This window comes from Amblyomma americanum, chromosome 5 (assembly GCF_052857255.1).
Source record: "Amblyomma americanum isolate KBUSLIRL-KWMA chromosome 5, ASM5285725v1, whole genome shotgun sequence".
Classification (NCBI taxonomy): Eukaryota; Metazoa; Arthropoda; class Arachnida; order Ixodida; family Ixodidae; genus Amblyomma; species Amblyomma americanum.
In genome coordinates this window covers 4,188,205-4,330,718 of record NC_135501.1, presented here as the reverse complement: position 1 = coordinate 4,330,718, position 142,514 = coordinate 4,188,205, and the positions used below count along the sequence as shown (strand labels likewise).

The 142,514-nt window shown below is 46.3% G+C and overlaps 7 protein-coding genes and 1 long non-coding RNA gene across 8 annotated transcripts; 4 read left to right on the top strand and 4 right to left on the bottom strand.

Annotated features, from left to right (window-relative positions):
- Positions 1-119: 119 nt before the first annotated feature.
- Positions 120-1,754, bottom strand: LOC144134557 (THAP domain-containing protein 2-like). Its single transcript, XM_077667460.1, has 3 exons — positions 1,670-1,754; positions 1,350-1,556; positions 120-687 (listed from the first exon to the last, which is right to left on the bottom strand). Exons 1-3 carry the CDS (start codon positions 1,738-1,740, stop codon positions 120-122), a joined length of 846 nt encoding a protein of 281 aa, XP_077523586.1. The 5' UTR covers positions 1,741-1,754.
- Positions 1,755-10,326: 8,572 nt separating this feature from the next.
- On the top strand, positions 10,327-13,790 carry LOC144133693 (uncharacterized). Its single transcript, XM_077666840.1, has 5 exons — positions 10,327-10,381; positions 11,450-11,622; positions 11,737-12,022; positions 12,706-12,964; positions 13,673-13,790. The coding sequence occupies exons 1-5, from the start codon at positions 10,327-10,329 to the stop codon at positions 13,788-13,790; spliced, it is 891 nt and encodes a 296-aa protein (XP_077522966.1).
- A 1,520-nt stretch (positions 13,791-15,310) lies between these two features.
- LOC144133692 (uncharacterized) lies at positions 15,311-18,992 on the bottom strand. Its single transcript, XM_077666839.1, has 4 exons — positions 18,913-18,992; positions 17,957-18,031; positions 17,703-17,881; positions 15,311-16,430 (listed from the first exon to the last, which is right to left on the bottom strand). Exon 4 carries the CDS (start codon positions 16,136-16,138, stop codon positions 15,311-15,313), a length of 828 nt encoding a protein of 275 aa, XP_077522965.1. The 5' UTR covers positions 16,139-16,430; positions 17,703-17,881; positions 17,957-18,031; positions 18,913-18,992.
- A 5,852-nt stretch (positions 18,993-24,844) lies between these two features.
- LOC144133691 (uncharacterized) lies at positions 24,845-27,380 on the top strand. The gene is made up of 4 exons (XM_077666838.1): positions 24,845-24,995; positions 25,266-25,352; positions 26,237-27,107; positions 27,329-27,380. The coding sequence occupies exons 1-4, from the start codon at positions 24,845-24,847 to the stop codon at positions 27,378-27,380; spliced, it is 1,161 nt and encodes a 386-aa protein (XP_077522964.1).
- A 45,395-nt stretch (positions 27,381-72,775) lies between these two features.
- Positions 72,776-129,764, bottom strand: LOC144132242 (uncharacterized). Its single transcript, XM_077664495.1, has 8 exons — positions 129,623-129,764; positions 129,269-129,443; positions 127,516-127,632; positions 125,023-125,076; positions 74,636-74,689; positions 74,279-74,332; positions 73,905-73,973; positions 72,776-72,915 (listed from the first exon to the last, which is right to left on the bottom strand). The coding sequence occupies exons 1-8, from the start codon at positions 129,691-129,693 to the stop codon at positions 72,817-72,819; spliced, it is 693 nt and encodes a 230-aa protein (XP_077520621.1). The 5' UTR covers positions 129,694-129,764; the 3' UTR covers positions 72,776-72,816.
- Positions 100,694-103,039, bottom strand: LOC144132241 (uncharacterized). Its single transcript, XR_013314732.1, has 3 exons — positions 102,753-103,039; positions 102,522-102,680; positions 100,694-101,032 (listed from the first exon to the last, which is right to left on the bottom strand). It is a non-coding gene; the product is annotated as an uncharacterized LOC144132241 (long non-coding RNA).
- On the top strand, positions 103,335-106,155 carry LOC144132240 (uncharacterized). The gene is made up of 8 exons (XM_077664494.1): positions 103,335-103,714; positions 104,294-104,465; positions 104,650-104,679; positions 104,812-104,844; positions 105,231-105,314; positions 105,441-105,494; positions 105,593-105,631; positions 105,838-106,155. Exons 1-8 carry the CDS (start codon positions 103,576-103,578, stop codon positions 106,052-106,054), a joined length of 768 nt encoding a protein of 255 aa, XP_077520620.1. The 5' UTR covers positions 103,335-103,575; the 3' UTR covers positions 106,055-106,155.
- Positions 129,765-132,192: 2,428 nt separating the features above from the next.
- Positions 132,193-137,472, top strand: LOC144134556 (uncharacterized). The gene is made up of 5 exons (XM_077667459.1): positions 132,193-132,374; positions 134,291-134,344; positions 134,647-134,700; positions 135,005-135,073; positions 137,254-137,472. The coding sequence occupies exons 1-5, from the start codon at positions 132,234-132,236 to the stop codon at positions 137,350-137,352; spliced, it is 417 nt and encodes a 138-aa protein (XP_077523585.1). The 5' UTR covers positions 132,193-132,233; the 3' UTR covers positions 137,353-137,472.
- Positions 137,473-142,514: the final 5,042 nt, after the last annotated feature.

The following is a 142,514-nucleotide window of genomic DNA, read 5'->3' as shown; positions in this document are numbered from 1 at the left end:
ACACACATTTCTCGCTTCAGGGAGACTGTCGTCATCTAGCCCTGTTCCAAAGTCCACATACCCGACTATTTTGTTTCCAACAAGTTCTACATGTTTTCTTATGGCCATGTCGTCCACGATCAGAGCGCAGTAGAATGGCTCATTCGTGATTGTGTAAATTTTTGAAGGAAGCAAAATGCTTCATCTGTAAAGCCAGGAGCTCCGTGCACTGAGCGATACCATTGCCTAAGTGTCCGCTGTGAAGGAAGGGCATCATTGAATTTGGACCTGACGTAGTCATACGCGGCCGGGGAATAAAAATGCAAAGTCAGCGCGAACGCGCGGAGCTCGGGTGTGTATACACCCTTTTGCTTGTTGCCCGCTCTGTTCAGAAGCTGCTGAATATCAATTGAAAATGAAGACGTGAACACCTGTGATCCTTCTTCTGAAAGGAGTTTTTGATCTCTGATTTCCTTGATAATTTCTTGCGCTGTCTCATTTCTCTTTGTGAGTCTTCGCTTCGTTTGCTGAAAAGTTTTAACTTTCTTTTTCAGCTGAGTTATTTCTTCCTCAGAGGCACTGACTTTTTCTTTGTACCATTGTTTGGTGGGTGAAGGCACAGGTGGCTCTTCTTCAGCTTCAGACTTTTCATGCGGCGGTGAGCAGTTATTGGCTGGGGTGTCTTCATGCTTGCGGCCAGGACGCTTCCTTTTCACCTGAAATAGACGCCATATGTACATCTGATGAGTCTGAAGTCAGAGAAAAATAAGAGCAGTTGTAAAGCTATGCCTCGTTTGCTACCAAAACTTACTGCTTCATAAAGGTGGATGTATGTTATTTTCAAATTTCGCTTAAGCATCTTTTCAAATCATTAGCCTGTTTATTTTGTTTAGCATCTGAGCTTGCATATTAATTAGATCTCTTCACGTCACCACCGACGCGCGCTTACTGAACAGATTTGCAGACTGAAGCCGCATCTGCAGCCTACGGTTATGAGTAGCAGTTTTCGTACTTTTTATGCTATGAAAATGAAAAAAAAATGAAGCTGTGCAAAATCTAGGCGCAATAGCGCTCTCTATCCAATGTCATGGTTACAGCCTAGCTGAGGCGACCCTGCCAGACGGCAAATTTGATGTAATTTTCATAGAATGTCATTCAAAGGTAATGCCCTTCATTAGATGCGACAATGGTAAATTTAATGACATTAGTTGAAAACGACATCCGCGGTCTAATGAGCTCGAGAAACTCAGTCGCATTTCTCGCTTTTGCAGCTGGCAGGGCACACAGTGTTGATTTTTATCCGACTTATCACGGTCACTTCTTTTCAACGAAAACGAGACCGCCACAAATACATCGCGCGACGTTCTAACATACTCATGGGCTTCTGTAGATGCTCCGGAAACGCAGGGAACACAGAAGGAACACTACCCGCACGCAGTCGCGTTGTCTGTCCGGTGCGGTCGAAGCACTCCGGCGCGAAATGCACACAGCAAAGGCGATCTCCATCTTTCGCATGCCACCTTTCACGGCGAACAGCCCGCTCCCACAGGCTCCGCAGCTCCGGATCTTTTGGAAACCTGTCGGCAATTCCAGGACTATTAGTCCTTGCACACACACACACAACTTATCAGTTGACATCCATCGGCAACGCGAGCGTAGTGGCTCAATGAACGTGTTCTCGTATACTTACAGGTGAAACGTGAGGCCACAACCCTTCTTCAGCCTGTTCGCACATCCGTAGGCAACGCAAGAGGCAACCATAATCAAATCGATGGTGTTTACATGCCCCTCACATCAACTTGCACTGCAGACCAAATCACGAAAACAGCAGCGCGAGCCGGTGCCGCTGGCGCCGAGCGCGCTTTCTGCCTCTGGTAGGATGGCGGACGAAGGCTTCGGTCGGAGCGCGCCCTCTCCACTCCAGCAAGTTTTATATATCCTCCTTGGTGCAGAGACAGAGCCGCCGTACGACGATCCGGTTGCATTTCTGAACGCAGACCTCGAAAACAGGGCAGAAGTAAAATTGTGGTTGAGCAAATCGCTTAATTTTCTATCAAAATTCTCGATGCACGTCCAGACGCAATCACATTCACTGTTAAAGTTAGCTAAACAATTGCGGCATGCGTACTTACGCGTCCTGAACAGAGAGATACCGAATCGACAAGGCTTTATTTCATCAAGTTCAGCTTTTATTTTCCAAAGTACACATTCACTGAAATCTAGAGATAATTCCAGCTACGGTGATGCCATTAGTAGGCGGTCACGGCGGTTCCTACAATGCGCGAAATTTCGTAATAAATATGCAAAAAAAAAGTAGGGGAGCTAATGGTAGTAGCAAACAAGTTTATTGGTACAATAAACAGGCAGCCACCTCTTTTTCAAGGCACTGCTCACGGCTGCTACGAGAGAGGTACTATAGACAACGCTTATCTTCGTGAACAATTTCTTTTTCCGCCGTTCCTGTTGCGATTGGTTCAGCCCTTTTAATAATTACATAAAAACATAAAAGTGTAGCCTTGTCAGCACATAGAACTTCGTCAGCCCTGTTGTGAGCGCATCTGCCTGCTGGCTGCAACCTAAGGCATAACGAAAATTTGCCTTCACAAGCAGCGTTTAATCTAGTATGCTGTCACTGTAGAGTTCATTCGACTGAAGAATACAGGGAATATGTTCTCTAACTTCTTCACTGCCCGGAAAAGTTCTTGCGAAGGATACAAGAACTCTCCCTTGTCACATATCACTGTGAACTCAGAATTTCTGCATTCCTTATTGGAGCTTTCCAAAAGAAAGGCTTTGCATGCAGTGCTTGCAGTCATAACGTTTGAGATACTTTCGGGCAACATACCCTGCCATATAATGTATAAGCCGGTCGTTGCTCTTCTGCTCTACATACTCTCTGTGCTCAGCAGAAATACTCTGAAGCATGCGCCCGGATGAAGCTAGGTTGCCTTTCTCGATGAGCTGGTCGATTGCAGCAACCCTGTCTACTTTAGCAGGAGCATCGCACGCACCCTGGAGAGAACTTATTTCTCCACTACCTCTATTAAGGTCAGCATTTCCTGAGCGCGCTGTCTTTGCAAGATTGTAAAACGACAAGCTGTTGACGACAATTAGAAACTGTGTGGGGGTTGGGTGGTCGTTGGACCCGCAGGATTGCCTGATTATGCAAAATAAATTTTCCAGTGTATCCTGGCTCAATCTGGATGTCGTGATGTACTTAAATCCCTGGCTGGCAAATTCGGCGTCTTTCCTCATCTTTCGGCACAGTAAACAACAGCGGCTGCTTTCCTTTAGTCCACTTGTAGCCGGTTTGACACCCGGGAGCAAAGCAGTGTCGTTGCTGTTGACGGTTCGGCATTCCTACGTTTCACGAATGAAGAAGGCAGCCGGCGAAACAAACTAATGGTGTCTTCGGCTGACGGCACTCGTGGAGTTTTCCACGCACTCGTGCGGTGCTCCACGTTCGGCTGGATGCCACTTGTGCAGTGCCTTACGTTCGGCTGGGACGAGCACGACACGAGTGCGCGCCACCGCGCGCCACCGTGGAGACACACGGTGGAGCGCGGTGCAATCCCGTCGTGCAGCTCGCGCTAGCACACGTCGCGGGTGGACGATGCTGTTGGCGCGGGCAATATCACTACGCAGTGGCCGATAGGAAGCATCGACGAAAAGGGAAAAACGTGAAGCATCACAAGTGGGCATATTTTAAAGAAATGTTGAATATTGTAGCGGCAGCAATGCATTTATTCGCGCTGCAATCATGCAGCCACCGGCCGGCGAGCGCTGTGCCTTGAACGTTTGAAAAAATTAAAGGTTCGTCAATATCTTTAGTGCGGCGAACGGCAAATGCGGTTCATCTGGCACGCCTGCACTTTATGACATCATACTTTTTGCCAACGTGAGCATAGGTTAAAACATATATCAATACAGTGACAATGTGGAGAGCTGAGATTGGATTGAGAGACGTCGGCAGATATTTTCGGAAATCACTCTAGCTGATCTAAAGCGTATGCATCAAAACCAGCGAGCATAACGCCGTGGTGTGTCTGACAAACCTGCACAAGCACAGTCGCAGTATTTCATGAGCATGGTCGTGGTTCCCGCATTGTCCACCGTCACTATGAACGCCGGTCCTGCGCGCGGTTACTGAATAACAATAACTGATGGGCACGTTGGTCTGACATGATTTCCAGTGAAACAGCGCAACGGCACAAGGCCAGAGGACAAGAAAGGACGATACACAGCGCTGACTAACAACAGAATGTTTATTCAGTGAGCCATGCTTATAAAGGCGCCAGGGACACTGAAAAAACAGAAAAAACACACACAGAACCGTGACAGATATCCCTCCAAAAATCCATGAAAAAATCTTGCACCCACAGGACTGCCAATAGTTTTTATTATCAGGTTCAGAGGCTCGTTACTGCAGGATACCCCCTCAACGTCTTAGCAGCTGTACCGGAGGGGATGCTGAAAAAGTTAAAACTTTCCGCCGCTGTCGACCATAGTACCAGAAGAAAAAATGTGTCTGTGATACCCTACATTCATGTTGTATCGCATAATTTGAAAAGAATAGGTAAGAGAGCCGGAGTAGATGTTGTGTTTTCAGCTCCTGTGAAATTGAGAAGTCTGTGCGCGCGTGTAAATGGCCCCAAAAAGTCAAATGAAGGTGAACCCATCTGCACAAAAAAGCATGAGGTAAAATTTGTGAAGTGCGTAGAGAATCTGGTTTATTCGATCCCTTTGAGTTGCGGTGGTTCATATGTTGGACAAACTGGTCGTTGTTTGAACGATAGGCTGAGGGAGCACAAAAATGATGTCAAGAACGCTGCCCGCCACATTGGTGTTCACTGTCGTGATTGTACGTGCCAGCCTCTGTATGACAAAAGCAGAATTGTTAATAGACACAAAGATCAGCTGACTAGAGAAGTTATCGAAGCGTCTGAGATCTTGAAGCTGGGTCAGAGGTGCGTAAGCACCCCTTCTGTCGCTATCTTGCAGAAAGAACATGAATTTTTGCACACGTGTTAGCCTTGTGTTATCAAATACATGCCTGGTTGGAGGGATATCTGTCACGGTTCTGTGTGTGTTTTTTCTGTTTTTTCAGTGTCCCTGGCGCCTTTATAAGCATGGCTCACTGAATAAACATTCTGTTGTTAGTCAGCGCTGTGTATCGTCCTTTCTTGTCCTCTGGCCTTGTGCCGTTGCGCTGTTTCACTGGAAAGGAAATTACTGAATAGGTTGTTGCTAACTGTACAAATTGCTGACTGCAGCCGTTGGCGTCGGCCGCTCGTAAAAATGGCCTCTAAGATCTGTGAGTCTCAGAGACCACGGTGAACAGAGGGCAGAAAGAGCAACGGCACTCTGAGAATGTTTTGCACGTTCGGCTGAGGTGCAAGTGGACGTGCCACTCGTGTAGTATTTGACGTCACTTCCTAATCACCGGCACGGAGGCAGTGCGGCTCAGCCGAAGACACCATAAAATGATGCGCTGAAAAAACGGAGAACAGCCAAAGCCGCAAAACTTGCGCGAACGAACGTGCGAGAGGCAGCACATGGGCACCACCAACAGCCCAATGTTACTAGACCAGGTTAGTTTTCAAACTTCCCATTCGAGCCATGCATTGCAGATGGCACATTTTCCTTCTCCGTCGCCAGGTGGCAGTGGCGTCGTATCAGGCTCCAAGTCCCTCGCGTCGTCTGCTCGCGGAGGTGTAGTTTCGCTTCTTGTGAGCCCTTATTTTCCGCTCCGTTTCATAGAATAGATGCTATGAAACTAGACATTTTCGGCGGAAAAATTAACTACGCAGGTAAAGAGAATGGAGCGACACCCAATGCTTATCTCCCTGAGTAATTCCGCGAATATGTTGCGCTGGGCTCGCGTATCACACGCGCGTGCTTTGTATGCCGCTTTCTCGAAATGCGGCCAGCAACGAAGGCCACCCGCGATCTCGGGTCTAGCAGCGCGACAGCAGTGGGTTGCGCATTATGTAGAGCTTTGAGCACCTTTAATGTGATTCAAGTTGTCAGCCACCAATAATAAAACAAGCGCAACAATTTTAAGCCCTCAGCGAAGTTTCTAGAAATCTTTATAGCAAAGTTTTTAGTGATGCAGCTGCAAGGTATTTTCTGCTAGATGGGCCGATGCAGATAGTATATCAGACGTATAGAAATGATAAAAGCCAGGAGAAAGTAACGATGAGGGGTTCAGCGGCTCGCAGCTTCCCTCCCGTTTTTTTTTTGTGCGCTAAAGCGTTCTAGGGCGATATAGGACTACAGCCGATGGTTGCACATAGTAGGCATTTGCCATAAAAGAAATCATGCATAACACGTGGTCCAGACTCCAACAGCATAAGCTTTTGAAAATTCATCTTTTTATTAGGCTGCCTGCACAGCACTTTCCAATTAGCGCTACAAGAGTTTGGCTCTCTTCCTAGCTTGCTTAACATTCACACTAGAGCTTTGACGCTGGTGTAGAAACTTTGCATAAAAATACATGCGGGTGGTTAAATAAAAGTTGATAACGCGAGCACTCAGCTCTTCATAATGAAGGCTGCATCCTACTCGAACTACAGCGGTTTTTGAAAGCTCCTGTAGAATAGACCAAAACAAATCTCCGAAAACCTCATTGGTCTTCGTCTTTTTTTGAATGACACATTCAATGGCATTGATCATATCAGCCAAAGCACCTGATGGGTGCTGCAGAGCGCCAGGCTTGAATGACCTCATCTCGGTCAGTACAGCTGCTGGCGGCACATGCTGCGTTGACACACAGTCTATTAGGAAATCGTCACAATTAGTGAACTTCTGGATTTTCTTCACAACGTACCCTGCAAGATAATACAGGACACTCTCTTTGGCAGTGGGGCGGCTGTAACTGTGCTGGAGCCTGTCGTCCATCGCTGGTTCACGCAAGTCAATCTGACTGATGATCTTCTTCAGTTCTTCCTCACGGGATTCCTTCTTGGAAAGTGCATCAAGCCTCATACTGTTCAAGTTTTCATCAACAGCCACAAGGACTGGGTCCACTTCACCTGTGCAGTTGCCTTTTATTGCCACCTTGAGAGGTGTGCAGAGGCTGAGAAGCCTAACAATCTGCCCGAAGTGAGTGATTGTTGGGTGATCTTCGTGACCTCCGAAACATCTCACCACTCCAAAGAAGCGCTAGAAATCGAAAAACAAAAACACTTTTAGGCATGTTGCACAGTTCAAAGCAATTACCAAAGGTCAAAAACAGCACTGACAACATGGAAAGTATACATGAAAACTTGTGAGGTTAAGAATGCCATCTAATTGGTTTGGATGTCAGAGATTCTATATTATTAGCTTTTTCATGATATCAGTGACATCCAAATGGTTGTATGAAATACATTCACAACAAAGAAAAAGGCCCATACAACAAAGAAAAAAGTACACGTACCTCCAAAGGGTCCTGATTTAGTTTTGCAGTCAGAACATATGGAACACCTTGGTTATGGAGGAGAGCAATTATGTCTAAGACTGACAACAGTGTCACTCTGAGCGACTCCATAGTCATTTGTGAGGCAAACATTTTAGTATTTTGCACTATGCTGATCCTCTCAGTGAAATCAAGCATCTCAAGGAAGTCTTTAATCACCTGCAATAAATCAAAGTATGCTTGTCAGGATAATTTGGTCTTCTGTAAAATGTAAACAAGAAATTAAATTTGTCTCACCTTGATTTTGGCAGAACCTTTTCGGATACCTTCAGCTGGACACCTTGCATTAAGCGTATCAAACAAGTTGTTCATGCGGAGAGTAAACTCTCAGTGCCCAGGGTGTCATGAAACTCTGGGTGGTGTTGTTCTCGATAGAACTTCAGGCCAATGGCCACGCTCCTGCTGAACAACTGAAAGTAAAACATAAAGAAGGATCTTTTTGGATGCATCAAAAGCTTAGTAAATAAAACTTTTTGCATACAGAAAAATACTTCACGACCCTTCACGACTAGCATAAAAAGGCAGTGGTACCGTACCTGAGTTGCCAGCCGCACATTCATTTTTTCGAGCTTTCCCGGATTTACATGAGATGCTGTAAGTTTGGGCACAATTTTCAGCTGCTGGTCCTTTTCTGTGTTGTGAAGCAGCCGATAATGGCCGAAGTTTATAAGATCTGAGCCAGCCTGAGAAAAATTAATAAAGCATGGAAACCTCCAGGGGCAACGGTACTAATGGATATACAGTAAAATAAAGAAGTGAATGAGAAGAAAGTATTTCATACCTTTGCAAATGCGTGACTCAGTAGGTTATTTCTCACACACTTCACAATGTGCGGCACATCACAGAGGAAGTGCAAAAAACGTCCATCTTCGAGGGAAGGGTGTGGAATTTTGTTGACCACTCTGTCTATTTTTCCGGACACTCCCACATGCGTCCACATTGACCTGTTGTTACCAGCTCCGTCACTAACTACTGCAATAATTGAAGCACTATGACGCTCCAGCTGCAGTACAGATTATAAAACTAACTTTGCCAGAACGAAGCCAGGAGCAGCCCCTCTAGTTGCAAAACATGCAATTGGCTGCACCCATTTATGAAATAGTGGCACGAACATGATCACCAGTGCATGGTCAGCTGCCACAGCGCTTCCTTCTTCTGTAGTTCCAAAATCAACGAAGCCGTCAAATTTATACGTTGACTTATTTAAATCAACTGACTGTCTCAGCTTGATTTCATCCAGAATAAGTGTACCAAGCCTCTCAACAGTTGATTTGTCTTTTAAGAAGGCTTGAATTGTTTTCAAGGCAACTTCATTGTAGCCGTAGTCACATGGCACTCCTGAAATAATCTGACTTAGTCGGCTGGAAGTAGGCAAGGGAAGCAGTTTCATATTTCTTATCATGTTGTATGCTTTTGGACTTGCTATCCGGAGGAGAAGGCAGTTCAGTGACCATGTTCTGGAGTATCTGACTCCTTTTGGACTTTTGGCTTGTAGCTGCTTCAGTGACATTTGAAATGCCAGTTGCTGAAGAGGAGGAAGAGAACTCACTGCTGTGGCAATCTTGTTGGTCCTTTCATCTGTGAGCTGCGTTTTCAAAGCCTTGATGTTTTCCATGAACGAAGTTTTCCTGGCTGCAGCTCTCATAAGCTTTTTCTGCAGATTCTTTACTTTGTTATTCCTTCGGGCAGCTACATTTTTTTCCGCATTCCTTCTCTGAGCAGTTTCTTTTTGTGAACCCTGCAGGAGGTACAAATCTCTTGTGGTGAAAGCACTTTGCACTTTTCTGAATTCCAGTGGAGAGAATGGCCTTGACTTTCTTGGCAAGCATGAAGCTTGTCAACTTTTTTCAAGAAATCGGACAGGACATCCGGCGTGGGGACGGGCACATTCAGGAAAGCAGTCGCTCTACGACCGTAAGCGCTTGCTGTCGCCAGCCTGGGAAAAAATGGTCATATCCACCTGGAGATTCTTGTCCTTCAGTGCATTCGACGTAGTGCTCTTCATGCACTTTAGGCGCAAGTTTTTCCCGCCTTTCTCTGCGCCTTTTTTCTGGCGGCTTAGATAAATATGACGGGAGATTGGGAAAAATTCTCGGTACCGCATTTTTCGTGAGGCTCCACTTCCCTCGCGGAATTTCCACGGTTTTGCCCTCAATTACGTGTGTGAACGTTTTCAGCACATCTTGCTCGTGGAAATGAAGGTCGCACACTCTCGACTTTGCTGAGAGGTCCTTGTCCGCACGTGGAATGGCTCTATTCCACGCAGCCAGAATTCCTTCGTCGCTCGGAGGTGAAAAGTAATGCCGACCTGAACTGCTCTTGTCCTTTCGATAGCCACTCGTGCAGCCGGGCACGCAGCACGTCGGCATGGTTCCTCTTAACAGCACAGCCCACAAATCATCACACTTGCACCGAACAGACACGACACTTTCACAATGTGACGCCGCGGCCACGACGTCGGGAGCTCGGACTGCTTGGACGGCGGCAAAGGCGAGTTGTTTTGCCTGGATTCCTGGAGCCTGATACGACTGCAGCGCCACTGACTCGCACGTGCGGTGGCAGTTCCGCGCACCACAACGGAGTTTGAAAACTAACCTGGTCTAGTAACACTGCCAACAGCCAGCCCACGCGACTACAGCGCCGCCGCTAACATCCGGGTCCCGTCTGCACTCGCGGCCTCGCCGCAATGCATGGGGCGCGCCGGCTGCTGAACCCACTACCCCTTCTAGAACACTATAGACGCTTTACAGCGCGGAAGCATGGGCGCCGCCATATTTGGTCACGTGACCACTCTTCCATTGCTGGCCTTCTAACTCCGCTGCCTGCCTGTGCGGAAGCCTCATCTGCAAGCGCGTTTTACTGCGATAGTACTTATTTTTGCTCGCAAAATGGATGCAGGATGGGTGGATGACACCAAGCTTTGGCAGAAGCTTCAGCGGCCGTGTAAGTGCGCTGTTTTTTTTTTGTATTTTAGGACTCTGCTCTTGTTTTTGTGTGAGCCTTCACGCCACATCGCTTTGCTTGGTGACGATGGTATGCTCGCTGTCTCTTTTCCCGTTTTCTAAAGCCAAAAACACTGCTTGGATTTCTGTCCTGGTGTGCTTATGACTGTTTTCGTGCGTGCGTTTAAAGCGAGAACTTCCCAGATTTGATTGCAACACAAGTTAGTTGCGCAAAGTTGTACTTTTTGTGCAGCTGGCTCGTAACGGCCTCATTCTGCAAAAAATCCCCAACACCTGCGTACCAGTTGCTGACAAATAATGAAAACTAATTATTTGTGTCTGATCGGCCGCGTCAGTCATGCTGCGACCCGCCGCATATGTTTACGATGGCTGAACGGCTGGTATTAGCTCCTGATGTTCGACTTTGCATGAAATCGAACTTTTACTCGCTTGCGGAAAGGGTTTCCGAATTTATGCTTTTTGTAGCCTGCCGCAAGGAGCGCGAGATTCAACGTGCGCTCGTTTGCAAACAAGTTAGCACTTGAGAAAAGCTCTTTTGCGTTTAACCTACAGCTGCTGCATGGCATCGCGCGATCTACTGCGATAGCCTTGCGTACGATAAGCGAAGTTTTCAGCGTGGACAGTAAGCCAAAACTGGCAGCCGCTAGTAAAATGCGACGTAAAACTATCAGCACAAGTGACAATATTCCTCACTGCATGCTTCTGTGCCAGTCATGTTAGATCAAAAAAGGTTGGAACTGTGGAGACATTTAATAAGCAGTCCTTTTATTTTGGTTTTGCAAAGTCGAACATCAGGAGCTAATACCAGCCGTTCAACCATCGTAAACATATGCGGCGGGTCGCAGCATGACTGACGTGGCCGATCAGGCACAAATAATTAGTTTTCATTATTTGTCAGCAACTGAAAGCATAAGTGTATTATGCAGAACCTTACTAGATTTCTTGGCATCCAACATTCAGCATGGGGACAAAGTTTTATTACCACAAAACTAGCTACATAAATAGCACACATGATGACATACTGTACTGATATCATTCTTTATTTCAGTTGTCTACAACTACATGGTTGAAATGCCTGACACAGATGGCAAACCATCCGTCAACTACAGAGGATTTGCTGAAGGCAGCAACCTGCTTGACAGTGGCCATGTTGGCGTGGCACTGTACCAGCAGAAAAATGGCGTGAAGTGCATCAGGGCAAACATCAGGTCGTCGCAAACAGTGAGCAGGACGTACCAAACACAAATAAATTTTGGACAACCTTTCTCAGCAAGTTGCACATGCAAAGCGGGGCTAAGTGAGCGGTGCAGCCATATTTGTGCACTGCTCATGAAGGTTGTCGAGGCAACATCCAAGGGGCTCACCGGACAGTCATCAACTGACAAAGCGTGTACATGGAATGCGGCAACAGCGAAGAATGTCACCCCAGCAACAATGGAGGTTGTTTATTGCCATAAGAAAACACAAACGAAGACGCAGCAGTTTTTATCTGAAAAGGAGATGCTCCTTCACTTCGAAAAATGCCCTCTCGACGTCAGCAAGCTTCAGAACACCATGCTACACACTGTTCTGAAGCCACGCAGGAAACTACCCGCAGGTGGTGATGAAGATGGCCGTGCATGTAAGAACATTATTTCCTGATGTTGCGCATGGCTGACTCAACTAAGTGAGTCGAGCAGGCATAGAGGCTATCATTACGTGCAAGTAAGATTGCCATCTGGGTTTTGTTGTTGCATAAGTGTACATTTTGTTCATTTAAATGTAGTCAGTTTATATAAAGACATTATGCATAAAGATTTGCTCTTGCAATGTTCAAAACTGCAGAAATGCAAGTGACATGTGCTTGTGGTTGAACCATCCCAATATACTGGCAGTAATGCTTAACTAGTAATTGGCATTACAGCAGAGCGTGCATCTCGACATTGGAACGTAGTATAGCATCAACAAGACCTCTTTCATACTCATTTATGCAATCTCAGCTGTTCACCATGCACTGCTGAATATGATAGTGCATGAACTACAGGAGCTCCTATCAAGTTGTGACAGTTTTTTGTGCGATGATCTCACAAGGTTACTCTTAGCACCTGTGCATAGTTCCTAAGTTCTAGGTGCACCGAGAAACAGCTATTGCTGATGCTGCAGCAGACTTGATTTCTTGCAACGGCTTTTGATTGTAAATTACACCTACACATGGCCCTACATTGCATACTGACTGAGTGATTTTCAGGATTTAGCCACCATAAGCCTGTTTCGAGTATGCACAAGAAGTCGTTAAATTAAGCAGACCCTTCTTGTACTCCACAGTTCTCCAGCAAGAGCATGGCCAGCATGACTGCAAGCGGCTGTGCCAGTTATGCCAAGATTTCTTCGTCACCAATGTGCTGCTGTCTCCTGAGCAGGCTGCAACACTGGCAAACCACCCTCAGGGAAGTGCAGCATGGCACAAAGAACGTTTATTGAGGATAACTGCCAGTGAGGCCCGTAGCATTCCCATCAAAGCTGCCCCTGAGAAGTGGGTATCAAAGCACATACACCCAAGCTTCTATGGTAATGCCAGCACACGGTAAGGAGCCAAATATCTCACTGACTACAGCCTTTGGTGTTGTGCCTCAGCTGCTCTGCATGGCATGCTGAAGTTTACACCTTGGATTCGAAAATGCTATGGCAAGTGTTATAGTACAAGAACTATTGCTAAATACTGTTTTGCATGTTTGGTTTGGTTTGGTTTATTGGGGTTTAACGTCCCAAAGCGACTCAGGCTATGAGGGACGCCGCAGTGAAGGGCTCCGGAAATTTCGACCACCTGGGGTTCTTTAACGTGCACCGACATCGCACAGTACACGGGCCTCTAGAATTTCGCCTCCATCGAAATTTTGCATGCGATGCTGACAATAGAGCGGTTGCAACACTATGCTTTGATTTTGTACAGCAGCACTTTTGCGTATTTGCAGTATGAACTCTCTATTACTGCATTATGCAAAGTGGCAATTTGCAGGCCGAATTTGCCTGCAAAGAATGGAAGTACCACTGTGTGGTTGTAATTTGTGATGTAAATTTCTATTCATTGCTTCCAACAGCAAAGCACAGCCTGACTGCTTGTTCATCGCAAATCGCATGCAAGTTACAAGCCTGAAAGCATGAAATTGGAGGTTGATATTTGTTACGTTGTGAATGCTTGGTTTGTGTATTGCAATATACTAGTCACTGTTGAAGTTACTTTAAGATGAGGGACACTAATTCATTACAACATGAATGTGATTTTTACATGAAGGTATGGAAGAGAGTCAGAAGCAAAAGCCCGTGCCTGGTACAAGAAAACAGACCACGGACGTTGTGGAATGTGGCCTTATCATCCGGCCTGCCACTTCATGGCTTGGAGCCAGCCCTGATGGCATAATTCCAGACTCGGACACAGTGCTGGAAATAAAGTGCCCGACACCACTGACTGTGCAAAAGCATGGTAGCCTTGATGCCCTGTTTAAGAGCGGAAGATATGACGTGATTAAGAAGGAGAACAAACTCACACTCAGCAAGGCCGGGAAGAACAGATATAACCTGCAAGTACAGTTGCAGCTGTTCTGCTGCGAAAGAAGTCGGTGCGACTTCGTGATTTGGGCACCGAACGAGGCATATATTATCGAGGTGCCCTATGACAAAGAGTTCATAAGTAAGCAAGTGGCACATCTTGAGGACTTCTATTTTTCACACCTGCTGCCAGCAGTTGTTGACAGCAAGCAATGAACACATTTCTATTGGAATAAATTTACAAGATTTGACTAATTTTCTTGTCATTAAGACAATTTGACCCGGCTTATTTGTGCATGCAACATCAAAATTATCAAATACATCTCTGAACATACAACAAAACAAAAGCAGGCATAGAACAAAAACCAACAGGCTCGTACCCTCACCTGGTACTGAACATTTCTCATCATCCCAAAGTGAACACAGGGAGTACAAGCAGTAAATCTTCAAAGAATGACATCTCCAATATGGTATCAACAAAGGTTTCCATCGGGCAAGCCAATTGCAGAAACTCCCCAACATAACTTTCCATTGCATTTTAAAAATCCACAATCCACATAAACGTCTCACCTACACTGTACACACAGCCGCAAAGCAAGTGCCCCTAAGTGCACCAGCAAGACAATGAAATAGGCTCAGAACATCAACCTTGGCAGCTCGAACGTGCTTTGCAAGTGATTCCAACTTCAGTTCCTCAAGGAGGAAGAGTGCTTTAGAGTTTGCTCTTCCTGGACAAAATGTAGCGGACCTGAAATGGCTGACAAACACTTTGGTAATCAGACGGCATGAAAAAAGGCTCCAACGCGAGTTGTTTGTAGCAGCTAAGATAGCTCAGAGCCATCAGTGAAATAGCTAGCAAAATACCTGAATAGCATATCTCTGACAGATATTCTTAGGGTCATCAACAGCAGCCTGCCAGTACACCAGCATGCTTGAGTTAATTACATAAGAGTTGTATCTTGGAAGTATTCACCTATGGGGCAGAAACTCTGAAGCTAATGAAAATGCTTAAAATTAAATTGAGAGCAATGTGAGCTATGGATAGAGACAGCAAACAAGTGGGTTGGGTCAGGGAATAAATGCAAGTTAATAATATCCTAGCTGAAACAGAAATTGCCATCAGCAAAGCATGTAATATGGAGAGCTGATAACCAATGGCATCAAGGGTGGCAGAGTCAGATGGGCAGTTAAAATTGGTAAGTTTGCTGGGGTAAGGTGGCTACAGCTAGCCCAGGAGATTTAACGATTTAACTGAATGCAATTTTGAGGAGCCTTTCTCTTGCAGTGAACATGGTTACGTTAATCAGTGAACAGAGAACATGGCAGGTGCATAAAAACAAGAGACGACTAGGTGATGTGGCTACTCCACATAAATCTCCATGCCTCATTCAGGTGTGTTGTCTACCACTTCCAGCTGCTTGCCTGGATGCGATGGTGCCTGAGCACCAGGTTCTGACGCATCACCATGATCTCTAATCAAATTCGGTTGCAGGTTGCACAGCCCAGCGATGGCAACAAGTACATCATTTGCGAGGGGTTTCTTTGTGAATATACTAGCAGGGAATTGCTTCAAAATCCTGAAGCATTTGAGACGCCTTATTGATCGCTCAACATGAATACGAAGCCTTGCCAGGCGACGCGAACTTACTACATCTGAACGACAAATCTGCGGCCGGCCTTTGGAAAAGCTTGGAAGTGAAACTTTAACAGATGGTGGGAGCAGGTCATCTATGTTAAAGCCACGGTCAGCGAGGACTTCGTCGCCTTGCGTCGGGTGGTCTAAAAAACCACTGTCCAAAGTGATGAAACGATCGCTTGCACGGCCACCATACGGTTTTGACAAAAACATAATAAACCCACTTGATGCAATGACGTGAAGAATTTTGGCCGTATTGTGCGATTTGTAGGAACTGTAAGTTGTATTTCTTCGGTGCAGTTGCCCAGGTCTGTCAATGAAAATTTCGAAACAGTCCACAATGCAAGTTACGGAGTAATTCTCCTCAAAAACATAAGGCAATGTCCTCCTGATTGCTGTTCTTGGCAGCCAGAACACTAAGAACTCTCTGGCAAACTTGGCAAGTTTTGTTACAATGAAGCAGAAAATCCTGCTAATGGCTGCAGTGGATGGACCAAAACGTAAGCTAAGGTCATTAAGCAATAGGCCAAGACGCAGCCGCATCAGTGTAAGTAGGATTTGGTCCTCAAAGGGCATAGTGAAGGGGCTCTTCACAATAGTGGAAAGAGTCCGAACCAGTTCGTCAAATACTACTTTTGACAGACCTGTAAAGAAGCGGAAGTGACTTGGTGCAAGAGTTGAGTATGCACTGAATATAGTCTGGCAAGCACTGTCTGCAGTGACCGGGGCCTGCCTGCGAGTGGTTGCATACAAATGGTCATGAGCAGCCGCTGGCTCCACTTGAGTTCCTTTTTCTGATGTTTCGGTAATCTTGCATCTGCAGCCACAGGCCAAGCAGCCATCAACGAGACTCTCAGCTCCTTCTCTCCTGTACAACGAAGGATGTGGAGGAAAGTGAGACACAATATTTAGCATAGTAGTATGAGCTAACAAGCACACAGAATAAAATTACCATGCCGTGCAACGGTTATACTACAGGGAAATAAATAGAGTGTTCTGGTTGTATAATTGTGGTCTGCATCGTACTCCTGTAACAACTTGCAGACGTATTGAAAGCTTTAAAGGGACACTGAAAGAAAATTGAAACTGGCCTGTATAGATAAGGTACTGTGTTCTAATCACAAATGCTAAGCGAACACTGAGCTTTTATGAATGGTAAAAAAAACTAAATACAGGGATTCCCATCATTGGCTGACAATATTCAGAGTTTTCCTCAGTAGCCCGTGAAACAGTGCTAATGCAGCAAACTGTCAAGCTTACAGCAGACGACGAACCTGTGCAGTGGAATGGCTGAGCAATGTATGTACATGCACTGACTGAAATCAAGTCTGCTCTCATGGGCATTGATTGATTTTTGTTCAGAATTGCACAGCAGTAAACACCAAGCAACGTGAAAAAGTCTAGTTCCAAACATACATAGCAGCGTGTGGCAACCACCATCTCATGGTAAAAAGAATGAAAAGATAGTAATTGCTTCATTGAAATGCAGACTGTGTATGCCTGCAGAGATAGGCATAACTCCTGCGCACATGGCAGCAAGAGATGCACAATCCGGGTCCAGGCGATAAGCTGTAACTGGGCTAGCCTATATGAGTGGTTGCAAGAAATTTTACTGTTAACTGAACATGACAATGCTAAAGATGGCAAAACTAGTAAGCAAGCTTACAATCACCGGCGTTAGCACTCACTCAAAGATAGCCCAACAGCATTCCTCGGATGTGCGATGCCAATATTCATAAACGAAAAAAAGTCCAGCACAATGCCTGGAAAGCTTCTGGCCGTATTATGAAATCCAAAAAAAAATTTATGTCACTAATGGTGGCAAACTATATTTGCACAAAAATGGTAGATGGCATGCTACCCCGCTGACGAAATTGCTGACTATTGTTTACTTCAGTCACTGTATGACATAAAAACATCTTATTTGCGACGTGAAGGATGCAAAATTCACTTGGAACGAAGAAAGCACTGCTAAGTGCAGCACACTCTCAGCTAAAGGTAATATCCATAGCGTACCACAGGTTTAAACTCTTCATATAACTAGTGAAAGCAAACGTGCATATTGTGCACCCAAAACAGACTTGCATAAAAGCATGTAAATGAGAACCCATGAAGGATAATTCACACCACTTTACCGTACCTATGTGATACATCCTCTGTTGCAATGTTGATAGGCAGGTGATCATCAGCTGCAGCACTCTCTTCATCTTGCTCGTCTGATAAATGGTGTGACAAAGGTTCAGCTGTTGAACAGGTCTCAGGCTCCAAAGGTTTGACATCGTGCCGCACCAGCTTCCTTCTTCCCTTGTGGTGAGCAGTCTAAAATATTGCAGAGTATGAAAATACAAAAGAATAAATAAACTGCAGTTCAGAACAAACCTCCGAAAGCCATACCGGTGTTCCAAGGTGCAGTGTTGGGTACGGGTTGTCTTTAGAGGGACGCCCATCAATGAAATGAACTGAGCATACCTGCAAGAAATGTGTATGAAGGCCACTTAAGTTCTGACAACCAGTGCAAGCGGACTACGTCAAACACCACAAATACAAGGAAATATGTGATATGGTCATTCTAACTAAACATGTAATATCGTCATTTCATGCAACTGTCCAGGCATTGCACTTCTCCTTTGTGCTCTTCAAAAATATTGCAACATAATATTTTCACAATGCATATTTGAGAAGTTTTGTTTTCCATAAACCGGGGCACACAACCAAGAAAAATGTTTTCAACCGGCGTTAGCACTCACTCAAAGATAGCCCAACAGCATTCCTCGGATGTGCGATGCCAATATTCATAAACGAAAAAAAGTCCAGCACAATGCCTGGAAAGCTTCTGGCCGTATTATGAAATCGCCTATCTCACGTGCGCAAACACACTCACGGAGTACACACACTACGTAGTACCTCCCCGTTGTGGCGAAAATGAAATGCAGCCAGCACCGCACGTTCGCGTAAGTATTTCGAAACGAGATGGTAGAGATAAGGTACTTACAATGCAAAGGATCTACGCTTCAAGCGCGAATGCACAGCCGACTCGAAAGGCACCGACTATACGCGGACATGTATGTACGTACATCATGTACATACATCAGCCCGTTTAGCTCGGTCCTAGGTTAGATCATTTTTACAATTAAAACAGCAGGCTCTAAGCCGTACTACCCTACTCTCAGATGAACACTGAATGCAAGGTGACTGAAACGATACTGGCAAACCAAAACCTCCCGTCAGACCATGCACAGAAATTCATTTGAACAGCGGCTCGAGCGCGCAGGTGACTGCCGGCGTTACAGGTATACCGTCAGCAAACAACCCGAGCAACCGGTGTTTTCACTTTTATCATGTGTACTCACCCTAGCCGATGAGCCGGGGTTGAAGTCTTTCCTCTGTAGATTCGCAATCCAGTGCTGTCGTACCAACTTGTTCTTCTCTCCTTGCGGAAAACTATGCATTGCAAAAGGCCTAGTGCACGGACAATCTTCGTGAAGTTGAGGCCCGTGCGTTTCGCAGACAGATACATTCCATACCTTCAAATCTGCGTCGCAGTTCTTACAATCGAACACGGAACACGTTTTGCCTCTGCTTTTCCACATTTTGGCCGCAGAGCATAGCGGATACAGCAGCGAAGTCAGCAGCCCGTAGGCACCACCTGCAGTCGCCTGCTATCCAGAAGGCCACTGATGTCGCGACGGCGGTGGCGCCGCGAGTGTCGACTAGGCGAACTGCTCTCTGTAAACGGTCTATAGCGGGGCGCCAGCTTTTCCTCATCGACGTCATACTCACGTGACAGCTTTCAACGTTTATGGACCTCCTTCACCCCGCGACGTCACGAAGATGCGGTGGCGCTGATGTCAGCAGCGACTTTCGCATAGTAGGCAAAACAGCTTCCGCCAGCCGCTGCCTACCACAGCTGCTGCAGCTACCGGCGGCTGCATCATGCCTGCGCACTGCAGAAGTAGCATGTATTGATCAGCTGCGTCACTGTTCGATCCACGTAGTAGCATAAAAGGACATTTTAATTAGCCGCATAGGCTTCTCGCGATAAATACCGCATTAGTAAAGTGGCTAACGGGGAATGGGCCGCGGTACTAAAGCGCGAAGTCTGGGATTCGATCGGCACTGCCACTCAGTGTACTTAATAGCATGTAAGTTACTGCGTTCATTCACCTGAACATCAGCATAGTACGCTTATAACTGCGCAAGGAAAAAAAGCACGTATGTAGCTGCGCACGCATTTATCACCTTGAGCCGGTGTGCACGGGGCCCCCGCCGGCAGGTTCACTCGCCCCCAAGGAATGCGTTCTTTTGTTAATAGCACAGCATGTTTTAATGGCACGTTTTATGGCATTTGATATTTACTTGAAAGTGTTTCTTAATATGAGAGACGTAATTATTTGATTCGAGTAGAAAGAAATCTGGCAGGTTCATGCGCGGTCAGGCTGGCGTGCTTAAAATAGCGTACCTTAAGTTTGCTAAAAGCCACATGCTTTTTAATTGCATCATGCATGTGTCATGTTTCATGATGCAGTCCATGACCGCGAAGCCTGTTTGGAGACAAGCAGCCGCAGGCGTGCTACTAACAGACGTGTCGAGATTGAGATGGGGCGCAGCAATGAAAAGTGTTTTCGTTATCTATGCACGCGATATGAAAGTAAATTTGGTGCAAATATGAATTTGCTACGAGATTTTCAGTAATGCCTTTTATCTTTAGCTATAGCTGGTGCAGTTCTTGGGTAATTATAATTAACACCCTCGTCTAGTCACCTCAAGGTCTTAAATAATTGAGTAGAAAGTGCGCAAATTTTTTATGCCAGCATGTTCACAAAGCCCTGTTCTGCATATGACGCTATTACTTCTTTTTTAGATGATCATGTACTTATGCAAGCATAGTTACGTGAAAACGTTTCTTACAAAAATAACGAACATCATACTGCATGTGTAGGAAAAAAAATCGAGAGATAAATTACACTCCTCGACGTCTCGGATATCGTTTGCGACAAATAGAATCATTCTATTTTCATGCGTTACGAAATTACGAAGGAGTGAGTGATGCCAATCGCAGAAAATTTGAAAGGTCAGAAAACGAACCTTAACTTTTACTTCCTCGTTTTTTAACCTCTTCGCTTGCGCTTTGGTCAAAGAAATGCGGCCCTGAACTCAAAGAAAGCCTCAAAGAAATTACCTCATAATTTTCGACGACCACGCATCTCGAAAGCGTACCACTTTATAAATTTCTACTGAATATTAAGCTATTATTTTTAGTGACGAAACAAAACACCCCAGGGCTAAGAAAGAAAATATTTCCTGAAACCAAAAATTTTCACCAAATCGACCAGTTTAACAAGGGGAGAAGTCGGCCTGGCTGGTGCGTGATCCTGCGGATAAAAACAGCGCTTAAGCGGGACAGCTAGAGGAGAATGGGGACACGACGCTGTCCCCACTTTTCGCACAGCGCGACACCTACGTATGTGAGCAGACGGTGAGCGCTCGTCTGCTCCGCCGAAAGAACGCCAGCACATCCTCTCACTACTGTCCCGAAGTAAGATTATTCTGGCTAGATCAGAGTGTCAAAAACTTCCTATTTTATTCAATGCCTAGCGTAGAAATCAACGCCAAAAACGCTTTCTGTTTACTACTAACCATATATACAATACACAGTGGCGAACTATTTCTCTGAATACGCCGCACGTGGCCAACGCGAGCTGGTGTACTTCAAGAAATTACTAAGCTGTAAACATCAACCATTGCTGTGATTCGCAGAAACTGAAAACGCGCCTACAAGCCTTGAAAACCAGCGCTCAACGCCTCTCCGCAACGACACTCCCTGGCCTTTTGCCCACCACGAGCCCGCTGGCGACCGCAGCGCCACCTCGTTTGTTTACAAACATGCAGGAGGTCAATAGATATACTTCAGTTTCGAAACTCCTCGGCGCGCCCATGGGGAGGAGCCGTGTTGGTAGCATACACCGTGGTTGGTAGTAGTAGCTCTATGGGAGGAGCCGGCCCGCCGCGGTTCCTGCCACCGCGGCGCTGCGGTCGGCGGTTGGCGGACTAAGACGTATAGAATCAGGTACCAGGAGATAGACACTTTGTGCATTGCGTGCGGAGAGGAGGAGGAAACAGCTGAACACTTGATACTTTTCGGTAAAGGGCTTCACCCTACAGTGGAAGGCAGCGGGGCTGACTTACCCAAGGCATTGGGGTTTAGGGATAGTGAAGGGAAAGTGGATTTTAAGAGGTTAGAAGTAACCAAGCGAAGGTTATCTGATTGGTGGCTAAAAGCAAGACAGGAGTAAAATTTCACAAGACATGGCTAGGTGGCTTGAGCCACTGCCCGATGTAAAGGGTTCAGCCGTATCTATCCATCCATCCATCCTATCCGAGCTATCGGAGCAAGCGTCGTTTGCTAGCACCCAACGTTTCGCTTGCGCAGGGGTTTCCGAGTTCGCTGGAAGAATGTTTGTTCAGCAACCCTCTTTGGCAACTAGGCATTATTTCAATAAGGCACGCTTGTTTTATCGCGTGGATAAGAGTTTGAGTCGGGGTGGCTTGTCTTTTTTTTTGTAGCACTATATACGTTGCGCGCCCGCTCCTGCTAGCACGCAGCAAAGCGATGGGTCTGCATGCGGCGTTCACCGCGCCGACATCTGCGACAAGAGTGCACTCGAACTAGTGTGCATATGGCGCTAATTTAGGCGTGTTGTGGTATAATTTGAAATGCACTTGCTCGTCATCTGTCGTGTCAGGCCACCGTAGCTCCATGCACACGTGTCCCGGCGACGTCCAATAATTTTAAGTGCGCTCAGCGCCCCGTTCTTCTGGTTTACGTTGCTGCTCATGATGCAACATTTCTCAATGTACTGACTCATGATATACTCTAACTGCAGCACTGGGCAACGTACCATCGTTTTAATGCGAAAATTTCTAATGAAGGATCGCGTATGAGGGAAAGCAATCGCCAAAAATAAGTGACACCAAGAAAACTATTGAGAATATTAAAAGTGCAATGTAGGCTATTAAAAATGAAAGGAAGGACTTGAATTTATCGCCAGTTTATACTGTGGACATATTTAGAGGTACACTCCTACGAGCGCTCTTTTTATTTTCCAGGCGGTGTTAGGCTGCTCCAGCCTCGCTCTGGGCCCGGGCGACCAAACACCACTATATATAGACGATCTCTTTGCACGGATCTTTTTTTTTTCATCTTACTTCCGCAAAAAAAAAATGCGTGTTACCGAATAAAAATGAATAAATTGGGCTCATCTATCGTTCCAAGCAGCTTATCGAAAACTGATGCTCAAATCTCTTGAAGAGAAACAGCCCCTTCTTTCCGTTTCATAAGAAAATGCACTTGGAGATGAGGCTCCGGTTTTAAAAGCGGCAATAAAGTAGTTGGACCTTGCGAGATGTTCTAATTCCGAGGAAGTCGTAGGGTGGTAAGCACCGTTTTGGGTAGTAGCTGCGAGATAAGTGCTCTCCAAATAATTATGTGACTCATCTTTCTTAACACGATTTAAAATACTGGCTGTGTGCTGCTATAAACTCCGTCCACCCTCTTCGGCGATCGCCGCTTTTTGAAGGCAAACGACAGACGTATAGGCAGGACTGATCGGAAATCGCGTAAAAACGGATTTTTTTTTCTTCAGTGCGTCTTGTGTATCTCCACGACGTCACCATTGATGTCTACGCTTTTACGCTAAGTGATTTTTTGAAACTTAATCACATATATTGTGTGTTTTCTCGACCAGCCTGACAGCGCAAGGATTTTCCTGTTTTTCTCTTTTTCGGGAACAGAGGGTCACATAGTGAGCGAATTGCGGCCATTCTTACACATCCTCAGCCGCTGGTGCAACCGCACATGAAGCAGGCAGTCATATTTGTTGAATATCAGACAATCTGAGAGGATAAAACAGTGCCGCACCACTTAAACGCTCGCAAGCTCATTAAGAATAACACTTCCTGGTCACAGGAAGCGGCTGCATATGCATGAGCGGTAGTGTCGTCCATTACACCCTTCAAAGTTTTCGTCGATAGATATTAAACTGCGAAGGAGAACGGTTAGCCGTTACTGAAAGCTATGAATGGCATGACATCTCAAGAAAAAAAAAACTGGACGTAGAGTAAATATTATACCACCATATACAACGAGATGAGCGCTGTCGCCCGCACCGCGCGACGGCCACGACGGCGCAAGCGTCGACTGCAGCGCCCTCACACTCCCTAGGGGCAAGTCGCGCCCGGCTTCGGCGGGAGAGTTCCGAAACTCAAGTATATCTATAAACGTTGACAGCTTTCACGTGACGTCACGTGTAGCGCGTTTTCGGCTAAGGTGGCGCGCTTTTTAACTTTTGCTGCTGCCATGCACGGATATACGTCATGGCCCACGTGACAGCTTTCTCGTGAGGCCAGTCGTTTTCGGGAAATGCGGCGCGCTCTTCGATTGTTGCGCTTTTGTCACGTCAGCAACAGGCGGCATTTCAGTTGTGCTGCTGGTGCTGTTTGACAGAGGCTGCTCGTGGAAGTGTTCTCGACTTGCTCACGTGCGACCATGTGAACGCAAGCCAACGTGAACGCAAGCCAAAAGCATCTTTTTTTCTTCTTTGCGCTGTCATTGCATCTTAGCGTTTCTGGTTGCTGTCAACGTGATTTAGCATATATTCAATGTTGTATTTTTTGCGTTGTTAGGTTAGTTTGCTTATTTGTAGGCACACGTGTATGAGCTTTGTAGAATACTGTTGTCTTAATACTTTGCCTCCGCGCTGCAAGGTTTATAAAGTTTCAGGTTTTATTCCCTCTCATTTGTAATCGTTGCAATAGCTTTTAACGAGAGGTGGTATAGTTTTTCTGCGTTTGTGTAAATCGTTGCGAATTGCACGCGTAGGACAGCTTGCGTGTTAAGTTGCTTGTCGGTTTTTTGTAAGTAAAGCGAGCTGTCAGTGCAAATCGTCGTCGCGGTTCAGTGATTAGAAGTTCTAGAATAGAAGTTATCTACTTTTATTCGCCTGTCGCGCGGCACAGGTCCACGTGCGTCGCGTTTTGGTGGCTGGCGACCCGATGGTAAAATACCTTGACCAGTATTTTCCATCGCGTCGTGGTCTCGCTGTTGACGTCAGTTCACACAGAGGAATAAAGATTGAGAATTTGCTCTCGGCGATAGCTACTCAGCTAAGCGATATCGATGTCCTCATTGTGCATGTTGGCATGGCACTAACAACTGTCTGGAGAGTGTCAGCACGTACATGAAGTACCTTCGGTTAGCTTGCGGCATTGTTGCGGCATTGCTGAATGACTGAGAGGAGGCTTCAAGGCTCTTTGTCAGCTACGAAGCCTACGAATCCCAGTCGAGGTGCAAGCACCACCTGTGCCGAGGTGCCAGGTGGAGCCTCACAGGTGCCGCACGTGAGCAGCCCTGTTGAGTGCTCTTCCACGGGGGAAGGTGTGGTCAGTGCTCGTGAAGCAACTGTGCCAAAGGCTTTCTGCGATTCTCACAACAGTGAGTGGGTGGTTGTCGTCGCCAGGAAGAAGCGGAAGGCTGCGACACAGTGTCTGCAAGGAAAATGTATCAGTCCAGCGACTTGCAGGGATACCAGAGCACTTGCTAAGACAGCTGCCAAGCTTTTGAAGCGTGCCACACCTTTGTCTGTAGCAGAAAGTCAGGTGCAGAATTACTTACACAGGAGTGCTTGTGAGCCTCCTTCTGTTGCAGCCATTGGCGTGGATGACAAAGGGCAAGCTAGTGACCTGCACAGCACTGCCCGTTATAACTGCGCGGCCAACCAGTACCAGAACAGTGGTGAGCTGGTTGGCAAAGCAGGCTTTGCAGTGTTTTCTCTGGCATTGTTGTAGAGGTCACTGGCTGCAAAAGCCGCGCACCATCGACAGCTAGAGAAGGCCAGGGAGCATGCAAACTAACCAACCTAACCAAACATCAGTCGGGTGCTGCTAAGCGGCGAAGGCGTCGTTTGGCTGTTTTGATGCCGTGCAGAGAGGCTGGCAACTTTGATGGCCCAATCTGCTCTGAGGTTCAGGCTTCTGTGCAAGAGGGTCACGCAGCAGGTTGTAACTTGAGCATTAAACGACCCAATGCTGCCAAGCGACGCAGGCGCTGTGACGTAGCATCAATTCGTGGCTGCAAGACTAGCCAAACTAACATTTCAAGCAGTCAAAATGTCCGAAAAGCAGAGTGTTATATAGAGGGAGAAAAGAGAGGAACTGATGGCTCCACTGATACCTGGCCAAACGATGCTCAGTGGGGGCATCATGGCCATGTGCATGCGATAAGGCTCCAAACACATTATCTGGTGTGGGTGGGAGCAATATCTGTCCTAATGGCACGTTTAATAATTTCACTATTTTTAAGGAATGTTTAGGTGCCTGGTGTAAGGAGGGAAAGCACGTCCTTAAAGTCAGTAGGTCTAACAAAAACCCATTGGTTGCAGAATCTAAGGAGTATGAGTTCTTGAGGATTACTTATCGCTGCATTCACGGTGGTGCTGCTAGGATACGCAGCACTGGAAAGCGCCCGAAGCAGTCGTACAATGGTATTGGATGCGAAATGTTTCTTTCATTGGCTCTGTGCAATAAACCATCTCTCCACTACAAAATTACTCAGCTGAAAATTGAGCACAGTCATGACCTTGGTCATTACAATCTTTTGGAACGAAGTACATGATTCAGCACCGACCAAGGCAAGTCAACAGCCCGCCGCCCCGTCGCAGCCAGTCACCTGCTCCGGTGCCATCCGGCAGCGGGACCCCGCTGTTTTCAGTGGCCACAGCGACCAAGATGTGGAAGATTGGCTGGAATCCTACAAACGGGTGAGCCGTCATAACAACTGGGACGACCGCGTCAAGCTTACCAATGTCATCTTCTACCTCAGCGGTGTCGCGAACCTCTGGTTCCGCAACCACGAGGCCGACATCCCTACTTGGGCCGTTGTTAAGAGCACACTTTCGGAGGTTTTCGGCCGTCCCGCCGTGCGCAAACTGCGCGCTGAGCAAAGCTTGCGCGTCCGAGCTCAGCACACGGACGAGACTTTCACCAGGTACATTGAAGATGTAGTTGACCTCTGCAAGCGTGTTGATCTGGCTATGTCAGAGGTTGACAAGATAAAGCACATTATGAAGGGTATCGACGGCAATGCTTTTCAGATGTTGTTGGCGAAGACTCCCACCACCGTTGCCTCGGTGTATACCCTGTGCCAAAGTTTCGACGAGTTGCGCAAGCAACGTCTTTGCGCTCGTCGGCCTCCCCCGCCTGCCGAGGTCTCCGGCCTGGACATCAACCCCGATTTACTAGCAACGATCAAAGACTTCGTAAGGGACGAGGTCGCCCGGCAGCCCTCGCTCCTATCTCGCCAACACCAGTCACCGCCCGCCCTCAGCGCTGAGATCCGGCACGCCATCACGCGGGAGGTCGCCGATGCACTCCCTACTCTTCGGCAACCAGCTTCCTTGGCTCCACAGGCTCCGATCCCGCCAACCCCTGTTGCTGCCCCGTTGAGCTACGGTCCTCCAATTGCCGTGCCACCTGCCCCCGCTCCTCTCACGTATGCCGAAGCTGTCGCACGACCACCGCGACCGCAGGCTTATGCGTACGTTCCTCCAGTGGTGCCTGCGCCTGTTGCTCCACGAAACCGCTTCACGCCCGCTACCTACAATCTTTGGCGCACAGCTGACAATAGACCGATATGCTACGCCTCTGTCGCGCGCCTCTGTCGACGCACTCTTCATGCGCCTGTCCACCCTCTGCCGGACTACCTCGGTGTAGACCGCACCTTTCGCCCACCTTTCGGACCACCACCCCAGGGGATCTCTCCTGACCGCGAGCTCGGTCGCCAGCCCTCCGTCTCCCACCGATCGCCTTCCCCTCGCCGCCGCTCACTGTCACCCATGAGGCGTCGTAACGTCCCCACCCATTCGGAAAACTAGCAGCCGCAGTTGCTGGGGCACGAACTGCGCACTCCTCGCCCTACTTAAGTCCTCGCCTTTCTCCGCCCTATCTTCTTGATGTGTTTATAGACGGCGTCTAGACACTTGCGCTTGTGGACACTGGGGCCACCGTTTCTGTAATTCACGAAAACTTCTGCCGCTCGCTTCGCAAAGTCACCACCCCATCTTCTGGACTCTCACTCCGTACAGCCAGCTCCGAGGCCGTTCATCCTTCTGCCGCTTGCACAGCACGCGCCGTCATCGCCGATGTTTTATATGTTGTCGAATTTTTAGTCTTCTCTTCTGGGCACTCTTCTGGGGCGGACAACTGAAGACATGTCTGAAACAATACGTTCATATTTTCTCGTTTGCTAAAGGCTTGTTCCGCAAAATAATTAATGCACATGGTCAGAGTTTCTCTCTGAATAGTGTTGAATAGACGTTGATTGATAGTACGATGCGACACCTTGCTGATTATTCAGCAAGACATCTGTCGTTTTTATTGGTTTTCTTCTAAAGAATTAAAAATAAACGGTTAAGTGAAATTTGTAATTGAATAAGGCAACATAGCAACAACAAATTTCAGTTGCTAAGTATACAAAAACCTTAGTTTTTCCTTCTGTTCAAAGCATCAAGGAAAAACTAAAAGCTACCGATTCACAAAGAAACCTGAAAAATTCAACTCTAGATTACGCCTTCATTTCAATACCACTATTCACGCCAAAGTCAATTAAGGGGAGTCGGAGCAACACAGGCCGCCTTTCTCGCTTCAGCGGAATTGTCTGCTCAAGTTGCCAAAAGACGCTGGCTTGCCGCCTTACTCCACAGTCGCTGGCCAAGGCAGTAGACCTCTCATTAGGTACTGGTCCGGGCTAGTTGTAGTAAGTGGTTTTATTAAAATAATAAAAAGGAAGGAAAAGATTTCTGCTGGCCCCGGCATCTGCCATCAATACGGAAGCACCTGAGCTGGGGCAGCGGAAATAAAGGATAGCAGACAGAATGAAGAAATGAAATGAAATAGGTGAAGGGACAGGAGGAGAAGATTTGACTCATGTTGAGCAGAAAGACGCGCGGCAGGCAAGCTCTCATCCCCGCTGCTGTCTTCAAGGAAGAGAAAAAGTAAGCTACAGGGCATGCCTGCCCAGAAAGACCCGTGACGAATTTTACTTATCTCGTGGCTATACGTGACAGCAACCAAAGTACCATATTTTCCCCAGTAGGGATTTACTGAAAAGCGATACCAAAAATAAGGCGCCTCTTCTTGACGACAGTGTAATTCGTCACGCATGCTCTCTTGCTTACTGACGCGCTTAAGGTAGGTACAGCGCCGGGATATTCGGGGTGAACTGGCGCCAAGAAGTAGATGGGGCGAGAGGGAGGAGGGGGGTTAGGAGTGCCTTCATGGCATCAAGATAAAAGAAACAGCATATGCAGCGACGAGAGTTTCACACACTCGCTTACCAGCTAGAGCGCCTAAATAGTACGGCTCTCGTACTGGGAAACGTTTTTCTCGTGAGGTTCTGAAGAAAACGCTCGCCATGTTACCTTGTAGGGTTTAACCCTCACCTTCCCTTGCCGCCAGCATTTCAGCCGAGGGCGCGACCAAATGCCAAAAAAGCCCCCCCCCCCCCCCCCCCGGTATTTGTAGTTTGTGGGGACCTGCCCTGCAGCCCCCTGTGTTTGCTTTCCCGCGAGGCACCGTGCAGCAGCAGTCTCTCCTCGAGGAGGAAGGCATTCCCTTGTCAGTTACATTAACTGGCAAGGGAGGACGCCAGCGTCGCTGCGCGGGAGGCTGCTGAAGCCTGCGCGCGGGAGAGGGGTCATGTGATTGTCTTTCTTGTGATTGTCTCTTATTTTTGCGCTAACATTTGTACATAGAACTAGGCACCAACTAGCCCCACAACAAGTGTTACTTGAGTCATGGGGTTCTTCGGCTGGGATAGTCGGCGCGGGCGGTCGTGTCGCTCGCGGCTCCGCTCTTCCCCGGCGGGGCGAGGAAGCGGTGGGGAGACTGGCTCCCGTACTCGTCCCGTCCAGGGGTGCGGAGTATCCCTTGCCCTAGCGCGGGCGAACATTCGCTCGCAACCTTGCTGGTGAGTGGGACGACCTTGATTCATAAGCGTACCTTGTTGTTAGCTGGCGTTATTCTTGCTGTAGCAATAACTGCATGTTTGTGTCAGCCAATGTGTCGTTCCTTTGTTCCCTCAGAGCAAGGTCCGCCGTGGTTGGCGTGCGCTCGGTAGCGTACGCGATCACGGTGTGGGGTCCGGGCGGCTTTGAACCGTGTCAGCCGCGATTGAATGGGGAGAACGTATTTATCTCCCCAAGTCAACCCCACAAGTTAGGGGCGAATCTAGGTCTTCCTGGCTACTTGATAGGTGCACTCGCTAGTGGTGTGGTGGAAAGAACATGTGACTTGCGAGTTCCGGAAAAGTGGGGTAGAAGGTGCATTTTGTACCGAGGCGTCTCTAATCGGGAGGATAAAGACGGCGGGGAATGCTGGAAACATGCCAAGCCAAGGCGGTAGTGAAAAATTTTGCGCGCCATGTCGCGCCCCTTTGGTGCCACGTTATTTACAATCGGCACGTTATTTACAATCGGGAGACGTCTATTTAAGAGTCAGCAAATGGGGTCTTGCTCTGTTCGTGGCACTGCCGATCCGGCTGCTTGAAATGAGCTCGTGTTGTGTGTGTGATGAAGCAGTCGCATATCAAGCTATGACGGGTTGTGGTGTTCCTGGGTGTTTTGCCAGCACTAGAAAAGGACAGCGGCTGTTTCGCTTTCCTCGATACAGTGCGCGCAGAAAAAAGTGGGAAACGCAGGTCAAACCAGACGGATGGAAGCCAACAGACAACTCCAAAGTATGCGAGGTAAAGCATGCGAAACGCTTCCGTTTCAGAACAATATTTGCTGGGGCGGATGCATAATGCACAACTGAAAAGTTGTACCTTCATAATTACTCAAATTAGCAGTCGTCAAAGGCGACTTGTCGGTCTTCATTTCTTGGCGAACGAAGCAAAAGCACAGGGGATGGAGTCCTCATATATATATATATATATATATAGCGAGCATGTCAAGGTGGTGCATATATCTGTGATAATAGTGAACGTACTGTTTATGAATTTACTATTGCATGCGTTTTGGCACGATACCATAAGATTATTTATATTTATCACAATTGCTCCTGGGTATCACTGGTTTTTGTCAAGCTGATGACGCCACGAGCCTTACATCTGACTGACGAAAGGCTCCAGTTCCTCGTATTGCCATGCATTACTTTATTTCAGCTTCATTTTGACCAAGACCAATATGAAGCCAATCGGCAGGATGGATGCTGCCTGCTTAAATCCACAGCTGTGCCGATGTTTTTTTAATTCAGGCGTAAGGAAATATACACTTTCTCTAAAGTAAACATTTCGGCTCAGGAACGTCGGGTCACTAACCTCTACTTATGCTGATGCTATTTAAATACTCTCCAAGCAGTGTCTTTATGTACTGCGAGAGGATTCTATTACGAAATGCTGATGGCACAAAAAAATCAGAAGAAATAATAGTGACATTTTCTCGCTGATCTGCCCCATAGTTCCTCCGGTTCAGATGAAGGAATTAAGCATGTCGGGTCCTGATCATGGGTCTGTGTTTGCTAGCTTATGCATGTCGTTCGAAATCCGATGAAGGGAACCATTTAAAAGCATATGCGAAATTCAAGACAAGTTCAGTACATCGTGTCCTGAATGTAATCTGTTTCTGCTTTTTTAACAAATTTCAGCACGACCTAAATATAGTAAGCCACCTCGTCAAAGACGTTCCCAGCTACCATTGCCAGTGATAGTGACCAGAGCTCATCAGCCGCAGAAGAATGCTGTTCTGAGAGCGCTGACAGTGATGTGAGCGAAGAGCATCAAGATGCAAGGGAAAGTGGAGCACGAACAGCAGATGTGTTTTCTATATCCGCAACTGAGCTCGTGAAACAAGTACAGGACCTTCAGAATAAGAACTCGATTTTGAGGGAACGATGCTCTCTGACTAAAAAAAAGCTGGAAAGAAAAATTAGAACTACAAAACGCCTTCAGAATGAGATGTCTACTTTGACCCCAAACCTCAGCTTCCTGAACGAAGAACAAAAAGTCGCCCTGCAGAAGCACAACAGAAAGGGCTGTTCATGGAGCCCAGCGACAGTAAAGAAGGCTTTGCAGCTGAAGCCTGCTTGTGGCTCCACAGGATACGATGTTCTGCTTGAGCAAGGCAATCCGCTGCCGTCAAGGAGAACACTCTGCAGAAGGCTACAGCATCTTCCATTTCAACCAGGCGTGCTCGCTGAAATATTTGAAATAATGAAGACCAAGGTGTCCATGATGGCCGATATTGAAAAAAAGACTGCATATTGTTCCTGGACGAAATAGAGATCAGGAAATGGCTAGAGCTAGATCACAGTTCTGTTTTTCTTGGAACGACGACTCTGCCGGAATCTGATCAACCAGCTAATCATGCTCTTGTGTTCATGGTTGGAGGCACGAACAGCCGTTGGAAGCAAGTGATAGCTTGTCATTTTACAGGTGCTTACGTTTCTGGTGACACGTTGAGAGATTTTGTGTTTCATCTCATACGACTCTGCTCGGAGATCTCTCTTCGCGTACTCTGTGTGATCTGTGACATGCGTGCCTCCAACCGAGCCATGTGGAGGTCTTTAAGTCTGTCGAGCTCACGTAACTCGGCGACTGTGTGCAGTGTTCCCCACCCTTGTGATGCAAGAGAGCTTTACTTTGTGCCCGACCCTGCTCATGTACTTAATATTAGAGGACATCTTGTGAGGAAAGATGTCATGCATCTTAGTGAAAAGATCTGTGTCAAGATTTAATTTGCCGAGCACTGAAATTTTGATAGGGCATGTTGAGATTTGATTGAGCATCAGCACGACGAACAGCTCAAGGCTGCTTCAAACCTCGGTGAAATTCATTTTTCAGATGGTCACTTCACAAAAATGAAGGTCGGAATCGCTGTGCAGCTATTCAGAGAAGCCCCTGCAGGAATTAGGTACCTTGTAGATCAAGGATGCGTTACCATTGGAAGCTGAAACCACTGCTTGGTTTTTGAACTTTTATTCAAGTGGTACACGATAATGACAGCTCGCCATCCGTTGGTCACCTTAAAGGGACACTGAGGAGAACCCTATCAAATTTTTTTGTTAGCAAAATCTGATAGTTCGGCATTTCATGGCTTTGTTGCCGCTTGTCCGGGAGCGAAAGATGCATTTATTTCAAAGAAATTTGGATTCGAAGTTGAAAAAGTTTTTCCCGCCGCTCCTATTCAAACTCGAGAACTCTTATGACGACACGGAGAACTCTTATGACGCCACAGGACGGAGAGACGTGAAACGTGACGTAAACGGAGACTCCGTGATTTCTGGCGGCTAGCGATGCGGTCTAGCAGCTGCCGAAATGAAAGCTACCGCCGCCGCACTTTGAATGCATCTATCGGGGGTCGCTACCGTCGCTTCGTTTACGTTTGCACCGGCGTCTTGCCAGCGTTACGACGGATCCCGTTCCCGAACCCGACGACGTAGTTTCGCAAAGACTACTGCCTGCATTTCAGCGACCTCCACCCCACAGAGCGTGCGATGCTTTTGAGGGAGCACGGTTAGGCGCCGGCGGGTCGTTTCCCCCTTCCTCAGTGAGCAGCCGTTGCAGACTAAATGTCATAACCCCAGTGCGGGGAGTCGCGAGGGGCCAGGACAAGGTTGGCGCCTTGCGCCCATCGGAGGCTGGCCGGGGCTTTCGGGCCAACGGATTGTGATTCCTTGAACGGTGCGGTTGCACGGCGCAGCAGGCGGCGTCGAGGTCTCCCACGGTTGCAAGGGCCAAGTTATTTATTTATTTTTTTGCCACAAAAAACGGATGGGTGCTCAAGGGCGGTCGGGTTTAAAGTTGGCGGCTTGAAACTAAAGCCGGCGCACGACGCTTCAACGGCTTCCGCTAGATCCAACGGGTCCACTGGATCGGGCTCTCTCGGCCACTTGCATGTACCTTCAGATATGCACTGTGAATGGATTAAATTAAACGAGCTCGAACAGAACAGCTCCGCCCAACTGCCGAAGATATTGAATTACGTCAAAACGTGCACCTCGCCGCGGAGCCGAATCAGTCTGGCCGGGCCGCCGGCGGCTGGCGCACTCGGCGCGAAATAGAGACATGCTCCAAGCCTCCCCGCCAGTGCGGTCAGAGTACGCCGAAGCCGCCGAACGCGTCGGCGGTCAAGCGCAATTGGAGTATAGAGGGTCTCGCTTTAACCGACGTGACTTCGCCGTGCAGCGCGCGCGCGCGCCTCGCCGCAGCATAAACGCGCCTTAAAGGGAAGCTGAAGCACTTTTCGAAAAAAATGAGTTCTCAACGTCATTTTATACCTTTTAGTCAACTGAAAAAGAATATCTCCTTCAAAAAGAGCAGAAATAAGCGCAAAAAGCTGTTTATTAGAAGAAAACGCGCCCCATTGCCTCAGGGCGCCGAGCGAACGCCGCTCCTGCCCGCGATTGGTCGGGACCGTCATGACGTCATTCACGGGGATCTCCGGCCGGCACCGATGGCGTTGCTGCGTAGCGCGTTGCTTCAGCTGGCTTTTAAGGACTACGTTTTGGAAATTATGGATAATTCAAGCAGTATTGAACAGTTTGGACTTTCGCCATGCATGTTCGAGCCATCAGCAGCTTCAGAAAACGGCAGAACCTACGACGCCGCGGAGTGCGCCGGCAGCGAAACTCAAGTCGCGACATTTTCACGTGTTGGAAATCTCGACTTGATGAATGGGTGGATGACAGCTTTTGTTTCCTCCGGAAATGGAGACCCTTTATTACTCACCGCCCCCGGCACGCAGGCCGGGAGGGCGGGGGCCGGAGCCTCAGTGAATAAAGTCTAACAGAGATTTTATCTCTTCGCGGAATCAGCCGCCAGGAGGATCGGCTTGTTTTTGCCGAGCGGGTTCTTTGCTGCGCAGCAGGGCTTCCCAGCTTTCTCTGCTATCAATATCTTCGTCGACTCCGGGATAGTCGGCGCATTCCCCTATTCTCTGCTTCCGGGTAACCGTGGAACCGCCGCACTGTCGGAACCTGGACGAGCGCGCCCAAACCTATTCCGAAATCGTTGTGAACTACAGACTACAGAAGAGAAAACTAGTGCCACCGCCTGATAAGAAGCTAATAGAGAAGCGACATGGCGGCGCCTGCAAGCCAGAAATTTCGTTAATCCAGTATGGGCATTTCACGTCCTACAAGGGTAACACGAAAACCAAATCTCGAGTGATACGTATGTTTTGCATAGGTGCATGCACGTGCATATTTTTTGTGGAGGTGCAAGTGGCAAAAAAGAAAGTAAATTGATTTATTCACAAATGAAAATTGGGTCACTGATGCGCATCGGTTAGCCTTCAGCGTCTTCCGAAAAGCAACGCACACGGGGAGATACCTGGATTTTCATTCCGCTCATCCTACGGCTCACAAGCGTTCAGTGGTTGCGTCACTTGTCAACCGTGCTAAAAACATCTGTTCCGACCCGGTCAGCCTTGGCAACGAGATGAAGCTTATACAGCACGATCTTGAGCGAAGCGGCTACCCTAGAAATTTTACCAGCAAAGTCACCAAGAAAGCCACCTACACACGAGGAGCACAACAGCTGACAAAAAAGATAAAACGTGCTGCGATTCCCTACGTGCGTCAGATCAGCGAGGCCCTTTCTAGGATTTTCCGTAAACACGAAGTGCACATTGCACACGTGCCAACTAGCAAACTGCGAGCCGATGTGGTCAACGTGAAGGACCCGCTACCACGTGCCAAGTTCCCTGGCGTTGTTTATAGGATCCCTTGCAGCGACTGCCCCTCCGTCTACATTGGGGAAACCGGGAACTTCCAGCGGCGCATGAAGGAGCACCAGGGCGACGTCAGAAACAAGCGCGCAGCAAAAAATGCAGTTGCAGAGCACGTGCTGTCCACTGGCCACGAGATTGGCTGGGATGAGGTGGAAATCTTGGCGACGGAAAGAAACCTATCTGCAAGACTTCATCTAGAATCCCTAATCATCCAGACAACGGCCAACACGCTAAACAAGAATCAGAGCACGCTACATCCTATCTACGTGAAAAGATTGCAGAAGATTCTGAAGCGTATATTAACCATTCCTTCTTCTGTGACAGCCTCATTGTGAACAAGGGCCCCGTATGGGACCCGAAACGTCATTTTTCATCTTTCGACTTGGTCAGTGACCCAATTTTCATTTGTGAATAAATCAATTTACTTTCTTTTTTGCCACTTGCACCTCCACAAAAAATATGCACGTGCATGCACCTATGCAAAACATACGTATCACTCGAGATTTGGTTTTCGTGTTACCCTTGTAGGACGTGAAATGCCCATGCTGGATTAACGAAATTTCCGGCTTGCAGGCGCTGCCATGTCGCTTCTCTATTAGCTTCTTATCAGGCGGTGGCACTAGTTTTCTCTTCTGTAGTCTGTAGTTCACAACGATTTCGGAATAGGTTTGGGCGCGCTCGTCCAGGTTCCGACAGTGCGGCGGTTCCACGGTTACCCGGAAGTAGAGAATAGGGGAATGCGCCGACTACCCCGGTGTCGACGAAGATATTGATAGCAGAGAAAGCTGGGAAGCCCTGCTGCGCAGCAAAGAACCCGCTCGGCAAAAACAAGCCGATCCGCCTGGCGGCTGATTCCGCGAAGAGATAAAATCTCTGTTAGACTTTATTCACTGAGGCTCCGGCCCCCGCCCTCCCGGCCTGCATGCCGGGGGCGGTGAGTAATAAAGGGTCTCCATTTCCGGAGGAAACAAAAGCTGTCATCCACCCATTCATCAAGTCGAGATTTCCAACACGTGAAGATGTCGCGACTTGAGTTTCGCTGCCGGCGCACTCCGCGGCGTCGTTGGTTCTGCCGTTTTCTGAAGCTGCTGATGGCTCGAACATGCATGGCGAAAGTCCAAACTGTTCAATACTGCTTGAATTATCCATTATCCATAATTTCCAAAACGTAGTCCTTAAAAGCCAGCTGAAGCAACGCGCTACGCAGCAACGCCATCGGTGCCGGCCGGAGATCCCCGTGAATGACGTCATGACGGTCCCGACCAATTGCGGGCAGGAGCGGCGTTCGCTCGGCGCCCTGAGGCAATGGGGCGCGTTTTCTTCTAAAAAACAGCTTTTTGCGCTTATTTCTTACCCCGCCGCGGTGGCTCAGTGGTTAGGGCGCTCGACTACTGATCCGGAGTTCCCGGGTTCGAACCCGACCGCGGCGGCTGCGTTTTTATGGAGGAAAAACGCTAAGGCGCCCGTGTGCTGTGCGATGTCAGTGCACGTTAAAGATCCCCAGGTGGTCGAAATTATTCCGGAGCCCTCCACTACGGACCTATTTGTTCCTCTCTTCTTTCACTCCCTCCTTTATCCCTTCCCTTACGGCGTGGTTCAGGTGTCCAACGATATATGAGACAGATACTGCGCTATTTCCTTTCCACCAAAAACCAATTATTATTATTATTGCGCTTATTTCTGCTCTTTTTGAAGGAGATATTCTTTTTCAGTTGACTAAAAGGTATAAAATGACGTTGAGAACTCATTTTTTTCGAAAAGTGCTTCAGCTTCCCTTTAAGGCGCGTTTATGCTGCGGCGAGGCGCGCGCGCGCGCTGCGCGGCGAAGTCACGTCGGTTAAAGCGAGACCCTCTATACTCCAATTGCGCTTGACCGCCGACGCGTTCGGCGGCTTCGGCGCACTCTGACCGCACTGGCGGGGAGGCATGGAGCATGTCTCTCTCTATTTCGCGCCGAGTGCGCCAGCCGCCGGCGGCCCGGCCAGACTGATTCGGCTCCGCGGCGAGGTGCACGTTTTGACGTAATTCAATATCTTCGGCAGTTGGGCGGAGCTGTTCTGTTCGAGCTCGTCTAATTTAATCCATTCACAGTGCATATCTGAAGCTACATGCAAGTGGGCGAGAGAGCCCGATCCAGTGGACCCGTTGGATCTAGCGGAAGCCGTTGAAGCGTCGTGCGCCGGCTTGGGAGGCTGTGGGAGAACCACCGAAGGATTCTGTGTGCTGTTCGAAAGAAGTGCAGCTGCAACGGGAAAAGAATGGCACAAGTGAATCATGACCGGAGCGAAAAAATTGCGACACGCGGCGCTATTGTTGCCGAACGCGCTGATAGCGAGATTGCCAGGCATATTCCATTTCCAAAGCGGGTGTGGTCGTCAGAAAGCTGCCCATCCGAAAGCTTGCATTTTAAATGATAGCTTATGCGCTGCTTATCGCTAGAATCATGCGCCAACGTTGTCGCGCACATGACTTCATTTCTTTCTTTTTTTTTGAGCTGGCGTTTTGGCCGGCAGCATTTTCTTTAGCGAACGTTTCCCTCAAAGCCCACAATTTGCTGGACGATAGACTGTCAAAGGCTGTCAGCGCTAGTGAAGATACAGGGGACCATGCATGAACATGCACATTCTAGAGATGAGTTTACTTTTTGGCGACAAATGATCGCAGCACAGCTTGAGCTCCAAATTTTGTCTTTAATTTTCAATGTCCTTAACATTATAGCACATAACGTGAAATAAAGAAAAGTATAAAATGAATTGACAGCTGTCAATAAATTAAGAAATCCCTTTCCAGGCTAGTGGCTTAGTGACCGCCGAAAGCTCATTGCGTGCCCGTGCGGGCAGTGAGGCATAGAGTGTGCTCGCAATACCAGGCAGGCCCTGGAGTCGCGTCTATTCCTCTTGCACAGCCTCCCAAAGCAGATCTTGTGACGCTCCGTGCAGTTGCCGTCTTGCCAGTTGCTGCTTCATGAGGCCCCACACATTTTCAATAATATTGAAGTCCGCTCCTTTTGGAGGCCATGGAAGCTCCTGAATGCACAGCTCCTCAAGCCTCTGCCGCACCATCCTTAAAAAGAAAAAAAAAAGACATTTTGAGATCATAAAGCCTGGGAAGCTTTTTGCTTAGCAGAAACATAGGAACAGCACATGGGAGTTATGAGGGTGCAATAATTGAAAGCTAACGCTGTTGTGCATACGCACCGCGGTGCATTACTCTCTTAAATACCGAACGAAACCACTCGTTCGGAAAAATAACAGCCTTAGGGCTCGACATTTTATGAGCAGAAAAAAATTATAGTGACAACTTTTCTGAAGGATCAGCCAGAAAATAACGTTGTAAGTGGATAAAGATAAAAAAAGTTAAATGACAACACTCACATGTTCATTTGCCCCAAAAGGCACCGGTAGAATGCCCACATCATATAGGCCTCAACTGAGAATATTAAAAAAAAAAACAGACTCTTAGCCCTCCATTTCAATGCACTAATATCAATTCATAGCATCCATTTACAAATTGTGAGCAAAAAGTTTGCCAGTTCTTTTGTGCGAAGTGCATATATGTTGCAAGTAATTATACCTGCTTGTGTGGATGGGGCTCCTGTAATGCTGAAAAATGAAGCATCCATCCGGAAACGGGCCATCCAGGATGAAAGGAATTAAGTTCCTTTCGAGCATGTCTGCATAGGCTGATGCTGTCAGAGCTCCATCTATCCGGATGAGCGGCCCAAGCCCTTGGTTTGTTATAACACCCCACACATTGACGGATCGTCGGCCGCTAGCAGCGACGTGTTGCGTATACTTGGGTTCAAACCTGTAACAAAAAACAAAGCTCACGTGTTGTTTGTTACGCAGCAGCTCAACAGTTTTTTTTTTCAGAAATTCGCGTAGTAGGATTTAAATGAAAAGTAAACCACTTAGCAACAGCTTTATAAAATATGCCAGGCGTAGAGGAATGCAATAAAATGAAAAGACCACCGCAGCAGCTGCCATAAACATTCGGCCATTTTGTTCTTAACATATGTGAGATGAAAGAACACGTAGGCAAGCGCTGCTTCCCTGTCCTTTTATACACGGAAGCACATGACCTACCAGGCACAGTCTGGCCGCCAGACACGGCGCTGTTGGTCCCACTTGCTGCTGAAGGTAGATTCGTCGGTGAACACTACATTCATCCATTCTTCAGTCGTCCAGAAAAGATGTCTTGTGGCAAACTCCAATCTCAGCGTCTTGTTTTGTCGCGTCAAAAGTGGCCTCTGGCAAGACATTCTACTGCGGAGCCCCACTGAACGAAGGCGTTCCCTTATAGTAGTAAGCGATATCTGAAGGCCGAGTTCCTGCCGTATCTCCTTGGCTGTTATAAAAGGGTCGCAACAGGCAGCGGCGATAATCAATCTGTCTTCTTCTTCGCTGGTCCGTCTTGGGCGCCCATCTCGAGCCGCGTCTTCAATCCTTGCTTCTTGGAGGAAAGCTCGAACAATCCGCGTAACGCTTCCAAGCGAGCACCCAACCTCCGCAGCAACGCTCCTCCTTGTCCGCCCAGCTTGAACAAGGGTTAAGATTTGGACCCTTGTTTCCTTGTCGATTCGCGGCATCCTAAAGTCGTTCTGGAAAATTTCATGCGAACTACACCTGCTTTTAAAGTCTTGCTGTCGTGTGACGTAGGCACTTCCACACGCTACTTTCGACAGTGCATCGCCCAGCAAATCTTTTAAAGGAACGCTGCGATGAAGATACCGTTGCTCGCAACGCCAACGCAAAAAAAAAACGAAATTATGTGCGCAGCTACATCGGCACATGGTTCGGCCGATAAGAAATGCACAAGCGTGTTTTTAAGATGTTGAATATCCGATGGGGCAATGTCGGGATGGGCTGCTTTCTGCCGGCCACCCCCGCTTTGGAAATGGAATATGCCTGGCAATCTCGCTATCAGCGCGTTCGGCAACAATAGCGCCGCGTGTCGTAATTTTTTCGCTCCGGTTTATATACAGCTGGTTTATATACAGGCTTCAAGCATTACACGGAACGCCCAAACGAGAGAAAGTAAACGGCACTGGCAGAAGATTATGTTGATCTGTGGTTCGCCAAAGTGCGGGCCGCAGCGAAGCAAGCGCAGCCGGACGGCCGGCCGACTCTCCGTGAATGGCGTCACTTCCGCCAGTTCTCCGGTTTTGCCGCCGCCCCCCCCACCCGGCGCTTCCGGAAGCGACGAGGGCATGCCGGCGGCGGGTTTTTAAGAAGCGATTGCAGCTCTGTTTGCGGACAGAATCGGGAAAAAAATTGCACACGATTTTCAAGGTCCTTTCTTCCCAACCACAGCGTTTCATGCGATTTGAAAACCGTTTCAGCTTCCCTTTAACATTGCCTGCGCTTAAACGCTGACCAACGTATTCGGCGGCGGCATCTATGGGAGCCACTGAAGCCCCCCGCCCACTCACTGAATAAAAAGAACTCCTGTACCGAGGTTCGGAATCGAACCAGGGCCTTCGGCGTTCGAGGCGGAGACGCTACCACTCCGACACGACGGCTCAAGTTGCAACCATCAATAAAGGCACATCTAGTGAATGCACTCTTCTGATGCAGAAATCTCCGCGCTTTCGCTAGGTATATTCTGGCCTAACAGAGCTAGGCCATCGACAATTTTTCTGAACTGCCTTGTACCTTGTATCCCGTCCCGAATAAACGATTTCCGCTAAGTAGTTTGAAGTTGACTGGCACAGCCGGGAATGTTTCGCCGGACGAGCGTGCGAATATATACACAAGTGCTGCCTTGTACGATCACCGACCATCGTGCCATCATAGCTTTTCATCGAGCCTTAACAGGCTCCTTCAAAGATTAACTAGCACTTGAAGCGGCACTTGGAGTTCCTCTGCTGTTCGGCGCTTGTAAATATAGGCGCGTCAAAAACAAAACTACGGGGCACGCAAAGCTCATAGACGCGAAGCGCCAGAAAAAAATCGAAACTCTCCTGGCCGCCTGTGGCGCCGCCAAGCATCGGTTTTCTTTGCTTCCAACATTCAGGTTGTCTTTTGCCTACCTTCCTTGTGTGATAAAAGTGCACTATCGGTTTCAAAACAAAACTTACTTCAATAGTGAACCGCGCAACCTACCTTTGTCAGCCTCAGAGATTCGTGCAACATGTAGGAAGGAAAATTCCTTCAAGGTGGCTTCTCTTGTCCTATGGCGTCACCATGCTTGTACTTGCGAGATTGGCCTGTGGTGGCGATACCTGTATTTTGGTTCTTGCTATTTTCTACCTTACAAGAGCTTTGTTTTCAGAAAGAGCGGCGTTTTTGTGATCAGGAGCTGGTATTCTGACGATACAAGCCAACTTCAATATCTCCTCAGTGTCCCTTTAATTACCACCCCCGGGAAGGAGGAATTGAACTGCAAGGTAGTTTGTATACACTGCACATTTGTGGACGAGCCTTAGCTTTGCAGGAAAGCAAGCTTCACGTCGCGAAATATGGTCTAAACAGCAGCAGTGCACAACCACGGCATACCTTTCTCACAATATTTCCCCATCTTCGTCGAATAGCATCTCAAGTGCTGCATTACATAACTTCAATTAGTTTTTGTTCAAATTTCTCGCGACACGAAATCACGGTTAACGTGCGATGCGGGAAAGCTACCTTACCTGGAACGAAAGTGCTGTTTCAGAAACAAATTAATTATAACACTGCCGTTAGCATAAATTTGTTGCAGGCTGGACTTTGCACATGAGTAATGATTTGTAGTTATATTCTGGTAAATAGTTTTGTTTACTATAATTTAAGGTTGCGGTGAGCAGTGTGGCAGGATACATGGCCAGCAGTTTGCATGATGGAGTTTTTAACAATGGTAGCGAAATATGCACACCTAACATTAGTTTGAAGTATATCAATGCACAGATTAGAAAATTGAAGAAAGTGGTGTTTTATAGCAGTTTTTAACAATGGTAGCGAAATATGCACACCTAACATCAGTTTGAAGTATATCAATGTGCAGATTAGAAAATTGAAGAAAGTGGTGTTTTATAGAATGAACATGTGTCCTTTGCAGAATGGTGTGTCACAAAGTTTGGAGGTGCCACTTCCACTGCCTCAACAAAAAAACACCAAACGCACAACAAACTGCAATGCAATGATCGATATAAAGATAAAAAAGTCAACTACAACACCCAAAAGAATGATGCGTATTTCCGAAGAAACCCTCCGCTGTGTGCATTGATCAAGTTGCACACCCAGCACAACCATGAAACGGAGAGTGCAGCCGCTCTCCGCCTTCTGCGATGCAGTGAGGAAACAAAACAACTTTTTCACCAGTACTTCGCTGATGGACTTACTCCGGCTGATGCAAAACACCTGCACGAAGGGTCTTTGTGTGTTGAAGGCGACACTGGAAGCCTGCTGAAACTTGCCAGTGGTGCACTGTTTATTATATTGTTGCGGGAAAGGATATATTTACAGTTATTTACAAAAACAAATGAACAGCTACGGGCGGCACTCTGAACACAGCCAGAGATGAGTTCTCGTCTTCTTCCTCGTCCACTCGTTCACTCGCTCAATGTCGTTGTCGTCGTCTACCCGCTGCAGGACCCCCGGCTGATGAAACGCCGTCTCGGCGTTAGAGTGGTGGCGTAGAAGCGTCGTGATAAGGTTTGAGGCGGCATACATGGACGACGTCGGTAGAGGGGCCAGAGGACGATGGCGAGGACGCAAGGGGAGCAATTTCATAGTTCACGTCGGTGACTCGGCGCACCACACGGTAAGGGCCACGGTAGTGAGAGAGGAGCTTCTCGGAGAGACCGACGCTGCGCGACGGCGTCCAGAGAAGGACGAGTGATCCGGGGTGATATTCGACGGCCCGCTGCCGGCGGTCGTAGGCGGACTTCTGGGAAGCTTGAGAGGCACGGAGCCGACTATGGGCTATTTGGCGAGCCAGCGTGGCCTGGGCGATGGCGTCCTGAGCGTAAGCAGTGGTGGGGACTGAAGAAGGCGGCATGAGTGTGTCCAAAGGCAATAGGGGGTGCCTACCAAACAAAAGGTAGAAAGGGGAATAGCCTGTTGTGTCATGCTGTGAAGAGTTGTACGCAAATGTCACATAAGGCAAGGCTGCGTCCCAATCGCGGTGGTCCGGTGAGACGTACATTGCTAACATATCGGTGAGCGTACGGTTGAACCGTTCCGTAAGCTCGTTGGTTTGTGGATGGTAAGCTGTCGCGAGCTGGTGCTGCGTGGCACACGAACGAAGAATGTCATCAATCACTCTGGACAGAAAATAACGACCGCGGTCGGTGAGCAGTTGACGAGGGGCGCCATGGTGAAGAATTACGTCTTGGAGAAGAAAATCGGCGACATCGGTAGCGCAGCTGGTGGGCAAAGCACGCGTGATGGCGTACCGAGTCGTATAATCAGTTGCGACAGCGATCCACTTGTTACCGGAGAGGGACGTGGGAAAAGGGCCAAGAAGGTCGAGGCCAACACGGTGAAAAGGTTCCGGAGGTACGTCGATGGGTTGTAGAAGACCGGCAGGCAAAGTGGGGGGCCTTTTCCGGCGTTGACACAGGTCGCAAGCGGCAACGTAACGCTTGACGGAACGATACAGACCAGGCCAAAAGAAGCGGTGCCGCACTCGAGCGTACGTGCGGGACACGCCAAGGTGGCCGGGTGTCGGCAGATCGTGCAATTCATCAGCCGGGGGTCCTGCGGCGGGTAGACGACGACGACGACATTGAGCGAGTGAACGAGTGGACGAGGAAGAAGACGAGAACTCATCTCTGGCTGTGTTCTGAGTGCCGCCCGTAGCTGTTCATTCGTTTTTGTAAATAACTGTAAATATATTCTTTCCCGCAACAATATGTACGAGGCCTGGCGGGAGACACATTATGGCACAGTTTCGGAACCACTGATGAGGCTGCAGGAGAAAATCCCCGAGTATGCTGAACAAGGTAAGCAAAAAAAGAAGGGCTTGATGACAGCTAACTGTGCATGCCACAAACCTTTGTACAACGTGTCAAAGGGAACATTTTTTTAGTTGCTTGCCACTTGCTAGAGCTGCCAGTGGGAAAAAAATGTACTGCCTTCAGAAGTTTACTTCTAGTCCTCCATAAGGGTTCCTTTCTGTACATCATTCTGTGGCTAATAAGCAGCTACGTCAGTATGAAGGCTAAACCAGTTTTTGCATGTGCTGCCAGTCTGGTTGCCTTGCTCAGTGACCACACCACAGCAGGGAAGCATCCATGCACAATGCTGCTAAAGGAGCAACACAGCATGGCCTCTCGCCACAAAAACAGTCTGAGTTGTGATGTCCTCTAGCAGTCTATTTTTCTATGCCACTTCAACACAAACTCGCGCGCTACGCACAGGTGCACAGCTGAATTGCAAACCAATATTTATGGACACTAGACTGGACCATCTGCCACCGAGAAAACTGTTTTGAGAAAGCCGTCAATTTTGCAAGGTTGTGTTGTAAGCAGTAATATACTTGAAGCTAAATGCATTATTATTGCTCTGGAAGAAGGGAAGCAAGTTCAAATATGTGTCTCATTAGCCTGTTCAATGTACTGATGAGGGTAGACAATTAACAGAAACAATGCACTAAGCATGATCGCTATCTAGTATTGAGACACAGAGATACTCGCTTAGCAATGCCAAGCATCTATTAACCAATAAGGGAAAAATTTGTGAGCTTTAACTTTGTTTACACAAAGATACCAAAAATGTTGCCTACCCCACTGCACCTTTAGCTTTCTTTGTAATGCCAAAAATTTATTCAGGCCTAATACCAGGAGATAGCTTTCCTTAACACAAGTTAGTGACAAATATTTGTTCTGCTTACTAAGAAAGCAATATGCCCTAACCCTTTTCAGCCAAATATTGTGCCTAGACAAAACTACAATGTAGCACACCCACCAAGCAGGCAGTGAGCGTAAACATCTGCACACGGAGGTACTAACATGTGATATGTCTTGAAAGAATTGCACCCCTTTGTGTAACACAGGTCCATGAAGCACTTTATGCTCCGAGTGAAAGAAAAATCCCACCAAATCCCATTTTTAGAGAAATCGTCAAAACACAGAACAGCATACAACGAAGATAAAGGACTTGCAATAAGTGGATCATAAGGCCAGGACTAATAAAGGACTACTCAATAGAATAAGAAAAAAAAGAGCTTGGTGAAGTTCTGAGGTCTGACTAGCAGTAATACTTCAAGGACTGTTAAAGTGAGTGCTACTCCTGAGGTTTATCAAACATTTCAAGTTGACAGTAGCATCACATCTTTAGAGTCCACTCTACACAATAAAAAAAAACATTTTTCAAGTTATTTAGTGAGCCCATTTTAAAAAAAGCAGAACAGCAAGCCGAAACTGAAATTCAGCCTGTGGCCAGGGGCGTGCTTCGCGTGATGCTGAAATGCCGTCACAGCATCATTGAAAAATATGCATATTCGTCTTGCATGGCTGAAGCAGCGACTGAAAACAATGAGTCCTTTCATAAAATGTTATGATGACCTAAAACAGCATGAAAATTTTGTTAGTGAAGCAGCTAGAAAGTATAAACGCACGGGGAATGTTTGTGATGCCGAAAATGCAGTCTTGCTTAAAGCAATAACCTCAACAGACGCCACGGAAATGACAAACTTCAAAACTTATTTGCGCCGGAATGGAATATTGCATAGCCACCAAACTCAGAGAAAAACATACAGTATAAGTATGTTTTTGCTGTAAAAAATTAGGAGTTAACGCTTCAATATTTTTGCCCTATTTTAATGAAAGCATGCAATGGCAGTGATGACATTGTGTTGCGAGTTTGCTTAGTTACAGTTTGCACGTTTAGCTGTTTCATTTCCCTGGTGAGATGAAATTGGACTCTGTACGTGCGGAAAGCATTGATGGGATCGAGTAGTGGGGTCGGGCAGGGTGGAGGTACGAGGATGACGGGACTCAGGAAGACATTGGGGGACAACAATATATTTATTCTATTTACATGGTGAATCAAATGCACGGACTGTACAGAGATGATGAGGGAAGCGCTGCAGAGAAGAGCTCTAAAGACTCAATGAGGCAGACGGGCGACTGAAATAAGGCTTTGCCTCTACAAGCTTCCCTGTTCGCCGCACTGCAGTGCAACAGAGTTTTCTCTCTGATCAAACTGATGAAAACAAAGACTAGAAACAGCTTGGCGACGCAAACCCTGGAAGCTACCCTTCACGCCAAGCGGCTTCTAGGAGGAGCCAACTCTTACGACTTTGCAGTGAAGGAACGCTTAATTGGCCTTCTGAAAAGACATATGTATATGCATGAGTGAAACGCAGTCGGAATGTCAACTGAATTACGTGCCCTATGTTTTAGCGTTTGTTGGTTTACGCCCACATTTGTGCACAAAGTGGATTTGCCTCGCTCTTTGACTGCAGTCGGTGAGCGTAAGTGTTCACGGCGAGATTTCGCGGGCGTAAGTACGTCCGCAATAGCTTTCTCTACGCGACCTATGTTTTTTTTCTGTCGCGTGGTGTATGCTTGGCCCTAATACTTGACTACGGGTAGTTTGTCTCGCGTTATTGCGCGTTGGACCACGATTCGATAGCGTTCCGAAGGCGAAAATACGTCCCCGAATCGCTTTCTCTGCGGCGGCGCGTTCCGAAGGCGAAAATACGTCCCCGAATCGCTTTCTTTGCGGCGGTTAATAAACAGGGCTCTGTGGCTGCATAAATGGGCGCAGAGCCGCGTTTTCGCTCCAAAACAAGCGCACACAAGACGCTGCACCACGATTCGAACGCGTTCCGAAGGCGAAAATATGTCCCCGAATCGCTTTCTCTGCGGCGGCGCGTTCCGAAGGCGAAAATACGTCCCCGAATCGCTTTCTCTGCGGCGGTTAATGAACAGGGCTCTGTGGCTGCATAAATGGGCGCAGAGCCGCGTTTTCGCTCCAAAACAAGCGCACACAAGACGCTGCACCACGATTCGAACGCGTTCCGAAGGCGAAAATACGTCCCCGAATCGCTTTCTCTGCGGCGGCGCGTTCCGAAGGCGAAAATACGTCCCCGAATCGCATTCTCTGCGGCGGTTAATGAACAGGGCTCTGTGGCTGCATAAATGGGCGCAGAGCCGCGTTTTCGCTCCAAAACAAGCGCACACAAGACGCTGCACCACGATTCGAACGCGTTCCGAAGGCGAAAATACGTCCCCGAATCGCTTTCTCTGCGGCGGCGCGTTCCGAAGGCGAAAATACGTCCCCGAATCGCTTTCTCTGCGGCGGTTAATGAACAGGGCTCTGTGGCTGCATAAATGGGCGCAGAGCCGCGTTTTCGCTCCAAAACAAGCGCACACAAGACGCTGCACCACGATTCGAACGCGTTCCGAAGGCGAAAATACGTCCCCGAATCGCATTCTCTGCGGCGGTTAATGAACAGGGCTCTGTGGCTGCATAAATGGGCGCAGAGCCGCGTTTTCGCTCCAAAACAAGCGCACACAAGACGCTGCACCACGATTCGAACGCGTTCCGAAGGCGAAAATACGTCCCCGAATCGCTTTCTCTGCGGCGGCGCGTTCCGAAGGCGAAAATACGTCCCCGAATCGCATTCTCTGCGGCGGTTAATGAACAGGGCTCTGTGGCTGCATAAATGGGCGCAGAGCCGCGTTTTCGCTCCAAAACAAGCGCACACAAGACGCTGCACCACGATTCGAACGCGTTCCGAAGGCGAAAATACGTCCCCGAATCGCTTTCTCTGCGGCGGCGCGTTCCGAAGGCGAAAATACGTCCCCGAATCGCTTTCTCTGCGGCGGTTAATGAACAGGGCTCTGTGGCTGCATAAATGGGCGCAGAGCCGCGTTTTCGCTCCAAAACAAGCGCACACAAGACGCTGCACCACGATTCGAACGCGTTCCGAAGGCGAAAATACGTCCCCGAATCGCTTTCTCTGCGGCGGCGCGTTCCGAAGGCGAAAATACGTCCCCGAATCGCATTCTCTGCGGCGGTTAATGAACAGGGCTCTGTGGCTGCATAAATGGGCGCAGAGCCGCGTTTTCGCTCCAAAACAAGCGCACACAAGACGCTGCACCACGATTCGAACGCGTTCCGAAGGCGAAAATACGTCCCCGAATCGCTTTCTCTGCGGCGGCGCGTTCCGAAGGCGAAAATACGTCCCCGAATCGCATTCTCTGCGGCGGTTAATGAACAGGGCTCTGTGGCTGCATAAATGGGCGCAGAGCCGCGTTTTCGCTCCAAAACAAGCGCACACAAGACGCTGCACCACGATTCGAACGCGTTCCGAAGGCGAAAATACGTCCCCGAATCGCTTTCTCTGCGGCGGTTAATGAACAGGGCTCTGTGGCTGCATAAATGGGCGCAGAGCCGCGTTTTCGCTCCAAAACAAGCGCACACAAGACGCTGCACCACGATTCGAACGCGTTCCGAAGGCGAAAATACGTCCCCGAATCGCTTTCTCTGCGGCGGCGCGTTCCGAAGGCGAAAATACGTCCCCGAATCGCATTCTCTGCGGCGGTTAATGAACAGGGCTCTGTGGCTGCATAAATGGGCGCAGAGCCGCGTTTTCGCTCCAAAACAAGCGCACACAAGACGCTGCACCACGATTCGAACGCGTTCCGAAGGCGAAAATACGTCCCCGAATCGCTTTCTCTGCGGCGGCGCGTTCCGAAGGCGAAAATACGTCCCCGAATCGCTTTCTCTGCGGCGGCGCGTTCCGAAGGCGAAAATACGTCCCCGAATCGCTTTCTCTGCGGCGGCGCGTTCTCTGCGGCGGTTAATGAACAGGGCTCTGTGGCTGCATAAATGGGCGCAGAGCCGCGTTTTCGCTCCAAAACAAGCGCACACAAGACGCTGCACCACGATTCGAACGCGTTCCGAAGGCGAAAATACATCCCCGAATCGCTTTCTCTGCGGCGGCGCGTTCCGAAGGCGAAAATACGTCCCCGAATCGCTTTCTCTGCGGCGGCACAATGGATGCCCCGCGTACGCGAAGATACCGCTGTAAGCTCAAAGGCGAGGCGGGAGGTTATAGAAAAGAAAGGAACGGAGCGAAGAGCGGAACGGCTGTGAAAGAGGAGAACAACTAGGCGAGGAGCGGAGGAAAAGAGAAAATAGAAGGAAAGGGAGAAAAAGAGGGCGAGGAGAGTACAAGAGGAGGAGAGAAAAATAGAAGGAAAGGGGGAAAATGAGGGCGAGGAGGGTACAGGAGGAGGAGAGGCGCCGTTGCGAGAGGGGTGATGGAACGCCAACGAGGAAAATGCCGAAATTTGATGGACTGTTGTCGAGCTGGAACAAATTTTGGCCTTGCTAGATTGTCAGGACGTGCTCAAGTGCCTAGCATGTGCATTGTAGTGAGATATTGGTGCCGACTTCAAACTGCCGAAGAACCGCAAGATGCTTTGGTTACCTTGTACAGAAGAACGTGCACTTTGGCTGTGTCGCATTTTTCTGCGGGCACACAGTATGCAATGTAAGCCTGTTCTGGTTGTTTATACCCAATTTATAATCCTGTATGCTACTTGACATTTTTGCCTTTCAGTAAACAAGTGAAAATGAGGCCTATTGCATATGCCCCTTCCTATTGTTTTTCTAACACTGGCACACTACGCGTTCGACCAAATAAATGTTAGTGTACCAGCCTTACTTCAAGCAAGTTAACACGCACTGGATTCTCTTGAAGTGCTCATTCCTCGAGAACATTATTGACATTTCGTAACGAAACTATAAAATGTACTGATAGCAAAAACTTTTCTTGTTAAAGGGCATATGGGGTACTCATACAAGCTGTCATCTAAAAAGCTATAGCTATCCCATCTTTCAGTACAAGCACAAGTTATAGTAAACGCAGAAAACAGTGCAACATTTGAGCAATGCGAGCTCAAAATAAAAAAAAGTTTGGCTCGTAACAGCATGAACAGCTGGTGACAAACGCCATAACAGGAGAGAGAGTAAACTTTATTGTTCCAATTGAGAGGTTTGGTTGCGTGCCCGGAGACTGCCGATGTCTTCCAGGCTGAGCGTGGTTGGCGCCCCTAGTCCAAGGCACCACTGCCCCTGGCCATCCGGCATGCGTGGCTCACTAGGTTCCTTTGGACCTTAAGCTGGCTGCTGGTTAGCCGGTCCTCCCACTGCTCCGCATTTGGGACTTTATCATTTCGGAACGCTACATTGTGTGTACATTCCCATGTGATATGATATAACGTGGGGGTTGCCCCGCCCCACGGACATGTATCCCTATACTGCTCTGGATACATCTTATGTAGGACATGAAGGTTGTAGAAGGTCCCTGTTTGGAGTCTTTTCCAGCATTTCGCCTCGTATTGTGTTAGCTGAGGGTGTGGCTGGGGGTATTTGCGCCTTCTGCCTTTAATGAGGTTGAGGATAGCTGCGTACGTGAGCTCCACCGTCATCCCCGGGCCGTCCGAGGCATTTGACGCACCAGCTCGGGTAGTGAGCTCGCGAGCTAGCTTGTCTGCCTTCAGATTGCCTTTGATTCCGGCGTGTCCTGGTACCCAGTAGACCCTATGTTGGATATTTTCATTGGTTCGCTTCGTTTTCAAGAGTATCTTTAGTGCTTTCTTATTGATTCTTCCTGCCATGTAGCGTCTGCACGCTTCCTGGGAGTCAGTTAAGATTGTGAGAGATTTGTTGGTGCGATAGCCCTCGGCTGCCGCTAGGGCTACGGCTATCTCCTCTGCCTCAGCTATCGTTCCATCTCTCGTGGATGCACCGCTGATGAGATCACCTTCCTTCGTTGTTACAACCGAAACTGTTTCCTTGATGCTTTGGCTACGATTCCATGGATACAGTGTGGCGTCAGTGTACACTACTCGATCTTGTGTGGCTATCTTCGTTTCTACATATTTAGCCCTTGCCTGTCTTCTTGCTACGTGGTGGTTTGGATCCATATTCCTGGGTATGGGACTAACATGGACTGACATCTCCAGATGTGAGTTTCAGGTAGTGTAGGGTCTGCTAAGGGGTGTGTTCAGAGTTCACTTAAGAGCTAAGAAGTTACATTTATTTCAATTCCTTATAGGCAACCTGTGATGAAGTCTGCTGCGTCGATTGCAGTGCTGAAACACAGCCTAGCAAGAGAGCATGCATTTTATAGTTGCAACCATGGTGCTTTTCCATGCTACCTGCCTGCTTTTATAGGCATAAGCATGTGTGCCCTGTCGAAGCCACATGTGATGTGTGTCAGCTAAGTGGGGTACGATGGGGGCACCTAGGCAAGGGATGTTATCAGCCAAATGTACACATTCATAATCATTCCTGATGTGGTGCTGCATTTGTCACTGCCAAAGCAGATGACAGCAGCAGTTTCTAGATGCACATTTGAACAATATATATATTTTTTTCACAAGAGGCATTATCTTACAGGGAAGGCGTGAAAACTCGTCTGCCACCCAGAAAAATTGTTTGAAAACAAACGCACATTGGTGACACGGGCGTGACCAAATTCTTCAAGGTGCCAACTGCACCTGTGAAGTGAAAAGAACCACCGTGCGTTGCTTGTGCCTGTCGATAACGTGAACTGCACTAGCACAGCAGAAGCTGGAGGTTTGTTTTCAACCTGTGAAGCTCAAGGAGGTGAGATGCGAATGTGCAGAGCAGCCATGTGAAACAGGCAGATTGCAGTGTTGCCTGGGCACTGCAGGCTGCCTATGAACACAACATTGACAAATGTTTAATCCTGAATGCACCCATTTCATGTGTTTGTCAATGCACCTTGCAACTCTAAAGTCAGTTCTGAAAGAACTATTGAAGTCGCTTAACTTTGTTTTCATGAAGCAGCTAAAGGTTTAAGAATATTTATGGTATAGGTATTAGAAAGGATTGCTGAGCAATATTAATTAAAAGTAGGATTCGATTTTTACGCACCAAAGCAGCATCACGTAGAGTGCTTCACAGTTTCAAGCTTTGTGCTCAGCACTGTAATACACTACTTCGTAGTGGTGCGAGTAGCTTCGTTATACAGTCATTGCTATATGGACATCAAGTTAAGTACTCTCCTTTTACTACTTTTGCTCTTCTATGCTCACCTTCTCAGGCATGAGTTCCTTGCCATGTTCATTTCATTCATCTCATTGAATGAAACTTCAACAAATGTGAATGGGCCTCTGTGGTAATGCAGCAGCAAAGCCATTCTGTTGGACAAACCAGGTTACAGGTTTAATTTAACAGTACATCTTCCTGGGCTTACAAACTAAACATTTTGACAGATTTGCCTGTCTGGGAGGCAGTCAACGAAAAAAAGTCGCCATTGACCGCCTCCCCACAGTGCGACGTGGCTAACATTCTTAACCGCCCTCCCCCTCCCCCACGCCTTTCACATCACAGCTTTCGTTCCTTTGACCCCCCCCCCCCCCCATCCCCTCCATACTTAAAAGACGCTAGCTACTGCCCTCAGTCGCCCCTGATGAAGGAGCCGAGCCGGCTTCGAAACGTTGGGTTAAAATTAAAGTTTTTGGTTGGAGATGTGCAGTCTTCCGGGGCTAGTTGGTGGAGCATTGCCTAACAAAAGGCAAAAGCAGCACTGAATTTAACACAACCCACAGAAAGACGGACAGGACGGGCGTTGACTCCAACTGTGTTTATTGAAGGCCACATGTAGCATATATATAGCCCGAAGAAGGTGAACGCATGTACATTTCCCATATGCAAAAAAAAAATCAAAAACAAATTATCGAGGCGTATAACATGACAAAGAAACCAAGATTATGTGTCAGCCAACCATCCCTGCTCCTGCGTGACTGTGAGGTTGCATATCTGGACATCACATAGTAACACATGCGTTCTGATTTTGTGTTTTTTTCGTTTTCTGTTTCCTTTTATAAGTGTGCTTCCTGTGATTAAACTTTAGTTGAGAGTCAGCGCTTGTTCCTGTGTATTCTTCGTCTAGTCCCCGTTTGTTCGCGCTGTTTTTTTGCATTATGTATCACCAACTCGCCCGCTTATCTATCCTGTTGAACACCACACAGACCGAAACTACTCATTATTGAGTAATTTTAAACAATCTATGTTCACTTGCTCGCAGGGAGATAGAAGTGCTACTTACGCACTTGTCACCTCTCTCTTTGATAAAGAAGGCCAGTTCGTGAGCTAATCTATCTTTACTTCCAGCTAGAATTGATCTCCCCAAATTGTGGTTCAGTTTTTCCCATTTTTATCAATGCAAGAGCGGCAATGGACAGTTAGGTTTTCGAAAGAATATGATGCGTTCGCTAACGACCTTTTGTGTTCCCCAGCACGCTCGTTTACGCAGCGTCCAGTCTGGCCGACGTACACCTTGCCACATGTAAGGGGGATCTCGTAGACTACTCCTGTGGCACACCTTATGAAGGGCTTCGAGTGTTTTTTTCCACAGCTGAATGTTTCTTTAGCACCGCTGCTAACCTTGAGGCACATCTTGACCAATTTGCAGGGGGCGGAGAAGACCACAGGAACTCCATACTTGTTGCCAACTCATTTTAGATTGTGGGACACCTCGTGAATATATGGTATCACCACTGGTTTGGCTTTGCCGAAATCTTCTTTCCGGCATTGCCTCTTCGCCCTACTCTTAAGTTTCTGCAGCAGTGCCTCGGTCACGGCAGCCAAGACGTGGTTAGGGAACCCTGCTTTACGCAGTCTATTTACCTCGCCCTGGAAGCTTGCCCACATCATGTGAGAGCATGACTTGAGGAGTGCTGACTCCATGGAAAGGGTAGCAATAGCCCTCTTAACAGTTTTTGACTGGGCCGAATCAAACGGTAAAAAATACTTCTTGGCCCTAGGAAGGTAGCGGCAGTGTTTTCTGGCGCCACCCTCTCGATATCCCTGCTCTCTGTTTTTTTCTGCAAATCTTCCAATCTTCTTCCCTATTTCCTTTATTATCTTCTTCACTATTTCCTTTATTTCCGCTGGCCACAGCACAGCCAGAACTTAACATAGTAGATAGCAATTGTTGCTGTAGTCATACATATTTTGCTTCTACTTTGTTTTTTAATAAAACCACAGCAACGACAAGAGACTTGATTTTATTTTCTTTACACTCCATTTTAGCATGTTACACGAGGGACTGGTATTGACAAGATACAGGACGTTGCAGCAGTCACCAAGTTTGATGGGCAGATAATGGCAGCAGAATGGTACGGCTATGGTAGTGGTATGGATTTTTCTTGCAGACTCAGTACGAAAATGCCAGTCTGCAGATAATTTTAAACCACATCGAACAACTCTAGGTGAAAACATTGGGAGCAGCATAATCTACATTTACTCACTAAACATGCTGAAAGTAATTTCTAGAGCTCAAAATGAATCAAGTTCAAAAGCATTGTCACGTGCATATTCTGCTGTAGTGACTCGCATGTCACTGCCTGGATGGAGCTGCTCTTATAGGAGGCTGGTTGTGCAGCTGTTGATTGCATTTTGTTGAAAGGAGAGGTGGATCACTTCACTCATTCTGACGTGCTAATGTGACATATTATGAAATAATGTGTACTGAGTGAATTTGTGTGCTAATTGTATTTACTCTTTGACAGTTTCCTAGTGTGCGTGCATTGTAAATTTGGATAAGGCTTAAAGAGTACAAGCGCTGTAGTATGCAGCTGTTACCATTTGTACAAAACATTTAAACTCTGCACATTTGTTTCCCTATCCTCCGCTCGTGTCTTTTCTTGTAGTGCAGAGATAGGAACGGTAAATTAGCTGGGTACAAGTGGTGCTTACGGAATGGCAATATGGGTAGTGTTGGTTTAATGGTCCTACCTGTTGTGGCTGCATGCTCGTGTCTGTTCATCGAAAGAAGCGACTAATTTGTTACTGTATATATATTGGTTCTGTCTCTGTTCTGCTCCCGTTCCTTGCAGAGTACCATCACAAGATTGTGCTGAGGAAGGTTGTTATCACATGCAACCATTCTTTGTCCAGTGGACAGCCTTGTCACATTCCTAGTTCTGCTTGAGCGTTCTTAAAGGGAAACCGCATTAGAATGTCTACGTACTTAATTGCTGTGCATTAGCAGCAGAGCCGTGCACAAAGAGGTAGTAGTGCACCCCCCAAGTGGCATGATGGAGAGGGCACAAATTTTGTCCCCCCATATGGAAAGAGCTGCGCATGCTTATGGTTAGCATTTAGAGTAACTCTTATGGTTAGCATTTAGAGTAAACGGCTCTTTCGCAGATATTGTGATACGCCCGCACTAACTTTGTACTCTGAGATGAAAAAGCAAACTAAGAACTTATCGAAAGAAATCCGTAAAGCGAAAAGGGCATACTTCAGCACACTAGGCCAACAACTAAATACAAACCCAAAGGCAGTCTGGAAATATGTTAAAAATAAGAGAAACAGCAGGGTCTCTGCGCCTGATATACTAGACGCAACTGATTTTGGAAGGGATTCAAAAGGTAAAGCGAGAAGTTTCAATCTTTATTTCCAATCGGTGTTTTCCGATCCCATTAATACACATACTGACTTTCAATCTTCCAGCACCCTGACCAGAATGAATGACGTAGAAATTTCTGAACGGGGGATCATGCTTTTATTACAGAAAATTAAAGTTACATCAGCCCCAGGGCCTGACAACATTTCCAATTACGTTTTGAAAAATTGTGCAGCTTCAGTTCCCCCGTATCTCGTTGCATTATTTCAGAAATCGTTAGAGAATTCTTCTTTGCCCCTTGACTGGAGAAGTGCCAATGTCGTTCCGATTCATAAGAGTGGTGATAAAACTAAAACATGTAACTGTAGGCCCATATCGCTGACGAGCGTGTCGTGCAAAACACTGGAACATGTCATTTATACTCAGTTAATTAGCCATCTACAAAACAATAGTTTTTTTTGTTCGACACAACATGAATTTAGGTCCGGCTTCTCATGTGAAACATAGCTTGTGGAATTCACACATGACATTTCTGTTTCCTTAAACTCCGCCGGTCAGGTAGATTGTATATTTTTAGATTTTCGAAAAGCGTTCGATTTAGATGCTCACATTTCCTATTGTTACAGAAGCTTTCAGAATTAAATATTCCTACCTCACTCTTATCCTGGATTGAGGCGTATCTTGCGGAAAGGAGACAGTGCGTGGTTATCGACGGTGTCAGCTCGGAAAGTGTGGGTGTAACTTCAGGTGTTCCGCAGGGGTCGGTTTTGGGCCCTCTTCTTATTCTCATTTTTATAAATGACCTCACTAGTAACATTTCAAGTATAATCAGACTTTATGCTGATGACTGTTGTATCTACCGCAATATTTCTTCTGAAGCAGATGCAATTTCACTACAGCATGACCTCAACTCTGTATTCTCTTGGTGCAACAACTGGAATATGGCGCTAAACATCTCCAAATGTAATCTGGTCCGGTTTACAAAAAAGAAACAATTCCTCCAAACAGACTATTTCCTTGGTAGCACTGAATTATCCGCAGTTTCAACTTATAAGTACTTGGGAGTCTTTTTTTCTACTGAGCTATCATGGAATACACACGTAAATTACATATCTGCTAAAGCCAGCCGCACATTAAACTTTCTCAGACGTAACTTTAAGGACGCTCCCCTTACGCTGAAGGAGACATTATACATGTCTACTGTACGTCGGATACTTGAGTATGCTTGCGCGGTTTGGGACCCGCATACAAAACTGAATATTGAGGAGCTGGAGCGCGTCCAGAAACGGGCTGCTAGGTTTGTGTCCGCCGATTACGATTTCCAAAAAAGTTCTTCTGGTTTGCGCGAGAAGTTGGGATGGCCGTTACTTGAAAACAGGCGCAAATATTTGAGACTCTCTTTCTTTTATAATGTGCTTAATAATAAAACTGGAATTCCAAAAGAGAAATACATTAATGAACCCAGCTACATTTCCGCCCGCACTGACCACCCACTTAAGGTGCGCGAGTACAATTGCCGTGTAAACGTATTCAAATATAGTTTTTTCCCGTGAACAGTGCATGATTGGAACTGTCTCCCTTCGCGGGTCGCTACCGCTCCTCCTACATCGTTTCTGACCGATTTGCAAAGCCACCTGTCAATATAAGTGCAATAATTCTTGTCCGAGTGTATTATGTTTTAAGCAGTGCTGTATTTTAAAATGTATCTTGTTTTGTGTGTATGTGTGTGTTTAGGGTATGTTTGCCTTTGTACAATGGTTTTTATTTTGTTTGTTTGTTTGTTTTTGCTTCCGTGTGCATGGGTTTATTGTATTTTCTGTGTAGACCGCATCATTCGCCTAATTTATTATGTACTAGATGTTTGTTCTTAATGATGTTTCCCCCCTACAATAATGCCCCATTGAGGGCGCTGTAGGTACTGTGTATAAATAAATAAAAAATAAATATAAAGGTGTTTTTTGATGGCTTACCTCCTTGCATCTCTGGATTACAAAATTCTGCTTACAATGTAAACAGTCTAGTAAGCTTCTATGCTGTTAACTTTGGTGTGCCTCTTGTACCACCCTCTATTCTGGTTGTGCTGACTTCTGGGAAACACCATTGGTTAGACTTCTGGGAAATGCCATTGGTTACTGGGGGACAAGGCACTGGAGCATGGAATCATCTGCTAATCATTGTCACACTTTCATACACTTACGTATTTCTTCAGGCTTCTTTCAGCTTTGCAATGAATCACCTTTTAAGTGGCTGGTATTGCATCGCAATTGCTTTTGCAATTATACTTATACTGAAATCATGACTAATTATGCCATGGCAATGACTGCTCTTGTTTTTACCTGCCCAAATTCTGACATGCTCTCATTGCAGTCATTTTCAAATCACATGGTGCCTGTCAGTGCAAGTGCAGCAGAATGGCCCTGGGCACTGCTCGTGCTTTCTGCAGGTACCGTATTTACACATAAATAAAGCGACTGTAAATATAACGCGAGTGTGGAGTTTGAGACCTAATGAAAATGAAAAAACAAATTCTAATTATAACGCGATCCCAGCCTGCTCATGCCAACTACAACTGAGAGCTTGGAAAAATGGAGACGGCACGTAAAAATACGAAAGCAATGTATTGTCTTCACATGAATATTACATAAACATTATTTCAGAGGCAACACTCTAGAAGAGCGTACAATGTTGTCGAGCGCAGCAATGTCTCCTATGAGTTAAATGCAGTCCCCCACACAGTAGCAGCCGCCATCAGCACCGTGCCACCATTGCAGCATGATTTATGCCGCCCAGTCCTGTGTCCTTTCGCCCTTCTTTCTTTTCGCTACTCCACCCATCTATTTCAGTGCCCTCTCTTTCTTGGCGGCCTGCGCAGCTTTATTTCTACCTTCAAATTTTCACCCTGTGCGCTCAGCATGGCCCCAAGGTCGTCGCAAAGCTCGCTTTATCTAGGAGCTTGGTAGTCTTGCGGTGAAGCTTGCTGTAGCTAGCTTCAGGAGCAGTGAGGAAAAGAAAATCACGTTATATTTGTCCTTGCTTTCGAATATAACGCGATATGCATTCTTAAACCACTGAAGTGAGGAACAAACTCGGGCTGTATTTGTGCAATTGCGGTACTTTTTGCGAGACTGCTCTCTGAATCTGTTTTGCCAAGAGAGTTCTAAACAGGTCCAGGGGCCATTGTGGCACTAACTGTCAATGTTTAAATTCCATCTGTTGTCGCTCCACGGCATAAACATGAATTCTGTGTTACATGCTATATGTAGTTTGAAATAATCATAAGTGAACATTTCTTTGGACTGCAGAACTGTATCGGTGTTGTGTGAATGAGGTATTGATGGCCTGGCATCATAGAAAACAGATCTATCGAGCTCTGTTAGGTGCTTCCTTATGTAGCTAGGACAGCATAACCGGGAAGTGGAAAAGAGAAAGAGGGCATGCCCTATGCAGAGTGGAAAAGATGCAGCTCACATTGCAGATTGTCGTATCACAGAACATGTTAGAATGAGTCAGCACTTTTATTGTGTACTTGACGTATTCACAGTAGGTGCCGTAAGGAAGTCAGAAATTTATTACAGGAAAACTCCTCCTCTTTAACTGCAATTTCGCACTTCTCAGCTCTGAATTTTGCATTTATCAGGCTAGCTTCAGAGCTTCCAATGCACATTAGGGCATTGATTGCGTTGCTCTATTAGCGCTTCCTGCACCAAATGTGGCATCTGAATACACATGAATGCCAGAGAAGGCTGGGCCAGTCTTCTGTTCCCAGTAGATATGGTAGAGGGTACGGTAGGCATCGCAAAAGAGACATTTATTTGAATATTGGGTAATGCAGTATCGCCTGTGCCTTCGGGTAAGGACGTGTTCATATGTGCTTGTTGGTAGCTGCCACCGCATGATGGCCTCCTCTCATGAGAGGCACTTATGCAGTGGTAGTAACCTCTGGGTAGCAAGGTGGTAATGTGGCACTATGTCTGACGACTAGGCGAGGGCCCAGCCTGGAGACGGTCATGGCGTTCCATCTTCTGTCCAGCTGTCTGTTTGCCCCAGGGCTCAGAAAATGCTTGCTCGGGTGCAGCATGGGCACGCTGGTTGCTCACATCTACATCACTTCAACAGTGAGTATATGACGTGGTTGGGTGGTGAGTAGCCGGTGGGCTATGGGGAAATATGTCTGCCATGGTGGGAACGGCAGGCTGATCGGGGAACAGTTATCTTATCTTCGCTGTGACGAAGACAAGATCCAGGATGGAGCACTCTCTAGTGGTGCAATCAACAACCTGAGTTAAATCAAATGAGACGGCCAAGTCAGTGTATTACAGAGAGCCTTGTCGCAGCCAGTTGCTATCAAGGAATTCCAGTCGACTTGAGGTCTGTTCAGATCTCCACAGACAATCAGTTTACTGTCATGAAGTTTGTGCTTTACAGTATAATCAGTGAGAGTGAAAATGGAGTTGCCACCGTCACCTGGCGGTCGATATACAGCATCAATTCCTACAAACAAATTCCAGATCCTAATACTGCACCAGGCAGACTCTGTTTCAGAGAGATCAGGCAGCATCACGTATTCGATACCATTACTGAGGCTGTGCACCCTCCTGTTATCTTGCCCGGGATCAGTGATCACAGTTCAGTCCTGTGCGAAATGAAGCTGGATTACGTCAGAGTTAGTGACGGCGGGCGGCGTCGCATATAGAGCTATGGTAAAGCACGTGTCAGTGATATCTGCGCTGCTCTCGTATCCTACTTTCATGTGTTTGAAACGCTGTCTGAAACGAGGTTGTGTTTCAGGGGAGGAAAGGATCGTTTTGTGCAATTGTGCTGGTGAGTGCTTTAACAAAGGACTTGTTGACATCGTCCCACGATTACCGAACATTGTCTATGAATAGGTGGTCAAACGGTAGACGAGATTTGGTGGCGTTCTTCCTATGGAATTATTCCTTAGCAGTTTACACACAGAATGCACGTGCGCCGAAAAGTCCTCAGTTATGTATTCCTTGGATCCCTTTAATTTGCTAACGTTGCGCATATAGCAGACTTAGTTCGAAAGTCTTAACACCTTAAAAATCACAGGCCTTACTTTTCCATCTCTTTTAACGCATAATCGTTGCCAACGCTGGATGCTATTGCATGCAACACCTACCGTTGTGGTTAGCTGATTTGAGTAGCGTGCCAGGGGTCTCATCTGGAAGTTCGCCAAGCCGTGTATGATTAAGTTGTTCTTGCGGGGCCGATTCTCAAGATTATCGTTGTTTCGGTCAATGCTATGCATAATGCCCTTTATGCCAGTGAGAGTTTCTTCCAATTCTTCAACACGAAAGGCGGCGTCATTTGTAGCAGCAGAAGCCGCTTCTAGTTTTGTGAAACGATCGTCAAACAGGGCAATCTTAGCAGTGAGGGCAGCGAGTTCTTGGCTAATGCGGGCTTGACTAGCCAGTAATTCACCCAACATTTTTTCTGATCCTGACTCAACACCATGTTCGGGGGTGGTCAAGGGTTAGCCTGAAATTGATTGGTCCCATTTAGGCATGGTATCAAGTAGCGGTAATAAGGAGACTAAAGCAATGCTTAATATTTGTGCCTCTTTCGCTTTGACGCAAATCGTGACTCAACCAACCCGTGGGAACAACGTTCTAGATCTTTTCTTGACTAACATTCCTGAGGCTGTGCACCCTCCTGTAATCTTGCCCGGGATCAGTGATCACAGTTCAGTCCTGTGCGAAATGAAGCTGGATTACGTCAGAGTTAGTGACGGCGGGCGGCGTCGCATATATAGCTATGGTAAAGCACGTGTCAGTGATATCTGCGCTGCTCTCGTATCCTGTTTGAAGCGCTGTCTGAAACGACGTCAGTTCACGAGTTGTGGAAAATGTTCAAAGAAAAAATTTTAGAGTTACGTGAAATGTACGTCCCTAGTCGGATCTTGACGTCACGACGAAGCAAAAGCAAGCCTTGGTTTAACAAAACTGTGCGCAGGTTCATATACAAAAGACAGGCTGCTTACAGGGCGTATAGAAGGAATCCTTCTATACAGAACAATGAAAAATTAATATACAACAAACGCAGCGAAGGTAGCCGTTAAACAAGCAAAATACTTCGTTTTTCTTCTTTTCATTTGCCCATAAAAGAGCGCCCTAAAGAATTTTGGCAGTTCATGAAAAGGAACGGCAAGGATCAAGTATCGATTCCATCTCTTGTACATGAAGGTTCCATTATCGACGAGAGTATCGATAAAGCTGAGTGCTTCAACGAGTTCTTTTCTTCTGTATTCTCTGCTTCTTCCAACACCTCTCACGTCGAGCTCAATTTTGGTCGAGTTAATTCTGATCACATGCGTGGTGTCGAGTTTAATCACAGAGGAATTGAGTTGATACTCAAAGGGCTGAATGCTGCCAGTGCTCCTGGTCCTGACGATCTAACAACTGCTCTTTTCCGTGCATGTGCGTGTGAGTTGTCTGCATATCTGAGAGTCATTTACACAAAATCCTTAGAGGAAGGAGCACTGCCTTCTGACTGGAAGTTAGCCAATGTAGTTCCTGTGCACAAATCTGGCCCTCGAAATGTTGTTTCCAACTATCGTCCCATCTCTTTGACGAGTATTGCTTGTAAAGTTTTGGAACATGTGTTTTTCACTAGCATTATTAATCATATGAATACGCATTCCTTACTAAGCAATCAGCCGCATGGTTTTCGTAAGGGCCTTTCTTGTGTAACACAGTTGACTGAACTAATTCATGATCTGACAAGTGCACTTGATGAAGGGTTGTCTATAGATTGCGTCTTCTTGGATTTCAAGAAGGCATTTGATGTTGTTCCTCATTCTTTTTTGCTTGAAAAGTTGTCTTGGTATAACATTGATGAGAGAATGATTGACTGGATACAAGATTACTTGCACTTAAGGAAACAAAGAGTGGTTATTAATGGAAAATTATCAAGCGAATGCATTGTATCTTCTGGTGTACCTCAAGGATCAGTGCTCGGACCTTTGTTATTTTTTATCTTTATGAATGACATTTGCTCTAATATCTCTTCTCATATTCGTCTGTTTGCAGATGACTGCGCATTGTATAGGGTCGTTGATAGTCCGAATGACTGTGTGCAGTTACAGAATGATTTGAACAGGGTGTCTGATTGGTGTAAGATATGGGGTATGTTTATTAACTTGCAAAAATCTGTGTATATGCGAGTCACAAAAAAGAAAAAGCCCCATGAATTCTCTTACACAATTAATGGGACACAACTTTCGTCAGTATCAGAATACAAATATCTCGGCGTATTCATAACCTCCAACCTAAGCTGGAGACGACATGTCGACTATGTAACAGGAAAGGCGTGTCGCGTTCTTGTTTTTTTAAGGCGTAACACCAAGAAATTCCCTTTAGAAACAAAAGAGTTACTTTTTATGACAAACGTTCGCTCGGTTCTCGAATATGCCTGCTCAGTATGGGACCCTTGGCATAAAACGGATATAGATAAACTTGAGAGGGTACAAGACTTGGGTATCCGATATGTCTTTAACAACTATACCAGGAGCTTTAGCGTTTCACGTGCAAAAAACTCACTGGGATGGAAGACGCTTGAAAAACGTAGATATTGTTTGAGGTTAAAATTTTTTCATGGTATTTACTATTCCAATACTGGCATAAACCGTGACCTGTACATCCATTCACCAAAATATATTTCGCTACGTCGTGCCCATTGATTAAAAGTTAAGGAAATTAACTGTAAATCAGAGATGTACAAATATGCTTTTTTCCCTAGGTCTAAAGAGATTGGAACCGGCTCTCTGATGAGGTGGTATTAATTACGTCAGGTGATTTATTCTCTTCATCTCTGTGAAGGCTGTTTTTAGGCTGTATTACTGTTGCATCATGGTTGCATTGTATGTGCTGCACTTTGTTACCTTTCTTTTCGTTTGTATGATGTGTTATTCCCCCCACTGTAATGCCACTTGTGGCGCTGTGGGTATTACAATAAACAATAAACAAATAAACATCCCCAGAAAGAAGGAGCAAAAGGGCGCCGCCGAAGCTCCTGCATGCAGCCGGCCGCTACTACGCGCACGCCCGTCGATGGATGGATGGATAGATACGGCTGAACCCTTTGCATCGGGCGGTGGCTCAAGCAACCTAGCCATGTCTTGTGAAATTTTGCTCCTGTCTTGCTTTTAGCCACCAATCAGATAACCTTCGCTTGGTTACTTCTGACCTCTTAAAATCCACTTTCCCTTCACTATCCCTAAACCCCAATGCCTTGGGTAAGTCAGCCCCGCTGCTTTCCACTGTAGGGTGAAGCCCTTTACAGAAAAGTATCAAGTGTTCAGCCGTTTCCTCCTCCTCTCCGCACGCAATGCACAAAGTGTCTATCTCCTGGTGCCTGACTCTATACGTCTTAGTCCGCAAAACTCCAGTCCTGGCCTCAAACAACAAAGAGCATCCCCTACAATTATCATAGATATTTTCTTTGACAATTTCCTGTTTAAAGGTCCGGTATGTTCCCAGTGCCGATTTCGTCAGCATCCCTGTTTTCCACAGAGCTCTCTCTGTTTCTTTAACCTTTTTCTTAACCGATAATTGCTGATTTGCCCCCTTACCGCTGTCCAGATATTTGCTTGTCATTTTTCTAGTTCGCTTTCTCCATTTCGTGTCAACATTCTTTATATACAGGTATCTGAAAACTTTCCTAGCCCACTGCTTTTCCTCCATCTTTCTCAATCGTTCCTCAAATGCTATCTTACTGCTAGCCTCTCTGCTCTCGAAAGACGCCCATCCCATATCACCCTGTACCCCCTGATTTGGTGTATTGCCATGTGCTCCCAAAGCTAACCTCCCTACTCCCCGTTGTTAAATTTCCAGCCTTGCTTGAACATCTGACCTCATACACAGGACCGCATTACCGAAGGTCAGGCTAGGGATCATCACCCCTTTCCAGATCCCTCTTACCACCTCATACCTATTGTAATTCCACAGTGCCCTATTTTTCATGACAGCTGCATTCCTACTAGCTTTATTCATTACATATTTTTCATGCTCTGTCAGATACTCAGCACTGTTATTTATCCACACCCCAAGATACTTGTACTCATTCACTACACTTAGCACGAACTCCTGTATTCTATGCTCGCCGCCCTCTTCATTAAATATCATGACTGCAGATTTTTCCTTACTATACTTGAAGCCTAATCTATCTCCCTCTGTACTGCATATGTCTGACAACTTCTGCAGGTCTTCCTTGTTGTCAGCCATTATCACTATATCGTCCGCGTATATTAGTCCCGGTAATGTCTGTTTAATCAATTCCCCTTGCTTGAAAAAAGATAGGTTGAAGCCTAGTCCGCTCCCCTCTAGCTTGGCTTCCAAACCTTGCAGGTACAACATGAACAACAAAGGGGCCAGAGGACATCCTTGTCTAAGCCCCCGCTGTATCTCTACAGGCCCTGATACATTTTTTTTCCATTTTATGAGCACTCTGTTACCTCTCTATATATCTTTTAAAAGATTAATTGCTCCATTTTTCACATCCAATGTGCCCAGTATGTCCCACAAATGCTCCTGAGTAACGTTGTCATAGGCTCCCCTAATATCCAGAAATGCTAGCAATAAGGGCCTATGTTCCTTTTCCGCAATTTCTATACACTGTGTCAATGAAAATAGATTGTCCTCCAACCTCCTTTGTTTCCGGAACCCATTCTGTAGTTCCCCTAACACCCCCTCGTTCTCCACCCAAGCCTGCAGTCTATCCTTTATAATTTGCATCACCACCCTGTAAACCACAGATGTCACTGTTATGGGGCGATAGTTACTTACGTCTGCTTTGTCCCCCTTTCCCTTATATATCATGTTCATTCTACTTAATCGCCATTCATCGGGGACTTTCTCCATCCAGGGCTGGCAGCGCCGCCCCGCGGAGAAACATGGCGGAGTCAGACGGCGCTTCAGCAGCCTTTGACCAGGCACGGAAAAAATAGAGGAGGCTATGTCTAAATATTACCTAGAGGAAAGGTGGCGCCACCGTCTACGCGAGTTTCTCACCTTTGACCAGGCACGGAAAAAATTGAGGTGGCTATGTCTAAATATTACCTTTTTCAAAAATTATATAAAGCGCACTTGGGACAACAGACAAGGGAGACCAAACAACTCAAGCGCTTACTCGCAACTGGGCGTTTATTCGAGAAACACACAAAAGGAAGAACAATTACAAACAAAACAAATACCATCGCGCAGGCGTAACAGGAAAAGTTCTCATGCAGGTGCGTCAAGATAAGAAAACTCGCTCGCATGCAAAACCACCATAGGGTCGGCAACACACGTGTGCTGATTCTTACGGATGTGATAGGCCTCTGAAATCTCTCTGGTTAGCTGATTAGAGTGTCGGAACAAGATTTTAGTTTGGTCAAGCAAAGGCTTGCAGCCGCTGCATTTCGAACAGTGCTTAGCGAGATTAGATGAAGGCGACTTATTCAATGACAAAAAATGCTCTTGCAAGCGCACATTAAGGCAGCGGCCCGTTTGACCAATATAGGTCCGGCCACAAGAAAAGGGAATGTGATACACCACTCCTTTTGAACATCTGACATAGCGGTTCCCGTGATTCACAGTGCACCGCTTTCTTTTATCACATACACCACTGCTAGAGCGCGCAGCAACCTTCGCACAAACACTACTAACTAACCATATCTAGTTGATGAGAAAACCGATGAACATAAGGTATGACTGCAATACTTTTCTTTTTCTCCTCAGAACCATTAAGAAGTGACCTATTGAACTCTTTTACTTTTTTGAATACCTTGTTAGAAGCTAAAAACACCTTCCCTAGAGGGAAGGTGGCGCCACCTTCCCTCATGGTAATAATTAGTGCCTGGCACGGAGGAAGGAAACCATAGGAGAGGCCCTCGCTACAGTGTACTAGAATACTTAAGTATATTCTAGTACACTGTACCCTCGCTATCCAAGCCGCATGACAAAAAACGTGCAGGAAGTCACGTGGTTTTGCAAGGCCTACTGGGATTTGTTGGCCGATGGCGCAGCCAATAGCAGCGTTGGGCGCAGCGGAGTCGTCTGCTTCACGCATCACCCATGTCGGCAGACCGGTCGAGTAGAGTTGGAAATTCGCATTTTTATTCAATCGTTGTGGTCCGCGGGAGGCACAAAGTTCCAGAGGCCTGTAGTCGGTGCTGGTCTTCATTGCTGTGCGCTTAGTTCATTCAGGATGCCGTCTTGACGAAAGCGGTTGTTTTGGAAGCCCGCGACAGCTTTCTCTGAAAAGGCTTGGCTTGGCGCTATTCTCTTTCGGCTTTGTGCGGTTGCGTCCCTCAACGCTGCTAGCCTTGTTCCAAGGAGAAATTGACAGTGCCGACGGCTCATAAAGCGATAGACGACAGTGACACGCTGGTTTATGGTTACAGCAGCGCGGGAAGAAAAAGTGCGAGTCGGCGCTTAACTGTTTTGTGTGTGAATACGTGTTCTGCGTGTTCCTTCATTTTTGTGTATTTTTCCCGCGCTGTATTAACCACAAAAAAATACAAACTCGTCCAGACCGTGTCCTTGTAAGCATACCCGTTGCGTCTACATTCCCCTATGCATGACGGTCACAACTGGTGGCGACCGATATGCGTGGGCCGCGGTGTGCTCACCGAAGCGTGCAGTGCCAAGGGAGCCGCGCCGCACGCGATGGTATCCGTCAGCAAAGCGATACGCGAAGCAGTCTGAAAGCGTACCATATGTTTACTGTACGCTGTGCGAGCGATATGTCAACTGCGTGCAAGTTTTCTCCGATATGGACCCAGTGGATCGACCGACCCGCGCTGCTGTCTCGATCGAGTGCTGTTGTGCGAGCGTGAGGACACACAGCCGGGTTTAGTAGGCGCAGTGTTAGGTTTAAAACATTTGCGCTTAAGGGTGGTGAAGTGTAAGGCCATGCCTCTGTAAGATTGAGTGTACCTCGCAACTTACCGTTTACCGAGATGCCGAGTCGACCCTCGCGACCACCTCGCCGAGTTGCACTTTCTTGCATTCAGCTGATTAAACGGATTAATGCAGTCCAAAATTTGTATTTTATTGGACAATCAAAATATGAGCTTTAAAAAGGTTTGAAACAGCATAACACTTATTACAAAACATAGCTTGCTACCTGAAGCAAGCAAAATCTTTTAACAAAAGTGATAACACATGGAAGGAGAACACACATAAAAAGGATTCAACAAAAAAGACCAGAAGAAGAAATGCACAACTGAATTAGATCACTTTGCAACCATGAACCATTCAAACAGAGAGCGTAAAACATATATAGGAAGGCAGTAAATGGGGGCTTTGCGACAGAAAAATATTTGTGGACCGATCTTGCCAAATTGTGTGAAAGCTTTAATTTCTCGGTAGTTGTTTCTGCATCACAAAGTTGATAAAATTTAAGCGATGCAAATGCAATGTAATTGGAGCACTGCATGGAAGTGACTTGAAAAATTGGTAACAGTTGTCGCAGCTAGTGGAAAAAGTGAATCATTTTCCTCCCTTCTGCTTCATGTATTCCTTTCTGTAATATATGTAAAGAAAGGGAGCACCCTGCTGACACTGTTTCTATTGTTGCATTGTTGTATTTGACTCTTATCTGCCTAGCCTGAAACAGTATAGAAATAGCATAATTTTCTGTCCAATTTTCTGTTCTGTTTGTTGTGTACTATGTGGTACTTGTGTGCACATGCTGTTTTATATTTGTCAAAACCACGAGCCAACCAACATAGTCTGCACATAAGTCGGGCATTTGAGCTGTGCACAACTAAGGCGTGATGACAGCTAAAGAATGTTTAATATAATGTACAAATTGCGGCTGGTAGAATGATAAGGTTGTCCTCTGTATGCATGAATGTACCAAGTGCATGTGGAAAAGTGTTTTCATCATTTAAGAACATGAATTTGTTGCAAAACTTATATGCTAGTGCTTACTCTGTTTCTGCGTGCAGTGGGATGATCACCCCCTTTTGACACTATTACTTTGAAAGGCCAAAATCACCTTCAGTTGTGTTGAATATCTAGAACTAAAATTGTAAGTATGGTACACTAATTACTCTCTTGATTATTCTGGCTTCTATAGTATGAAAAACATGCACTCCATATTTTTTACAAAATACGAGATACCTCAGTCACCCTGTACCCTAAAGGACAGTAGTGCAGGCACGCTGTAAAGAAAGCTCTGGGAGACTGCTAACTGCAGCCCCTATTCTTGAACATCAGTGACCAATAGTACATGTCCATCTGTGAGTCTACAGCATATAGATTCATGAACAAGAACTAGCATTTGCGCTCTGGAAATGTACTGATTTTACTTAACTGACTTCTGTTTTAAAATGTGCGTATTGTTCATTTACCACAAAAGAAGAAAATCTGATTTTAGGAAGCAGGTAATTTCTGGTTGATTCAGTAGCAATCAAGCTAAATCAAAACCCTGATTACTCCTGAAAAAACTGACAGAGACTGCCATCAAGCATGAGCCCAAGTTGGTGGCGTACATGACGCATTCACATTAAAAAGCTATTCTTTTCAATACTCAGTATGACAGGTTGTAATCTACTCTAAACTGTGAGCGGCCGTTTGAATAGAATTTTATTCTGACAAAGTCAGACATGAAAGTCTGTTACATGTAAGATTCTTATTCAGCTCACATTGCGGCAGCAAGCTGCAGTGTCAACATGAAGCATGGGACCCCTATAGGCTGGTTGCATTCATACTCTACGGTAAATTAAGAAATGTGCTGACGAAAACCAAGTCTGATTTTTGAATTGTCACTGTCGCATCAGTCACTGCCCCTTGAATTGAGTTATTTTTTTAAACATCTGCCGGACCTGAGCAGTGTGCAGGCTCTCGGTTGCCTGCTTGCCAACATGAAACAAGCGCATGTTGATGTAATTCTCTGCAACACTTCTGACAAGGTGTATGTAATGATTGTCGAGTGGAGAGTTGTCGAACATGTGCTCATGAAGTTCATTGAAGAGCTCTCTACCGTGGAATGCGTAAAGAACCTCGTGAAGAAGATCCGTGAGTAGTGTTCTTGATGCCAATTTGTTCAGGCGCACTGCTGTACTGATCACCGCCTCCGGTTTTTGACAGATCTTCAGTACACTTTCTGATGGGTATTTCAGCCCTCCTTTACTTTTCCTCTTAATTAGTGAGTAAATGTTTCCTCGTTCTGTTGTGAGTAGTGCACTTGTGCAGTGCTCACAAGTCAGCTTTGCAGCCAATTTATGAGCTACATAACCTGCCATGTAAGCCACAATTCGGCCTCCACATTCACTGATGTAGCCTGGAGCTATGATGTAGTCATGGTCTGCAGCTGTTACCTGAGACTGCTGAACAGCATCACTGTCTAGAAGTTGCCTCCTTGGTGCAGATATATTCAAGACCTGAGAAGAAATAACTGTTGCACTGCTGCATGACAATATGGAGATGCTGTCCAGGCTCAGACAGTTGCCTTTTGATACATCAGACAGTTCACTTTGAACAATCACTTTTTTTAAGGCTGCACGAAACTGCTGTGTAGTAGGGTTGTCATTATGCCCGCCATGAGCTCGAATCAGGCCAAAAAACAGTTCCAAATGGTCCTGGCAAATTTTGTGGGCCGGAATGTACTTCAGCACTCGTTTTTCAGTGACAAGAAAATGAAAAAGACTAATCAGGTTTTGCATGCAGATGATAAAACCTAAGAAACCTGTCTTTCGGTTTGTTTCAATTATTCGTCTTCCATTTGCAGACTCCTTCAAGGAAGAGCGGTAATGGGTTGTGGTTTTGAATATGCCTTCGAAAGCTTCAATGTTCTTTTCATTTATAGGTTTCTTCCAACCTTTCTGATATGGGCTTCTAGAATTTAGGGCATCAAATGTCTCATTAATTTTCAACAAAAAATTCTCTGTTGCCTGTGTGCCAGAAAAACCTTCCAGGTCAAGTTCCCTGCACTCGGCTAGTGCTGTCGCAACAGAAGTGCTCATTACTTGGGCAGCAAGTCTAACATTCATGGGCTGCCGCTGCCACTCAATATGAGCTCTGCGCAACTTGTTAGCCAAATGTAGGCCTTCTTTCTACTGCACAGCATGCAGCCGCTCAATATGCTCCCATGACACTGTCCTTCCTTGGTGGTCAATAAAGTACCTCTTGTGTGCCAGTGCATTCCTCACAAGTTTTAGCATATGGCAGGGATCCAAAAAAGCTGCCACTGGTTCCTGGGTAGTTGGGTGTCGAAAGGTTGTTTTTAGGTCTCCCACATGTTGGAAATCACACCCAAGCTCTTGCAACATAGCCAGATTTGCGGGCGCCCCGTCACAAATGAGTGAAGCAACCATAGCTCCAGCATCCTGTGCCTTATGAAGGCACTGGGTGAAAAGGTTAGCCCTCTGTGTTCCAATTAGGCCATCAACTAGGAAGTACCCAAGGGGCAACTTCCATTGCCCATTAATAGCCACAGCCATTATAACGAATGCAGCCTTTGCTTGTGGCAAAGAGTCGCTGTCAATGCCACTGCCAAAGTCAACAAACCCTTCAAAGTTGCATTTGTTCCACTGGATGTTTTGCCGAATAGCCATTTCATCAACCATGAGGCTGCAAACTGTTCGGTGCCCCTTGCTTGCTGTTTCAGCACACTTCATTTTTAGTGCATTGAAAGCTTCTGTTGAAAGTCCTGCCTGGCCATCAACAGTCTCATACCATTTTCGCAGAGTTCTGGGATGTGGGAGGCACGTGTCAAAAACTTTCCTGACATACTGATAGGCTCGTGGGGAATAGAAATTAAAATTAAGGCAAAAGTTCTCAGTTCAGGGGAGTACTGCTTTGGAGTGCCAATTCCACCATGCTTTCCGACTTTTCTTTTAAGTAGGTGCTTATTTACTTTACCCAGGCCATCTAAAACAGACACTTGCTCTGTCAGGAGGATATTCTCCGTAGTTAAAGCTGACAGAACAGATTTTAGTTCCGCAATTTTCTTTTGCAGTCTCCGCCTTGTTTGCTGCAGCCTTTTTATGCTTTTTCTTGACTGAGCATGCATTGCAGAAAACCATGCAGCCCTTGCTCTCAAGTAAGCTTTTTCGGGTGTGTCCTCCTATGAAGAGAGATAGAAAATGCAATGCATCTTCAGAACAATGCACACCCAAGCCTTGCATACCACAGTTACAACAGTGTGCACATATAAAACACAAAGCACTATGAATGTTCCATTAAAAGAAGAATGAAGAAGCTCAGTTAATCTTCTCGTCCTACTTTAATATCAAAGTGATTCACCTCTGATGGAAATGCTCAGCATGCCATCACTCACAACGCACAGAAAATTCACTTGATCATCTTTTTCTCGCACATTGTTCCATAGCAACAGATCATTTGCCCTGTCACATATTTTACCAGCACCTCACCTCGCATCAAGCCGGTAATGCCACAAGGGTAACCCTGTTTTTGTCCAGATGGAAAAGTACAAAAATTCACCTGCAACCTTAATGATGAAAGAATGCAATGATTTTCCTTCCAGGATTGTCATGATAACAGAGTCTTTGTTATTTCAGTCAGGATCACTTTCTTATATGGATTCCTCACACTTTCAGTAACAAAATTTGATTTCTCAGATGACTAATTCGCACCTGCTGTTTATTTTTTCTTTGTGAATTTTCGTAAGAATATTTACTTGGCAATGATGTTTCTCGACTTGCACCTGAGTGCCGTACCTACGCTGCTTTTTTTTGTTTTTGAAACAATTTTGTTCCGAATGTGTCCCCCCCCCCCATCTCCCCCTATGTAATGCCCCTAGTGGACCCTTAGGGTACTTGAATAGATCAATAAATGAAGCTGTGACTCACTGATTCTCCTCTGGTATATGGAGAGGTGTCCAAGAAGAAGATTCCATAATGTGCTCCTCAGCTTGATATGCAGGCCACTCACACACTTAAAAATTCATTGGTTTATTGATTAATCATTGCATACAATATACCATGCAGATCAGTTAGTAGATATTTGTAAAAATTGCCACGGCGAAATCAAGCTAAGTCCATTCACACAGTCTGGGTGCCTGCACATGCTGTGTTAAAGATTATGCTAATAATGCATGCTGTGGATGGGCCACTCACACTATCAAATACGCTCTTGGCATATGCACAAGCATTTGACATTCATGGTGTGGAATTCTGCTTCAGAAATAGGCACATTTGACAGGTCCATTTACCATTGCTGGCCTCCTTCTTCGTGGCGTCCCAACAGAGGCTGGGTCGGTTGGCAAAGTCGGAAGTTCCTGCATAAGATAAACTGTTTAGTAATGCAGCCCACCTTAGGATGCCTGTTGCCCTGTTCTCCTCCGCCATGCATCAAGGCATAAGAAGGAAAGCAGGACATGAGGCTAATCACAACATTACTCGGCATGCCCACTACTGGGCCACGCAACAGCTTCAGTGCATATGTACTCAATGCCTTTCGATATCACTGCAAAAGAAAAACGCTCGCACATTGTTAAACTCATATCACCTAGCATGTTAAGGTAATGTTATATGTCTACACATTTTATTTTTATTATACACTCAAAGTGTTGCAGAAATAAAGCAGGGTTAATAGCACAACTGTGTAGAAGCGTGAATATATACAGCTTTAAAAATTATTGCATTAAATTTTGTGTCGTGCAATCTCCTTTTCTGAATGCCCACTGGAACTGACGTTAAAGAGGTTGGCATGTACCTATATAAGAAGTATTTCATGAAAACTTATACAAGGAACAACTGAAAAAGAAGAAAACATGACAGTACAAATTGTTCATGTAGCACGCATGCCAGTTTGCACCGAATACTTTCTACATAGCTGTCAATGACCTTGTCCAAAATCAGTAAAACCAGTTTGGAATAACGTGAGAAAATTTTGTAGAAAAGATATCACTGACCTGGTGGAGTATGTCTTGCATAGCCAAATTTCTCTTGATACTGACAGATTATTTTTAGTGGAACTCTGACGAGATGACTATATTGATTTGTGTAACGAACATAAGCAATGAAGGCACATGAAAGAATATTGTGGCAGTTACTAATGTGCTTATGTGGTTCCACAAAAAGGTACCATCCTATATGAAGGATCTTTGCAGAACCTTCTGCACTCTGCTACTGTCTCCGGTAAGCACGGGGCCTGACAAACAACTGCAGGTTCTACTGCACTTTACATTGCAGAATTGCAACGACATCCTACCTCATGCAGTGAATAAACCTGGATGGAAACCACACAGGACGATATGAAACTTACTGGTGTAAGTTGAAAGGCTTGAGATGGCCCTGGCTGAATGTCCAGCATTGTGGCCACATCCATAGATGCCTGTAAAAAAATTTTGTTCAGGAGAAATGTGTGTGTACCGAGACATAACAAGCGTTCAGTTTTAAGCACCTAGTGAAAAGTGGAGAAGCATCACACTACTAGACCGTTTTGAGTTATGTCTGAAGGAATAAAGATATGACTGGTGTGCTGAGGTGGCTTGGGTCAAAACCTCCTCTGAGCCTGCGCCAGGAAGCTTTCTTTTACATAAAAATTCACTCGTTTCGTGACTCGTGCTGCGAGATAAACTCACCGACACTGTCAATCTTCTAGCAGTTGCTGTCACAAAATGGTATATCGTAACATACCTGTTGTGATGGGCCTGGTAAAGTTTCCTGGCTTTCAGTGACATCCATAGGTGCCTGTGAAAAAAAATTTTATTCTTGAGAAATATGCTTCTACCAAAGCATAAGATGTATTCAGTTCTAAGCAACTACTGAAAAATAGAAAAGCATCACACTGCTAGGCTGTGTTTTCAGTTCTGTCAAAAGGATTATAAAAAATGACTAATGTGTTGAGGCGATTCAGAGAAAACTTCCTCTGAGCCAGTGCCAGGATGCATTCTGTTACAGAAATCTGTTTTTGGTCGCTCGTTCTGCGACATAAACGCAGACACTGTTGTTCTTCGAATTGATGCAGTCACAAAATGGCATATTGTAAAATACCTGTTGTGATGGGCCTGCCAAAGTCTCCTGGCTTTCAGCGACATCCATAGGTGCCTGTAAAAAAAAATTTATTCTGGAGGAATGTCATCATCGTCATCATCAGCCTGACTACGCCCACTGAAGGGTGAACGCCTCTCCCATGTCTCCAATTAACCCTGTCCTTTGCCAGCTGCGGCCACCGCATTCCCGCAAACTCCTTAATCTCACCCGCCCACCTAACTTCCTGCCACCCCCTGCTACGCTTGCCTTCTCTTGGAATCCACTCTGTTACCCTTAAGGACCAGCCGTTATCTTGCCTTTGCATTACGTGCCCTGCCCAAGCCCACTTCTTCCTCTTGATTTCAACTAGGATGTCATTAACCCACGTTTGTTCCCTCATCCACTCTGCCTATATACTTCTGGTTTCTTAACGTTACACCTGTCATTTTCCTATCCATAGCTCACTGTGTTGTCCTTAACTTAAGCTGAACCCTCTTTATTAGCCTCCACATTTCTGCCCCATAGATGAGTACCGGTAAGATACAGCTGTCGTAGACTTTTCTCTTGAGGGATAATGGTAAACTGCCATTCGTGATCTGGGAGAACCTGCTATATGCGCTCCACCCATTCTTATTCTTCTAGTTATTTCCCTTTCATGATCTGTATTAGCGGTCACTACCTGCCCTAAGTAGGCATATTGTCTTACTACTTCCAGCACCTCGCTACCAATTGCGAACTGCTGTTTCTACTTTGGTTTTCTGCATATTATTTTTTAGCCCCACCATTCTGCTCTGCCTGTCTAACTCATTGATCATGCTTTGCAGTTCTTGTCCTGAGTGGATTAGCAAGGCAATGTCATCAGCGAATCGCAAATTACTCAGGTATTCTCCATTAACTCTTATCCCCAAGTGTTCCCATTTCAGGCCGCGGATTACCTCCTGTCAACAGGCAGTGAATAGCATTGGCGAGATCGTGTCTCCCTGCCTGACACCCTTCCTTATTGGAATTTTATTGCTGACTATATGGAGGACTATGTGTGATGAACCAGTTTCTTAAAATGGCCCTGGGTCCACACTGGGCATGAGGAGATTGATGCACAGACTCCAAAATGATTTTGAAGTGATTTAATTAAAGCATCTGGCTCGATGCCGCTTACGGGACAGAAGCTGGGCTCGTCGTCGCCGAGGCTGAGTCAGCGTGGTGTGGCACGGGCTCGATGAATGGCTGGTTGTCTGCAGCGGCCGGGCTGGGAGTTCCTCGTGGCTGTGCTGCCCTCGTTCTCGGCTGGTCGTTGGATGAGCTGCCAGGCGTGGAGGCGCGTTGGCGAAGGTCGAACGTTAGCGACGGCTAGACCCCGGGCTCAGGTCAATGCGCAGCCCCAGTCTTCTGCCTCGCTCCGTCTCCGGCCCTCTCGTCCACTCGCCCCGATCGCTGTCCCCCTTCCTCCCGTCGGCTTCCGCTTTTAAAGCCTTTGCTTCTTTCTTCAGCCGTGGCCGCGCCTTTGTCCACTCCCCCGTGGCTCTCGAGGGGTGCATAATGACGGGGACACTCAAGCGTCGTTCGACAGGGCCGTCGACGGTTACCATATATGGTCATGTTTCTCCGCCACAACCAAATATGGTCATGTCTCTCCGCTGCGACCCGACGCCAGGACGGCGCGGCCAACCGTCTCCAGGAAAGTCACTGACCGGCTCGCCGTGGCACCGGTGCATGTGCACGAATCGTCACATCCGCTCCTTTTTAGAAGGAATGTTCATTGAACACTAGGAATTCGTCATACACACACACGCGCACACACACACGCCGCGCTGTTCGGGCCAGTATCCCGCACAAGTCGCCCCTTTCTTCCCCACGAGCACCGAGCCAGAGCGGAGTTTCAGAACAATTCTTCACCGTAGATACCACTCGAGTGCACAATATAAGACCATAATTAACAGTATGTACAACATCTCAAACAAGAGAACGAACAAAAAAATGAAACTAAACGAAGCGCACTTGTAATGTACAAAACAAGGAAATGTAGTCTTAGCGAGGTACCTCCCTGTCCACTACTCGGTTACGGAGGTAGTACCTAGCGGCTGGAATACGTCTGCCAGATTGGAATGCCTCCTCCTCGAGAAGGGCGCCTCCGAGCTGCGACTGCATGAAGTGTTCCAGTTCATCACATGGACTGAAATTTTTGTGCCGGCCGCTCTGACCGCTTTTCTGCAATGCAGGGTTATTTACAATGGCGGGCTCCGTGCGAAGGTTATCCTCCCCCTCCTGTTCCCTTGAGGCAGCCGTTTCAGAAAGAGGCGAGCATGTTGGTACTTGCTTTAACCGGTTAGCATGGACCACAGCGGTTGAGGCCCCTGCGATCTCCCGAATCCGAAAATTAACCGGCGATAGCTGCTCTACTATGCGGTAAGGTCCTTTCCATTTGGGCGTTAACTTACGGGCAAGCCCTGCCTTGACCTGCACACACTCAAGGTATACGCGGTCTCCCACCCTGAAAGGAACCGCCCTAGCCCTAGTGTCGAACCGCCTTTTTCTTTTGTCGGCTGCTTCCCGTAATGCTTCGGCTGTTACGTCATGGGCCACTTGCAATCGAGACGTCAGTTCGGCTCGATAATCATCTAGTGACCCGTATGGCACCCGTCTCTGTCCATCAACCACCGCATTCGGTGTGTCTGGGTCGCGACCGTACAAGAGGTAGAAAGGGGAGTCACCGGAGCTCTCGTGCACCGCCGTGTTATAAGAAAAAACAGCAAACGGTATCCAGAGGTCCCAATCCTGTTGGTCTCGCGAAACATAATGGGATAACAGTTTGCTTGCTGTTTGATTAAGCCTCTCCACAGCACCGTTACAAGCCGGGTGGTAAGGGGTGGTCTGTCTTTTGTCAATTCCCAGAAGGTTATACACATCTTTCATCAACCTCGACACAAAGTTTGACCCTTGATCCGTTAACAACTGCCGCGGAACGCCGTGCCGCAGAACCACTGTTTCTACAAAGGCACGTGCCACAGTTTCTGCTTGTGGTCGGGCAGTGCTGTTATCTCAGCATACTTCGTTAGGTGGTCAACGCACACCAGTACATATTTGTTTCCTGTTGTCGTAGTCGGAAGTGGGCCTAGGATATCCATGCCAACCCTCTCAAAAGGCGTCGAGACTTCCTCGAATTCCTGAAGGGGGGCCGGCCTGCGGTTTTTCGGAGTTTTTCTTTCCAGGCAAGAACGGCAGTTAGCGCAGTACTCTTTAACATCTGAACGCATGCCCTGCCAATAGTAGTAGCGCTCCAACCTCCTTTGCGTCTTCATTACTCCAAAATGGCCCGCGTATGGGGCATCGTGAAAAACCCTCAAGACGTGCGGCACCATTGACTTTGGTACCACCACTCTTTCCCACACCTGGCTAGCCTTCCTTCCTGACCGCGTAGGCCGGGTGCGCTTTCGTAGGGTTCCTTCGTTGTCAACAAAGTAACAATTGTCGGGATCCCGGGCGATCCCCCCAGAAATGGCATGAAATGTTTTCTCTAGCCCTTTGTCCTTTCGCTGCTCGGTGCGGAGATCGTTTGTATCTATGGCCGGACAAAACTCATTCACGGTGCGTACCAGGTTAGCTCGACTTAATGCGTCCGCGTTAGTGTGCGCCTTGCCTGGCTTGTGTTCTATCTCGAAATCGTATTCCTGAAGTTGCAGATTCCAGCGCGCGAGGCGCGAGCTCGGATCCTTCACGTTTAGAAGCCACTTAAGGGGTTGGCAGTCGGTCACTAGCCTGAATCTGTGGCCATAGAGGTAGCACCGAAAGTGCCGCACGGCCCAAACCACTGCAAGACACTCCCGCTCAGTGGCACTGTACCGCTGCTCGACTGGACTGAATTGCCGGCTCGCGAACGCGATAGGGTGCTCCTTGCCGTCAAAATTCTGAGACAGCACTGCACCCGCTGCAAACTTCGAGGCGTCAGTCGCTACAATGAAAGGCTGGCTGAAGTTTGGATATCGTAGCAAGGGAGCGGTTATTAATTTTTCCTTTGGTTCTTCGAACGCCACCTCTGCCTCCTCCGACCATACGAACTCTATGTTTTTTGCTGTTAGTGCAGTCAGTGGCTTTGCGATTCGGGCGAAATCTCGCACATGCCTTCGGTAGTATCCGACTAAGCCAAGAAACTCGCGAACGCCTCGAACTCCAGTTGGTCTAGGGAAGTCGCGGACGCTACTTAACTTTCCCGCTTCAGGTTCTACGCCGTCTGCGGAAACGATATGTCCAAGGTATTTGACCTGCCGCTGTAGAAGTTGGCACTTTGAAGGTTTCAATTTTAAGCCAGCAGCTCGCAATCTGACCAGAATTTCCTCAATGGCCTCCAAGTGTTCGGCAAAGGTGCTGCTGTAAATTATTATATCGTCCATGTAGACGAAGCACCTCTTTCCCAGCAAACCGGCCAAGATTACGTCCGCAGTTCTCTGCCAGACTGCAGGGCTGTTAACAAGTCCCATCGGCATGCGTCTCCACTGAAAGTGGCCAGACGGGGTGTTAAATGCGGTTTTGTCGACATCGTTTGGATCCATTTCGATCTGCCAGAACCCCGATGCGAGGTCGACAACTGTAATATACTTCCAATACACTGTGTAGCGCAGCAAAAGACGAGGACACAAGAGACGAGAGACGAACACCACGAGCGCTAACTTCCAACAAATTTTATTCTCCTGAAGCATCACATTTATACACCAGAAAACAGTAATCACACGTGCGAACAGTATCGATTTCTTAGAAAAACGAGCTCTTTATCTGAGAGGAGAATGGAAGGTGTGCTAACACACGAGCATCCTGACCTATTTATCTTTTCGGCTTCAATGATTTCGCGCGTTAACCTTTCTCTACTTTTTCCTATCACAAGACTTTTATCAAAGAAAGGCTTACAGGATTTTGACTTGCATGCGAGAGTTCGGTCGCGCTCTGATAATAGCATGGTTGCATTTTCAGTGGATGTTCAGGATCTATATTACTCGCTGCCGAACGACAAGGTGCTGTGCTGTGTAGAGGAGTGCATAGATGAGTTCGGATGTGTTGCTTTCCAGAATGCGGCGGGTGTGTCGGCGAGCAGTTTTTTAGAAATTTTAGCTATTTACTTGCAGTCAACGTTCATTAACTGGGAAGGAAAACCCTACCTTCAGAAAGAAGGGATATGCATCGGGTCGTGCATAGCGCCAATTCTGAGTAATCTGTTTTTAGCAAAACTTGACAAGGCTGTTTCCAGCCGCCTTGACAGCTTGGACGTAATCAAGGTCTTTAGATTTGTTGATGGCTTTTTTATTCTTGTTAAGTGTGACCAAGGCTCACTTGAGTCAAAGGCTCATAGCATTTTAACTACCATGACAGAACATTTTAAACCGCTTGTTTTAACATGCGAATTGCCCATCGATAACTCCATTAGATTTTTAGATATTAACTTCACCTTTCACGCTCATCACATATGCTGGGCCTACCAGCCGCGAAGCAACAAGCCGATGCTGCCATATCACTCCGCTCATTCAAAACTGATAAAAAGAGGTATTGTCAATTTATGTTTTCGGAATGCTCTCCAGAAATCTTGTCCGCACATGATGACCGATAGTTTTCAAGAGCAGTCCAATAGGCTTACTAATGCCGGATACCCCTCCCATGTTCAAGTTTCCGTTGCGGAAAAACTTGTTAAGAGAATGAAACCAGACAATCAATGTTCTCCAAACCCAGTTCCTCATGAACGAAAAAACCTTGTTGTATTACCGTATCTACACAAGATTTCCCACAATTTAAAAAGAATTGGTCAACGAGCGAATGCGACCGTCGTGTTCTCGGCGCCGAAAAAACTTGCAACGTTGTGCAAACTGGGAAAAACCAACACCAACAAAGCGCGCGGATGCGCAACTAGGCACCAGAAGCCCTACGTCACGTGCGATGAAGGTGTTGTATATCAAATTCCCTTGTCATGCGGGAAACACTATATCGGCCAGACGGGGAGATGTCTGAACGAGCGCCTAATGGAACACGCTCGCAACGTCAGAAACGGGCAAGGTGGATCGCTAGTTGACCACATTCTCGCATGCAAGTCAAAATCCTGTAAGCCTTTCTTTGATAAAAGTCTTGTGATAGGAAAAAGTAGAGAAAGGTTAACGCGCGAAATCATTGAAGCCGAAAAGATAAATAGGTCAGGATGCTCGTGTGTTAGCACACCTTCCATTCTCCTCTCAGATAAAGAGCTCGTTTTTCTAAGAAATCGATACTGTTCGCACGTGTGATTACTGTTTTCTGGTGTATAAATGTGATGCTTCAGGAGAATAAAATTTGTTGGAAGTTAGCGCTCGTGGTGTTCGTCTCTCGTCTCTTGTGTCCTCGTCTTTTGCTGCGCTACACAGTGTATTGGAACTATGTACCAACAAGCCCAAAAAGCCACGCTACTGTAATATACTTGGCTGACCCAAGCTGCGCGAGGGTTTCCTGCACCTGTGGCAGCGGGTAGGGATCTATCCTTGTAATGGAATTCAATCGCCGGTAGTCTATTACCAGTCGAAATGAACCATCGGGTTTCTCAACTAGAAGTGCCGGTGCCCCCCACGGCGACTTGGAATGCTCAACAATGCCTTTGTCGATTAGCTCTTGGACCTGCCTATCCATTTCCTCTCTTTGTGAGTAGGGAATTCTATAGGCCCGTTGGTACACTGGTGGCGAGTCGCCAGTCGTAATGCGGTGTTTAATCACTCCGCACTTTCCCAGGTCTAGCTTCGATGCAGCGAACACATCCGAGTAGCGCTGTAGGAGACCCTCAACTCTTCCTCGCTCTTTGCAGTCGATGTGAGAGAGGTCAAACTGCAGGTTCCCTTCTTTTCCTTTCCTTTCATTGACGAGGCCCGTAGTGCAAATCGGGGTACCCTGCTCATCTACCTCAGCCGTGGAGAATGTAGCTATGTTTTTGTTTTTCGGCAGGTGAAGCTCTTGTTGCGAGTAGTTACATAAGCGGACGGGAACCCTTTTCTTTGAGTCAACCGTGACCAAACAGCCCGCCACACTCAGTCCTATTGCGAGCCCCTATATAGGTTCAACGACTCCTATGTGTCCCTCATCAATCTGAGCTGACATCGCTCCCACACAGATTATCTCTGACCGAGGCGGCACCACTGTTTCTCTCGTTGTCCTAACACTAACGCCCGCGTGTGTTAGCGAGCCCTGTTTCGCGCTCTGTTCCCCATAGTCCACTCGTGCAACGTACTCGGCCTCTCGATTTGCTAATGGGACCAAAGCCCCGCGACAGGAAAGGCAGTTCTGGCTTAATATGAGATCGATGCCATGCTGCCGTAACAGGTCCTGACCTACTAGGCCCGATATACCATCCGGCAACGACACAGCATCGGAACAAATGTAGCTGGGATGGTCAAAACTTTCGTTCCCGATTGTGAAGCGCAAAAGGTACAGTCCTCCCGTGCCGAGGTCAGCTCCTGTGATGCCCACGAATCTTACTTTCGGAGATTCTCGGGCCTCATGCACCTGCCTGTCTCCCTTCCTTGTCAGCAGATCAAAAAACTTAAGGAGCGTTATCCGGGAGCCAGTGTCAACCAACAGATTGCAAGTGACCCCGTTTACCACGAATTTGGCAATCGGGCAGGATTCTCCAAAAACGCTTACAATAGCACAGCTATTTCTGCTCTCCCCCCCAACCGGCTCGGCTGCGGGGGACTCTACGCGCTTTTGGCACAATATATCTTTGTTCCATCCCCGTGTTGGTCGGCGCGCGCTGCTGCCCATTTGGCGTACCAGATTCACGGTTTAGCTCGGGACAGTATCTGGCAACGTGTCCGTACCTTCTGCAAGCATAACAGCGAACCTGCCTCCTTTCACGGTTCCGGAAATCGCCCCTGTTATTTAACTGTAGGCCTTCCGCGAGGAGCGCCTCCAGCCGGTCTAGCCTATCGGTCAACTGAGTAGCATTCGCGTCGGCGCTTGCACTTTTTGGCTCTGTTACAAGCCGCACCTTCTCCTCACTGGAGACAAGCAACTCATTACGCTCCTCGTCTACAGCTGCCTCTACCGCTCCTTCAAAAGTAGACGGCGCCTTAGACAGAACAAACCTGCGCACCGGATCCCTCAAGCCAGTGATGAACTGGGACGTCATCTGCTCCAGAAGCAGCTCTCTGTCGTGCTTTTGCTTCGAACTATCAGGCCCCGGTTCTCGCGCTAGGGTTTCGTTCCCAAGGAAGCGAAGGCGGGAGGCAAACGCGCGTGCGTCTTCTCCCGGCTTCTGCCGAGCGTCGAGGAACCGCCTGAGCTTTACGCTAGAAGGTTCCCTGTCAAAATATTTAAACGCTAGCTTTTTAAATTCAGCCAACGTGCCCGCCTTCCTGACTCCCTCATCTCTCCAGGCAAAATCATGTGCTGCCCCTGACATGCGACATTTCGCCATTCCCAGCTGTTGTGCATCCATTAACCCGCCCATTTTGCACACCTGCTCCAACATGTCAAAAAATTCAACAATAGACGGCCCCTGACCGTCGCCAGTGAATCTCTCCACCATGTTTGCTAATGCAAGTACGCTTGCCCCAAAGGGCTGTGCACTCGAGTGGGCTTCTTCCATATTAGACCAAATATAGTCAGTGCCTCAAGCTCCTCTCGCCGGGGGTGCAGTCCAGCTTTTGCCCAATGATTTAAGTGTGGACCCCACTTCTGACACCAATGTGATGAACCAGTTTCTTAAAATGGCCCTGGGTCCACACTGGGCATGAGGAGATTGATGCACAGACTCCAAAATGATTTTGAAGTGATTTAATTAAAGCATCTGGCTCGATGCCGCTTACGGGACAGAAGCTGGGCTCGTCGTCGCCGAGGCTGAGTCAGCGTGGTGTGGCACGGGCTCGATGAATGGCTGGTTGTCTGCAGCGGCCGGGCTGGGAGTTCCTCGTGGCTGTGCTGCCCTCGTTCTCGGCTGGTCGTTGGATGAGCTGCCAGGCGTGGGGGCGCGTTGGCGAAGGTCGAACGTTAGCGACGGCTAGACCCCGGGCTCAGGTCAATGCGCAGCCCCAGTCTTCTGCCTCGCTCCGTCTCCGGCCCTCTCGTCCACTCGCCCCGATCGCTGTCCCCCTTCCTCCCGTCGGCTTCCGCTTTTAAAGCCTTTGCTTCTTTCTTCAGCCGTGGCCGCGCCTTTGTCCACTCCCCCGTGGCTCTCGAGGGGTGCATAATGACGGGGACACTCAAGCGTCGTTCGACAGGGCCATCGACGGTTACCATATATGGTCATGTTTCTCCGCCACAACCAAATATGGTCATGTCTCTCCGCTGCGACCCGACGCCAGGACGGCGCGGCCAACCGTCTCCAGGAAAGTCACTGACCGGCTCGCCGTGGCACCGGTGCATCTGCACGAATCGTCACATATGGTAGGCGTGCAATCATTATAAATATCTTCCAATATTTTCACATAACACTCTTCCACACGCTGATTCTGCAGTGCCTGCATGACAGTTGAGGTTTCCACTGAGTTAAATGCTTTCTCGTAATCAATGAAGGCCATATATAGGGGTCGGTTATAATCTTTGCATTCCTCTATCACTCACTGATAGCGTGAACATGATCTATTGTTTAGTATCTTTTACGAAAGCCTGCCTAATTATTTGGTTGATTAAAGCCTAATGTTGTCCTGACTATTAGCGATTACCTTAGCAAATACTTAGTAGGCAATGAACAGTAAGCTGATCGGTCTGTAATTCTTCAAGTCCTTGACGTCTCCTTTATAAAGATAATGTTAGCATTCTTCCAAGCTCCTGGTACTCTCCAGGTGACAAGGCATTGCATATATAGGATGGCTAGTTCTACTAGCACAATCTCCCCTCCCTCCTTCAACAAATCTGCTGTTACCTGATCCTCACCAGCTGCTTTCCCGCTTTTCATTCCTACTAAGGCTTCCGTTACTTCCTCTTCTCTTACTGCTACGGGATTTCCCATTGCTGTGCGCTGCGGCTTCTCTCATTAACGTTCTGATTGCATTGGCTACTGCATAGATTTGTGTCTCTTTGGCTATTTGATATCTTATCCATATTGCTAATGATATTGCCCTCTTTGTCTGTTAACGCATACATCATGTACCAAGCATACAAGGTGTTCAGCTTTAAGCAGCTAGTGAAAGATGGAGGTGGAGCATCACACTTTAAGACTGTTTTGAGGGCTGTCTGAAGGTTAAAGAAATACGATGACTACTGTGTCATGGGATTCGGATAAATCTTCTGGTGAGCCCGTGCCAGGAAGCAGTGTTTGTAGCTCCTACTCCAACATATACACAGCCCCTGTGATGCTTTGAATAGCTGTAGTAGTCACAAAATAACGCTGTTTGAAAACACCTGTTGCAGTGGAGACGCTGGAGATGTGTGACTTTGTGTTAGTGCTTGCTGGGTGCCATGCTGAGCAGTGGCAGCAGCAGCTGTGCCATCGCCTGGCTGCTGTGAAAGGGGTTCCTGCTGTAAATGAATAATGAGGTGCATCACATGCTCGCAGGGGAACGCCGGCCTTAGCTAAAAAGATGCATGTAATTCAACAGGCAGATGTACCAATCTGAGACTGTCAATATGAAACACAGCCAGTGGGCGAGAGTGCACCCATTTTTTAAGAAAGCAACAGCAGAGAAATGCATTGTTAGTACAGCAGGTCTACCATATTTTTGAGAAGGGAGAGTGGGATGTCTCTCCTCAGGCTCACCCAGCTATACCCCATGAAGTGTGTATGGTATGTGTATGAGGAATTATATATGCAGAACTGCCGTATCTGTATAATAAGGGAGCTAATTATACTCATTGGCATCAACCCAAGCGCAGCTATGCGGCTAAAGGAAAGCTATAAATTGTTTCCACAGAAACTTCGCAAAAGAAAACGGGATTCCCCTAAACATTTGGCCAAGCTTTCTGCCTGTGTTTTGTCTTTTTTTTCTTTGTCTCATGCTTCCCTTTTTCCATATGTGTATGACATTTACCGTATTTACTCGCGTAATTTGCGCCCGCACATAGATTGTGCACCCCAAAAAGTTTCAAACTTTTAACCCGATAAAAAAAAACTACTCGCACAATTTGCGCACTATGCTGAGCCAGACCACCAGCATGTACGCGGGTGCGAACTGTGCCGTTTACCCGGCTTGCTCGCGCTGGCGGTCGCTGTCCCGGACGAACAGTTGCGCGCGCGCCCGAATCCAAAACTCTACCGTACCGTTTGCTATACGGTTTCCCGCTAGTCAGTCGGGCCACACGCAAGGGCCCCGTTTTATAGCCCGTTATCTCCTCCCACGGCTGACTTCACGATTGAATCTTAGCGCGTTTATTGCTTTGAGCTAAGCACGTGCCGTCATGTCATGCCACCCCGCGGGGAGCTATAGCGTGGGGAAGGGGGGGGGGACGTGTCAACCTTGTTGCCATGGGGCGAGGGGTGCCAACCTTTTTTTTAGGACGTGTTCGGATAACTCGCTTGCGCGTAAATTGCGCACCCTCTTTTTGGAGCCCTAATTAAAGAAAAAACGTGCGCAAATCACCCGAGCAAATACGTACGGTGCTCTATGCCTTGTGGAACTTCTTTGTGATTTCCTTTGTAAACGAACTATAGTTTTAAGGAATTACAGTGCTCTCTCAGCGACACTTCCCAGGTGCTATGGCCGAGATGACAACAAAAAATGCACCACCTACTGCTAGGCGCAAACATTTGCACACTACAAGTAATAATTAAATAGAAATGATGCCCCAAAGAAAACTGTGATGTGCTCGATGCTCTTTTTTATTTTCTTCTAACGATGGAGTGTGTAAGCTAATAAATAAATAAATTATCATGTACAGTAAGCAGAATTTCACCAGAGCCATATATAAACCGCAGCCAGCTTAGGAGTATAATGACACAATTACTTTTTATCAGTGCGGGAGTACTGTAGCCGCGCTACTCGATCATAACGTCTAGCTAAAGCCATTTATTCACAAATCGTTCTATTTCTTGCACGAACACCTAAAACATCATATTGAACGCATGCTTATGCAGTCAAGTTATAATAAAGCACCTTCTCAATAAGAGCATTTCTTTCCAATCTCTTGAGAATGTATAGAAGGTGGTTCTTCACCTGAAAGGGGACGGCATCCGCACGTATACGAACTACGAGCGGCGACATCCGATCGAAGTGCTCGGGCAGAAAATGTTTTGAACATACGCAGGTCCATTTTGCTGGCTCCCAGTCTCTTTGGCCTGGTCTAACGGCCTCAGTCCACTGCCTCCTTCGCTCTGGATCTTTCGGAAACCTGTTTGAAAACAATACTATTCACTGCACTCGGACAAAGAGCCACCAATAAGGCCGGGGCGGTACGAATACCACGTTCACGCCGTGTCGTGCGTTAAGCAGTAACCGCATGAGGCGAAAATTCGCGGCGACACGCCGCGCGATGGCATCGCGCGATGGGCTGAGGGCCGCCGAAGCACTGTCGCTCATCGCATCGCCCAGGTTCTGGGTTTGCAAAAAATTTCGCCCATCGCCCGGAAATGCCATGCGAGTCTAGCCAATGACGGTAGGCCTTGCGGGTGAGTAACTTCCGATCCGTCTTGCGCGCGAAAGTCGATTTTTTTTTTCAGCGGGCTTTCCGCGCGGAGCAACAGCCGACGCATCCCTCACCATGGCAGCTATGCAAGAATTTAATGAAATGCTCATTAATGAAGTTCAAAAGTAAAGGGTGTTGTGGGTATGTCCTACACGCACTATAAGTCGCAAGAGCGCAGGAATGTCGCCTGGCGCCTCATCGCAGCGTCCCTCGGGAGCACGTTTCTGCGTCACGTGACTTTGTGTAGACTAAAAATAAAATTATTACCTAATTATATTTTTCAATGTTTTTATTGTGTTTTATCTTGTATGAAGCCTTAAGAGCGTCGTTCTACGCGTTAATTAACGCAAAATGACTGAACGCTGAAGCGGCCGCAATCGAGCAACACTGAAAACGCGCCGCTCCGATGCCGAGTCCCGTCGCTTCGTGCGGTTTGCGCCAGCGGCAGCGATGGGCGACGGCGGCGTCAACGCGCGACGTATCGCGAAGGAATATCGCCTCATGCGGTTACCGCTTTATGTTCTGCGAGCATGCATTTTACTCATTACGTAGTCAATTAAATACTAAAACAAAATGCAGTATACTTACGTGTGGAAAGTGACGCCCGGTTCTTGTCCTGGCGTGTGCGACCGACACCCAGGAACGCAGCAGCTGGGCATCGCAGCGTCTTTGTTGTCAATGGGAGCAGAAGTCTCACTTTCCGCCGTGTCTGACAGCTGCCGACAGCCTGGCGCGGCGCGAAATCGTCTGCTCGCGCCGCTCGCGTTGATCTTCGCGGCGCTCGCATGCCATTGGCTGAGAAAACGGCCAAGTGTCATGGCGGAGCCCTCGCTTCCGGCTTCAAAAAATGTGACGTAGCAGCCTCTCCTCTTTTCCTTCTTTCCTCCATGACACTCCGCGTTTCATTATAGTGAACTAGAATACTTTCTAGTGGCGCGACCGGTGGCTGCTGGGGCCAGCTCGGCTGAAGCGAGTTGACACTGACGGCCGCCAGGGGCGCTGCTGCGCCTTTTCCTAGCCTCCGGCGCGCGCGTTGGCAGCACATGGCAATGCGGTGTGTGATTTAGCTCGCTTCGCGCGCGCGCTGTCACGCAGTTAATTTTACTTTAGCGTTCGTATCTTGCTGTTAAGTAGGGATAGCAGTGAGCAGGAACTATGTAGCATCAGTGTCAGGGAATTTAACGAAGTTATGGCGAAAAGAAGAACTGATTCCCACTGTTTTGCGCCAGGCTGCCGCACCGGCTACCCGGGCGCGCCTAAAGCATCGTTGTTTGCCGCACCAAGAGACGACGAGTTGCGAGGGAAGTGGGAGCGGAACATGCGAAGGGACGACAAGAGCCTCACGGAACTATCAGCAGTGTGTGAGCACCATTTTGAAGCCCACCTCATAGGACACTTGCACTGGGAGGGAGAAACTCATTGACAGATTTCTCGATGCCGGAAATTTGGATGCAGCCGACGCCCTGCTCACAAAAGCTGTGCCTGACCATTCTTCCATTGTTGTGGCATCAAGCGACTGCAGGCTAACCTTTTACATTGCTGGTTACGTCGCGCGAAAATGCGTTCTAAAAACGGGTTGTGAAAGGTGTCTTAACCTTCTTTTGCTCACCAAGGAGGCAGCAGACAATTTAAACATGGCCGAGCTTGTCCGTTTAAAGGACAATGGTGGGCTACTTTACCCTTCAAGCAAGTTGTTTAAATTTGTGGCTGACCTCGAAGAGTCATTCACAACCTGCTTTAGCCTTTCAGAGCTGCACTCTGAAAGTGTGCTTGATGTTTTGGACCTTGCTGAGCAAAAGCAGCAAACTGAGCTTGGATGCCCTGAGCACGCTCATACCATAGCTGCAGAAATAACTGCATTTTACCTAACTACTCGTCTGCATTTTTTCACGAAGAGCATTAATCGAGCCAGCGACAGCAAGCGGCAGGCGTCAAAGCACCTTAAATTGAGTAGATGCTGAACAAGGCAATGGCAGGGAAGTTGTGGATTTTTGCAAACAAGATTTTTTTCTGATCATTTCTGCACTGAAGTCAGTTGTAAATAAAAGCTTCATATGGTGTTCATGTGTACATAGCTGTGACATCAATTTTATAATCATTACTACATCAAAAACAACACCAAAACTCACATCATAGCGGTAAATCGATCATATTTATAAGACCATTGACTTCTATGAGCCATATATGAGCTCAAAATGCCGCATAAAATTTACCTTAAACGGTTTACTTCTGAAAGTGTGTGGACAATAAATGGCTGTGAGTACCCACACTAAATGGCATTGCTTTCGGGTCTTGATCTTCAAACCACAGCAATGGTCGCGCAAATAATTTGCTCTGTATGTCATGCTGACCGCTTGTCATTCTGCGATGGTGTTTTGCGCCAAAAAAATCACTCTGCAAGTCGGAGTTTAGCAGACGACGCGACAGTAGGAATGTTGTATCCTTGCTTAGGTACGTGGTTTTCGGACGCGTTTCAATAATTAACAAGCCTAGTCACTGTAACTGACAGGCGGAGAACAGCAAGAAGTAATAAATGAGCGATTCTTATTAGTAAATGAGATGAAAAACGCAAGATGACAGACGACCTTTTCAAAACTACGCGAATTCCTGTGCCTATGAAAAGTTGCGGTGGCGCCATCTCATGGCGTCTGTTAGAAAACGGCTCGCCTGCGCCTCGCCGCTCGCGCCACTAGAGAGTATTCTAGTACACTATAGTTTCATGCACGCACTCCGCCATATTCGTTTGTTTCTCGGATTTGTGCTAGGTAACAGGCTCGTTTTGACTTGCAATGGATACGGACTCGTGAAGTAGGAACTGATGCGGAAGTGTATTTTTGCTTACAAAATGATACAGAAGCAGCCTTATATTAATTAACATCACAAATTAAGACAAACTGCGCGTTCTTACTCGCACAGCGAGGACTAAATTTCTTCTGCACAGCCCCTTTCCAGATAAGTCCAAAGGCGCTGCCATAGTCAACACTGGGCTGTGGTGGTAGCGCAAGAAAGAGATGAGGTTAATGAGGATTAAACTCCACCCATGCCCACTTGACAACTGCCCCCCCCCCCCCCAAAAAAAAAAACATGGAGAGGCCACTTAAGCTGCGCCTTACGGGTATGACTCAATAGCATTGTGGGTTAGGCTTCCCATTCTGAGCGGTTAGACAGGTTTGCAAGCATTTTTCATTGTTTAAACTGTTTCAATTCTTTAAATGAACAGCTACACATTCTACATTTTCTTAATTATCATCATCAAGTAGTGCCTTTTCATTCAGAGCAATCTGACACCTATGAACCCCCTTTTCCAATTTTTCCTTTCTTTAATTAATCAATTAAAATGATTTCATCAACTCATCACCTGTCACACACTGATCGCTCACTAGAACCACAAATTACCATGATAAACTTTTTTTACGCAGGCCCCCGGTAATAGGTCGTCTGTTCGAACCCCTGCCGCAAGCTAGGGTCTAACTTATATACCTAGAAAGTTTATGCTGCACGAAACGCTGAATTGCATGACACCATCCAAAGCACTGTGTGGCAATGTTACATTTTTTTTTACTCAACCCCCGATTATTTACGGCGCACGGTGCGGACATGTAGCTTTCCGACCGAACGAGCTGCATACGCTGTCACAAAAAGGTTTTGTTGAAAGTCGTGCAAAAGGTCTACGCAGTATACACAAGTCGCACAGGTCTTAGCCCAGCAAAACTGTTGTGCAGCTTTGCTTCTGCAAGTAGTACCATAAGCGCCGACTGCGAGGGGGCTTAAGGGCTGAAGCCCCCCTCCTTTTTTTTCCTCTGTCCCCCTCGAAGGTTGAATGATGTGTTTAGGAGGAAGCATATCTTGTTTCGTACGGTTCTGCACAAATTAATTAAAGAATTACATTCTGAATTATTTAGGGCGCAAGGACAGGACGAAGGTCGAAAAACACAGGACGTCCTTGCACCCTAATTCAGAATGGACCAAAACCAACTAGCCCAGCAACAAATTCTCTAAAAGAATTACAGCTGCCTAATCACACTGCAAGAACAGCATGACCTTAAACTGCCACGGATACATATAGACTTGTTTCCCACTTACGAAGGGCGACAATAGTAAGTTATAGATCCAGTTCATCATCAAGGATCTGACTGGCAACAGGAGCTCACCAAACGTCTCCTGTTCCAAGTCTCTATGCGGAATCAAATGACTGGCCACTTGATAAGTGCAGTTTTTTGTGCTTGAACATAGTCTTTTTGAAGACTTGGAACTGTCCCCAAGCATTAGGATCATGTTTTGATCCGAAATGTCAACTATGAGCGCACCTTTCAAAATAGCTCTTCTTTAACTCTGCTTTTCCCTTTTCGCATAGAAAGCGCGCAACACTAGTTTTACTATATGGGCATGGATAACCTTTCTACGCAACAAGATAACAAGCGGGTGCTTCCAAGAAGTGATGGAATTCAGAGGCAACAGAAACCTGAGTGTGTGTTGTGGATTTCATTAAATCACATTCACATAGCACTTTTCCATGGGCACACAGAGTTGACTTGCAAAATAAATCTCAGTGGCATCGCGGGCAACTTTATTTGGAGATCAACTGTGCAAAGAAACAATCTTGATTTCATGCTAGCCTTTGTATGAAACAAACGACAGTGAACTTCATCAAAGTATGCCAGCTTTCTTCAAACTGTGACAGTTCAAATTACCCCTTCCCATAAAATCAGCATTCAATTCCTCGTGTTTCCGCTTCCCCATTACAACCTTTGCTCTTTGATTCCGATTTCTGTCTTTTGTTTTGTATAGAGTTTGGCAGTTGGTTTACAGTTTTTATAGACAAGCAGTTTTTTAATCCATGTTTACATTTTGGATTGTTGCCATACTATGGTAATGTTTGTAGAGCCCAGTGTTCCTTAGACATGAAAAGTTTAAAATCTTTTTAGTATTTGTATTGTTAGCTTATTGTGGAAATGTTTGCATTGCCCAGTGGTTTTTACAAATGAATAATTTGTAATGAGTGTGATATATGAATTGTTAGCATGTTGTGGAAATGCTTGTGCTGCCCAGTGTTTCCTTTCACTTCGACTATGGACATTATGGACGTCTACCTAGAGGTTAGTATTTTTCAGATATTTTTGTTAATTAATTTATTTAGTATTTTAAGAACCATGGGGTCATTCTGTATATCATATTCGCTCAACTCAAGCCAAAACTGATGTTTACTGTATATCCGCATATATATCGCTTGCCAAGGAGCATGCATGGGGGGGGGGGGAGACAGAGAGTGAGGGGAAACAATTAAAAAGAGAGAGGGTGCTAATTGGAGCCCACCCCCCTCCTTTCGGCAGATTGAAAACTTTCCGCCTATGAGCAGTACATTGACTCCCAAGACATCTCAGTATAACAAAGCAAAACTGAACACTAAGATACAGTAGATACATAACCCAATGCAATACATTTTATGCGTATGAAAACATTTTGCATGTAACAATATTTTTCAGGGCGAAGTGTACTTGAGCAGCTTGAATGCGGTTTATGGGGGTTTCACGTCCCAAAGCGACTCAGGCTATGAGGGACGCCGCAGTGAAGGGCTCCAGAAATTTCAACCACCTGGGGTTCTTTAACATGCACTGATATCACACAGTAGACGGGCCTCTAGAATTTCGCCTCCATCAATATTCGACCGCCGCGACCGGGATTGAATCCGAGTCTTTCGGGTCAGCAGCCGAGCGTCATAACCACTGCCACTGCGGCGGCCTAGGACAGCTTGAATGTGTGCACTGTCAACGCCAACCTGACAGACTGCAGCCAGAGAGCAACTACGAAAGGAAAGGAAATGGTATTCCAGCACAAAGACTGGTTCCAATATAAATGTAGTTTGAGAACAAGTGTTTAAGGACCACGCATTGTTTTGCAACTATGGTCGTCACACAAGTGAGCAAGATAACTATGGAGTACCAGGCTAAGCACTGTGACCACAAGAAGAGTATGAAGCACCAGCGCTTGTCAGCCACTCAGATGGAAGCCATAGAAGCAAAGCTGAGTGTATGAGTCACTGTTAAGAGGATCATTGCAGATGCATATCCACCTGTGGAGATGGGCTGGACATGCTCTGAGTGGAAAAGACATATGCAACATAAAGTACAAATTTCTTGTTGGAAACGCACATTCCCCCTGTAGTGATGGATTGGACACTACTTGACTGGAGCAGAGATCTGCAACATGAAGTACAAGATCCATGTTGAAAATAAGGGCCCTTCCAAATGCACAGTGACACACTGGAGATACCTTGACTGCAAAAAAGACAGGTGCAGTCAAACCTGACTATAACAAAATGGTTTGCGATGAAATAATGGTTATAATGAAGGAGTTGGCTATTCCCCTTGGAAGCTCCCATATAACTGACATCTCGTTGTTACAAAGTAAAATTTTTGTGCAGTGACATATAACGAACATCCAGTGAACCACATTGGACATTTGACGCTAAGTGTAATGCTTTTTCACAATTCCCAATGCTTCCATGCCAATTTTGTGCACAAAACTGTAATCGCCGCGCATTACTTGCCTTGCCGAGCAGTGCATAAAATATGCGGAAAATTTATCCTGCCTCAAGCAAGGACCAACATGCAGCCTTTTTATGGACAATTTGTTAGCTTTCACGTGCGGTTTGATGCTGACACACCTTTCAAAGGCCATCGCCCTCCATGAACTGCTTCAGGATCTCGCGGCAGCATGGACAGCTTCCTGAGGTTTTTTTGCTTCGCTTTACAGGTGGGTGAATTTCATAACTAGGTGCTATAGAAGCGATTATAGATTTCTAGTGCTGTTGGCAGACCCCACTGTGTTTGTTGTGCTTGCTGAAACTAGCAGTTGTTTGTTATCAGGGATTGCAAAAAGTTTGCTCCTTCTTTCTGGTGATGCTGTGGTGAACCCTGGACCACCCTTGAACATGATGTTGAGTCGGGATCAGAAAATATGTTGGGTGAATTACTAGCAAGTCAAGCCCACATTAGCCAAGAAGTCGCTGCCCTCACTGCTAAGATTGCCCTGTTTGACGATCGTTTCACAAAACTAGAAGCGGCTTCTGCTGCTACAAATGACACCGCCTTGCGTGTTGAATTGGAAGAAACTCTCACTGGCATAAAGGGCATTATGCATAGCATTGACCAAAACGATAATCTTGACAATCGGTCCCGCAAGAACAACTTAATCATACATGGCTTGGCGGAACTAACAGATGAGACCCCTGGCACGCTACTCAAATCAGCTAACCACAACGGTAGGTGTGGCATGCAATAGCATCCAGCGTCGGCAACGATTAGGCGTTAAAAGAGATGGAAAAGTAAGGCCTGTGATTTTTAAGGTGTTAGACTTTCAAACTAAGTCTGCTATATGTGCAACGTTAGCAAATTAAAGGGATCCAAGGAATACATAACTGAGGATTTTTCGGTGCACGTGCATTCTGTGCGTAAATTGCTAAGGAATAATTCCATAGGAAGAACGCCACCAAATCTCATCTACAGTTTGACCACCTATTCATAGACAATGTTCGGTAATCGTGGGACGATGTCAACAAGTTCTTTGTTAAAGCGCCCGCCAGTACAATTGCACAAAGCGATCCTTGCCTCCCCTGAAACACAACCTAACACTTTTGATCGTGAATGCCTGCAGTTTAGTAAATGACTATGTTAACTTCAACTGCCTTGTAGAATGCCACGAGCCATCAGTAATATGTGTCACTGAAACTTGGTTGAATAGATCGATTTCCGATAAAGAATTCTTGCCACCAGATTACTCAGTTATTAGGAAAGATAGCCTCTCTGGTCGAGGTGGTGGTGTAGCACTTTTTACAAAAATTATACCGAATACGTGATGCTGCCTGATCTCTCTGAAACAGAGTCTGCCTGGCGCAGGATTAGGATATGGAATTTATTTGTAGGAATTGATGCTGTATATCGACTTCCAGATGACGGTGGCAACTCCATTTTGGCTCTCACTGATTATACCGTAAAGCACAAGCTTCATGACAGTAAACTGATTGTCTGTGGGGATCTGAACAGACCTCAAGTCGACTGGAATTCCTCGATAGCAACTGGCCGCGACAAGGCTCTCTGTAATACACTGACTGACTTGGCCGTCTGATTTGATTTAACTCAGGTTGTTGATTGCACCACTAGAGAGTGCTCCATCCTGGATCTTGTCTTCGTCACAGCGAAGACAAGATAACTGCTCCCTGATCAGCCTGCCGTTCCTGCCACGGCAGACATATTTCCCCATAGCCCACCAGCTACTCACCACTCAGCCACGTCATATACTCCCTGTTGAAGTGATGCAGATGTGAGCAACCAGCGTGCCCATGCTGGACTCGAGCAAGCATTTTTGAGCCCTGGTGCAAACAGGCAGCTGGACAGAAGATGGAACGCCATGCCCGTCTCCAGGCTGGGCCCTCGCCTAGTAGTCAGACATAGTGCAGCATTACCACCTTGCTACCCAGAGGTTACTACCACTGAATAAGTGCCTCTCATGAGAGGAGGCCATCATGCGGTGGCAGCTACCAACGAGCACATATGACCACGTCCTTACCCGAATGCACAGGTGGTACTGCATTACCCAATATTCAAATAAATGTCTCTTTTGCGATGCCTACCGTACCCTCTAGCATATCTACTGGGAACAGAAGACTGGCCCAGCCTTTCTGGCATTCATGTGTATGCGGATGCCACATTTGGTGCAGGAAGCGTTAATAGAGCAACGCAATCAATGCCCTAATGTGCATTGAAAGCTCTGAAGCTAGCCTGATAAATGCAAAGTTCAGAGCTGAGAAGTGCGAAATTGCAGTTAAAGAGGAGGAGTTTTCCTGTAATAAATTTCTGACTTCCTTACGGCACCTAATGTGAATACGTCAAGTACACAATAAAAGTGCTGACTCATTCTGACATGTTCTGTGATACGACAATCTGCAATGTGAGCTGCATCTTTTCCACTCTGCATAGGGCATGCCCTCTTTCTCTTTTCCACTTCCCGGTTATGCTGCCCTAGCTACATTAGGAAGCACCTAACAGAGCTCGATAGATCTGTTTTCTATGATGCCAGGCCATCAATAACCCATTCACACAACACCGATACAGTTCTGCAGTCCAAAGAAATGTTCACTTATGAATATTTCAAACTACATATAGCATGTAACACAGAATTTATGTTTATGCCGTGGAGCGACAACAGATGGAATTTAAACATTGACAGTTAGTGCCACAATGGCCCCTGGACCTGTTTAGAACTCTCTTGGCAAAACAGATTCAGAGAGCAGTCTCACAAAAAGTACTGCAATTGCACAAATACAGCCCGAGTTTTTTCCTCACTTCAGTGGTTTCAGAATGCATATCGCGTTATATTCGAAAGCAAGGACAAATATAACGTGATTTTCTTTTCCTCACTGCTCCTGAAGCTAGCTACAGCAAGCTTCACCGCAAGACTACCAAGCTCCTAGATAAAGCGAGCTTTGCGATGACCTTGGGGCCATGCTGAGCGCATAGGGTGAAAATTTGAAGGTAGAAATAAAGCTGCGCAGGCCGCCAAGAAAGAGAGGGCACTGAAATAGATGGGTGGAGTAGCGAAAAGAAAGAAGGGCGAAAGGACACAGGACTGGGCGGCATAAAACATGCTGCAATGGTGGCACGGTGCTGATGGCGGCTGCTACTGTGTGGGGGACTGCATTTAACTCATAGGAGACATTGCTGCGCTCGACAACATTGTACACTCTTCTGGAGTGTTGCCTCTGAAATAATGTTTATGTAATATTCATGTGAAGACAATACATTGCTTTCGTATTTTTACGTGCCGTCTCCATTTTTCCAAGCTCTCGGTTGTAGTTGGTATGAGCAGGCTGGGATCGCGTTATAATTGGAATTTTTTTTTCATTTTCGTTAGGTCTCAAACTCCACACTCTCATTATAATTACAGTCGCTTTATTTATGTGTAAATACGGTACCTCCAGAAAGCACGGGCAGTGCCCAGGGCCGTTCTGCAGCAGTTGCACTGACAGGCACCATGTGATTTGAAAATGACTGCAATGAGAGCATGTCAGAATGTGGGCAGGTAAAAACAAGAGCAGTCATTTCCATGGCATAATTAGTCATGATTGCAGTATAAGTATAATTGCAAAAGCAATTGCGATGCAATACCAGCCACTTAAAAGGTGATTCACTGCAAAGCTGAAAGAAGCCTGCAGAAATACATAAGTGTATGAAAGTGTGACAGTGATTAGCAGATGATGCCATGCTCCAGTCCCTTGTCCCCCAGTAACCAATGGCATTTCCCAGAAGTCAGCACAACCAGAATAGAGGATGGCACAAGAGGCACACCAAAGTTAACAGCATAGAAGCTTACTAGACTGTTTACATTGTAAGCAGAATTTTGTAATCCAGAGATGCAAGGAGGTAAGGCATCAAGAAACACCTCTGTGAGTCATGCAGTTACTCTAAATGCTAACCATAAGCATGCTCAGCTCTCTCCATATGGGGGGACAAAATTTGTGTCCTCTCCATCATGCCACTTGGGGGTGCATACTACCTCTTTGTGCACGGATCTGCTGCTAATGCACAGCAGTTAAGTATGTAGACATTCCAATGCAGTTTCCCTTTAAGAACGCACAGGCAGAGCTAGGAATGTGACAAGGCTGTCCACTGGACAAAGAATGGTTGCATGTGATAACAACCTTCCTCAGCACTCTCTTGTGATGGCACTCTGCAAGGAACGGAAGCAGAACAGAGACAGAACCAATATATGCAGTAACCAATTACAGTCGCTTCTTTCGGTGAACAGACACGAGCATGCAGCCACAACAGGTAGGACCATTAAACCAACACTACCCATATTGCCATTCCGTAAGCACCACTTGTACCGAGCTAATTTACTGTTCCTATCTCTGCACTACAAAAAAAGACACGAGCGGAGGATAGGGAAACAAATGTGCAGAGCTGAAATGCTTTGTACAAATGGTAACAGCTGCATACCACAGCACTTGTACTCTTTAAGCCTTATCCAAATTTACAACGCACGCACAACACTAGGAACTGTCAAAGAGAAAATTCAATTAGCACACAAATGCACTCAGTGCACATGTCATAATATGTCACATTAGCACGTCAGAATGAGTGAGGTGATCCACCTCTCCTTTCAACAAAGTGCAATCAACAGCTGTACAACCAGCCTCCTATAAATGCAGCTCCAGCTTCATCCAGGCAGTGACATGCGAGTCACTACAGCAGAATGTGCACGTGACAATGCTTTTGAACTTGATTCATTTTGAGCTCTAGAAATTCTCCTATCTCGTCTCCCCATCTGAAGGTGGCCCAGGTTTTACACAGACCCCTAGTTTCCCAACACAGCTGGGTACCAAGGTAACAGTACTGACTATCCGGCAGCTTGACACCTAAAATATTATGTGCACCAATTACTGTCAATTAGGTGCCCGGAGCAGGTAGTAACCACAAATCCGGACTACGAAACTGAAGTAACTAGAGGAATAAGAATGGGATGGAGTGCATTTGGCAAGCATTTTCAGATCATGAAGGGCAGTTTGCCAGTATCCCTCAAGAGAAAAATATACAATAGTTGTATTCCAGCGGTACTAACGTATGGGGCAGAAACTTGGAGGCCGATGAAAGGGGTTCAACTTAAATTGAGGGTGATGCAGAGAGCTATCCAAAGGAAAGTGATAAGTGTGACATTGAGAGATAAGAAGAAAGTGGGTCACGGAACAATGCGAGTTAATGTCATCCTAGTCGAAATGAAGAAGAAATGGGCATGGCCTGGGAATATAATACTAACAAAGCAAGATAACCGATGGTCATTAAGGGTAACGGAATGGATTCTAAGAGAAGGTAAGCGTAGCAGAAGGTGACAGAGAGTAAGGTGGGCAGATGAGATTAGGAAGTTTGCAGGGATAACGTGACCGCGACTAGTGCAGGACTGGGTTAATAGGGGAAATTAGGGAGAGGCCTTTGTCATGCAGTGGGTATAGTCAGGCTGATAATGATGATGATGTACCTGGAAGGTTCTGGGTGGAGGTTTCAGACAAAAATTGCCTCATGTGGCCATGAAGGAGGAACCAGACATGTCACATGTCATCACTTGTTTGTGCAGGACAAACGAAACGAGATCCGGGTGCAGCACAATGAATGCTACCTTCAATTTCCAGTCCACCAGCAGCTGCGCACATAAAGACCCTGTTGCATCAAATACTTGCCGCATATTTCACCGGTATCTGACTGAGCTAGCTGATTTTTATCAGTGACTTTCCTGAGTGTGGACTGAGGTGTTTGGACCAAATCTGCAGCAACACCATTATGCAGGAAGACATGGTGCAGTGGTCCATTGTGGTGCAGAAATATCTTCAAACCAGCAGTAAATGCTGCACCACAGTGAGAGGCAATGAATTCAGGCAAGCCATGACTAGAGAACATGAAATACTCAAAATTATGGCTTCTGATGAGCAAATGTGTGCTTGAAAATATTTAAACCTTTTTGCAAAACCATTCACTATGACAATGTGATATCAACCTGTAAGAAGTGCTGCAAATTCTACAAGAAGGCACAAGTGCAGCTACTACGGAAATGGCTAAGGGCACGTCGGCCTGCGATGGTCCTGACATATTAGCCAGTGATAGACTGTGACTGTGGTATATTCATCGACAGAAGAGCACTCAATATGCCTTTGGCTGTAAGATTAATTTTAATGACATTACATTGTCTTTTGCGACTCAACTGCAGGATGGCATGCTGTACAAACGGAGCAATTTTGACTCTAGCACTAAGTAATATGCAGTTCTCATGAACACAGCTACCTTGCCCTTGCATGCTGTTTCAAAGCTGATTCAAATGAGTCACTGCATAGGCACAAATCATCCATAAGCTTCACAAGGGTTTGCATGTTTAAAGTTCTCTCAACCAGAGCACAGGCAAGCAACACCCTTGGGTAGGACTCCTCTAGCATGAACCCTTCTGCAGGACCGACTCTAGAGTTGGAGACGACGTCACCAGTAAATGACTGAGTACATCAGCGTTCACAATGCAAGCAGCAGGCCTCTACTTCAGAATGTCTTTGTATGTTCAGAGCACCCTTATGGCCAACACAGCAGAACATGTTTTCCGGGACCAGTCTGTCGTTGTGCAATGTTTCACTAGGCACCAAGATGCTAGGCAAACCTCTCCATGGCACCTGATGCAGTCTCAGTCAATCAAGACTGGCCTGGACAAAATGCATGTGCACCATACACTGGGAAATGGCTAAGCAGCAAGCTTATTTTATAGCGCGAGGCACATTCACTGTGCTGAGGTGATTTGGTGGACTAGAGAAGTGCAGCAGAGGTACATGGCTATGTCTGCTATTTGCAGGGACGCAGCTTACAGAGGAGTAAAGGTCCACACACTGCATGTCCTTCACAATTTTTCTTCCCACCCAAGATTTCTAACTTGCCATTGGTAGAAATTCTGAAGGAGGACAGCACAATATCAGTCAATGTGAATAATCCTTGTAACGTGGGCTGCAACGTCCCAAAGGTTCACATGGGCTACATGCGATACCGAGTGGGGAGCTCTGGATTGATTTTGGCCACAAATGCCGGCAGGTACGCCGAATGCAAAAATGCCTGTGTGCTGTGTGATGCCACTGCATGTTAAAGAGCCCTTGGCAACACAGTGATGGCACTGCTAAAAGGACTGCCTGGCTGGCGAAGGTGCAAGAATGCCTGTTATGTAGACCTTTGCCAGGCCTCTGATGAGGGTCTTGGCTGGCTCCTCAATTCCTTTGCCTGCCGATAGGTCGTACCCGTCACCAGCAAAAAATTGCCTCTTCTGCGCTTTTGCTGCACCCAAGAAACGAAGCTGAAAAGGAAATAGAATTTTGCTCAGAAATAGGCCAAATTCAGGGAACATGCCAATTATGATTTGGCCTATGGTGTCATCGTCTTTCTTGTGTGTGTTGTTTTGGCGCAAAAATCTTTTTAGTGTGTATGATCGCCAACTAGCCCAGCCGTTAACTCTTCTAATGATATGGCCATCAACGTCATCAGCCTGACTATGTCCACTTCAAGACAAGGGCTTCTCCCACACCTCTCCAATTAACCCTGTCCTGTGCCAGCTGTGGCCACCGTTTCCCCGCAGACTTCTGAATCTCATCAGCGTACCTAACTTTCTGCCACTCCTTGCTGTGCTTCCCTTCCCTTGGAATCCTATCTTTTACCCTTAAGGACCAGTGGTTATCTTGCCTTCACATTACATGCCCTGCCCAAGACCATTTCTTCTTGTTTTCAACTAGTATGCTCTTACCCTGTGTTTGCTCCCTGACCCACTCTACTTTCTTCCTGTCTCTTAATGTAACATTTATCACTTTCATTTCCATAGTCCACTGCGTTGTCCTGAATTTAAGTTGAACCCTTCTTGTTGGCCTCTATGTTTCTGGCCCATAGTAGCTATGTTGCTGAGTGCTATCATGAGTTGAAGTTTCTCGTGTGTAGACTATGTGGTATACTACAGTCCTTCCTCGTGCAGCAGTTAAGCAGTTAGCATGCTTGCAAGAGTAGCCACTCTGTTATGAAATGTTGAGTGTGAGTGCCGTCATGGTGAAAACTGGCCTCGAAGGGCAACTGCATTGTATTACCTGTGCACGCACACTTGAATTCGTGGGTTGTACTGGCCTCGAAGGGCAACTGCATTGTATTACCTGTGGACGCACACTTGAATTCGTGGGTTGTTCCGCCCTCCGAAACAAAGATGACCAGACGCAGGGAAGTAAGGAAGCTGAGATGTCTGCAGAAGAAGGCGAAGACTATCAACGAAAACCCGTCTGGTCAGCAAAATTCATAACGGAAAAGTATCGCGCGGTGACCAGCCGTTCAAACAAAAGACGTTCGGTTCCGCTGGGCAAGGCCGAGGTGGCCGAGAGCACGCCAGTTCGCGCCAACAGGTCTTATAATCTACTCTTCCTTGACTGTTAATTGATTGCCATGCACAAATGTCGATTCCCAAATTGTTGTAAGCCAGTGCTGTGTTCTTCTGGTCTTCTTTTTAGATCCCACCAGCTTGCCTGCGGGACAGAGATTTGTCCTGCTTTCGCTTTATAGAATGAAGCTTTGATAAACAACTATAGCTATTATTATCATCTCTTCAGAAACAGGATGGTCACGAACACCACAAACCTCAGTTTTCTCGAGTCGCAGTGTTGAGGCTCAACTTGAACGGAATGCGCGAAAAATGTCCCCTACTGTCAGTGCCATCAGTTAAGTGCTTGCTGTTGGGCTAGTTGGGACTTGCCTTTTTGTGCTCTGTTCACTCGAAAGGCGTACAGAAAGACAAGCATGGATCGGGTACTTACGTCCGGATCGTAGCCGTCAACTTGAGGTTGAGCAAGCGACAGCGGCCGAGCCAGCGACGGCTCGCCTCAACGTCTGCCGTGGCAAACCACCGAGAAAGTTGGCAAGATCCTGAAGACAAGCACCGCAGGGGGGCCACGCAGCAGATGCAAGACGGCGGCCTGTGATGAAAAATTATAAATAACAATTCATTACAGAAATTTGCCGAGGTTCAGCGCATTGTACCCAAGTACCTTGATGCTGTCGCTGGTAAACTGCGCACTCGCGTTGGACCTCGACAGGTCGTTGCCCCCCACATACAAAATCGCGAAATCTGCAGGGTGCAGGCTGATGCGCACGACGTCGTAGCCACCAAAGCTGAATCTGCACGTCTCCACCGACGGGAAACACCGCAGACAGCACCTGCACAATCACTTCAGTTGGATGTCGCTGACGCGTGCCCCGCGCAACGCCGCTGCAAATCGGCACTAAGAAACGCTGGAAGCGACAGCTAGCACAGCGTGAGGAAAAGAACCGCCAATTTGGTCGCACGGTCGAAGTTCGCGGGGTTAACTCGCGTGAAAGGAAAGCGAGATGACCAGGTACTTCTTGACACGTAAATATCGCAACCTAGTGATTTCTGAAACGCCTAAAATGCCTAAGGGCCATAAGGCGCTAGGTTCCTGCGCTAGAGGGCTGGTGTCCCTATCGGTTCCTGCTCCACACGGAGGAAGGAAACCATAGGAAACGCTGGAAGCGACAGCTAGCACAGCGTGAGGAAAAGAACCGCCAATTTGGTCGCACGGTCGAAGTTCGCGGGGTTAAGGGCCCATTCACACTTGCGAGTCGCAGAGGTCGCGCGACTGTTTTGGTCGAAAAGAGACAGTCGCAAACGGTCGCATTGGTCGAAAAGCGACGGTCGCAAGCCAGTCGCTCCCTGCTCGATTTTTCAGCCTTGCGACTGCGACTCGCAAACGGCTGAACCAATCAGCGGCGCTTCGGAAGTTGACGAAAGCGCCGCCTACATCCGGTTGTTCATTCCTGGCGGCAAGATCGAAATTTGCGTCAGACAACAACATGGAGTACTCCGCAGAGCTGCTCATCAACGCTGTGCGAGAGCACAGATTCCTGTACGATAAACACAGCCGAGACTTCAAAAACAGAAGCAAAAAGGACTTCGCATGGGAAGAAATAGGACAGTTATTCGGCCTAACCCGTAAGTATGCCACGTTTTTTAGATGTGCTGAGTTAGTGTTGTTGTAGCATGCATGATGAGGGCAGCTTGTTTTTCCTCAAGAGCGCGTGCTCATGTTTACATACGACGAAAACATACTGCGAACTGTTTTTCCTTCGATCGCTTGGCATTTGTCCCTCTTTCGCTTGAAATGCGGGAAGACGAGACGTGTGTTTTCACGTTCGCGAGACACGTGTGTTTTCACGCTCGCGACTCGCGAGACACGTGCGTTGGCTACCACGAGGACTGTTTACTCTCGCCCGCCCCCCCCTTTTTTTCTCTCTCTCCCCGTGCCCTGTCTTTAACGCTTGCTCAAGTGCAAGTTATTACTACACACGTTTGTGCGCACCCAATTGCGTTACTTCGGCGCCAACACAAAATGTACACACTCTGAGCATACACATGCCATGCAGCGCAGTGTTCTAGAGAGAAGCAAAAAGGTCACTACTTCGAAGTAGGAACACTTTGAGCACAGTCAGACAAAACAAGCTGAACGCACAGCCTTTCCTGAATGATGGTTATTTTATTTGCAGATATATTCATGATGTTTTTATCTTCCAGGCACCCAGGCGGAGCAGAAGTTCAAGAACTTAAAGGATATTTATATGAGAAAAAAACAAGAAATAAAAAATAAACAAAAGAGTGGAGCTGGGGTAGCAGATATTCCCACCATAAAATGGCCACACTTTGAATCAATGATGGCACTGATGGAGCCCTCACCACAGCCTGCACTGTGAGTTGAATTTCTAGGAATTTTTTTCTGCTATGGGAATCATTAATGTCAATTCACCCTATTGTAATCTCTGCCTCGGTGCGATGACCAGTTGTCCTCAAATCTGTGCATGTTATCAAGCAGCTATATTTGTTCTCCTGAGAGTGGACCATAAAAAGCTGAACTACATAATTTTTTTTTCCAGTCTCCTTTGCAGTACAGAGGATGATATAAGGTGAGAAACAATAGGCAACTAAAAGAACATATAGTTTTCTGCAAACAAATTTCACAAGCAACTGCACTTGGTCATGCAGAAAGTCCATTGTGGTTATCCTGGTGTGAAATAATTCCGTTATTTTCTTTTCAGCTTCAAATTATCTGCTGACGAGGCTGGTGAAAGGTTAGTGACCAACAGGAGTCTTTTTAGGCATAACTCCAGATGTATGCCGCATGGTGTGGGCCTGCCAAGACAGCATGGAAATAGACATGATAAAAGGACCGATGATTGAGCGGTTGAAGGAAACACTGGCTAGCTTAGACACAAAAGTTCAGTAGGAGCTGAACTTTGAAATTGGTCTTGTATAAGCTCCTGCCATTAGTGAAAACAAGAATAGAGGGTTTTAGGGAACAGTGTTTGAAATAAGCAAATCCTGTTGCAGTTACTTATGAAGCATAAACCTCAACAATAAGGAATGCAGCTACGTTTTAGGGAAAAAAATCTATGGTGCCTTTGCATAAACTGTTGTCATGCTGCTACATATTCATCCTTGATCTTTGGTATTGCAGCTTCACGCAGGCAGTCGAAGGGCTTCCGGAAGCACTGCCTCAGGCGTCTGGCTGTGATGTGGAGGGGGAAACCTGGGCACAAGAGTAAGGAAAAATTGAAATGCTCTGATAGATTTTCACATTCTTGTAAGCCACCTACTTCGCAGTCGGTTGTGTGTTGGTATAAATTACATGTGTAGAAAAAGTGCCCTAATGATACTCGTATTGCAGATGCAGTCCTGATGTGTATGAGCCAGAGGCTGCCCAGCTGCCGCCTGCAAAACGGTATGTGTGCAGTTTCTGGCGGAACAGATAGTTAGTTAAACAGGCGTAGCAAGACAAGTTCTTTCGTATAATGCAGAAAACTGTGTGTTGCATTGTAGGCCACGGATGTCACAGAAACAAACAGCAGAAAACCCTGGGTGAGTTTATAACCTGTTTATTACTGAGAGTGTACATGTTTTTGTTCCTCAAGTTTAAGGAATTTGCAGCAAGGTTCATTGTGAGACTGTGCTTAGTCTGTTGCTCTCTCTTGTCCAGTCTCTTTTGCTCAAGATTTCCTTCAGTGATGTTTCGTGAACTGACTCACTAGTTAAGTTTCCACTACTCTAAAATGCTTGGTCTACAGGAACGCAGGTGACGAAAACATCTTGCAGGCATGTGTGAGCCATTTGTCAACAATACGGGAGCAGCGAGAAAGGCAACAAAAAGACGACATTGCACTATTCTGCATGTTGTTAGACTCCCGCCTGCGACGCCTGCCACGTCAGGTAGCCGAAGACTTCATGCACAACATCGAGATGATGACATACGACGTGATGCGGCAGGCTAGAACTGAAGTGTAAATAGTTGGTGGTGTGCTTTTATTTTTCATGGTACTACCTTGATGGAAAGAAACGCGAACAACCCGGCGCCAACAAGCCCTGCTGTTGGAATTTATTTTCATTGTGCTTTTACCTGGGCGGTACGAAAAAGATGTTAGAGTCGTCCTAGAATGTATCATGGACGAGTCTAGGGTCTTTTTGCTATCACCGAAGAAAAAGCGCGGTGAAAAGAAATTGAAAGAGGGGAGCGTGTTGGCACCAGGTTGTTTGCGTTTCTTTCCATCGAGGTAGTACAAATAGTTTTCTACAAATGAACGTGCAATATCTACAAAGTCATTTTCTAGGTTCCTTTTTTATGTGTTTCATTGTACTCTAATTTATAATACTGAAATCAGCAAATCCTAATTCAGATTTTATTGTATTCAACTGCAGAAGTTCATGTTTTTAGCGATGTCTTACATGATATGACTGAAGTCTGATATTTCTGGTTCCCGTTCCATCAAAGCCCGAGTTGCTTTCGGGAATGAAACCTCATAAACGCTCAAAGCAGTCATGCTTTGCGTAAGGTTGGCTGTAGAATTGTTGAGGTATCACAGTCGAGGTGTCAGGGGTTTGACGTCCCAAAGAAACTCAGATTATGAGAGATGTCATAGTGGATACAGGGATCAAACATGCATCTTTTGAGTCAACAGTCTGGCACCATAACCACTGAGCGATTGTGGCTATGTGACTACCCTGAAAAGTACAAATGATTGCTGCGATTAAATGGCCCACATAGCAATACTGAAGTGCCTAGTATTTATTTATTACTCACAGTGCCTTTGTCAAGGCATTACAGTGAACGGGGAAGAATAACACATTTCACTGTTCCTGTTCATGCTCCTGTTCATTTTTTATTGTGATATTTTTATGTGATATTTTAAAAATATGCAATTGATAAAAATTACAAATGGCTTTTTACTTGCATAAATACATGTGCAATCTTCAGCTTCAACCAGTCACTTCTCATGTTACTTGTGCTTCACTTATAGGTAATCTCACTGCATGCATTCTTGTGAAAGAAGCTCATATCTTCCCTGTTCATGTAAATGTACAGTCTGTTGCAAAAGCTTTCAGTCTGCTGTGCCATTCAAAGCAACGGTGCAGAGGACTGTAAACCTTTGTTACAGACAGTACATATTTTTTTATTAAGCAAAAGATCATCTTGCAAGTATTCATTGTATAAAATAAAAGTCACCATTATTCAACCCACCTTCAGTTGTGATCACCAGTGACCATTGCATGCTGCCATGGCACTGCACCAGCCGTGACGAAGTGGTGCGTCAGCTTGTCACGCACTTGCTTGGCATGGCTAGGAAGAAATTTCACTGAAGTTATATTTCATAATCTCCATAAACCAAGTCCAGTGCTGCATGTCACACAGTGCCAAAATATTGCGAGCCTCTGATGTGTACCATTAAACTTGGGTTTCTAAAAGTGGGTTATATAGAACCCTCTAGTTTGCTGGGCTATTTTTTTTCCTCTCAGATTTTCTGCATATAAAAAATCGAAACAAATTACATGAGGTTTAGTAAGTTGAACAAGTATGATCGCCAATGCCAGACGCCTACAGTAGCACACTGACAAGTGTGCTCCTGTTTTGGTGATGCGTATAACGCGTATAGTGCAAGGCTCGGTACAACTCGCTATAGTATAACAAACCTCGTACCGTGTTGCGTTGCAGCCTGTGAGTCTTTGTGCCTTGAAGGCCAAGCTGGAGTCATCGTCCCTCCAGCTTCCAGGAGAGAGGCGCCCCTCCCAGTCTTCAGTGTCGGCAGAGCCTGGCGGGCAGTACATTGAAGAGGATTCTGCGGACTCTTTAAGTAGATAGTTGTGCAGCACTATGCACGCACCAACATATCTATTGATGTTAATAACTTTCGCCTTAAAGGGTCGCCGCAGAATCCTCCACCTCTGCGCCAGGATGCCAAACGCATTCTCTATAATGCGTCGTGCCCGGCTAAGCCGATAGTTGAAAATTCGGCGCTCATATTTTTCCTGCAGCGCAGCTTCATGCAGGGCTGAAGACAAGAACAGGAGAGATAAAGTACAGAGAACATTTTCATACACTTCTAGGTCATAAGCACTGCACTGCAAGACCAAACGGTCTACTTTGTTGCACGGAAAGCATGACCTTGAGGCCTTCAGTGAAGCTGAAAAGTTTCAAGTGTGAAGAATACTGAGGTTCGTGCTACTGTTTATAGAAAAGTTACACTGCACATGTTTTGTTATTTTCCGGTACCCCTCTATGGCACACCTGGAGCCACATTTTTGGAATGTGATTTTGGTGTTCTTGTTAACAGCGCAGTCACTGGTTTACAGAAATGAACCACAAACCTCCTAGTTAGATGGAAAGGTGATATTGCAAAGCCTGAGCTGATGAATTCGTGACATCCAACACAAAACTGTCAGCATGCTTTAAACTGGCCTACATTACAGCCTTCTTGAAATGGTAACATATGACAAACATTGATGAAATCAGGCATGCAACATTTGGAGAGCAAAAATATGGAGAATTTGGATTATGACAGATGCACACTTCACTGCCTGATCATGCCAGTGATTTAGCTCTTTTTGTCTTAAGTGAAGTGAAACTTCATATGTAGACCTCTACCTCGTCTTGGATAAGGCCTCATCATATATTCTTTCAGTGGGAAGGCCTCGTCCCCGACGAAGAAGTATGGCAGTGGCCCCTCGCTGCCTACAGGCCTTGCAGTGGGAAAGCCCCACTCGCCTCCAGCGATCTTTTTCTGAAGCGTTGAGGAGGCAAAAATTCCCCCATCAGAGTCACTGCCAAAATGCCCCATTTCAATGTAGAAGAACCTGCATGAAAAATAGTTTGAAATTCAGTGCAGATATATAGACTAGCAATGAATATGTGTGTTTCTGACAACTGCTGTTTTGAATTGGACCTGTAAGTTATGTTTTAAAGGTCACACCATGATGCAGTTGCTGAGAATGTGTAGTACTCAATAATTTTATGCATGGATTGAAACCCAAAGTGCTTAAACGAAATGGTGCCCTATGCATGGCATCGAGATTGATCATGTGTTTTGTTCACCGCTGTCTGATAGTCAGCAATCATGCAAGCCTGTGGTGGGTGTTATTATTAAGAAGGTGTCGCTGAACTGAACTTTCAATATGATTGTCTCGCCACGAGTTGGCATTTCTTAATTCATGATGATGAGCCTAGTGTTTTTGCTGCTGACACTGCTGCTTCCGCTTCCTCCCAATTTCCATGCATCTGTCGGTCTGTGTATTTATACGCTCACGCATTAAACACAATCATTTGGTAGTTGGTGCTTGTGTGTCTGTTCCTTCTTCATCTCGCCTTTTTGCTCTGTATGTGTCTAAGATGAATTGAACGTGCCAAGATTGTTGTATAATAGAGGGCCTTACCTGTAATGCGCATCACAGACAGCAAGCAGTGACTTGCTGAATGAGCCTTTATAATTGTGATTGGCGCTTCCAGAATTTGCTGGGCATTCTATAAGGACGTGCTTTCCGTCGATAGCACCAACACAGTGTGGCATCTGCCACCTCTCCTCAAAGTCTGCCGCAACCTGCAGAATAAATTTTAACGGCTATACATCCATATATCAAACTGAATTGCATTGGTCACTTACTCATTGTTCCTGTGCCTGCAGAGCACAGCAGCAATAGCATAATTATGATAACGAAGCTTACCTTTATCCACTCATCTGCTGCCTGTGGATGCCTCAGATAGAGTGGCTTCAGCACATCCCACAGTGCCTGGCAGACCGTTGCCACAAGGGAGCATGCAGTAGACCTTCCTAATAAGAAGTTAAAGGATAGCTCCCTTAGGGTTTGACCCGTGGCCAGGAACCTGCCGAAGCAATGACATAAAAAGGTTGAACAGCATAGATATTCGCTTAACTATGAAATTGATTTACACACCACAGATGAACTATTCATCCTTGATTATTTATAATGAAAACAATGCTCACTACTATGCAGCATGAGCTCATGAAACAGATCAATTCAGCAAGCATTCTGTTTTGACATGGTCAGAACTAAAATACTGTATACATGCAGTACATGCAAATAGAGTTTACCATTTTTCTAGCAACGCGAGTTACCTGATTGTCATGGCCAAACGGTCAGCCACCGGAATCGCACTCCTGAACCTGGTGTCCTGCACAGTTATAGAACTTCGCACCAGATCCAGGAGTGTGTCGAATGTCCGAGGCGGCATCCGGAGAAAGCTGCAAAGTGCAAAGGAGAAAAAAGAAGGATTGAAGAAAAAAAAGGTTGCAAAGTTCTGCCTTGTGCCACGAAGAGAGAAATGAAAACTTACTCTCTGTAATACTCCTCATCGTGCGCCCGCAGCTGCGGCAGCAGGTGGCTTGCGTGTCCGGCCACTTCCCGCGATCGGAGACAGGGCCGGACCCACCAGCGACGCCGTTGCCGCTTTTTCTGTGCAGTACGCGCGCGCGCTGCAAGAGCTCGCGCGGCCGCACAGCACATCAGAACGGCGACGACGTCTTCCTCTTCGCTCATGTCATCGCAATACATATTATAAAAGTACAGGAACAGCACAACAGACAAGCACGAGCGATCGAGGGTCTGGCGCCAACAAGCAGAAGACAGAGAAAGAGCGCGAACGACGTCATTCCCGATGGTTCTCGTTTGGAACGAGAACGGAACGGGAAGGCGACTCCCGTAGTCGCTTTTCAAGTGTGAACACCGGTGTTGTTGAACTGCGCTGTAGTCGCAGGCGACTGCTGGTCGCGCGACCTCTGCGACTCGCAAGTGTGAATGGGCCCTTACGCCCCGCATTAGATATCCGGTTTTCTTCTCCTCCGTCATATTCGGGTCAGCTCGGCGGAAAAGACGCTGCATTTCTTCGACGTACATGCTGACAGTTTCGTTTGGGTGCTGCATCCGTGAGTCCAGCAGCATCTGCGCCTTTTCCTTCCGGAGAATGTTAGTAAATGCCTTCACGACTTCAGACTTGAATAATTTCCAGGTCTTCAAGGTAGTCTCGTGGTTTTCGTACCACGTTCTTGCAGGACCGTCATGGGAAAAGGAAACATAGCGGAGCTTCATGTCATCTTCCCACCTGTTAAATGTAGCCACGCGCTCAAAGCTGTCTATCCAATCTTCCGGGTCGTCGCCAGGGTAGCCGTGGAAGGTTGGAGGCACCCGTGGCTGGTGGAGCATGACAGGGGTGGACGTCGCTGGCTCGGTCATGGTGGGCGCTGGAGCTTGTTGTCGTTGTCGAGTAGGATCCGGTAGTAATCCGTGCTGAGCTTGCAGGCCTTGAAGACGGCGGCTGTGTCGTACCTCGGGATCTTCTTGGCTCTCGTTCTCTACGGTGGATCTTCCAGGTTGGGTTGGGTGCATATACCCCGCACCTCCACCAGATGTCACGAAGTGGTGACGGGAACTCCGCCGGGGTCACGTAGCACCGACTGGGGTCCGGTCTTGAGGAAGGCACAGAGCAGCTCGTAAGAGAATACTTTAATAGGCTGGCTTACGCCCACTAAGAACAGCTCTGAAAACTCAGCGGCGGCGATAGCAGCGAACGTGCTCGGCGGTCGTCGACTAACAGAATGCCCGCCGCTCTTAGCCGTGCTCGATTTTAAAGGCGGCAAGGAAAGTTCCAGAACATAGTAGGCACACTTGCGCGAGGCTAGGAAAAATTGAGATAACTCTGGTCGCGTCTCGCGTCCCAGAAAATTGATAATGCGGCGTGCCTGCCGCGATAAGAAGATCAGACAAAAAAGCAAGCTTCGCGGCAATATTGACAAAGTAGACCTGTGTGCCTGGAGTGTGAAAACTTACCACAGCGCTTGAGTGTGCTTAATAAACCTGCAATTGTGGTCTCGCCGTCTTATTGACTGGGGCCTTCCTGTAGCATGCAACCTTGCAAAATTGCAGTCTGCCAAAAGAAAAAAAAAGCATTAGGCATAACTCCACGACATTGGGGATGACTTTCCATTTATTTCCATGGACTAGATTTACACATGTACAACTGAACCATACTACATTAATAGCAAAGGCAGCACCGTGCTTGCAACGAGCAGATTTGAGGAAATAGAAGCAAACATAAAAAACAAGACCAGGGCAACACATTAGCAGAAAAGTAAAAGTCCTTGTAAATGCAACCAACAAGCTACTACAACAACATGGAGCCACAGTAGCTCAGCTGGACACTAATTCGACCCTGGCCGCAGTGGTCACATTTCAACACAGGTGAAATGGTAGAGGCCTGTGTACTGTGCATATTAACCACTCCCCCTGCTTGGTCTCCTGCCTACTTTTTGCCTGCCCTGGTATTGAAGTTGCCCATCAGCTACTCAAATAGCCTTATGTCATCCCACAGCACAGCCCATATTCTTCCTTAAAACCAATTATGGAGCAGGGCTTGGTGGAGATATGGCAATGGAACTGTAGGAACTTTGCAGAAAAGGGGAGAACCTACAGCTCCACATTGAAACCCTCTCAATAGAAAAAAGCCTACAAGAAACAAAGGTAAAAAATGATTAGGATATAACAGTGAAACCGATCAAGACGTGCGAAAGCGGGTCGACTCAATTCTCGATTTGGGCGAAGTTAATTTTGAGGGGTGGGCCAAGCATATAACCTGCCATTCCGACATACTGAGACATCCTAGATTATTATAGGGGCTGATGGAAGTGCTACTCAGCCCTGCACAAAAATCTAACCAAAAGAGGTGGTAGATTAGAGAAGGCTGCAGACAGGCACTTGCTCACACCTGCATGAGCTCCAAAAGATGTGCCCTGCACAATACACTGACAAATGCCCGTGGTGCAAGCTAACCGACAGTCATACATGTAATATGGACCTGCCCGCATGCAGAGTTGGATCTGAAAAAAGACAACTCAAGCGTGACACAGTGGGAACACCCGCTGCCCAGCGAGGAAGGAGATGTACAGAGGTTTCTCGTACGTCAAGCCAATACGGCAGCAACCAGGTGTGGCATCCTAGACCAAGGGTCAACCACAGCACGTGGCAGCCTGTAAGGGCTACCGACGTCTCTAAAAATGTAGAAATAGAATTTGTCTAATACTTAACTCCAAGTCAATGTACATAATGCCCTAATCCGATTTTGGGTATGGGGCAAGCAAATTTTCACCTCACGGCAACTCTGATAATAACTGGCAGTTACCAGTATCCCTCGAGGGAAATAACTTGTGGCTTTATAGTCCCCTCGGGTTTTTTGGGATTGCTCGTGCAGCAGTGCTTCCACGCTAAAAAGTAAAAGTTCACGACCGTAAAACGTGAAAATGCTAAGGAACGAAGACCACTCACGGCTGTCTTGGTCCACAGAAATATGACGACAATACAGCACGACACAGAATGAAACGGTGCACGCTACCCCCTGATTGAGCTCATTGCACAAAAAAAGAAGCGAGGCCCCATACTCCATTCTAGATATATAGAGCAACCACAAAAGCGGAGTCCTATATTAATGAAAGCCATGAATGAAGCCAGAAAAATAAGCAAAACGAATCCCCTGATAGTATCAACGCAAAACGCATGGCATGGGGTTACAGAACAATTTTAAATAAAGGAATGAGCCTCTGGCAACACATTCGAGGCAATGGCTACACGTGATGGATCTGCTAGTGCCAACTAGGATAGGAAACAGTGCGCAAGCCAACACATGCCCAGACTTGACCCTATGCTAAAACATCATACATGCACAATGCAGAAACATAAATGAGAACCTAGGAAGCGACCATTACTTAGCAGCACACTCAAGAAGGGAGACACGAGTGGTAAACTGGGATAAGAAAGAAGGCAAGGCAATGCAGATGGCGAGAAGATTGAACAAAAAGAGTGCACTGACTCTTGAAAGATGCAGAGTACACCACAGAGACTATAGGGATAGAAGCAGAAAACAAAGCCACTGATAGTATGTCATTACACGTGTCAGACACATAACAGTTTACAAAAGAGATGGCTGAAACAAACACAACAAGAACTAACGGTTAGAACAGACAAACTAGAGAGACAAATCAAAAGCCATGCTCGAGACCCAGATAACAGTAACACAAACAGTGCATGGAAGCCCACCCAACGACGAAGAGATGATCAAGGAAATGCAGAAACGACACCTATGCAAAATTTAAAAAAAACTCTTCGCAACTACAGCAGCAATCCCAAACATAAAAATGATGAAAGACAAAACAATACCATAGGTAATAGCATCCATGCAGAAAACTACAACATCCTCTGCACCAGGAGCAGATGAGCTTACCAACAAAATACTCCGAAACCTAGACAAGGACTCTATTCAGGAGATCACAGAGTACAACAACTGCTGGAAAGATGGATGGTTGCCAGACACCCGGAAACACACCAAGGTACTTCTCTTAGTCATACCCAAACCTGGCAAGAGACTCACTAACCAACCTCACGCCCATGTTCCTAACCTCATGCTTACGGAAGGTTTTGGAGCGTGTGGCGCTATCTAGTTTACAGGACCACATGGACAAGCACAATCTCTTCCCGCACATGATGACAGGCTTCCAAGCCAACCTATGTATGCAAGCTATAATGCTCAAGCTTTCTGAACATGTAATACACACACTGACTAACGCCAACACTAAAGCTATACTGGCACTCGACCTCACGAAAGACTGATGTCACCCACACATCCATCACGAATGCCCTAAAGGCAGAAATCACTTCTGTAAGCATCAAGTCAGATAGACTACAGCTAAGAATCAAAGGAACAAAGGCAACACAAACCTCATACCCACGGCTAAGCTTCTTGTCGCCATACCAAACCCATCGTTGCCACTCTACGCGGCAACATTGGCCTCTGGACAGCCCGTCAGACAACTCCTAAAAGAGCAATATCTTAACACAAAACCCATTAGAAACATATGGGTTCGAGCCCACACGTTGTACCCCGGGAATGAGGTGGCCTGCAACTTAGCCCGACGTTTCGCTAACCTGGCAATGCAAGAGCCGGTCCTGCGGTCGGCCAGAGAGACCCTGACCACCTACCACGAAATTACACATTATAGAAACAACAGAAGGATGCTCCCACCGACTGAAAAAAGCCTTAGCATACATCAACAGGTGGCATGGCGGAAACTGCAAATAGACACATTTCCAAACCACCATATTCCAGCGCTTCCCCAGGGGTCAACACCCCCTATTGTAAGCTCTGCGGAGCCACAAAAGCAGATTTAAAGCACATTTCATTCGAATGCAACAGTTTGAAACTGAAGAAAAGTTGGCAACTCTTAAACGAGCAAGAGTGGGAGGATGCCGCATCCAGCCTGGACCCACCGTCTCAACTGCAGGCCGTCAACTGGGCTTTGGAACTGGGAATGGAAAGACCGGACCCCACAACTAGAGCATGCACCGGATGGCCTGAGTGAACAGTCACCTCATGTACTCTGGAAGCCCACTAGAATCAACCAAATCCGTTCTGACGACGAAATATAGTTACCACCACGTGCAAATGACACTCTACAGACAAAAGCACAGCTATAGTTTTTTCCCCAACCAATCCAACAAGTCATGCACACAATTGTCACAATTTTTACACACAAGCAACGATAGCGCGCACAGCGACAACCGACCGCAGCACGCGAGGAACAGATACACGGAAGACCAACGCCAAGGACAAAAGATGCGTCATCTTGCTCCGTTTTAGAAGGCAGACTCCTCACTGGTGAACAGCATAGCGCAGAGGTTTTCGGAACACAGAAATACGATAAAGCCCGACGGCTATGCAGTACAAGTAAGCGGTCACGAACTCAAGGATATGATTTGTACTTCCCTGTGCCACCTGCAAAATGCACAGTCTGCGTCACCCCTGTACAGAGCGCTCGAGCAATGTGCACCGTGCAATAAAAAGTTGGAAAGCAGCCCAAGGTTTCCGGGAAAGGTGCTTGTGCCCATCTAGCTTGCAGGCAGTACTATCAATACCTGGCTGGGCCTCTGGGCGATGTGGAATTGCACGTTTTTCGTGTTTTTAGTGTTCCGAAAACTTTTAAGGCTCATGCACAGGAGCGGCCGAAAGAGTAAGGTCCACGCTTCAAAGTGTAACTTTTCTCGCGGCGACTGTAGAGAAGATAAGCTTTTTCTTGTGCTTGTATTTAGGCGATCGCACCACAAGCAATAGCTGGTCTGTGTATAACGCATGCTCCATATTATGACCGCACCTGTACGAAAGCATAGCCCGCCTCAGGTAAGCAATGAAAACAAACACCGCACATTGAGTACCGGCATGCTAATTAAGAAGAGTTATTTGCGTTCTAAATAACTCACTTCAAAAACGCCGCTGCCACCAATCACTCGCATTCGATCCTCTTGGCACACTAATTCTCCCGAATCGGTAGCTAAATGTCATTTATCGCTCTCGCTTACTATTCTACACGTTAGCGATGGCTTTGCCTGTTAAGCAGCAGGTCGAAGTACACTCCGCACGGAGGAAGGAAACCGTAGGTCTCCTCGATTTGGCTGCACTTTCTGCACCAGTTCAGGAAGTGCGGCACTCTCGCACTCTATTTGACAGTGCAGCTAGTGCCACCTGCACTTCGGCACTCGATTTGGCCTCGTGCTGCACGAGTTCTGCACTGCTGCACTAGCCTCCCGGCGAGTTCTCTTCTCGTGCAAGTAGTGCAAGGTGCTTGGGGCGCTCCGTAGCAGACGGCTCCGCGGCCGCTTGTTTTGTGAGCGGCGTTTAGACCATGTTTGAGACGGCCGCGTACCCGTGAAAGACGCGGCATCTGCGCCGGGCCCTCACCAAACAGCTGAAATGACAGTGCGCGTATACGTGTGTGTATGCGCGCGCGTGTGCGCGTGTCTGTGTACGCGCGTAAGCGACTGGCTGGCATGGCGTATGGGTTCGCATCTTTCTGTCCAGCCTCGCACGTTGCTTACACCATTTCTCTTTTGTGTGCAATTATTATTATAGACGCAGCACGATGGAGCGCTTCCATAAGAGGCAGATTGTGAGATGTTTTATAGTACGTGGGCGATCGCAACGTTTGTGGCTCGCTGCGACATCAGTACCTCCGCTTACGACAGCAACTGGGCTTGAGGTCGCCGTCAGCCCACACCTTCGCCTGCCACTTAGCCTCTGACAGTCACGTCGCCGTCACCGTCCGCCGAAAGTGAACGCGTTTGAGTTCAAATATAGATCAGGCAACTCTTGGCGGACAACCGCAGTCACTTTTCGATAGGACGGAAGCAGCCTGAATCACGCGTATGGACTGTAAAAGATCGTCTCGAGCGGTAGTCTGAATAACCTGTCTAGTTAATTGTTGCCTCTTCGAAGTAACCGTTGAATCAGTGACGGTCGACCGGCCTGCGCCCCTTTAAGCAACGCAACGGAATGCACGGTGTCAAATTCTTCACCACTTTTGGAATTAACAAAGTTCATAGCCGCTCCACGAGATGTGCCACTTGGAGCAAATACACAGCGTGCAATGCAGCTAGCACAATCTCGCGCATATGTGAAAACACGCGACAAACACCAATACGTACATGGCCGCAGCAGACGAAAGTTTCTGCACTTTTGCACTCGATTTGGCCGCTGCACGACACAGCACTAGTGTCGGGCTACACTCGCGCCGCAAGAACTGGCACTACACTGACACGGCACTTTTGTGAACTAGTGCGGAAAGTGCAGCCAAATCGAGGAGACTACATAGGAGAGGCCCTCGCTATCCAAGCCGCATGACAAAAAACGTGCAAGAAGTCACGTGGTTTTGCAAGGCCTACTGGGATTTGTTGGCCGATGGCGCAGCCAATAGCAGCGTTGGGCGCAGCGGCGTCGTCTGCTTCACGCATCACCCATGTCGGCAGACCGGTCGAGTAGAGTTGGAAATTCGCATTTTTATTCAATCGTTGTGGTACGCGGGAGGCACAAAGTTCCAGAGGCCTGTAGTCGGTGCTGGTCTTCATTGCTGTGCGCTTAGTTCATTCAGGAAGCCGTCTTGACGAAAGCGGTTGTTTTGGAAGCCCGCGACAGCTTTCTCTGAAAAGGCTTGGCTTGGCGCTATTCTCTTTCGGCTTTGTGCGGTTGCGTCCCTCAACGCTGCTAGCTTTGTTCCAAGGAGAAATTGACAGTGCCGACGGCTCATAAAGCGATAGACGACGGTGACACGCTGGTTTATGGTTACAGCAGCGCGGGAAGAAAAAGTGCGAGTCGGCGCTTAATTGTTTTGTGTGTGAATAAGTGTTCTGCGTGTTCCTTCATTTTTGTGTATTTTTCCCGCACTGTTTTAACCACGAATAAATACAAACTCGTCCAGACCGTGTCCTTGTAAGCATACCCGTTGCGTCTACATTCCCCTATGCATGACGGTCACAACTGGTGGCGACCGATATGCGTGGGCCGCGGTGTGCTCACCGAAGCGTGCAGTGCCAAGGAAGCCGCGCCGCATGCGATGGTATCCGTCAGCAAAGCGATACGCGAAGCAGTCTGAAGCGTACCATATGTTTACTGTAAGCTGTGCGAGCGATATGTCAACTGCGTGCAAGTTTTCTCCGATATGGACCCAGTGGATCGACCGACCCGCGCTGCTGTCTCGATCGAGTGCTGTTGTGCGAGCGTAAGGACACATAGCCGGGTTTAGGAGGCATAGTGTTAGGTTTAAAACATTTGCGCTTAAGGGTAGTGAAGTGTAAGGCCATGCCTCTGTAAGATTGAGTGTACCTCGCAACTTACCGTTTACCGAGATGCCGAGTCGACCCTCGCGACCACCTCGCCGAGTTGCACTTTCTTGCATTCAGCTGATTAAACGGATTAATGAAGTCCAAAATTTGTATTTTATTGGACAATCAAAATATGAGATTAAAAAAGGTTTGATACAGCATAACACTTATTACAAAACATAGCTTGCTACCTGAAGCAAGCAAAATCTTTTAACAAAAGTGATAACACATGGAAGGAGAACACACATAAAAAGGATTCAACAAAAAAGACCAGAAGAAGAAATGCACAACTGAATTAGATCACTTTGCAACCATGAACCATTCGAACAGAGAGGGTAAAACATATATAGGAAGGCAGTAAATGGGGGCTTTGAGACAGAAAAATATTTGTGGACCGATCTTGCCAAATTGTGTGAAAGCTTTCATTTCTCAGTAGTTGTTTCTGCATCACAAAGTTGATAAAATTTAAGCGATGCAAATGCAAAGTAATTGGAGCACTGCATGGAAGTGACTTGATAAATTGGTAACAGTTGCCGCAGCTAGTGGAAAAAGTGAATCATTTTCCTCCCTTCTGCTTCATGTATTCCTTTCTGTAATATATGTAAAGAAAGAGAGCACCCTGCTGACACTGTTTCTATTGTTGCATTGTTGTATTTGAATCTTATCTGCCTAGCCTGAAACAGTATAGAAATAGCATAATTTTCTGTCCAATTTTCTGTTCTGTTTGTTGTGTACCATGTGGTACTTATGTGCACATGCTGTTTTATATTTGTCAAAACCACGAGCCAACCAACATAGTCTGCACATAAGTCGGGCATTTGAGCTGTGCACAACTAAGGCATGATGACAGCTAAAGAATGTTTAATATAAGTACAAATTGCGGCTGGTAGAATGATAAGGTTGTCCTCTGTATGCATGAATGTACCAAGTGCATGTGGAAAAGTGTTTTCATCATTTAAGAACATGAATTTGTTGCAAAACTTATATGCTAGTGCTTACTCTGTTGCTGCGTGCAGTGGGATGATCACCCCCTTTTGACACTATTACTTTGAAAGGCCAAAATCACCTTCAGTTGTGTTGAATATCTAGAACTAAAATTGTAAGTATGGTACACTAATTACTCTCTTGATTATTCTGGCTTCTATAGTATGAAAAACATGCACTCCATATTTTTTACAAAATACGAGATACTTCAGTCACCCTGTACCCTAAAGGACAGTAGTGCAGGCACGCTGTAAAGAAAGCTCTGGGAGACTGCTAACTGCAGCCCCTATTCTTGAACATCAGTGACCATAGTACATGTCCATCCGTGAGTCTAGAGCATATAGATTCATGAACAAGAACTAGCATTTGCGCTCTGGGCATGTACTGATTTTACTTAACTGACTTCTTTTTTAAAATGTGCGTATCAAGCTAAACCAAAACCCTGATTACTCCTGAAAAAACTGACAGTGACTGCCATCAAGCATGAGCCCAAGTCTGTGGTGTACATGACGCATTCACATTAAAAAGCTGTTCTTTTCAATACTCAGTAAGACAGGTTGTAATGTACTCTAAACTGTGAGCGGCCGTCTGAATAGAATTTTATTCTGACAAAGTCAGACATGAAAGTCTGTTACATGTAAGATTCTTATTCAGCACATATTGCGGCAGCAAGCTGCAGTTTCAACATGAAGCATGGGACCCCTATGGGCTGGTTGCATTCATACTCTACGGTAAATTAAGACATGTGCTGACGAAAACCAAGTCTGATTTTTGAATTCTCACTGTCGCATCAGTCACTGCCCCTTGAATTGAGTTATTTTGAGGCAGCACGAAACTGCTGTGTAGTAGGGTTGTAATTATGCCCGCCATGTGCTCGAATCAGGCCAAAAAACAGTTCCAAATGGTCCTGGCAAATTTTGTGGGCCGGAATGTACTTCAGCACTCGTTTTTCAGTGACAAGAAAATGAAAAAGGCTAATCAGGCTTTGCATGCAGATGATAAAACCTAAAAAACCTGTCTTTCGGTTTGTTTCAATCATTCGTCTTCCATTTGCAGACTCCTTAAAGGAATAGAGGTAATGGGTTGTGGTTTTGAATATGCCTTCGAAAGCTTCAATGTTCTTTTCATTTATAGGTTTCTTCCAACCTTTCTGATATGGGCTTCTAGAATTTAGAGCATCAAATGTCTCATTAATTTTCAACAAAAAATTCTCTGTTGCCTGTGTGCCAGAAAAACCTTCCAGGTCAAGTTCCCTGCACTCGGCTAGTGCTGTCGCAACCGAAGTGCTCATTACTTGGGCAGCAAGTCTAACTTTCATGGGCTGACGCTGCCACTCAATATGAGCTCTGCGCAACTTGTTAGCCAAATGTAGGCCTTCTTTCTGCTGCACAGCATGCAGCCACTCAATATGCTCCCATGACACTGTCCTTCCTTGGTGGTCAATAGAGTACCTCTTGTGTGCCAGTGCATTCCTCGCAAGTTTTAGCATATGGCAGGGATCCAAAAAAGCTGCCACTGGTTCCTGGGTAGCTGGGTGTCGAAAGGTTGTTTTTAGGTCTCCCACATGTTGGAAATCACACCCAAGCTCTTGCAACATAGCCAGATTTGCGGGCGCCCTGTCACAAGTGAGTGAAGCAACCATAGCTCCAGCATCATGTGCCTTATGAAGGCACTGGGTGACAAGGTTAGCCCTCTGTGTTCCAATTAGGCCATCAACTAGGAAGTACCCAACGGGCAACTTCCATTGCCCATTAATAGCCACAGCCATTATAACGAATGCAGCCTTTGCTTGTGGCAAAGAGTCGCTGTCAATGCCACTGCCAAAGTCAACAAACCCTTCAAAGTTGCGTTTGTTCCACTGGATGTTTTGCCGAATAGCCATTTCATCAACCATGAGGCTGCAAACTGTTCGGTGCCCCTTGCTTGCTGTTTCAGCACACTTCATTTTTAGTGCATTGAAAGCTTCTGTTGAAAGTCCTGCCTGGCCATCAACAGTCTCATACCATTTTCGCAGAGTTCTGGGATGTGGGAGGCACGTGTCAAAAACTTTCCTGACATACTGATAGGCTCGTGGGGAATAGAAATTTAAAGTTAAGGCAAAAGTTCTCAGTTCAGGGGAGTACTGCTTTGGAGTGCCAATTCCACCATGCTTTCCGACTTTTCTTTCAAGTATGTGCTTATTTACTTTACCCAGGCCATCTAAAACAGACACTTGCTCTGTCAGGAGGATATTCTCCGTAGTTAAAGCTGACAGAACAGATTTTAGTTCCGCATTTTTCTTTTGCAGTCTCCGCCTTGTTTGCTGCAGCCTTTGTATGCTTTTTCTTGACTTAGCATGCATTGCAGAAAACCATGCAGCCCTTGCTCTCAAGTAAGCTTTTTCGGGTGTGTCCTCCTATGAAGAGAGATAGAAAATTCAATGCATCATTAGAACAATGCACACCCAAGCCTTGCATACCACAGTTACAACAGTGTGCACATATAAAACACAAAGCACTATGAATGTTCCATTAAAAGAAGAATGAAGAAGCTCAGTTAATCTTCTCGTCCTACTTTAATATCAAAGTGTTTCACCTCTGATGGAAATGCTCAGCATGCCATCACTCACAACGCACAGAAAATTCACTTGATCATCTTTTTCTCGCACATTGTACCATAGCAACAGATCATTTGCCCTGTCACATATTTTACCAGCACCTCACCTCGCATCAAGTCGGTAATGCCTACAAGGGTAACCCTGTTTTTGTCCAGATGGAAAAATACAAAAATTCACCTGTAACCTTAATGATGAAAGAATGCAATGATTTTCCTTCCAGGATTGCCATGATAACAGAGTCTTTGTTATTTCAGTCAGGATCACTTTCTTATATGGATTCCTCACACTTTCAGTAACAAAATTGGATTTCTCGGATGACTAATTCGCACCTGCTGTTTATTTTTTCTTTGTGAATTTTCGTAAGAATATTTACTTGGCAATGATGTTTCTCGACTTGCACCTGAGTGCCATACCTACGCTGCTTTTTATTTGTTTTTGAAACAATTTTGTTCCGCTTTGAGTCCCCCCCCCCCATCTCCCCCTATGTAATGCCCCTAGTGGACCCTTAGGGTACTTGAATAGATCAATAAATGAAGCTGTGACTCACCGATTCTCCTCTAATAGATGGAGAGGTGTCCAAGAAGAAGATTCCATAATGTGCTCCTCAGCTTGATATGCAGGCCACTCACACACTTAAAAATTCATTGGTTTATTGATTCATCATTGCATACAATATACCATGCAGATCAGTTAGTATATATTAGTAAAAATTGCCGCGGCGAAATCAAGCTAAGTCCATTCACACAGTCTGGGTGCCTGCACATGCTGTGTTAAAGATTATGCTAATAATGCATGCTGTGGATGGGCCACTCATGCTATCAAATACGCTCTTGGCATATGCACAAGCATTTGACATTCATGGTGTTGAATTCTGCTTCAGAAATAGGCACATTTGACAGGTCCATTTACCATTGCTGGCCTCCTTCTTCGTGGCGTCCCAACAGAGGCTGGGGCGGTTGGCAAAGTCGGAAGTTCCTGCATAAGATAAACTGTTTAGTAATGCAGCCCACCTTAGAATGCCTGTTGCCCTGTTCTCCTCCGCCATGCATCAAGGCATAAGAAGGAAAGCAGGACATGAGGCTAATCACAAAATTACTCGGCATGCCCACTACTGGGCCACGCAATAGCTTCAGTGCATATGTACTCAATGCCTTTCGATGTCACTGCAAAAGAAAAACGCTCGCACATTGTTAAACTCATATCACCTAGCATGGTAAGGTAATGTTATATGTCTACACATTTTATTTTTATTATACACTCAAAGTGTTGCAGAAATAAAGCAGGGTTAATAGCACAACTGTGTAGAAGCGTGAATACATACAGCTTTAAAAATTATTGCATTAAATTTTGTGTCGTGCAATCTCCTTTTCTGAATGCCCACTGGAACTGACGTTAAAGAGGTTGGCATGTACCCATATAAGAAGTATTTCATGAAAACTTATACAAGGAACAACTGAAAAAGAAGAAAACATGACAGTACAAATTGTTCATGTAGCACGCATGCCAGTTTGCACCGAATACTTTCTACATAGCTGTCAATGACCTTGTCCAAAATCAGTAAAACCAGTTTGGAATAACGTGAGAAAATTTTGTAGAAAAGATATCACTGACCTGGTGGAGTATGTCTTGCATAGCCAAATTTCTCTTGATACTGACAGATTATTTTTAGTGGAACTCTGACGAGATGACTATATTGATTTGTGTAACGAACATAAGCAATGAAGGCACATGAAAGAATATTGTGGCAGTTACTAATGTGCTTATGTGGTTCCACAAAAAGGTACCATCCTATATGAAGGATCTTTGCAGAACCTACTGCACTCTGCTACTGTCTCCGGTAAGCACGGGGCCTGACAAACAACTGCAGGTTCTACTGCACTTTAAATTGCAGAATTGCAACGACATCCTACCTCATGCAGTGAATAAACCTGGATGGAAACCACACAGGACGATATGAAACTTACTGGTGTAAGTTGAAAGGCTTGAGATGGCCCTGGCTGAATGTCAAGCATTGTGGCCACATCCATTGATGCCTGTAAAAAAATTTTGTTCAGGAGAAATGTGTGTGTACCGAGACATAACAAGCGTTCAGTTTTAAGCACCTAGTGAAAAGTGGAGAAGCATCACACTACTAGACCGTTTTGAGTTATGTCTGAAGGAATAAAGATATGACTGGTGTGCTGAGGTGGCTTGGGTCAAAACTTCCTCTGAGCCTGCGCCTGGAAGCTTTCTTTTACATAAAAATTCACCCGTTTCGTGACTCGTGCTGCGAGATACACTCACCGACACTGTCAATCTTCTAGCAGTTGCTGTCACAAAATGGTATATCGTAACATACCTGTTGTGATGGGCCTGGTAAAGTTTCCTGGCTTTCAGTGACATCCATAGGTGCCTGTGAAAAAAAATTTTATTCTTGAGAAATATGCTTCTACCAAAGCATAAGATGTATTCAGTTCTAAGCAACTACTGAAAAATAGAAAAGCATCACACTGCTAGGCTGTGTTTTCAGTTCTGTCAAAAGGATTATAAAAAATGACTAATGTGTTGAGGCGATTCAGAGAAAACTTCCTCTGAGCCAGTGCCAGGATGCATTCTGTTACAGAAATCTGTTTTTGGTCGCTCGTGCTGCGACATAAACGCAGACACTGTTGTTCTTCGAACTGATGCAGTCACAAAATGGCATATTGTAAAATACCTGTTGTGATGGGCCTGCCAAAGTCTCCTGGCTTTCAGCGACATCCATAGGTGCCTGTAAAAAAAAAGTTATTCTGGAGGAATGTCATCATCGTCATCATCAGCCTGACTACGCCCACTGAAGGGTGAAGGCTTCTCCCATGTCTCCAATTAACCCTGTCCTTTGCCAGCTGCGGCCACCGCATTCCCGCAAACTCCTTAATCTCGCCCGCCCACCTAACTTCCTGCCACCCCCTGCTACGCTTGCCTTCTCTTGGAATCCACTCTGTTACCCTTAAGGACCAGCCGTTATCTTGCCTTTGCATTACGTGCCCTGCCCAAGCCCACTTCTTCCTCTTGATTTCAACTAGGATGTCATTAACCCACGTTTGTTCCCTCATCCACTCTGCCTATATACTTCTGGTTTCTTAACGTTACACCTGTCATTTTCCTATCCATAGCTCACTGTGTTGTCCTTAACTTAAGCTGAACCCTCTTTATTAGCCTCCACATTTCTGCCCCATAGATGAGTACCGGTAAGATACAGCTGTCGTAGACTTTTCTCTTGAGGGATAATGGTAAACTGCCATTCATGATCTGGGAGAACCTGCCATATGCGCTCCACCCATTCTTATTCTTCTAGTTATTTCCCTTTCATGATCTGTATTAGCGGTCACTACCTGCCCTAAGTAGGCATATTCTCTTACTACTTCCAGCACCTCGCTACCAATTGCGAACTGCTGTTTCTACTTTGGTTTTCTGCATATTATTTTTTAGCCCCACCATTCTGCTCTGCCTGTCTAACTCATTGATCATGCTTTGCAGTTCTTGTCCTGAGTGGCTTAGCAAGGCAATGTCATCAGCGAATCGCAAATTACTCAGGTATTCTCCATTAACTCTTATCCCCAAATGTTCCCATTTCAGGCCGCGGAATACCTCCTGTAAACAGGCAGTGAATAGCATTGGCGAGATCGTGTCTCCCTGCCTGACACCCTTCCTTATTGGAATTTTATTGCTGACTATATGGAGGACTATGGTAGGCGTGCAATCATTATAAATATCTTCCAATATTTTCACATAACACTCTTCCACACGCTGATTCTGCAGTGCCTGCATGACAGTTGAGGTTTCCACTGAGTTAAATGCTTTCTCGTAATCAATGAAGGCCATATTTAGGGGTCGGTTATAATCTGTGCATTCCTCTATCACTCACTGATAGCGTGAACATGATCTATTGTTGAGTATCTTTTACGAAAGCCTGCCTAATTATTTGGTTGATTAAAGCCTAATGTTGTCCTGACTATTAGCGATTACCTTAGCAAATACTTAGTAGGCAATGAACAGTAAGCTGATCGGTCTGTAATTCTTCAAGTCCTTGACGTCTCCTTTATAAAGATAATGTTAGCATTCTTCCAAGCTCCTGGTACTCTCGAGGTCACAAGGCATTGCATATATAGGATGGCTAGTTCTAATAGCACAATCTCCCCTCCCTCCTTCAACAAATCTGCTGTTACCTGATCCTCACCAGCTGCTTTCCCGCTTTTCATTCCTACTAAGGCTTCCGTTACTTCCTCTTCTCTTACTGCTACGGGATGTCCCATTGCTGTGCGCTGCGGCTTCTCTCATTAACGTTCTGATTGCATTGGCTACTGCATAGATTTGTGTCTCTTTCTCGTAATCAATGAAGGCCATATATAGGGCTCGGTTATAATCTGTGCATTCCTCTATCACTCACTGATAGCGTGAACATGATCTATTGTTGAGTATCTTTTACGAAAGAATGCCTAATTATTTGGTTGATTAAAGCCTAATGTTGTCCTGACTATTAGCGATTACCTTAGCAAATACTTAGTAGGCAATGAACAGTAAGCTGATCGGTCTGTAATTCTTCAAGTCCTTGACGTCTCCTTTATAAAGATAATGTTAGCATTCTTCCAAGCTCCTTGTACTCTCGAGGTCACAAGGCATTGCATATATAGGATGGCTAGTTCTACTAGCACAATCTCCCCTCCCTCCTTCCACAAATCTGCTGTTACCTGATCCTCACCAGCTGCTTTCCCGCTTTTCATTCCTACTAAGGCTTCCGTTACTTCCTCTTCTCTTACTGCTACGGGATGTCCCATTGCTGTGCGCTGCGGCTTCTCTCATTAACGTTCTGATTGCATTGGCTACTGCATAGATTTGTGTCTCTTTGGCTATTTGATATCTTATCCATATTGCTAATGATATTGCCCTCTTTGTCTGTTAACGCATACATCATGTACCAAGCATACAAGGTGTTCAGCTTTAAGCAGCTAGTGAAAGATGGAGGTGGAGCATCACACTTTAAGACTGTTTTGAGGGCTGTCTGAAGGTTAAAGAAATACGATGACTAGTGTGTCATGGGATTCGGATAAATCTTCTGGTGAGCCCGTGCCAGGAAGCAGTGTTTGTAGCTCCTACTCCAACATATACACAGCCACTGTGATGCTTTGAATAGCTGTAGTTGTCACAAAATAGCGCTGTTTGAAAATACCTGTTGCAGTGGAAACGCTGGAGATGTGTGACTTTGTGTTAGTGCTTGCTGGGCGCCATGCTGAGCAGTGGCAGCAGCAGCTGTGCCATCGCCTGGCTGCTGTGAAAGGGGTTCCTGCTGTAAATGAATAATGAGGTGCATCACATGCTCGCAGTGGAACGCCAGCATTAGCTAAAAAGATGCATGTAATTCAACAGACAGATGTACCAATCTGAGACTGTCAATATGGAACACAGCCAGTGGGCGAGAGTGCACCCATTTTTTAAGAAAGCATCAGCAGAGAAATGCATTGTTAGTACAGCAGGTCTACCATATTTTTGAGAAGGGAGAGTGGGGTGTCTCTCCTCAGGTTCACCCAGCTATACCCCATGAAGTGTGTATGGTATGCGTATGAGGAATTATATATGCAGAACTGCCGTATCTGTATAATAAGGGAGCTAATTATACTCATTGGCATCCACCCAAGCGCAGCTATGCGGCTAAAGGAAAGCTATAAATTGTTTCCACAGAAACTTCGCAAAAGAAAACGGGATTCCCCTAAACATTTGGCCAAGCTTTCTGCCTGTGTTTTGTCTTTTTTTCTTTGTCTCATGCTTCCCTTTTTCCATATGTGTATGACATTTACCGTATTTACTCGCGTAATTTGCGCCCGCACATAGATTGTGCACCCCCAAAAAGTTTCAAACTTTTAACCCGATAAAAAAAAAACCACTCGCACATTTTGCGCACTATGCTGAGCCAGACCACCAGCATGTACGCGGGTGCGAACTGTGCCGTTTACCCGGCTTGCTCGCGCTGGCGGTCGCTGTCCCGGACGAACAGTTGCGCGCGCGCCCAAATCCAAAACTCTACCGTACCGTTTGCTATACGGTTTACCGCTAGTCAGTCGGGCCACACGCAAGGGCCCCGTTTTATTGCCCGTTATCTCCTCCCACGGCTGACATCGCGATTGAATCTTTGCGCGTTTATTGCTTTGAGCTAAGCACGTGCCGTCATGTCATGCCACCCCGCGGGGAGCTATAGCGTGGGGAAGGGGGGGGGGGACGTGTCAACCTTGTTGCCATGGGGCGAGGGGTGCCAACCGTTTTTTTAGGACGTGTTCGGATAACTCGCTTGCGCGTAAATTGCGCACCCTCTTTTTGGAGCCCTAATTAAAGAAAAAACGTGCGCAAATCACGCGAGCAAATACGCACGGTGCTCTATGCCTTATGGAACTTCTTTGTGATTTCCTTTGTAAACGAACTATAGTTTTAAGGAATTACAGTGCTCTCTCAGTGACACTTCCCAGGTGCTATGGCCGAGATGACAACAAAAAATGCACCGCCTACTGCTAGGCGCAAACATTTGCACACTACAAGTAATAATTAAATATAAATGATGCCCCAAGGAAAACTGTGGTGTGCTCGATGCTCTCTTTTTTTATTTTCATCTAACGATGGAGTGCGTAAGCTAATAAATAAATAAATTATCATGTACAGTAAGCAGAATTTCACCAGAGCCATATATAAACCGCAGCCAGTTTAGGAGTATAATGACACAATTACTTTTTATCAGTGCGGCAGTACTGTAGCCCCGCTACTCGATCATAACGTCTAGCTAAAGCCATTTATTCACAAATCGTTCTATTTCTTGCACGAACACCTAAAACATCATATTGAACGCATGCTTATGCAGTCAAGTTATAATAAAGCACCTTCTCAATAAGAGCATTTCTTTCCAATCTCTTGAGAATGTATAGAAGGTGGTTCCTCACCTGAAGGGGGACGGCATCCGCACGTATACGAACTACGAGCGGCGACATCCGATCGAAGTGCTCGGGCAGAAAATGTTTTGAACATACGCAGGTCCATTTTGCTGGCTCCCAGTCTCTTTGGCCTGGTCTAACGGCCTCAGTCCACTGCCTCCTTCGCTCTGGATCTTTCGGAAACCTGTTTGGGAAACCTGTTTGAAAACAATACTATTCACTGCACTCGGACAAAGAGCCACAAATTAGGCCGGGGCGGTACGAATACCACGTTCACGCCGTGTCGTGCGTTATGTTCTGCGAGCTTGCATTTTACTCATTACGCAGTCAATTAAATACGAAAACGAAATGCAGTATACTTACGTGTGGAAAGTGACGCCCGGTTCTTGTCCTGGCGTGCGCGACCGACACCCAGGAACGCAGCAGCTGGGCATCGCAGCGTCTTTGTTGTCAATGGGAGCAGAAGTCTCACTTTCCGCCGTGTCTGACAGCTGCCGACAGCCTGGCGCGGCGCGGAATCGTCTGCTCGCGCCGCTCGCGTTGATCGTCGCGGCGCTCGCATGCCATTGGCTGAGAAAACGGCCAAGTGTCATGGCGGAGCCCTCGCTTCCGGCTTGAAAAAATGTGACGTAGCAGCCTCTCTATTTTTCCTTCTTTCCTCCATGCTGCTCCATTTAGACGCGCCCGCTGCTACGTCACATGGAGGAAAGAAGGAAAAGAGGAAAAGCTGCTACGTCACATTTTTTGAAGCCGGAAGCGAGGGCTGCGCCATGACACTTGGCCGTTTTCTCAGCCAATGGCATGCGAGCGCCGCGACGATCAACGCGAGCGGCGCGAGCAGACGATTCCGCGCCGCGCCAGGCTGTCGGCAGCTGTCAGACACGGCGGAAAGTGAGACTTCTGCTCCCATTGACAACAAAGACGCTGCGATGCCCAGCTGCTGCGTTCCTGGGTGTCGGTCGCACACGCCAGGACAAGAACCGGGCGTCACTTTCCACACGTAAGTATACTGCATTTCGTTTTCGTATTTAATTGACTGCGTAATGAGTAAAATGCAAGCTCGCAGAACATAACGCACGACACGGCGTGAACGTGGTATTCGTACCGCCCCGGCCTAATTTGTGGCTCTTTGTCCGAGTGCAGTGAATAGTATTGTTTTCAAACAGGTTTCCCAAACAGGTTTCCGAAAGATCCAGAGCGAAGGAGGCAGTGGACTGAGGCCGTTAGACCAGGCCAAAGAGACTGGGAGCCAGCAAAATGGACCTGCGTATGTTCAAAACATTTTCTGCCCGAGCACTTCGATCGGATGTCGCCGCTCGTAGTTCGTATACGTGCGGATGCCGTGCCCCTTCAGGTGAGGAACCACCTTCTATACATTCTCAAGAGATTGGAAAGAAATGCTCTTATTGAGAAGGTGCTTTATTATAACTTGACTGCATAAGCATGCGTTCAATATGATGTTTTAGGTGTTCGTGCAAGAAATAGAACGATTTGTGAATAAATGGCTTTAGCTAGACGTTATGATCGAGTAGCGCGGCTACAGTACTCCCGCACTGATAAAAAGTAATTGTGTCATTATACTCCTAAGCTGGCTGCGGTTTATATATGGCTCTGGTGAAATTCTGCTTACTGTACATGATAATTTATTTATTTATTAGCTTACGCACTCCATCGTTAGAAGAAAATAAAAAAAGAGAGCATCGAGCACACCACAGTTTTCCTTGGGGCATCATTTCTATTTAATTATTACTTGTAGTGTGCAAATGTTTGCGCCTAGCAGTAGGCGGTGCATTTTTTGTTGTCATCTCGGCCATAGCACCTGGGAAGTGTCACTGAGAGAGCACTGTAATTCCTTAAAACTATAGTTCGTTTACAAAGGAAATCACAAAGAAGTTCCATAAGGCATAGAGCACCGTACGTATTTGCTCGCGTGATTTGCGCACGTTTTTTCTTTAATTAGGGCTCCAAAAAGAGGGTGCGCAATTTACGCGCAAGCGAGTTATCCGAACACGTCCTAAAAAAAAGGTTGGCACCCCTCGCCTCATGGCAACAAGGTTGACACGTCCCCCGACCCCCCCCCCTTCCCCACGCTATAGCTCCCCGCGGGGTGGCATGTCATTACGGCACGTGCTTAGCTCAAATCAATAAACGCGCAAAGATTCAATCGCGAAGTCAGCCGTGGGAGGAGATAACGGGCAATAAAACGGGACCCTTGCCTGTGGCCCGACTGACTAGCGGCAAACCGTATAGCAAACGGTATGGTAGAGTTTTGGATTCGGGCGCGCGCGCAACTGTTCGTCCGGGACAGCGACCGCCAGCGCGAGCAAGCCGGGTAAACGGCACAGTTCGCACCCGCGTACATGCTGATGGTCTGGCTCAGCATAGTGCGCAATATTGTGCGAGTAGATTTTTTTTTATCGGGTTAAAAGTTTGAAACTTTTTGGGGTGCACAATCTATGTGCGGGCGCAAATTACGCGAGTAAATACGGTAAATGTCATACACATATAGAAAAAGGGAAGCATGAGACAAAGAAAAAAAGACAAAACACAGGCAGAAAGCTTGGCCAAATGTTTAGGGGAATCCCGTTTTCTTTTGCGAAGTTTCTGTGGAAACAATTTATAGCTTTCCTTCAGCCGCATAGCTGCGCTTGGGTGGATGCCAATGAGTATAATTAGCTCCCTTATTATACAGATACGGCAGTTCTGCATATATAATTCCTCATACACATACCATACACACTTCATGGGGTATAGCTGGGTGAGCCTGAGGAGAGACATCCCACTCTCCCTTCTCAAAAATATGGTATACCTGCGGTACTAACAATGCATATTTCTCTGCTGATGCTTTCTTAAGAAATGGGTGCACTCTCGCCCACTGGCTGTGTTCCATATTGACAGTCTCAGATTGGTACATCTGTCCGTTGAATTACATGCATCTTTTTAGCTAAGGCTGGCGTTCCACTGCGAGCATGTGATGCACCTCATTATTCATTTACAGCAGGAACCCCTTTCACAGCAGCCAGGCGATGGCACAGCTGTTGCTGCCACTGCTCAGCATGGCGCCCAGCAAGCACTAACACAAAGTCACACATCTCCAGCGTCTCCACTGCAACAGGTATTTTCAAACAGCGCTATTTTGTGACTACTACAGCTATTCAAAGCATCACAGTGGCTGTGTATATGTTGGAGTAGGAGCTACAAACACTGCTTCCTTGCACGGGCTCACCAGAAGATTTATCCGAATCTCATGACAGACTAGTCATCATATTTCTTAACCCTTCAGACAGCCCTCAAAACAGTCTTAAAGTGTGATGCTCCACCTCCATCTTTCACTAGCTGCTTAAAGCTGAACACCTTGTATGCTTGGTACATGATGTATGCGTTAACAGACAAAGAGGGCAATATCATTAGCAATATGGATAAGATATCAAATAGCCAAAGAGACACAAATCTATGCAATAGCCAATGCAATCAGAACGTTAATAAGAGAAGCCGAAGCGCACAGCAATGAGACATCCCGTAGCAGTAAGAGAAGAGGAAGTAACGGAAGCCTTAGTAGGAATGAAAAGCGGGAAAGCAGCTGGTGAGGATCAGGTAACAGCAGATTTGTTGAAGGAGGGAGGGGAGATTGTGCTAGTAGAACTAGCCATCCTATATATGCAATGCCTTGTGACCTCGAGAGTACCAGGAGCTTGGAAGAAGGCTAACATTATCTTTATAAAGGAGACGTCAAGGACTTGAAGAATTACAGACCGATCAGCTTACTGTTCATTGCCTACTAAGTATTTGCTAAGGTAATCGCTAATAGTCAGGACAACATTAGGCTTTAATCAACCAAATAATTAGGCAGGCTTTCGTAAAAGATACTCAACAATAGATCATGTTCGCGCTATCAGTGAGTGATAGAGGAATGCACAGATTATAACCGACCCCTAAATATGGCCTTCATTGATTACGAGAAAGCATTTAACTCAGTGGAAACCTCAACTGTCATGCAGGCACTGCAGAATCAGCGTGTGGAAGAGTGTTATGTGAAAATATTGGAAGATATTTATAATGATTGCACGCCTACCATAGTCCTCCATATAGTCAGCAATAAAATTCCAATAAGGAAGGGTGTCAGGCAGGGAGACACGATCTCGCCAATGCTATTCACTGCCTGTTTACAGGAGGTATTCCGCGGCCTGAAATGGGAACATTTGGGGATAAGAGTTAATGGAGAATACCTGAGTAATTTGCGATTCGCTGATGACATTGCCTTGCTAAGCCACTCAGGACAAGAACTGCAAAGCATGATCAATGAGTTAGACAGGCAGAGCAGAATGGTGGGGCTAAAAAATAATATGCAGAAAACCAAAGTAGAAACAGCAGTTCGCAATTGGTAGCGAGGTGCTGGAAGTAGTAAGAGAATATGCCTACTTAGGGCAGGTAGTGACCGCTAATACAGATCATGAAAGGGAAATAACTAGAAGAATAAGAATGGGTGGAGCGCATATGGCAGGTTCTCCCAGATCATGAATGGCAGTTTACCATTATCCCTCAAGAGAAACGTCTACGACAGCTGTATCTTACCGGTACTCATCTATGGGGCAGAAATGTGGAGGCTAATAAAGAGGGTTCAGCTTAAGTTAAGGACAACACAGTGAGCTATGGATAGGAAAATGACAGGTGTAACGTTAAGAAACCAGAAGTATATAGGCAGAGTGGATGAGGGAACAAACGTGGGTTAATGACATCCTAGTTGAAATCAAGAGGAAGAAGTGGGCTTGGGCAGGGCACGTAATGCAAAGGCAAGATAACGGCTGGTCCTTAAGGGTAACAGAGTGGATTCCAAGAGAAGGCAAGCGTAGCAGGGGGTGGCAGGAAGTTAGGTGGGCGGGTGAGATTAAGGAGTTTGCGGGAATGCGGTGGCCGCAGCTGGCAAAGGACAGGGTTAATTGGAGACATGGGAGAGGCGTTCACCCTTCAGTGGGCGTAGTCAGGCTGATGATGACGATGATGACATTCCTCCAGAATAAATTTTTTTTACAGGCACCTATGGATGTCGCTGAAAGCCAGGAGACGTTGGCAGGCCCATCACAACAGGTATTTTACAATATGTCATTTTGTGACTGCATCAGTTCGAAGAACAACAGTGTCTGCGTTTATGTCGCAGCACGAGCGACCAAAAAAAGATTTCTGTAACAGAATGCATCCTGGCACTTGCTCAGAGGAAGTTTTCTCTGAATCGCCTCAACACATTAGTCATTTTTTATAATCCTTTTGACAGAACTGAAAACACAGCCTAGCAGTGTGATGCTTTTCTATTTTTCAGTAGTTGCTTAGAACTGAATACATCTTATGCTTTGGTAGAAGCATATTTCTCAAGAATAATTTTTTTTTCACAGGCACCTATGGATGTCACTGAAAGCCAGGAAACTTTACCAGGCCCATCACAACAGGTATTTTACGATATACCATTTTGTGACAGCAACTGCTAGAAGATTGACAGTGTCGGTGAGTTTATCTCGCAGCACGAGTCACGAAACGGGCGAATTTTTATGTAAAAGAAAGCTTCCTGGTGCAGGCTCAGAGGAAGTTTTGACCAAGCCACCTCAGCACACCAGTCATATCTTTATTCCTTCAGATATAACTCAAAACGGTCTAGTAGTGTGATGCTTCTCCACTTTTCACTAGGTACTTAAAACTGAACGCTTGTTATGTCTCGGTACACACACATTTCTCGTGAACAAAATTTTTTTACAGGCATCTATGGATGTGGCCACAATGCTGGACATTCAGCCAGGGCCATCTCAAGCCTTTCAACTTACACCAGTAAGTTTCATATCGTCCTGTGTGGTTTCCATCCAGGTTTATTCACTGCATGAGGTAGGATGTCGTTGCAATTCTGCAATGTAAAGTGCAGTAGAACCTGCAGTTGTTTGTCAGGCCCCGTGCTTACCGGAGACAGTAGCAGAGTGCAGTAGGTTCTGCAAAGATCCTTCATATAGGATGGTACCTTTTTGTGGAACCACATAAGCACATTAGTAACTGCCACAATATTCTTTAATGTGCCTTCATTGCTTATGTTCGTTACACAAATCAATATAGTCATCTCGTCAGAGTTCCACTACAAATGATCTGTCAGTATCAAGAAAAATTTGGCTACGCAAGACATACTCCACCAGGTCAGTGATATCTTTTCTACAAAATTTTCTCACGTTATTCCAAACTGGTTTTACTGATTTTGGACAAGGTCATTGACAGCTATGTAGAAAGTATTCGGTGCAAACTGGCATGCGTGCTACATGAACAATTTGTACTGTCATGTTTTCTTCTTTTTCAGTTGTTCCTTGTATAATTTTTCATGAAATACTTCTTATATGGGTTAATAAGGTGGTTTGTTCAGCTAGTTGGTGCATGATCGAATAAATGGCAGCGGAAAGTAAACGAAGACATCGAAGAAACACACAGACGAGGACGATGCTGCACTGACAACTGAACGTTTATTGGAAAGGCCGCATATTTATACATAGAGACCAGCCAGTGCTTCGAATGATATCTTATCAATTCCTGCTTGCATCCCGGCACAGATATCTCACTTCTTTTTTCGATAGGCCAACCGATGGCGTGCTGACGCATTGCTCTCCGGATTCACGGATGGCCCAGTCTTGATGTTGTGCTTCTTTCCGATCTTTTTGAGATTGTGGGTCAGCCCATGAACGTAGGGAATAACGGAAAACTTCTTTCTTTGAGTCGATGCTTCAGGGGCACTTTCCTTTTCCCTGATATCCTTTGGCGTTGCTCTGCAGCATAGCAGAAGACCTCGTGCTGCCGAAGAAGCTTGGCAGGGAAAATGAAAGTGCCCCTGAAGCATCGACTCAAAGAAAGAAGTTTTCCGTTATTCCCTACGTTCATGGGCTGACCCACAATCTCAAAAAGATCGGGAAGAAGCACAACATCAAGATCATTCCCACGGCGCCAAACAAGGCGAAAAGCATGTGCGCGCGAGTGAATGGGCAGAAAAACAAATCCGATTGCCAAATCGGACACAGAACGAGGTATTCTCAATGCTTTCAGGGCATCGTTTATCGTATCCCTCTATTCTGCGGGAAGCATTACATAGGCCAAACCGGGAGATGCGTCAACGACAGAGCAAGAGAGCACGCAACAGCCATAGCAGGCAAGTCTGGCACCAACCTTGCGATACACTGCAGAGATTGCGAAACTTGCAAAAAACAAACAAGCCCTGCTGACCTTCACCACGTGCAGGTAGTGAAAAAGAGCAAAGACAAGCTGACAAGAGAAATCCTGGAAGCCTGGGCCATCCGTGAATCCGGAGAGCAATGCGTCAGCACGCCATCGGTTGGCCTATCGAAAAAAGAAGTGAGATATCTGTGCCGGGATGCAAGCAGGAATTGATAAGATATCATTCGAAGCACTGGCTGGTCTCTAAGTATAAATATGCGGCCTTTCCAATAAACGTTCAGTTGTCAGTGCAGCATCGTCCTCGTCTGTGTGTTTCTTCGATGTCTTCGTTTACTTTCCGCTGCCATTTATTCGTTCGTTCTTATATGGGTACATGCCAACCTCTTTAACGTCAGTTCCAGTGGGCATTCAGAAAAGAAGATTGCATGACACAAAATTTATTGCAATAATTTTTAAAGCTGTATGTATTCACGCTTCTACACAGTTGTGCTATTAACCCTGCTTTATTTCTGCAACACTTAGAGTGTATAATAAAAATAAAATGTGTAGACATATAACATTACCTTAACATGCTAGGTGATATGAGTTTAACAATGTGCGAGCGTTTTTCTTTTGCAGTGACATCGAAAGGCATTGAGTACATATGCACTGAAGCTGTTGCGTGGCCCAGTAGTGGGCATGCCGAGTAATTTTGTGATTAGCCTCATGTCCTGCTTTCCTTCTTATGCCTTGATGCATGGCGGAGGAGAACAGGGCAACAGGCATTCTAAGGTGGGCTGCATTACTAAACAGTTTATCTTATGCAGGAACTTCCGACTTTGCCAACCGCCCCAGCCTCTGTTGGGACGCCACGAAGAAGGAGGCCAGCAATGGTAAATGGACCTGTCAAATGTGCCTATTTCTGAAGCAGAATTCAACACCATGAATGTCAAATGCTTGTGCATATGCCAAGAGCGTATTTGATAGCGTGAGTGGCCCATCCACAGCATGCATTATTAGCATAATCTTTAACACAGCATGTGCAGGCACCCTGACTGTGTGGACTTAGCTTGATTTCGCCGTGGCAATTTTTACTAATATCTACTAACTGATCTGCATGGTATATTGTATGCAATGATGAATCAATAAACCAATGAATTTTTAAGTGTGTGAGTGGCCTGCATATCAAGCTGAGGAGCACATTATGGAATCTTCTTCTTGGACACCTCTCCATCTACCAGAGGAGAATCGGTGAGTCACAGCTTCATTTATTGATCTATTCAAGTACCCTAAGGGTCCACTAGGGGCATTACATAGGGGGAGATGGGGGGGGACTCAAAGCGGAACAAAATTGTTTCAAAAACAAAAAAGAGCAGCGTAGGTACGGCACTCAGGTGCAAGTCGAGAAACATCATTGCCAAGTAAATATTCTTACGAAAATTCACAAAGAAAAAATAAACAGCAGGTGCGAATTAGTCATCTGAGAAATCAAATTTTGTTACTGAAAGTGTGAGGAATCCATATAAGAAAGTGATCCTGACTGAAATAACAAAGACTCTGTTATCATGCCAATCCTGGAAGGAAAATCACTGCATTCTTTCATCATAAGGTTACAGGTGAATTTTTGTACTTTTCCATCTGGACAAAAACAGGGTTACCCTTGTAGGCATTACCGGCTTGATGCGAGGTGAGGTGCTGGTAAAATATGTGATAGGGCAAATGATCTGTTGCTATGGTACAATGTGCGAGAAAAAGATGATCAAGTGAATTTTCTGTGCGTTGTGAGTGATGGCATGCTGAGCATTTCCATCAGAGGTGAAACACTTTGATAAAAGTAGGACGAGAAGATTAACTGAGCTTCTTCATTCTTCTTTTAATGGAACATTCATAGTGCTTTGTGTTTTATATGTGCACACTGTTGTAACTGTGGTATGCAAGGCTTGGGTGTGCATTGTTCTAATAATGCATTGCATTTTCTATCTCTCTTCATAGGAGGACACACCCGAAAAAGCTTACTTGAGAGCAAGGGCTGCATGGTTTTCTGCAATGCATGCTAAGTCAAGAAAAAGCATAAAAAGGCTGCAGCAAACAAGGCGGAGACTGCAAAAGAAAAATGCGGAACTAAAATCTGTTCTGTCAGCTTTAACTACGGAGAATATCCTCCTGACAGAGCAAGTGTCTGTTTTAGATGGCCTGGGTAAAGTAAATAAACACCTACTTGAAAGAAAAGTCGGAAAGCATGGTGGAATTGGCACTCCAAAGCAGTACTCCCCTGAACTGAGAACTTTTGCCTTAACTTTAAATTTCTATTCCCCACGAGCCTATCAGTATGTCAGGAAAGTTTTTGACACATGCCTCCCACATCCCAGAACTCTGCGAAAATGGTATGAGACTGTTGATGGCCAGGCAGGACTTTCAACAGAAGCTTTCAATGCACTAAAAATGAAGTGTGCTGAAACAGCAAGCAAGGGGCACCGAACAGTTTGCAGCCTCGTGGTTGATGAAATGGCTATTCGGCAAAACATCCAGTGGAACAAACGCAACTTTGAAGGGTTTGTTGACTTTGGCAGTGGCATTGACAGCGACTCTGCCACAAGCAAAGGCTGCATTCGTTATAATGGCTGTGGCTATTAATGGGCAATGGAAGTTGCCCCTGTTGCGACAGCACTAGCCGAGTGCAGGGAACTTGACCTGGAAGGTTTTTCTGGCACACAGGAAACAGAGAATTTTTTGTTGAAAATTAATGAGACATTTGATGCCCTAAATTCTAGAAGCCCATATCAGAAAAGTTTGAAGAAACCTATAAATGAAAAGAACATTGAAGCTTTCGAAGGCATATTCAAAACCACAACCCATTACCTCTCTTCCTTGAAGGAGTCTGCAAATGGAAGACGAATCATTGAAACAAACCGAAAGACAGGTTTTTCAGGTTTTATCATCTGCATGCAAAGCCTGATTAGTCTTTTTCATTTTCTTGTCACTGAAAAACGAGTGCTGAAGTACATTCCGGCCCACAAAATTTGCCAGGACCATTTGGAACTGTTTTTTGGCCTCATTCGAGCACATGGCGGGCATAATGACAACCCTACTACACAACAGTTTCGTGCTGCCTTCAAAAAAGTGATTGTTCAAAGTGAACTGGCTGATGTATCAACAGGCAACTGTCTGAGCCTGGACAGCATCTTCATATTGTCATGCAGCAGTGCAACAGTTATTTCTTCTCAGGTCTTGAATATATCTGCTCCAAGGAGGCAACTTCTAGACAGTGATGCTGTTCAGCAGTCTCAGGTAACAGCAGCAGACCATGACTACATCATAGCTCCAGGCTACATCAGTGAATGTGGAGGCCGAATTGTGGTTTACATGGCAGGTTATGTAGCTCATAAATTGGCTGCAAAGGTGACTTGTGAGCACTGCACAAGTGCACTACTCACAACAGAACGAGGAAACATTTACTTACTAATTAAGAGGAAAAGCAGAGGAGGGCTGAAATACCCATCAGAAAGTGTACTGAAGATCTGTCAAAAACCGGAGGCGGTGATCAGGACGGCAGTGCGCCTGAACAAATTGGCATCAAGAACACTACTGAATGATCTTCTCCACGAGGTTCTTTACGCATTCCACGGTAGAGAGCTCTTCAATGAACTTCATGAGCGCATGTTCGACAACTCTCCACTCTACAATCATTACATACACCTTGTCAGAAGTGTTAAAGAAAATTACATCAACATGCGCTTGTTTCATGTTGGCAAGCAGGCAACCGAGAGCCTGCACACTGCTTAGGTCCGGCCGATGTTTAAAAAAATAACTCAATTCAAGGGGCAGTGACTGATGCGACAGCGAGAATTCAAAAATCAGACTTGGTTTTCGTCAGCACATGTCTTAATTTACCGTAGAGAATGAATGCAACCAGCCCATAGGGGTCCCATGCTTCATGTTGACACTGCAGCTTGCTGCCGCAATATGAGCTGAATAAGAATCTTACATGTAACAGACTTTCATGTCTGACTTTGTCAGAATAAAATTCTATTCAGACGGCCGCTCACAGTTTAGAGTACATTACAACCTGTCATACTGAGTATTGAAAAGAATAGCTTTTTAATGTGAATGCGTCATGTACACCACAGACTTGGGCTCATACTTGATGGCAGTCACTGTCAGTTTTTTCAGGAGTAATCAGGGTTTTGATTTAGCTTGATTGCTACTGAATCAACCAGAAATTACCTGCTTCCTAAAATCAGATTTTCGTCTTTTGTGGTAAATGAACAATACGCACATTTTAAAAAAGAAGTCAGCTAAGTAAAATCAGTACATGTCCAGAGCGCAAATGCTAGTTCTTGTTCATGAATCTATATGCTGTAGACTCACAGATGGACATGTACTATTGGTCACTGATGTTCAAGAATAGGGGCTGCAGTTAGCAGTCTCCCAGAGCTTTCTTTACTGCGTGCCTGCACTACTGTCCTTTAGGGTACAGGGTGACTGAAGTATCTCGTATTTTGTAAAAAATATGGAGTGCATGTTTTTCATACTATAGAAGCCAGAATAATCAAGAGAGTAATTAGTGTACCATACTTACAATTTTAGTTCTAGATATTCAACACAACTGAAGGTGATTTTGGCCTTTCAATGTAATAGTGTCAAAAGGGGGTGATCATCCCACTGCACGCAGCAACAGAGTAAGCACTAGCATATAAGTTTTGCAACAAATTCATGTTCTTAAATGATGAAAACACTTTTCCACATGCACTTGGTACATTCATGCATACAGAGGACAACCTTATCATTCTACCAGCCGCAATTTGTACATTATATTAAACATTCTTTAGCTGTCATCATGCCTTAGTTGTGCACAGCTAAAATGCCCGACTTATGTGCAGACTATGTTGGTTGGCTCATGGTTTTGATAAATATAAAACAGCATGTGCACAAAAGTACCACATAGTACACAACAAACAGAACAGAAAATTGGACAGAAAATTATGCTATTTCTATACTGTTTCAGGCTAGGCAGATAAGAGTCAAATACAACAATGCAACAATAGAAAAAGTGTCAGCATGGTGCTCTCTTTCTTTACATATATTACAGAAAGGAATACATGAAGCAGAAGGGAGGAAAATGATTCACTTTTTCCACTAGCTGCGACAACTGTTACCAATTTTTCAAATCACTTCCATGCAGTGCTCCAATTACTTTGCATTTGCATCGCTTAAATTTTATCAACTTTGTGATGCAGAAACAACTACCGAGAAATGAAAGCTTTCACACAATTTGGCAAGATCAGTCCACAAATATTTTTCTGTCTGAAAGCCCCCATTTACTGCCTTCCTATATATGTTTTACTCTCTCTGTTCGAATGGTTCATGGTTGCAAAGTGATCTAATTCAGTTGTGCATTTCTTCTTCTGGTCTTTTTTGTTGAATCCTTTTTATGTGTGTTCTCCTTCCATGTGTTATCACTTTTGTTAAAAGATTTTGCTTGCTTCAGGTAGGAAGCTATGTTTTGTAATAAGTGTTATGCTGTATCAAACCTTTTTTAAGCTCATATTTTGATTGTCCAATAAAATACAAATTTTGGACTTCATTAATCCGTTTAATCAGCTGAATGCAAGAAAGTGCAACTCGGCGAGGTGGTCGCGAGGGTCGACTCGGCATCTCGGTAAACGGTAAGTTGCGAGGTACACTCAATCTTAGAGGCATGGCCTTACACTTCACCACCCTTAAGTGCAAATGTTTTAAACCTAACACTGCGCCTCCTAAACCCGGCTATGTGTCCTTACGCTCGCACAACAGCACTCGATCGAGACAGCAGCGCGGGTCGGTCGATCCACTGGGTCCATATCGGAGAAAACTTGCACGCAGTTGACATATCGCTCGCACAGCGTACAGTAAACATATGGTACGCTTCAGACTGCTTCGCGTATCGCTTTGCTGACGGATACCATCGCATGCGGCGCGGCTTCCTTGGCACTGCACGCTTCGGTGAGCACACCGCGGCCCACGCATATCGGTCGCCACCAGTTGTGACCGTCATGCATAGGGGAATGTAGACGCAACGGGTATGCTTACAAGGACACGGTCTGGACGA

What these genes read in the sequence shown, in the direction of transcription:
- LOC144133693 (XM_077666840.1), top strand. Translation starts at nt 10,327, where the DNA reads ATGGATGCAGGATGGGTGGATGACACCAAGCTTTGGCAGAAGCTTCAG. An exon ending in GCAGAAGCTTCAGCGGCCGT is followed by an intron (nt 10,382 to 11,449) that starts GTAAGTGCGCTG and finishes TCTTTATTTCAG; the next exon opens with TTGTCTACAACTACATGGTT. An exon ending in TATGGTAATGCCAGCACACG is followed by an intron (nt 12,965 to 13,672) that starts GTAAGGAGCCAA and finishes TTTTACATGAAG; the next exon opens with GTATGGAAGAGAGTCAGAAG.
- LOC144133691 (XM_077666838.1), top strand. Translation starts at nt 24,845, where the DNA reads ATGACTGAGAGGAGGCTTCAAGGCTCTTTGTCAGCTACGAAGCCTACG. An exon ending in CAACCAGTACCAGAACAGTG is followed by an intron (nt 25,353 to 26,236) that starts GTGAGCTGGTTG and finishes TACATGATTCAG; the next exon opens with CACCGACCAAGGCAAGTCAA. An exon ending in CCTGCCCCCGCTCCTCTCAC is followed by an intron (nt 27,108 to 27,328) that starts GTATGCCGAAGC and finishes ACCTCGGTGTAG; the next exon opens with ACCGCACCTTTCGCCCACCT.
- LOC144132242 (XM_077664495.1), bottom strand. Translation starts at nt 129,693, where the DNA reads ATGCCCAGCTGCTGCGTTCCTGGGTGTCGGTCGCGCACGCCAGGACAA. An exon ending in CCGGGCGTCACTTTCCACAC is followed by an intron (nt 129,444 to 129,622) that starts GTAAGTATACTG and finishes TTTCCCAAACAG; the next exon opens with GTTTCCGAAAGATCCAGAGC. An exon ending in AAGCCTTTCAACTTACACCA is followed by an intron (nt 72,916 to 73,904) that starts GTAAGTTTCATA and finishes TATCTTATGCAG; the next exon opens with GAACTTCCGACTTTGCCAAC.
- LOC144134557 (XM_077667460.1), bottom strand. Translation starts at nt 1,740, where the DNA reads ATGGTTGCCTCTTGCGTTGCCTACGGATGTGCGAACAGGCTGAAGAAG. An exon ending in TGTGGCCTCACGTTTCACCT is followed by an intron (nt 1,557 to 1,669) that starts GTAAGTATACGA and finishes AATTGCCGACAG; the next exon opens with GTTTCCAAAAGATCCGGAGC. An exon ending in CTACAGAAGCCCATGAGTAT is followed by an intron (nt 688 to 1,349) that starts GTTAGAACGTCG and finishes TCAGGTGAAAAG; the next exon opens with GAAGCGTCCTGGCCGCAAGC.
- LOC144132240 (XM_077664494.1), top strand. Translation starts at nt 103,576, where the DNA reads ATGGAGTACTCCGCAGAGCTGCTCATCAACGCTGTGCGAGAGCACAGA. An exon ending in AGTACAGAGGATGATATAAG is followed by an intron (nt 104,680 to 104,811) that starts GTGAGAAACAAT and finishes TTTTCTTTTCAG; the next exon opens with CTTCAAATTATCTGCTGACG. An exon ending in GCTGACGAGGCTGGTGAAAG is followed by an intron (nt 104,845 to 105,230) that starts GTTAGTGACCAA and finishes TTGGTATTGCAG; the next exon opens with CTTCACGCAGGCAGTCGAAG.
- LOC144134556 (XM_077667459.1), top strand. Translation starts at nt 132,234, where the DNA reads ATGCACCTCATTATTCATTTACAGCAGGAACCCCTTTCACAGCAGCCA. An exon ending in CAGCGTCTCCACTGCAACAG is followed by an intron (nt 132,375 to 134,290) that starts GTATTTTCAAAC and finishes TTTTTTTTACAG; the next exon opens with GCACCTATGGATGTCGCTGA. An exon ending in TGGCAGGCCCATCACAACAG is followed by an intron (nt 134,345 to 134,646) that starts GTATTTTACAAT and finishes TTTTTTTCACAG; the next exon opens with GCACCTATGGATGTCACTGA.
- LOC144133692 (XM_077666839.1), bottom strand. Translation starts at nt 16,138, where the DNA reads ATGCCCTTTGAGGACCAAATCCTACTTACACTGATGCGGCTGCGTCTT.